Raw genomic sequence first — 118241 nt, 5'->3', positions numbered from 1 at the left:
TGACCATATGACGCAATTTTTTGGAACATTTCCATGTTGTATAGGGTTACTAGATTCGGAAATTCCCAAATGAAGACGCAAGTTTCGTCACTTTAGTAACAATTTATTTACCTCTGTTCGCAACAAATGTCACCACTATATTAAAAATTTCTTAATTAAATTTAATTTCTTAATTAAAATTTCTTAATACTTTTTAAAATCAAAAGAGAACTTTTTTCTATTTATTTCGGCTTTTGACATAGGGTTACCGGATTCCGAAACTTAGAAATGAGGACACATGCACTTACGCACTTGCACTTTTGGTAACGCAACTTGCATATTTTCACAACGGATGGCGCCTCTGTACTAACAAAGAACAATTTATTTCCAACTAGAGTGGTGATTCTCAACGTGGGGCCCACACTCCACAAGGGGGTGATTTAATTTTTGGTATGGGAGGGGAAATTTACGAATGAGGTTTTTTTTGAGGCTATTGGAAATTTTCAGAACTCCCACCATTTTTATCTCACTTCAAATTTATAATTTTTGAACAATTGCTTGATGACTTCTTTCAGTTTTCTCTTCATGTCTTCATTGGAAGGGGTTTGACCTAGTGCTCTAATGTTTTGTGTTCCCCAGAATGTTTCCCTATACAAAACAATATTCTGTATATAGCAATGTAAAAACAATGAGTTCATTTTTTTCTCATCCTATCTCAACCCCCCCCCCCCCCACAAAGTCTCTCCGAGGACCTCTGGTTAAGGACCACTACTTTTGACTGAGTAAATGACATTTTTGTTTCCCTCAACGTGAATAGGAGTTTACTTTTTGTATAACAAGAATTAAAAGTGAGACGTAGGAAAGGGACAGGATTAAAGGGGAAGTAAAGGCCTTGTGTGGCATAATTTAAGGATGCAAAGCAAAAAATTTTCAATAACAAAAAAAAACTTTGTTGTGGAACTACATGACGTTTCACGGGAAAGTGGGACGCGCCCTCAAACACACACAAACACACCTCCTGACAAAATTGTGAGTTTTACATAAGTATAAGTTGTAGTGCTGTTTCCATAAAAATAAGATCTGGTAGTGTTATTTTGAAAAATATGTGAAAATTGGTAGGTTTGTATTTCCAGCCATGCAGAAGGGTCCATGATGCTATTGAGACCTTACTGGTCCAGTGCACGGCAATAGCTGTTGCACATTTTTGTTTAGTACGTGATGCACAATATTTTCCAGCTGGGTTAATCTTTATCTTAATTCTTCTTGTTTTGTGGGGGGAATATGAAACACCTCTATTCGGGTGCACATGCTAACAAACACCATCATTTTGTCTTGGAGCCCCCCACGTGCGTACACCAGTGCTGATACTGAATGTAAAATTGATTCTTTAGTATCCTACTGCAGTGGTTCTCAACCTGGGGCCATATGGCCCCCTTGCGGTCCTGGGATATTCTAGGGGGGCCGCGGGAGAAAATCAGAAGAAAGATGATCCACGACAGGTGGTGAAGGGAGTCATAGAGAGCTGTGAAGAAAAAAAGCTTTAAAAGTGAAACATGGTTAAAAAATATTACTACTTTCAGAATTCATCAGATCCGTCCATAGAACCAGGGGCATCTTAACCCTTGGGTCTATGTGGTCATGACCCGGGTCTTCATGTCTATAATGGAGGGAGAGGGACTGCACTATATGGGATCTAGTACTATGATTTTCATATGTAAGAACAGCTTACATGTGAAAATCATAGTACCAGCTTAGTATGGAGGGCTGCCAGAGCAACGGTTGATGTGTTGGGAGAATCGATTTATTGTGCATGTTCGTTGGATAGTCCCGTATTTTACACAGACCTTTTTTTACCATATAATTTGACTCCTGGGAGAGATGATAATCCATCATTTGAATCCGTGGCTATAGCCAGGATTCTAGAGATTGACCTGATTTATTTAAATTTCATTTTATAATAAAAAAATAGAAAGTATCTCACTCTTGGATGAGGGTAGAGGAGGGGGGGGGGCACGATAAAGAAATGTGATCCGTCGGGGGGCCATGAGCTGAAATAGGTTAAAAAACACTGGCCTACTGTAAAGTCATACATACACATACGGAGTTACGATCGTTTGTTTAACTCAAAGACAGCAATTTTTAACTTTTTGTGATCCAAGGACTCTTTGTGCCAATAAGACTAAATCCAAGGAACGAACCCCTTTGTTTATAAGATGAAGGACCCCCTCCCCTACCGAACTTTACCGAATAATATTCAGCATATAAAGGTGAAATAACAAAAAAATTGTTGTCTCATCGAAGCTGACGGATCCCATGAAACCTTTCTAAGGACTTCTGTTTAAGAACCACTGCTTTAAGATACGAGTTTCTTTCCCCCCCCCCCCCCAGAACCAAAAAGTTTATATTTTCTTAGTGTAAACCAGTGGTATACTCTGTCCCACGTGTGGTCCACCGTGGGGTTCCATCCGGATCTTTAAACAAATTTGACCGAATTAATTCTGCGTTCATTCGTTCCTCGGTTTCTGAATTTCCAGATTTTCAATCGGACGGATTACTTTCACATTTGAAAATCGAAATACGAAAAATTGGAGACGGGCGTTTGAAGAAATATTTGACGATATAGTAGATCAAAAAATAATTTAATAAATAAACTATAGACAACACAGGAATATGTACAGAGCTCATTACAAATATGAGCGAATAATCATTAAAAACACGCCATCTCAGGTGAATGCGAACAATTGGTATTTTGTCGATGGTTTCAGTGGCGTAATAATTAAATGAAATTGATCCTTCCCTGTTTCACACGATTTAAGCAGGGGTAAAATTAATCTATCTTCCAGACCGTTTATCCGAATTTTCTTTCGCTAATGTTCAGAGCTGGCGTAACTGCCGCACAAGCATCTACAACCCCTAATAGGCATACATTTCCACCGGCATCCAGGCTCTCTTTGGCAGCTTCTTCTGTACTCCTTGATTTCAGCAGGTTCTGGAGGTTGTTGACTGCGTGATGTGAGAGACGACCTGAAATGTCTACCGCTGCTGGAATCAGCTGCCGAAGTGTCACACAACTAGCAGGAAAAGAATTTAAAAATATTATATTCATATAAAGACATCTTTAAAAAAAAACGTTTAACATCATTTTAATAAAATGTTTTACAATGTCTAGGCCAGTGATTCTCCACCGGGAGTCACATGGTCTGGTCCGTCTTATCCCTTTCAGACCCGAGCATTCACTGCTTGAAATTTTCAAGATATTTTTGCATTTTGACACTCAAAAAATGCATTAAAAACATAAATGTCATCAGATCATTATTTCTTTTTTTAATTCTTAATTTTTTTTGTGTAGAGAAATAATCCCCTTCATTCAAAATTTTTCAGCCGAGATGATGCAGGGTGTATTCATCTTCACATACAGTTTTTTTTTCCAAAATTTTATTGATAAATTTTTATGCAATAAATCAGACTTTTCCAGAAGGCACTTTCTCTTGGAAGACATCTTAAAAACCCCATGAAAGTTTAACTTTGAGTGCTGCCCTCTGATGAAAGCTTCCAAAGTTTAACTTCGAGTGCTGTCCTCTGATGAAAGCTTCCATTTTATTCATCATAATTCTAACTGAAAACTTACACAATCCTGTAAGTCTGGGCTTAACTCCATGAGATTAATTTTTTTTTTTCGACGGTGAGAGAAAGCAACCACCACATTTGTGGATGCAGGGTCTGAAAAGGCGAACTACAGCACTCCAGAAAAAATTTTGTTTTGGGGCCCTGCAACTATAGGAGATTCTCAATCAATTCATATATTTACTCTCCGAAATCATTGTACCTAATTTCATTAGAAATAATATGGTTTACAGCCGAGCCGTTCTTAGAGGTGTGCGACAGGTGCGGTCACACCTTGCCCCGCACTCACGCTTAATTGTTGGAGGCTCTTTCATCAATTCTGAAAATATTTCTTGCATTAATTCTGAATTTTCACCAATTCTGATTTCTTTCTTCCGTTAATCCTGATGAATTTCGGAATTATTTTTTTCATTAATTCTGAACTTGGTGTTGCGATTATTTCTTTCTATTATTTTTAATTCATCGGTTTAAATATTTATTAGTTTTCTGTTTAGTTAAAATTAGTTTAAAATTACAATCAGTGTTGAATTTTTCATCAATTTTTGTGTTAATTTACATTTAGTTGTGCGTTTAAATTCTTTTGTATGTATATACAGGGTGTCTTGTAAGTGGTAATGGGGCCTTTATCTCATCAACCGTCCGTCGTAGAGGTATGATTCCAGTTTAAAAAGTGCTCAAAAGGCGTTCAAAAATTACCCCGAACTAGTTTTGAGAGTGAAAATACAATTTGTCACAAAATAAAAAAATCGAAATTTTTATTTGGTTCTCTCGTCCTCTAACTTCCAATTAGAAAGTTGTTGCCCTGTATCTTCCCAGGTCAACAAAAAAAATCAAATCCAAGTTTCATGTACCATATTCACTGAGATATTCGAATTCAAAAACAGAGAAAAGAATAAATGATGGAAAAGAGCGTTGTCCGTTGATTTTTGCTGTTTTTTCATAACTTTTTTCCGATTTTTGAATTCAAATATCTTGAAAATCTATTCAAATATCTTAGCGAATGTTACTCTTAAAAACGTGAACTTTTTTTGGTTGGCCTCAGGAGATACAGAGCAACAACTTTCTAATTGGAAGATAGAGGACGGGACCGCATGAAAATTTAGATTTTTTTATTTTGTTGCACACACTGTATTTTCCCTTTCAAAACTGATACAGGACAATTTTTGAACGTCTTTTGAGCATTTTTTAAACCAAAACTACTTCTACGACGGACGGACGGCTGATGAGATAAACGTCACATTAGCACTTACAGGACACCCTGTATATATTAGCATTATTGTACATTCTGAAGTAATAGATGCCGATTTGCCCCCCCCCCCGCCCCGAAACACATAAAATCTGGGCAAAGAAGGTCTTAAAAGTTTTTGTGGTCCGAAATTGTTGAGACGCTCCTCTGGTCCCACCATTATATTCGCACCGGCCCCGCGTCTGGTAAAGGCAGCCCTGGTCCATTGGGTAACGAAAAAACATTAAGAAATATTGCTCTAGATCATTCGTTAAGTACAGGGATTTTTCCAGAGTATGAGAATTTCAACTTCACTCCGCTTTTCCCATCAAAATTAATACAGAATCGGTATTAATTATGTTATACAGTATGTTAAGGCTCAAGGCTGATGTCTGGACACTCTGGAAAGTGGTGAGCCACTTCTGATATTCTCAAGATTGCAGATACTGTCCACTTCACGAAGTGATCGACCAGTTGTTGGCCACTCTACAAAGTGACTGGACCAGAAGAGTGATTTCTGGGATGAGCGTGAGCTTGGATGAGAAAACAGTAAGCTTATGTTTTTCCATTATATATCGCCATATTCCTCCGCATTAGCCGGCATGCCGAAAAACATCGACGGAGACTAACATGCTGAGAAAACCCGTATTTCCCGGAAGTTCACCCGGAATCACAAATTCTAGAAAATTCTTAAATGCTTATTCTAAAGATCCATTAAATTGGCTGAATGCATACCGTGATCCTTATTAAACCACTCTTTTTCCATCATGCCGGGAATGGACCAGACCCCACATTAAAAAATCTGGCGTCCCCCGAGTTTGGCAGCATGCCGGATAATGTGAAGGAACACGGTATTTTTAAAGGGGTCGGCAACTTCATTTTAATGACACTAGCGGTCCGCGGAAAATAAGAGGTTAACCCTAGCTGGCCTAGACTTAAAACACTGAACGAAATTTTTAAATCTATGTATTTTATTCGCTGTGTTATCGACTAAAAATAACATCACTACAAATTTTTACCATTAACTCGGGATTTAAAGGCTTACAAAATACTGTTACTAGAGCATCCACTATAAAACATGGTATTTCAATTTGGCAGTTCATGTGCGTTTGACACATAATGTCCCATTGACAAGCATTGCTTTCGATAACAGGCAATTATTAACTCAGTTTTATTTGCGATACACGAAATGAAAGAAAAAATTATCAGGCATTCAGCCGGGACCGCCAATTGTTGACATTATAACCGAGTTCCACTGAATTTATGATAAGTTTCTAGATAGATCTCTTGAACTTATGAGACTTGAAGTTACAGGACACATTGTTGTATTAAAATTCATTTGGAGGTTGGATATCGAATGATATGATTCTGCAGATGCAGTTTACACGAATACGCTGTGCATTTTTCATTCAAATTGTCTTATATTGAAGAAAATAATGAGTTCACTTAACTGAAAAGAACCGAGGGGGAAATCATGGCGATCTATAAATGGAAATAGTGATATTCACTCAACGAGAAGTAAATTCTGCTCAAATTTTTCCCATTTATTTTCACTGATTTCATGAAATTTCGAGATTTAAAATAACGTGTATATTAAAATATATATTCGGTGAAAGGCATGCGTGATTCTAATTCTTTTCTAATTGCAATAAATATATATTCATACTCAAATCATGTCAATAATACCCCCTAACGGTGTAGATAATGCCACAACACTAATTCTCAACTTTAACAACTCTAATAACACATTTAATACACAGTCAGCGTCAGAATTAAAAAATAAATATTACTGGCCTTACGGACCAGTGAAGACGAGAACCCACTGGTCCGCAGACATCATGACTTGTCCGCTAAACGAAATCTGTTCCTCTATTCTGAATATAACGATAATTTATTTTCCTAAATATATTATTTAAAAGAGTGATATACCACCAAGGGGTGCAAAAAGCCCTACAAAACAATTAGAACTGCAGTCAAACCTTATTTGACATTTTGAGAAGAAACTCTGCAGAAGATATTTGCTTCCAAGAAGATATATACCGAATGGTGTACGAATATTCAAATTTCAGCAGTAATTAAGAGATAATTAAAACAAAATACAAATGTACGTCTTTATTTTTATTTTATAACATATTCAGCAAAAATATAATGACTGAGGATTGGTGATTCTCTCGTAGGAGAAATTCTTCAGTGGAAAGGATTTTCCACTATTGATCCCGCGGACCACTAGAATTTTATTTTAGTTGGTCCGATTGTTTAACCAGTGGTCTCGGACCAGCGAACCACTAATGATTTCGAACGCTGACAGTAATAGAAAAATGTAAAGGTAAGGCTTTTTACATAGGATTTTTGTATAGACTTTCAATAAGGATATAATTGATTAAATGATTACAATTATGCTGAAAAAAAATAACAATTTCGATAATACATGTTTAATTTATGCGCGTTAACATTTATTTTTCTGTTTTTGATTTTATTAAACCAATTTCAATTTAACCATAATTTTCGGAAATAAAAATTTAAATAAGAAAGAAAAAAGGTTTCAGAACACAAACACCGCATATTCGTATAAGCACTGCATCTGTTAGGGGGTTTAGTGAGTTCTGCTATGCCGGTGAAAGGGTTAAATAATTAGAGATTTCTAATTAAGAAGCTAAGGATTATATAAGCCTGGTTCTCCGGCATAATTCATTGTCATCGATAACTTTGTGATTGTGACAGTGTCACTTCTAGTCAGACTCGGGTAGACAGATACTCGGTTAATACAGTTTTTTAACATTTCCGATAGGAAAGCAATGGGTATTAAAAAGTCATGTTATACGCATCACCATGTAGACAGCAGGAGCTAAAAGCAATATTTAAATCAAAGTTAATACGCCTTATCTTACTGAAATGACCATGCTCATACCGACAGTATTTCTGGATTAAATCTTCTTGTATTTAATTTTATAGCAAGCATAAAACGGGAGAAAAAAAACAAGTTGATAGTACTTACAAGAGAAACCAACACACCGACGATTATCGCGAAAACCAAACATTGACGCAGCGAAGCCATCTCACACGTACCGAGAATATCCTGATGTGGGAAACGTAAGAAAAACAAGAGCAACACGTGCAAACGCACTAGCACAAGACTGCGGATAAGATATTGAAGTTGGATAGAAGTAGGAAGAAAAGTTTTTGGCTATGATAGCTTCCCGAACAGCGTTTTAAATACTCGCGGACATCTGCATCAATTAGGCCAAGTCCGAAAATAAGTATCTCATGGTACTTGACCGTGCCCGTGAGAAGAGCGAGCGAAAAACAAGAAAGGTCGAAAAAAAGAGGCAGATTTTATTTCTGGAAGAAAAAAAAAAAAGAGATCATCTCATCAACATGAGAGGATGATGGCTTCTCGTGTGGGATGATTAAAATCTTCCAGACCTTGGGAGAAAAGAAAAAGATGTTGCTGATCTCTCATAGGGCTAAGGAGTTGAGAAAAGATATCTGGATGATATCATCTGCTTTTTTGACGGAGGGAACATTGAACTTTATGATGGAAAGTGAAACAGGAGATCACTTAACGTTAACAAAAACAAGATGCCTTTATTTTGTTTGTTTGTTATTTTTTTAATGGAGAAATAGATTTTTCTCTTATAAGGCCGTAATGATCTTTCGGCTTTAGGGATTTAAAAACAATCTCAAAATGTTTCCTCATATTGGAAACCATTGCAGTATTTACGGATGTGTAAGAACGTCTCAAGAGCATAACGGTCCCCCGGGAGAAGGGATCTTCTGGGAGCTTTTAGCTATAACGGAAAACACCAGCTTACCTATTTACGAATTCACTTTTCCGGTCAAAGTCGCAATAAGATTCGGTACCAGATAGCATTTTGAGAGAAGCCCCATGTGCCAAAAGCGGGAACCTCCTTAGTTGGGTTGATCACGAGAGGAGTAAAATATTCAGCTGCCTACAGAGCATCACCAGAAACAAAAATACACTCTATCGATCGGAACAGCCATCTAATTTGGAACACTCTCTCTGTAAAATGAGCTGTCAAATTGGAAGCACTGAGTAAGAAGGGTGAGTTTTTTGAATCCTTGGTCTAACAATTAGGTTAGACCAAGGCAGTGACGCCTTAGGCACCAAAACCATCTGCCTCAGTTGTTGCCAGGGTCGTCTTAAGCCCACCCAAGATCCTCGAGTGCTTAGTGATAATATTAATTTTGGTGCTATTAAATTTTCGTGAGCAGATATGCGAATTGGCAGGCAGGTACTTTCAGCTAGTTAAGGCCAAAGAACATCACTTTGCCAGATGGGACGTCCTGTCAAAAGGATGTGGCCTTGACCATGCCGGGGAGTAACAGATCTGAATTCTAGCTTGCCCCCTCAGCTCCTTATCTTGTCAAGGCGCAAATGCGAACCGATCTCCTCGTTAAAAAGTCTCGCCACAGAGAGCAATAGGCTTACAACGATACAATTATTCAATCATTACACTTCGCCCATAATTGATGGCAGACGGAAACACTACACTCAACCAGCATTACACAGAAACAAACTTCACGTCAGGTTCGCTGTACATACATGCACATTCCACCATGTTGAAAAGCAGCCACTTGCAGCATACTATGGGCATTTTCATAGAGGATGGGGCGGGAAAAAGGATCTCTCTCCTCCAGACCAGACCAGAATTGAACGTTTCCGTCGCTGCCCAGCCTTTGCAGGCTGTCTGGCGACTTACAGATCACCAGGGGTGGTATGAGAAGGAAAAAGACAAGTTTGTGCATGTGTGTAAGGTATGTAGTGTATGTGTGTGTGTAGAGAATGAATGAGCCAGGAGAGTATTGTTTACAAATCTTCGCGAAATGAATGCTCATCGAGATAAAACACAACACAATCGAAGAACAACGGGGAAATGTCTTAAGGGAAGTAGCTGATGATATGCTACCCAAAAACCCCAACATTATAAATATTTACATAATCGAGAGACACTAACCAGAGATGTTTGAGGTACTGTTGAACCGTCATCAGTCATATAACCATAATCAAGAACGTCAAAGAAAAAGTTATAATGAAGACATGACACATACCATCTCTGTATTGTAATAACATCAGTTTCAACACGACACGAACCCAATGCACCATTTTATGCAAGCGCAAATTATGAATAAATGAGAAAAATTATTAATTGCGAAAAAAACAACAACATATAAGTGCCTCTGAATTGCGATCACAGCATCCGCAATATCAAACAAAACTGACATTAGATTGATAAATTGTTTTGAAAAAAAAAAAAAAAAATCAAAATCATGAAAATGTTCTGCAAATTACATCAATTCGTCACCCAATCCACGCTCAGCAAGTCCATTGGCCTAGAGTGTGCTGTGGGTATTCTAGGGTCATAATAGACAATTTCTCTAAGATGCGGGTGTTCAGAAGATCGTAGCCTGTCAAAATGAGCATTGGCAAGCTCCTTGATATAGTCCAAGATTAGTGGTAAGTCAAGATCTTTACGGATGTTTTTTCCTCTCACATACCAGGGGGCTCTGGTAAACTGACGAAGAATGATGTTCTGCTGTGTCTGTAAACGTTTCATATTTGCAAGACTGGCATGAGCCCACACTGGGGCAGCATATGTCAGAATAGGACGAATAATAGTTTTAAAAAGAATTACTTTATTCCTCAACGTTAGCCTGGCCTGTGGGAATGTGATTCTGGATAGCATCCCAACTGCTTGTGAGGCCTTATTTCTTACGTACATCACCTGAGGAGAAAATGAGAGCGACTTATCTAGTATACAACCTAGATACTTGACTTGGAGTTTTCTTGTCAACACCGTATTGCCGATGTATATGGGAGTTCTTGGAAACATGTACCGTCTTGTGAAGAGAATATATTGACATTTTTGATGATTCAACTTTATATCGTTGTCTTGGCACCAGTCCTCAACGTCTTCAGTTGATTCTTGTAAATTTTCAATACATTTTTTCCCTTTTTTGTGATTGGTCAACAGGATGGCATCGTCAGCAAATAGACCAAGCATTCCGCGCTGAGGAGCTGGGAAGTCATTGATGTATAGCGCAAAGAGCAGTGGTCCCAAACAAGAACCCTGCGGGACAGACGCTCTTATTGGTCTAACAGTTGAGAGACAGTTGCCATTTTTGACTTGGAATCTTCGATTGGAAAGGTAACTGTTTAAAAAGATGATGAAATAGTCAGGCAAACCCAGGTCAATTAGTTTGGATAATAAGGTCGTGTGATTCGTTTTGTCGAAGGCCTTACATATATCCAGACAGAGAGCACAGACATGTTCCTTGTAGTTGAACGCAGTCATCACGAACTCGGTAACTCTGTGCAGCTGAGTGACGCAAGAATGCCCCCGCCTGAATCCGTGCTGCTCACTTCGAAGAATGCTGTTGAAGGACAGGAAAGCGTCAAGACGTGAAATATAGATACGTTCAAAGACTTTAGAAATGTTACTGAGTAAGCTGATAGGTCTGAAGTTTTGAGAGAAAAGTGGGTCAGTTCCAGATTTATGAAGAGGTTTGACAATAGAAAGTTTCCAGACATTAGGAAAATAGCTTGTCTGAAGCATGCTATTAAATATATTAGTGAATGATTTGAGGATAGAAAGAGGAAGATTTTTAAGAGCGAGATTTGAAATTTCATCATGACCAGAAGCTTTTTTAGTTTTGAGTTTGTTAATCATGCCCCTGATTTCGTCAACATTGGTCAAACCGGCAGCACCCATTCCGCGCAAGGCATCCGAGCGAACTCTATCCAGGAATTCTTGAACTTTTCCATGATGAGCTGAAGCAATACTTCGAGATTGCAGACTGTTTGGCATGAATTGCTTTTCATAGTTATCAGCAAACGTTTCAACAATCTCTTCATTTGTATACAACAGTTGACCTTGTTCGTTTGTAATTTTGTCCACCGCTGGAGATTTTCGTTTACAGATTTTCCACGCCTTCCACAATGAGCCATCGGATGCTGTGGCCTCCTCAATGAAGTGGGTGAATCTCTCATTGACATATTCAGTTGTTTCTTGTCTTATTTCCTTTTCTAGTCTGTTTAGAGTGGTTTTGTCAGACCGTCTTCTAAATCTTTGCCAGAGTTTTCGGACCCGGTTTTTTAGTCTGATTTTGTCCCGTAATTCTTCCGAAATGCCAAATCTGTTTTCTTTTGCCTTAATCTTCCTGGTAGAGGCTTGAATAGCTGTTTTAATTTGTTCAGTCACATCAACTACTGCATTTTCAATACAGTTCGTCGTCAATTCCGCTGAGTTCCACACTGGTAATGTTTCCAGCGTAGAGCGGAAGATTTCCCAGTTGGTAACCAGTTGATATGGAATATCCTTTGGTCTAGTTATATCGATGGTGAAAATAATAGGGTTGTGAGTTGAATTAAGTTTGGCAGTTGTTTCGAAAAAGATGTTGTGCCTGAAGTTTTTGGAGATTCCATAGTCCAGAACATCGGGTCGATAAAATCGACTAGTAGGATAATTGGTTGGAATGTTCGATGAATGAATGCACAAGCAATTATTCCTACAAAATCTTTCTAGAACTCTACCTTGTCTATTTGTGGAATGGCTGAAGAATGTAGGGCTTTTACAGTTCCAGTCGCCAGCAATTAGTACCGGATTGTTGATATTAACGAGATAGTTTAGGAGATTGATATCAACATGGTTATTAGGTGGTTTGTAAATTGCACAAATGGTTATTGGTGATCTGTTGATGAAGATGTTTACTGCCAAAGCTTCCATTTCAGTTGAAGAAGGAATCGAAAGTTTTTGGTGAGGAATGTCCTTTTTAACGAACACCGCAATTCCACCACCCCTTCCATGTAGACGGTCTTCACGTAAACAGACAAAATTAGAGATATTGGAAGTATGAGAAGGTTTTAAAAAACTTTCACAAACCAGTGCTACATCAATTTGTAGGTCATAGAGTAATTGTTTGAATTCTTGTAGTTCCTGTTTAAGCCCAGTGGCATTCCATGCCAGAATTTTCAGCGGTTTGCTGATAGTTGACACTGGTGTATTAATTTTTGAGCGCTGAAATAAAACCAATCAGAATTTGAATAAGGTTATGAGCCTTGTCTTCAGAAATGCCCATATTGACCAAAAGTTCTCGCACAACATTGGAAAAGTTCTCGATGTTGTTCTTCTGTGAATTCTCCACTGTTTCATTAGTAGTTGAAGACATACAAACTGAATGTACAGACGCATCAGTGACATCAGTTTCATCAATGACAAGGTAAGGTACTGGCATTTGCCTGTTTACAGAATTATTATAAGATTTGGAAAGTTCAGACGGCTTAACTATGTGATCGCCGAAAGAATCATCACGATTATTAAGATGTTTGTTGAATTCATGAATTACATCTGTGAAATTAATTCCAAATTGATTATTTTTGTAATCTAATATTTTCACTTGCTCGGCTTCGTTATACTTTCTGTTCAGCTCCTCGACCAGTTCGGCTTCCGTGAGATGCACTTTGCCTATTCCAAGAATATGTGGTCCCTTTAAGACTTCGTCTACAGAACGTTGTAATACCAACGGGATTGTACTAGCCTTGACCCAAGGATTTGACTCCGTTTTAGTAGACAACTCATTTTCAGAAAAGTTGTTTTCCCCATTTCTATCTCTTCCTCGTTCTAAAACTACGTTATTTCCTACGCTGCCTAGAAGGGGGAAATCTCGAAGCGAAGGTGGAAGCTTGGAGATGAAGGTTCTTCCAGATTCACCTGTGGAAGCAGGTCTGGCAGGGCACTTAGAATACGTTCCTGTATGAGGGCCTCCACAGAAGTAACACTTTATCTTGTTCAGATCTCCCTTAACCAAGCAGCTTCTAGTACTGTGTCCTTCTGAACAAAATGCGCATATGGCTTGATTATGGCAAAAATAACTTGTATGTCCGAATTTCATGCAGTTCCTGCATTGCAAGGGAAAACGATTTCCTCTGTATCTTTCAATCTCTATTGGAACCCCGTCGATGTCGACCAAGTTGGCAATTTCTTTAGAGTTGATCGGAACTTCCACCAAGAAGAGCGGGAGTACTCTTCCTGAAGTATAGTTTTTGAGATTGCATACTTTTATCACATCGAATCCTTGTTTTGATAAGTCATTAGTGATGTCAGAGTGGTTAACATTTGCTGGTAGACCACGTATTACGAATTTCAAGGACCTTTCACTATTCATTTGGTACGTATGATACTCGAACCTGTTATCGTCCAAGAACCTTGTGACGTTCCTGTGATCATTTTCACTAAATAAATTTAACAGAATGTTCTTCTCTGTCGTTTTAGACACTGGAGCAAATTCACAATTGTTTTTTATATCTCGAAAGGTTGCAAGCCAGTTGGATCCCCAAGAGGATAAGACAATTTGGGGTACATTAACTTTTTTTCGTCTTCTGTTGACTTGAGTGAATTCATCGTTGTCACCATTAGGATAATCATTGTCAATTCTAGATTCTACCCTACTCGGTTCCACTGAATCCGACTCTGCATTGCACTCTCCAACCCCACCTGAGTCTCTCACTGGACTTCGATGACTTGTTGAAGCGATTGCAAACTCATTTGTTGATTTATCTTCAAATATGGGGGTAGCAGTAGCTCCAGTGGAGTTGTTATTTCCCGTGGAGAGCATCACCTCATTTGCTCTTGTAGACATCTTTTTTGCCTTTTTTCTAGCTTTTGATCTCTGTGACTTCGTCAATTTTGGCTGATTATCTGGCTCGTCAGTTGTGACCATGGAACCAAGTGCTGGATCCGGTTTCTCTTTCGAGATCCTGGATTGAAGAGACGGCAGATAACGATCTGAAGTTTTTGCCATACATGCATTAGATGGAGGGGCCTTGGCAACAGTGATATTTTTGTTAGCATGCTTGTCACTTTTAGAGTTCTTGGTTTTCAATTTTCCCACGTTGAATCTGCTTTTTTCGTTGCCATTGCCTTCGTCAGGGATCACTGAATTTCCAGTTACAGATGGCAAAACTGGATTAGCCGTTGAATTAGATAACTTAACACAGTCGGAAAGTTCCTTGGTGATCCTATTTACTAGTGCCGGATCATCATGATCAGTATCAGTGTCAGAGTCCGATCGTTTTTGCTGAGGCTTATCACACTCATTCGGCACTGGGCATTGAGATGACACAAGTTTGGATAACACACATCTTTTCAACTTCTTTTTAAGGGCTTCATTATGCTTACGTGATTTACATTTACTTGAAATATGACGCTTTTTACTGAAACCATTGATTGAGGCCTTCACCAAATTATCAGATATGTTGGCATCATCATCACAACCTTCACTGATAGTAACAAATTTACCCAATTTCTCAACATCAGAATTAGGTAGTAGTGTGACATTATTATTCATGACAAGTTCTTTTACCAAACAATCGGTTACATTGACATCATTGATACCATGTTCATCATTACAGACCACATTACCCAGAATTATAGCATCAACAACATCTGTATTGTTAACATTGACTTTTGGGTTACTATTATCATTATCAAATGCTAGCTTTTCATTTACACCACACTTGTCATGATCATTATCATGAATAACTCTGTTTGATACATACATGGAACCATTAACTGATTTGATAACATTTTCGTTCGATTTGTTGATACATGCATCATGAATTAATACCATCTTAACATTATCACATGGTTTCATATCATTGACACTCTTTTCAAAATTAAAGTCATTTTTATCACATAAATATACAGAATTATCGATTGATTTGACACAATCATAAATATTATTTGGGCTGATTACCTTATCATTTATCTTTGAAACATTTCCATGCACAAATTCTTTACCTGTAGCAGAGTTTTTAACACATAAATTATCAGCCATTACCTTCTTACTCTTACGAATTGATTTAGCACACTTGGGACCAGGATCAGTTACCAAGTTTACAGGCGTTTTCTTAAAGCTGTTAGACAGCTTATGAACACAATCAATACCCTCAAGATCTCCAAAAAATAAACAACCTGTACTAATTAGTTTTTTGAGTACAGTATCATTGTTATGTGACATTTTGAACTCAACAAAATATGTTATAAGATTTTGCAATTGATCAACCACAGAACATTCATCACTAATGCCATCGTTACTCAAATCATACATGTTTTCAATCCAAGGCAGAAATTTCTCTGTCAGTGTCTCAAAATTATGATTCCCCTCGAAAACGAAACTCTCTGCCATCCGGCGAAAAGCCACAATTTCAGCGATTGCCGCCGGATCGGCATAGGGACAACGAAGGGGCATTTTAAGTGAGCACTCAAAAAGCAAAGACTTACCCCTGATGAGCCACGTCTCTGGTCTGGACCGGGTTTCACTTCACAACATACATATCTCACCCAAAAGAAACAACCGTAGATAGCGGAAAAACACAGATCGATCCGCGACACTGAAATACAAAACAGGTTGAGGGTTCTTTTGTCCACTGATGACCACAACTCGAACAAAAAGTCGATGATAGTCGAAGCCTCTCCTGGATTCACACTGTCAATGCGTGTCGTTGTTTCACTTTCAGCTGTAAATCCACGCTATCCAAGTGCATTCAGAAACCTATAAAAAGGGAAAATATGGGGCAGACGTATGCACTGGGGAGGGGGAAGAAATACTGGTCGATCACAGCACACACAAAGTATCACTGGTATTAGAACCAGCGATATTGCAAGAATCCATCTTGACTTGCACAGAAAGCCGTTGAAAAAACCGTTACGAACACCATTAAAGCGACGGTAGAAGCTGGACACACCCGAATACCGTAGTTACCAGGGATTATTGCCTCATAATGACCAAACAGGCGCACACACTAAAAACCACAACCGTGGATCTCTCTCCTGCAATTCGACTTGTCTATATAAGAATTCGTGCCTTGGTTTAACATTGAATGAAACGATAATAATTAGTTTTAGTAGTTGGCTTTAATAACGTTAATTTTTATTTGTTGTTTTATTTAAGTTTTTCCGTGATGAAAAAATATATAATTAATATTTCCTCTTTAAGAGTTTATTATATTTCTTATTATCTTTTAGACTGGACTATACAATTGAAATTCTTTGCACGCATAAAGAACATTTCCATAAATTCAACTCTATCTCGATTCAATTCCATTATTTTTACGGACCAAGGAAATGGTAGATGGAAAATAAATAAGTTATCATTATTAATTAGTAGCGTTATATTAATCTAAATACAGATTAGTTTTTCGTGAAATATTCGGATAATGAAAGAGGGGAATGTCAATTGAGAATGTCTATGAAAAGATGCGTGAAGGAAATGTCAGTTGGGAAAACTTCCAACGTTTAACTGATGGCCTTGGGAATATTCACACACCCTCAGTCGGAATGATGACCAAGATCGATAGCCACTACTTTTCTTTCAAAAGGTCACCAAAACACATTAAACCAACATAAATACATACCCATGAAAAGAACGAAATGGGTCATTGGAACGAAGAATAATAAAGCACACACACACACACCCTTGACTCCAGCTTTTGAGTCAAATATCGATTCCGATGCCCGTCTGGGAGTTCGAGAAATGTTTGCTTACCTCATATTAAAATTATAAAAATTAATTACTTTAATTTATTAATAAAATATATATATTTTACTTTAATTGGTTATTAAACTATTCTATTTTAATAAGTGTGTTTTCCTTATATAAATGGAATTAAAGTACGTACAGTACATATAGCTCATGCAAAGAAAATTGTTGATGAAAAGTTGGTGCTTTCATATACAGTAGACTCTTGATTATTCGACATCTACCCTTACTACTGGTGTACAAAACTAAAGGATTACCGACAAAATCCGGAAAATCTGAAAAAGTGCTCAACAGAAATATTACTACTGATTTTTTCAAATGTCTATCGCATTCGAACCTTACTACAGCGAGTTTGGCTTAAAAAGAAATCGAAAGAAATTTTTTGGCCCTATCCCATGTGATACTCTTATTAGAACGATTACAGTGAGCCAAATTTTTCCGGCCTCTCTAAGTTCGTTTCAAAGGAGTTAGACTGTTACAGGACTAAAAATTTCACTTACTTTACTCGAAGATTCACTTTATATCGAGCTCGGCACATGAACGGTGTAATTTATGTTTACAACCTATAATTTGATATATTTTTGTACTTAAAAAATACTATTTATAAAATATGTCCTTTCGATTATCCGATACATCCCTGTTTCCAGTGTGCCTAATAATAATCGGGTTTCCATGGATTTTTTTGTAATTTTTAAAAGTTTATAAATATAAAACTTCGTGCAGTTTGCGAAAAAAATACACCAGATTATACAATACTCTAACCTTGATGGGAAGGGGGTAGCAGGGAATTTCACGCACTAGATGGCGTTATTCGCAAAAGCATGGTCTCTATTTTTTATTAGAGGGAGGGACAGGAATGGATTTTCCCTTCAATCTGGTGTCAAACGCTATTCTCCCATTGTTGTTATGCAACGAAGCCGCCATGAGGGAGTTCGCATGACGCCTAGTTTCATTTGGTTTAAAAGGACTTATTACACGGAAATTAAAATTTAACTTTCATAAAAACTCAACTTAGAGATTTTATTTTAAACAACTCAATTTATAGAGTGGATGTTTTTAGGTACGTATATAACTTTTTTTTTGCAATTATAGTAGATTTCTCCCAACATTATTATTTCACCAAAAACAACACGTGCTGTAACAATTATTTTTGTAGTTTTTCATTTAGCTAGCAAACTTTGAGAACCTTCACGTCACTTTCGTGTGTTATTGTTACTTATTCTTCGCGTAAAAAAGTGATTGAATTCGCTCCTCAATAAATATTAATAAGCTGGAATTTTTTTTATCTAGTTATACGATGGATTTCTCCGATTTTAAAAAAAAGATTAAAGTGATTCAAAATTTTCAAATCTCTGAAATTCAAATTTTTGGCTGATTATGCTATTTATATCAACGAATTAATAGAAAATTGTTTTTTCATCAACTGACGAGACTAGTGACCTTCACAAGTAAAGCTGCATTTTTTTTAAATGTAGTATTAAATCATTTTTGTCACATCATGGTCAATTTATACGCATAATAGTAAATTAGACTGATATCAGATCAGGGCCGTAACTAGGATTTTTGCCACCAGGGGCAAAGATGATTGTGCCGCCCCCACAACATTTAAAATTCGATAATTTTATAACGGTGTTCTTTATTTCCATTTAAAACTGCCGCCCCCCTAAATTTTGCCACCCACGGCAGTTGCTCCCCCCACCCCCAGTTTCAGCCCTGATTTAAGCTTATTTCGAATGGTCTTGCATCCTTGCCAACTCATTGGATTCGAACCCAGACGGGAGGTGGGTTCATCAACCACTCAGTATCAGAATTATTTCCCCTTTTCATTATTATCTAGCAATTTATTCACGGCATTTCATTCAAAAGATATTTCATTTTCGAAAATGGGCTACACACGTGAATAATATTATGCTTGTAGGATTATTATTATGTAAAAGTTAGCAACGAGCAAAGAAAACAAGGTGTTTTGTTTCCCGTTTTCGTGCGGTACTTGTTCGCAGAGCTGTCGTTCTTTTTTTTTCCTGTTTGTGTGTTTAACATGTCCGCATTCAGCCAATGTTTTAATGGAACAACACACTCCAGAAAAAAGTGAATAATTATGAGTAAGTACACATTTCAATATGCAAATGAGGCATGGAGTAGTCACGCGTCGGGCTTCCGCTCCAGCACAATGACATGTCGTGAACATAGACGTATTTAATTTTGTCCGGATGTTATTATAACAGAGAATAAATAAATAAATATAATTTGAATACATTTATTTGCAGACTGGCTTATGATTGAGTCTTTACAACCACGGAAGCTGAATATTGATGAGTTCTATGCTTATCCGAATTGTTCCACGTAAAATATGGTCGCTCGTAAACAAAAAATCGCTCAAAACCCCAAAACCAGCAATAACATCTATGTAAAGCTAGGTTAGGCCAGCGTTTTTCAATCTCTGGGTTTCCCGAGATATCAAGAGGTTCCGCGAGAAATAGCAAATAGTAAATAGAGTGCAAATAGCTGTAGCATCGCTGCGAAGAACGGGGTTAGTACCATAAGCATCGAAACTGGGGGCTGAAATAGCCTCATCCCCTAGATTCAGGTGCAATAAATTTCGAGCCGCTTCCCCCCCCCCCCCAATAATGAATGATTATATGATGTGACTTACCCCTCCTACACAGGGCCGAAACAAGATGCTTGGTCACCCGGGGCAAAGCGTGCATTTTGACGCCCCTTGCAATGTTGAAGGAGAGGTTTCAGAATGAAATTTGCGCCCCCTCGGGTCTAACGCTCTAGGCACGAGACCCGCCTATTTGCGGCCCTTCCCCTACATACAGGCTGAAGTGCCGTTAATACGGGACGACTAGCAACTTTCAGCCCCCCCCCCCCCCAATGTTTTCTTCGTGTTAGCATTTCTGGTTAATACTGCATTTCAAAGGTCATAGAGCTTTACGTAAAAGATTTTGATTTCTGCATTTAATCTGAGGGCGCTGGACTCCGTGCTACCAACCGAGACGTATTTACGGGGGAAGGGGGGGGGGAAGCTTATAGCGGGCTATAACTCAGGATGGCATTTTCAGATGGGCGGTGAATTTGAGGAAGTGGTAAAAAAAATTAGAAGAAGCGGTAAAATTTGTATCCTACTGTAAAACAATAAACCCACCTCTGCCTAGGGAAACTAGTTCAGTGAGTGATCAAACCAGTGGCATAAAGAGTTTGCAAGAATGTTAGTGAACGAAAGAGTGTGTGAGTGTGGGAGGGACGAAAATTAATTAGAAATAAAAATTAATTAAGGAAGCATTAGTGTGACCGAAGAAAAGAAGTTACTTAGGGAGAGAGAGTGTAATGACGGAGGGAGGGGTTAAAGCGGGCTATAGCACAGCAGGGCTGCAAATCTGAGGAATGGGTGGTTAAAAAAATTAGACTAGAATGAGAGAAGGCTGCAAAATACGAATACAGTTAAATCCTTCTTCAATTTAAACCCTCTTTTACGGCAAAATAATGATTTTCTGTCTATAATAAAAGTATGCATTACAATTCCCTGATTATCCTGATTAACGGTCACCTTCCCTTATACGAACGATTTTTTTTTTTCACGTCACTGTCCGCGAAAGAGATGTTTTACAGTACTCGAGTACACCCGCGGCGTACTGATAGTTCACCTCCTTTTCATTATGTGAGCTCGATTTATTTTCTTATTCAATATAATCTTGTGTATTTAGAACAGGAAAAAAAACATAGAAAAGAAGCTGCGTGTGTGTGTGTGCTACTGCTGTAGCAGTGGCGTCACCAATCGGACACTGTTTTCAGTAGAGGTGTTTTCTTGGCAACGAGGACTTCTGAAGTTAAGAAAAATATATATATATAAAAAAACACGCGCTCACCGCTATGTGTCGCCATAAATAGATTCTCAACGAGATTCCAAGTAGATGCCGGTTTAAAATACATACATACAGGTGACGATGCCTTTCAAGAAAATCGCTGTGATTTAAAGGGATTATTATTATTTTTTTTTCTTTTAATGATTACCCATTGTGTGTGTCACCTGAGATAATTCCCGAGATTTGACAAGAAATATTGGATTTACGCCTAATATTTCGGGTTGTTTTTTTTTTTGGTAAAATGAGGAAAACGTGCATGTTTTTCATGTGAAAGAGAGTCGTTTGTGTCGTCAGTGATAAGATCTTTGCCTTCGTCGTTTACCAAATATATTGACAGAGCTGTGAAATTAACGTGATGACAGCTGTTTCTTTTGGGATATTATAATCGTTATCAGGTAAGATTTATTTGAGACAGTGTATGCAGATAATCTGCAGTAGGTGCATCATATTATTATTTATTTGAATGATTTTGTTGGCCCTTTTTTAATCAGTAGAACTGTAGCAAGGGGTTCCTCTTAGAATGCGTTTATTAGTGATTTTCGCTCAGATAGATTTCCATACAGCAGATCTATTACGGTCGGCATCTTCAAACTGTTGCTCGTAAGCACCACGGCGCACCCTGAAGCAACAAGAGTGATGGATGCTCATGCCAAATGTCTTGGTCGCGAGCTCTCAATCAACACCTTGGTCGAATTTCATTCAAGTACTACCGATTTGAGGCATACGCATGCCAAAGTTGTCATACGGGTGTTCTTCTGATACATACAGTGTTCCCCGAAAATAAGACCCGGTCATATATCAGTTTTTTTTACTCCTGAATGCGTTAAGGTGGAATTACACTATAAAAGTTTGATAAAAGATCTTTTACAAAATTTTAACAAAAACAACTGTAAGCCTATTGCTTACATTTGCTCGAATGTTACCGATATGCTTATTGGATTTTCAAGTTGCTTACATTTGCTCGAATGTTACCGATATGCTTATTGGATTTTCAAGTTGCTTACATTTGCTCGAATGTTACCGATATGCTTATTGGATTTTCAAGTTTTATAAAAAGACTTTTATCAAACTTTTATAGTGTAATACCGGCCTTGGGTTTATTTTCAGGCGATGTTCTATTTTTCTTTTATGTAAAAAAAAACTACATTTATTAAGGGAGTCCATTCATTTTCGGTTAGGCTTGATAAACTTTCCACGCTGATTTCACTCCATTCAATTTCCATTGCAGTCATTGATTTTCATGCCCAAATGGTCAACAAATCAGGGTCGCTTCCACAGTAATATAGGCTCTCAGGCATGTTCTAGCTCTTTTACCTGGCTAGATGCCCTGCCTACCAGCCAATCCATATGCTTTTTAAAGTGCAGAAGCTCATTATCACAACCCCATATGCACTTAGATCCCAGGACCATGCCTGGGTGAGCTCCATGCAATAAAAAACGCCCTGCCTTCCATAGCTTGTTTATAAGGCCTAAAGTATCAGGACTCTGGAAATGGACAGTCGTTATTCTGAGAATTCTTACATTGTATGCATTTACCTCTCGTCTAAAATCATCCAGTTGGGTATTTATAAATAATTAATATAAATACAAGTAGAAGTTTATATGTTGTTATTTATTTTCAGTATAAGCAGGGACGGGCTCAAGTATTTTGCGGCCCGGTGCAAAAAGCAATTGCGGCCCCTCTGACCATGCTGCTCCCTTGGTTGAAGTCAGTGTTGAATAGCCCTTTTAATAGGATAGAAGAAAATCGAATTTTTGCATAAGCAAGTGCTGAATTCGCCCAAGGCCACATAATATTCCAGGCATTGCCCCACATCCTGGAGCAGGCCCCTAGGCTGGGATCTTTTGCGGGCCCCTCATGAATTTATAGAGAGTTTGATGAATTTATATGGGTGACTGACCGGTCACTTCATATCCGGCCGTTGTCGGTCACCCAAGGAGGTTGTTTCGTCTCCTCGCTCACCAAAACAGCACTGAAGATGTCCATCGCGGTAGTGGATGAAACATCTGCTGAAAAACAGTTTGGAACACGGCATGACAGCCCAAAAAGTATGAAATTTATTATAAACTCCGGCCTTGGAAGTCTACCTTCACGGACGGGCTTAAGTATTTTGTGCCCCCCCCCCTCTGAATAGGAGTTTTCCAATACCCCACGGTGTCCATGGGTACTCTGGTGCCCGAGAATGACAGTAAAACTCCTTCGTAGACATAAAGAAATACCATTTGGTAATAAATATGGACAAAAGTGGCCGCTTCCCAGTGAAAAAATTGCAAGTGCGCCCCAGGCACTCGAAGATTTGGGGCCTCTCAGGGCTAGAAAACCGATTATCTACTCAGGCTCTCAACCTTAGAAGTCCCCTATCTTGGACTGAATTTTAAGCTATTGCTTTGCTGAGAAGTTTAAGTCAAAATGTAATCAAAACATTTTTATCTCCTTTTGCGGCCCCAAACATTTAGCGGCCCGGTGCGGCCGCGCCCTTCACACCTGCCTAAGTCCGGCCCTGAGTATAAGTGCTAATCACAATATCGATATGACAATATTAATGCAATTATTAAAAAATTAGATATTTTTTAAAGTTGCTTTCTCAATTTAACACTTTTTCCTATACCCTCTACTTTGTACCTGCTGAAAATCAGACGAAAGCCTACTTAATAAAAAAAGACATTTTAAAGGAAGTGCATCGATTTCTGTTGTGCAGCTTAAAAGGCTAACAGCATAATGGACACCCCCCTTTCGTGGACAGAAAATGTACTGGAGCTCTTACTAGACTGCAATATCAAATATCAATTGCAATTTTAGTTTGTAATTCCACACTATATATGAAGATAGAATTACAAACGGAACTTTAATGTTAAGACAAGGGTCAGAATAGCCCTATTTCTGGTCATCGCTACAAATTTTTGACTTTTTTTCAATTTTTGAATTGAAAAAAAAAAGAAATGGGGTGTAATTAGAACTATACCAGTTAAAAAGTAAATATTTTTCCAACTTCTTACCTATGTAGACCCCGAAATAAATAAATATTAATTACTAGCTTACCCGTCGCGCGTTGCTGCGATCTCGGAAGAAAGGAAATTCAAGGAAATGAAGGAAAGGGGGAAAAAAAATTCCCAGAAACCTTCGCGGGAGTGTACTCAACAACTTCTTAAAGTTTCATGGCGATCGGATAAATGGTGTAGTAATGTATAATAGTAAAGGACAAACAGACAGACATACATTCGTTTTTATAATGTAGGTTAATTGCGTCGAAAAAGTTACGCTGTAAGGTTTAGACAGGGTCTCGAAGTTTAAAAATACAGTAGAGTCTCGATAATCCGAGGTGGATGGGACCGAGGCTACTTCGGATGATCGATAAATTCTAATTATCCGACAAACAGTAAAAAGTGCTTCAAAAATGTTGGTTTTACTTAAAACAAAGAGACAAGCAAAAACGTTCTTATAGCATACTTATTGTATTTTTATTCTTGAAAAAGATATAGATGCCATAAGAATAAGATGTTAAAAATAAGATGTTTTAAACACTGAAGAATGTGAAAAAAGGCGTGAAGATTAAGACGATCAAGCCTTTCTCAATCTACCATTGAGAATAGTTCGGGAGGGGGATTGATAGTGACGCCAAGACACTGATAGCTTTCAACTAACTTTAACTGACTTTCCAATGATTTTACGTAAGCAAAACGGTCAAACTTGCTCCTTTTTCCAAATGACCCCCCGAAAGTTAAAATGGTCTACTTACATTCAAGGGAATCTTATATTTTATTATACTATTTACCCATTATAGGGCTGGGATGTTTCCTGGTTCTCTTTCAAAATGAAATTACTACTTGTCCGGAAACAAACTTTCGGGGCTCGGTTTTTCGAGACTGTATTGTAGCTCTATGTAGAATGTCTGATGTCTCCATTACAGATCTTTGGAGAATGTTTGTGGGAACGCTTTAAGAGTAAAATGTCCATGAGAATTTTTTATGTAGATTATCTCTGGGAATGCTGTATGACTTACAGCATTTTCAGAGAGAGTCTACATAGAGCTTTCCGTATAAAGCATCTTGAGAGACATTATACATAGAGTCTGCGTATATATTGTCTCTAAGAATGCTTACACGGAACGCTTTATGACCTCTATGAACGCTCTAATGTCTTGGCTGTTTTGCTCATAGAGCAAAAGTCAGCAAAACACTGACCCCCCCCCCCCGTCTTGTCCACAAAATTTTGTAAGCAGCTTTGCCCCGACCTCGTAACGCTCATTGAGAGCAGACAGAGGAGTACGTTGAGTTGGGGGGGGGGGCACGAGCTTCCTGTGTCCCCCCCCCCCCCCCTCCAGATGAGATCAAAAATTTATTTTAGTGCAAAACATTTTTTTGTAAAAACAGCAAAATATCGGAAGAAAACACTTTTATAACTGGACCGGAAAATTAATAAGATAATTCCCATCCATAAAACAAGTTCACTGTCCCACCCTCTTAATTTTAGACCGATTGCAATCACCTCCTCTCGCTGCAAGCTCTTAAAACACATAATTGCCTAGGAAATCCGTACCCACCTCGACTTGATTAACTTTTTCTTTCCTAACCAACATGGATTTAGATCATCGTTATCTGTATCTACCCAGTTAATACTTTTCATGCATGACTTAACAGACACCATTGACAAAAACCTTCAATCCGATATCATTTTCCAAGTTTTTTCTAAAGCGTTTGACAGGGTGCCCCATAACCAAATTTCTACTAAAACTTTCAAACCTTCGTCTAAATATTCAACTGCATAAATGGGTGGAGGCCTTTTTCATTAAACGCAGCCAGGTTGTCTCATTCAAGGGCTAGAGCACCCCATTTCTTCATGTCAAGTCTAGTACACCCCAGAGTTCGGTCCTCTCGCCATTACTATTTCTAATTTATATAAATGATCTACCTGATTCAATAATTGTGATATATCACAATCACAATCGCTGATGATTGTGCCATCTACAAAACAGTGTCCAATCTCTCCAACACAACCTTAACATTATTTATTCCAGGTGCTCAACCTGGGAATTGCCCCTCAACCCCTAAAAAATAGTTTTTTTGAAAGAATTCCCCACGATTACACTTACTCGATACACAATTATTTGATCTCTTAGGTTTCCCATTATAAATACCAGGGCATTATAATCGCTTCCGATCTCCGCTGGAATCTTCACGTTGATTATATTTTTAATAAATGTCTTCAAAAACTCTTTTTCTTTCGTCATAACCTGAAAAACTCCACCCGTCATGTCCGTCACCTGTGCTGCCAGACATATATAATCCTCCCTGCTCTCTTCTATGCCTGTGAAGCCTGGGACCCCCATACCCAAACCAACATTGACAAATCAGAATCTATCCAAAATAAGTCCACTCTCTTCAGTTTTAACTGTTGGTCTTCGTCTGTCTATATATCGGAGCTCAAGCGCCAACTCAATATTCAACCGCTTTCCTCTCTTAGACTTATCTCTCGTTTAACTTTTCTTTTCAAAATCCTCCATGGCTATTTTAATATCGACATTTCCAACCTTCTAATTAAACCCTCACATTTCTCTGTCAGACTCAGCCATTCCCAAAAATTACAGCCCATCTTCGCTTCTTCAGATTGTCACAAATTTAACTTCTTCCCTAGAACTATTATTGACTGGAACAGCCTCCCGCCAAATATTGCAGATTGCACTACGATTTACGAATTTTCTTGTAATATTATATAATCGTAATTTTTATCATACTCAACCACCATCCTCTTGTATAGGCCTCGGCCAAACAATATATATTGAATGAATAAATAAATATATTACTATAATCAATTTCTGATGATTTCAATGCTATTTGAAAGTATTTTCAATGCTAATAAACCAAAAAATTTCTCTTTTAAGAAATTCATTGTGCCTCCCTCCGCTTTTTGTATTTCTTCCAAAGGTTCTGGGCCGCGGCTTGAAAAATGTGTTAAAAAATGAATCTCGAAGTTAAAAAATATAACTTTTTCAAACAAAATCAAATTTTTAAAATCATTTCAAGCCGTAATTAAATTTCATAAATATATGAGTTGATCTTCGAGGATAACATATTTTTAAGAAAAAACGATCTGCGTAGCTTTCTGTACAAAAATATTATTTTTTAAGAAAGTTGTAGAGTTTCCCAATGGTGTCAGAAATTTGCGTGTTTTTTTTTCCCTTCAACTTTTTTTTTGGACATTTGGAGTAAATTTTTAGTTTAATCTAACGGAACATCCATTTTTTAGAGTAACTTTAATTTCTATTTGGTGAGTGCTTTTGGCGATAGAAGGCAGCACCGAGCTATATTTGAAACTTCAAGATAATTTTACATTGTGACCTCACATAACGGACTTAACCCCGGTAGTTTAAAATTTTATTCCCGAAATAACTCGGAAAACTCATAATCGATCTCATATAGCTTTTAACCCTTTAACTACCACATTATGAAAACTACAATAAGAAGAAAATTAAAGTAAAACCTCGATGAGTCGTCACCTCAAGTTATCGAAAAATTATGACGGCTTAAGCGGAGTGACGACTTAGGTGGAGTTCCGTCAGATTTAATGTGCAATGTTATGAAAATCGTATAAATTTAAAGTAATATGACATTTATTAAAGTATGAAGCAAAATAACAATATTAATAAAATTTATAGATTGCGAAAGAAAAAATAATAGCAATTTTTTATCTTTTTTATCTCTTATTACTTAAATTATTGTGGTGAAAAGTAATGTACACTTTGATTTATACTAGTAATTTTTAATTTATAGACTAACAGAGCAACTGTTTGAATAAGTAGCTTTTCTTCATAATAGAAACTCTCTATTGCACATTAATTTTACATATACATCAAATTTAATTTTAGTGTTTGAATTCTTCATCAGTAGTTCATGATGCAACTACAAAGTAATCTCGAACACTTTTGACTTGGTGGAGGGGCCCTGGGCAGGGAAAAGTAAACAGAAGACCTCAACTTGGGAAAGAATGTCTAATTTTTTCAACAAAGATATTTTGTTTAAATTTCAAGCCCTAAATTAGTAGAGTCCATGCTTTCTACGATTATTATCCGTGCCCGTTGCACTTTGACTTGATTAATTTGATTTTTCGATTTACATAATTTTTGATTTCCTTGCACTATATGTAATCTTTGACATCAATAAATTTTGGTTTTGCCGGAGATGCCCGGGGGCGAAGTGCTTACGTTGCAACTTCTTGCGACACAGCTTGGGTGTCTCGCGGTTTGTCCAGTTTCTCGAATGGAGCCCAGGCAGAAATGAGATCTAGCCTGAACAGTTCCCAACGTTACAAAAACCTTATTCGGCAAATGAACTTCCCCAGCGTAACTTCCGTTACTTAAACTGTTTCGTTCGGGTATATAGGATTTAATGGTGGCTTTTGAGCATATGACAATGCTTTTAACAAGTTCTTTTTTTAATAGGAGCCATAAAAATAGTCTGTTCCTCTTTCTCAAACTTTTTCATAGTGACGACTTAACCGAAATTAGCGACGAGTAAACGAGGGTTTAATAACATTGTGGTCTATGAGAGCCGGAAGGGTCTGAAGAAAAATGACGACTTAACCGGAGTGACGACTTATCAGAGTGACGACTTAACGAGGTTTTACTGTATAATAATATTATCAATAAAAATATGCAATTAATGACAATAATAATGATCATGTAAATTATTTGGTAGGTCATTTTAGTTTTAATTAAAGTGTGTGTGTGTGTGTGTGAGACGAGGCACATAATTTGGAAATCAATTACAACTTTGACTTTTCTCTTTTTTTTAAATTGAAATTGTTATTGGCATATATATATTTTAAGAAAAATATTATTAAATAATTTTGTACCTCTTTCAGAGATGAGAAAATTCTTCTATTCAAAAGTGAAAACTACACAATTCTTTTTGACAAAACAATTTTATTTATATGCAGAAATAGGTAAATGAATGTTTCTTTGCACACCGGTTGTTGAGTATCCCATGGTGGAATTTATTTCATGTTCATATTGATGCGTTTGGATTGAAAATAGAAATGCAATTTTCATGTAGCTTGTGTATCAAAAATCTAATTTTCGAAACATGTGGTAAAAAACAGAAATCCCGATTCCTGACCTATTTCATGCAGTAAAATTTTTATATAAAAATTAGAATCTGGAATCACTGAATATTTTTATTTTCAATAGTCATCAAAGACCAATTAATGCTGAAATGAATCATGTTCAAACAATAGATGTTGACTGAGAGGTCAGCAGGTCATGGCGTTCAAGAATCTAAGTTAATTACTAAGTTAATACTCTTCTTTTTAATCAAAGTTATTTCTATTATTTATGTTAAGGACTGCACAATGCTTCTTCCCAGAAAGCCTCTTGACAGCTCGACTTAATTATTCACTTCACAAGGTGACATCGAAGCAACAGCTCAATTAAAAACTGTGTCAGAAAATTCAAGAACACAAGCGGGAAAAGAAATTCGTGTCAATATACTGGACGGGAAGAAGAATAATAGTTCACGGGTATATAGCGGAAAAGTCCTTGAATGAGTCCCAAAAAAGTCCTTGATCCTTGCTTAACTAGGCCGTTCCTAGTGAAATGTGTTTATTCTGCTCATCCTATTTTATGTTTCATTTGCTGCTCGAAACAAACACGTGCTGCGATTAAATTTCAGCTTCGGGAAGACTGTTCGAAAAAAAATTAATCATTTTTTTAAATTTATATTTATCTAGTTTTTCTCCCCCGGAATATTTATTTCTCTATTATGTATCCAATTTTTTTTTCTCTGCGGTTTGGCTATTTATTTATTTAATTTTTTGCGTATTTTTTTTTTCTTTCAATGCGCGTGAAACAAACTTGGGCACGTTGCCCACAGAAAGAAAAAGAAATCTAAATTATCCTTTCACGTTAGTGACAGAGAGAGATATCAGTTGTGGGGTGAAGTGGGCACAGTGATGTCAGCTTTTTAAAAAATAAAAGAGAGAAAGGGACTCATAAAGCACATTTTCAATTAGGATAAAAAATTGACTTTATGGTTCTCAGGATATCCATAAACTATTGAACTCGATTTATTCGAAAAGGTGGGGGAAGGGGGGAGGGCTAGCTTTGCTTGTATCATCCGCTCTTCTCAAAAACAGGGAAAAGACTAAAATTCTGATGACACTATCTGTTTGATCAAAAATTAGTGGTGCAGAGGGATATTAAAATTTATACCCTTAAACGACTCAAAAAAAGAGGGGGAAAATTATCAATAAAATTTTGTAAGAAATAAATTCCTGAATACAAATATCCCCGCTTTTTGACAAAATATGCGTAAATAGTCAAATTTACGATACTTTACGATCAATTGTGAATTCTATCTTTCAAAATAATTTGTATATATATTACCAGTCGCGAGTTTTCACGTTCAAGTTAAAGCTTGTTAGTCAAAAAAAAAAAAATCTCTTTGCGGAATTCAGAAAATTTCTCATGGGAATTCTTCTCCGCGATTCTTTTCTAACAAGAATAGTACAAGAAAAAAACTTATGAGAATGTGCGGTGACGTGTTACGAACAAGTTACGTCAGTATCTATAATGACGCGTCACTGTGCTGACACAGCTGCGGCGTACAGTCATTGCTCGCGTGCACCATTTTGTCTTCACCATACACGTGTCGACTGGCATTTTTTTTAGTCAGTAATCTGTGCTGACCGGTACGTATTACGCATCGCCACCGTCAGCTCATTCTGAATCAGCTTCCACTACTGATTCCCAGGAATTAATTGAGTGTTTGGAAGTTTTTTTTGACACGCACTAGTTTGTGTTCGCCCGGTTCGAATCATCGTAATTCATCTTATTAAAGAGGTTTATTGGAGTATTTTTCATTCCTTTTCACATCTCTTGTAAACTTCTATGGATGTTTCACTTCATGGAAGTAAGTTTTAAAAATGACTTTAATTAAATTTTCATAACTCGTTAACATAGTATTATTCATTTTATATACCGTGTTTATAGTTGATTTCTATCTTTTCAAGTATTGTTCGATGATCTTGGTACTGATAGCATTTTTAGAAATTTGTTACTGGGAAGGTGATAACTATAAATAGTCACGTGTTTTTAAGAAAACAAAACATCAGTGCTGAAATAATAATAATTATTATCGTCGAAACTGCCAAAAGGGTAATGAAGTTTAGTTGCATTATTCAGATCAGTGATAGTTTTCTCGTTTCGTCTGAGAAGAGCCCACAGCCAAGCCATTGCGAAAGGGGGAGGAAGTCCTTTCTTTTTTTTTTCAAACCGAGCACACCTCCAGTCTATCGCCATTAGCAATATACATACTTTTACTTATACAAATGCCATCACAGGCAAAATGGCCAACGAGGTGGCTAAAAAAAGATGCTCATAAAAATATGGCTGTCAAATATAACTAAAATAAAGCAAGCCAATATAAAAGCATATATGTATCACTAAAGAAAAACTAATATTTATTACTACATAATAAAGACTAATAACTGTAGTATGCGGCTACATAAGCCCACGCTGTCCATAAGAAAGACTATGGTTGTCTTATTCTAAGTATGGAAAGCTTCTCGATTTATCCCACCATGTTTATTGTACTTCTATGTTATCTTACGCATGTACTTAACAGTACATGCATTTCTTTAACATTCCTCTGGAGAATTTCTAACGAATTGGTATAGTGTGACCACGGAAAGATGGTCTCTGACCTTGTCTTGTATGACCTCCATCACCAAAGAAAAGAGAGGGCTCATTCTTCAGTAGGTAGAAATACGGGGGGGGGGGAAGGACTGCAGCCGCAATCCTTGAGGATGTTTTCATTTTCTTTTTTCCCCCATTTCTCCCTACTGAAGAATGAATTCTCTGTTTTCGTTATGAAGGTCATACAAGGTCAGAGGTAATCGTTCCATGGTCACACTATACATGTTGGAATGTGTTTCGTGAGTGTATACATATGTGTGGCCAGAGCCGGAGCCAGCCATGAGGCAACGAGGCGTCCGCCTAGGGCGGCATGTTTACAGGGGCGGAATTTTTTTTGTAACAGATTTATTATGACGGTGCTTTCACTCTCGGAAATTTTTACACATCAAAATAATTTTGAAGGGAAAGTTCGAGTGGATAAATAAGTACAGGTAAATGCAACACTTTTCATTGTTGAAATGCTATTCAACTCTTTGCTATTCAGCAAGATCAGCCTTTAGAGGGGCACATGAGGTTTGGGGAGTAAGCACAAGAAATCTCTCAAAGAGAAATTTTGAACTACTAACATTCAAAAAGCACTTTAAATTAACAGAAATTGATAAATTTAACATATGATATAAAGGTACATTTTCATTTTTTACTAAAATATTTGTAAATCTTTTTAATTTTTTATCGTCTTGGGGAGGGTATGCCCACCTCCCCCCCCCCCCACCATTTTCTCTCTTGCGCACGCCTCTGGTCACAAACGTATGAACGCAGGGCAGTCACTTCGCTAGAATATACATACTACAACGTATGAATAAAAATGTAATAAATATAATACGTAAAATGTAATAAATTATAGGAAAAGCATCTTTATGTACTACGTGTGTATAGGCAACATAACGCGGGGAATTATGAATTTAAAAATTAGGAAATGAAGAGAGTGATTCTTTTACTTTCAATAAGTAAATTTCGTCTTTGGATTCAGAATAAATATATTAATTAATTAATTTTCATGTTTTTCCATAACAGTGAGTGAAAGCATATTCGTGACACTGATTGAATACGATTTTTCTTCAAATAATTTTTAGTAAATTGTGTGTAGAATTTTAATGCGTTATGTGATATGTATGTGCTAAATAGCTCAATTATTCCTTCGAAGGGTAAAATATTTTCCAAAACCCTTGAGAAAAAATGTGAACAGGTGCGCCCACTATATGGGACCACCCTCTTTGTTCAGAGCAGAGTTATTAAATTGATTCGATGTATGTTTACTCTTATCAGGACGTTTTTATTTAGGAAATTCTTTCGCGACATCTTAGATCATCATCGTTACCTCTCCTTCCCCCTCCTCATCCAAGGCGGTCGTGACCAACACTTTGGGAACCACTGTAGCAAGGTAATAGAGGTAAAGAAAAAAAACTCTTTTTAGAAAGTCGTATCTTAAGGACGGCAAAATATTATTCGCCTCAGGCGGCAGAATTTCCAGGACCGGCACTGTGTGTGGCCTAACGTATTTATGACGAAAGATCCCACACTCCCTCGTTAATACGACAGATATGGAAAACTGGCTGAGTGAGGAGATATCGATGTTTCAGGAAAGGAAAATTCGAGGAAGAGATGAATTCAGAGATGAATTTTCCTCTCCTGAAACATCGATATTTTTATCTATAAGAGAGTCATAGTTACTCCCGCGAGGGCACATCCAGGAAACCCAGTAATTGTTTAAAAACAATCTGAATCCAATTTTTCAAAAAAAAAAAAAAAAAAATTGTGAACTGTGAAAAATACCCAACTGCTACTAAATACTCTTTAAGGAAAAAATAATGTCCAATGTTTTCGTTCCACACATTATGTTTTAGTTCTATCAAAATTATTGCTGTAAATATGAATGTGGTTGAGATATGTAAGAGTATATACCCCTTTTAAACGGAATTATTCATTGAGTATAGGGAATTAACATTGCTCACTATGTTCCAACTTCAGGGCGTTTGAGAATCACCCAGCAATTGTCCGATTGAGCTAAAATTTTACACATATCGTGTTTTTTTTTGTTGTTGTTGATTGAAACATGGGGGAAGCTAAACTTTTAAAAAGTCGAAAAACAAGAGCCACCCTAGTGTTTATACATTGTTCGCAGTGAATTTGTACTAAATAGCTTCAGCCCACATGAGAGACAATATTCACGACTTATCTAGAATCGTGACCGAGCTGGCAAATATAGTAGTCGTATGGCATAGTCAGCCGTGCAACATCCATGTCGAAACTGAACCGTACACCTACGAACAAAGTCACAACCATTTGGCCATTGGCAAGTAACCCGGTAAAACTTATTTCATTTGGGGGGGGGGGGGAAGCGAGTGAACACATATTTTTAAAGAGAAAGAATTTCGTTTCTTCTCAACAGTCTGATTTTTTCATGAAATAACGTCAGAAGTAAACGCAAAGGGATCTCTCTTGGCATCGTCCCATGACATGACGTCTACGAGACGATGATCAAATTTCTTATCGGAGCAGTAAGCAACCATTTGCTCGGTGGTTGAGACAGCTGGCAGAACAAAAGCCAACAAACACGAGGTGTTTTGCAAGTCTTCAATACCGAGAAGCGCTAGGAAAAGGGACCTTATTTTTAAAGGGTTTTTTTTTTGTACCTTGAATTATTTGTACTTGAAAAGTATATAATGCAGTAAAGCAATTGATATCTTCGGTCCAGAAACTTTACTGTAAATTTGTATTTACAGGGTTCTGAATTCATCTTAAGGCAACTGACTTCCTACAAATGACGAATTTTTTTAAATTGTCGAAAAGGGTTTTATAAATTTATTTGAAAGAGTTTTTTTTTTTTTTTTTTGCACAGAATCCAAAACGTTTATTCCTATACATGAAATAAGTAAAAACAAAATTACGGCTGATTTAAATCATCTGAAACATCGGCTTCAAAGGCAACAAACAATTTTCAAAGGCGTGTTTTGAAAATTCATTTTTTTGCGTTACTTTATTCCATGCGGAACTAAATTTCCCAAAAACATTCTTAAAGCGAACGTTTCCTACGCTACTAAGATACGTAGACGCTACTAATAAGACATACGTAGGATAAACAGGGAAGAAGTGGATGGAAGAGCTTACACCCGGTTGTCGTGAATTCTACAATTGACATGTTTAAAAAAAAAGTACGATATTCACATTAGGATAAATCGAGAGAGGTCTGTTTTTTTTTTCTAATTTAAATACTCATATATTTAACACACAAATTATATCACAAAAATTTCAAGTTGGGAAAATAGTTTTATCCTTGATTTCAATCAAGAATAAAAATTCTAATAACCATCGTTGAAAATACGGGAAAATGTCGGAAGATACGGGTCATATGGTCATTTTAAATAGCGAATTCATTTTTCGTTTCTCCGTTTGAGAGAATATTAATACTATAATTCTCTACCGAGAGATCAATTTAAGGGATGCGTTTTCAATGTATGAAAAGTAATTTTCTCGCCTGTATCCGAAATGATCTACGAAACCTAAATTAATTAACCTTAATTATTTCTTTGTGACAAAATGTTTCGTCACTAAAAGATGAGAAAAGTCAGCTTTTTTATTTTTTTACGTTTTCTGTATTTTTTACTTTCAATACTTCATTCAATATTGCATTATCGGGAGCAAGTTAATGCAGACGAATCAAGGCAGAACTGGCAATTAGCCAATATGGTGATAATACTAATGCTTTGATGCATACTGTACATATCACCCATGGCTAATAATGATAATGACACTGTCAATCTGAGAAATGTGCATATAAATAAGTGATCTAAATTTATTATTAATAATACGTGCGCCCCTTTCTTCTATAATTATTTGATGGCATTCCCCCCCCCCCCGCACCTTTGACGCAAAAGGACTGGTGATATTGTATTTATCGGAAATAATAAAAACGATTTTCATGTATTTCCTGATATAACTGCTTATGCATATCAATGTTATCGACTCATTAATCATCTGTATTGTATGTGACAGCTTTTTTTAGCATTTCTCTTAAATCTGAGGCACAAACTTTAAAAAAAGGAGGTGGTAACTAACAATTCGACAAAAAAAAAAGAAACCGTTATTTGCACTTGAAGATAACAATTCCCATTTTTCATTTTCACGAGAGATAAGAAATTCTGATGTGAAAGAGCATCTTTCACATCAGAAAGTAAAGGTATGATAAAAAAAAATCAGAATATAAAGCGAGATGCGCGTAGATTCTTCTAGTAAACATGGAAAGTATCTAATGCTATCTAGTTGTGTAACTTTTGATTACACTAAAGTCAAAGTTCAAGAAGGAATGTGTTGGCCTTTCGAATACGCTCTCAGTTTGGGGTGGAAACCCCTTCGATGTCTGTTCGTTTTGGGTTGCGAAAGTAGGATTAATCCTCTCCATGAACAGAACAAGACGAGGTGAGTTTTATGATGAGGATATGATATCATGAATCAGTTCATGAGTTCGGGAAATTTCCAGGTAAAATGAATCCCCTTTCGTGTAGGCGCGTTGCAGTTTTTAGTGTTTAAAATGTTAGAGCAATGTGGTTCTCAAACTATCCCCACTTCGCGGCTTCCTTGCCATTACCACGTTCATCTGCAGCTCCTTGGAACAGACTGAAAAAGGACCGCTCTTCAAAGCAACGAATAGGCGGTTATCAATGTCGATTGCTCACCGAGACGTCCTCGACAAAGGTAGGCAACGTCTCTGAGAGCCGCGACGCACATTTTAAGAAACACTGCTGTCGCCTTACACTGTACTAGAAGTCTCTCATGATACGTCAGAAAGATGCAGCTCGAAGGTTATTAGATCTATTCCAACCTGTAAAATATTGCCGTTAGTTACATTTTTAGATCCATCATAATATGAATCATCAATTTTTTAGGAATAGTTGAATTAATTCAACGTAATTATGGCATGTACTCATAACATTTTTGAAAGTCTTTTGCCAATACAAATCTACCCAGATTATATATACAGTCAAACTCGATCATAACGATTTCTGTCGTAAAAGTACATACTTTTTATCATCTCGGTAATTTTATATCTCGGAAATAACGGAAACAATTGGTGGTTCGGTCTGATTCCTATAGAGAATAATGTTTAAAGGACCTCGCTTATTACGTCAATAAAAACGTACCAACCTCGGATATTAAGAAACATTTCTAGTCCCCTTTTGCTTCCGTTTTATTGCGTTTTCCCAAGAAATCCCTAGAAGTTGAGCTCATGTCATTGAAGTACAGTTTTTCTATTGATAACTAACATTTTGAAAATTAGATGTTTTGTCACTCTGACTCGCTCCTTCTCATTCCCATATTTTCTAGTAATTTTTCCTTCCCTGTGTTTTTTTCCTTCAACACACACCCAAAAACCTTATCTTTTTGATTTATGAATCTTTCCTAGAGTCGGGAACGAATTTGATTTGCATAGTCTATAAAATTGATACAATATTTTTTATTTCCGTGAAAACGAACTGCAGCATTTTACTTCTTGCCGAGGGTTACCCACAAGCAAACTCTTTGCATAATTTTTTAGCGGGAATTGGTGATACCACGTATCCTTATTTCTATTATCATTTTGTCACGAATCCTTATTTCCCGTATTTTTCTCGATTAGATATGGTCACTTTAACCATAACGAGAAAGCAACTTCATTGAGGCATTTGATTACACCTAATTATATTTTACGTCAATAGAGGCTTTATTGAAAACATCAACCTCTATTGTAATGGCATCTTCGATGTCATTATAACCGAGTATGACCGTATTTTGGGATTCAGTTATGCAGTTTATGAACTGCGTTTCCTCGGCACTTTGCCATATTATTCAATATACTGATAAATAAGTCGTTCCACACTCGTACTACTTCAAGGGCACTATACTGTTTGTAGATTCTTTTCCTATGTGAAGTTTTTTTTATAATTCTGAGAGGATAGGAATTATGAAAAGAAATGGCTAATGAGAAGACTCCCAGTCTCCAAAAAATTGGCACCGTTTACCTCTTTCTATCTGTCTAGCAACTGGAAATGTTCCAGGAGCCAACTAAGCTGGAACGAGGACGACTTTGTCTTTTCAATCTTTCAACCAATCCAGTAAACGCACGTATTACGTTTTATATGTACATCCTTTCTATTTTTTATTTATTATTTTTTATTGTACCAGGTAAACGGTTTATACACAAAGCAGTACGTAAAGCGTCAGAAGGTACCACAAAAAGAGACGATGTGTTTTGATTTTAATGCTTCTCCTCTGCCATTGAACTTATGCCAAAATGACGAGCACGAGGCAAATCTCGTGTGTTAAAGGTTTAATCTTACACAACTAATTTCATAGCTCTCCGTATTTATGACTTTTTTAATCTTAAAAAGGGGTTGGTGCGTGCAAATTTTCTAAGAAACACGTTTTTGAATTTTTCAATGTTCAAATACTATGAAATTTGCTGCGTCTAATTGTGTTTGAGTTTTTGTTTTACCAGCACTAGAAGTATTTTTAACATGTTTTAATATAAACTGCTAGCAGGAATTATATATGCTAATCTTTTCCATTGAAATGTTCTTTTCTCAAAACTGCGGGGTTTTTTTTTTGTCAAATAAGGAACTTTTTTTTTTTGAAACAACACTTGTTCGAATGTCTTGAAACTTTGTGTGTCTCTCAAACTAAGGTGTTACATACTTTAACGAGAATATTTCTTATTAAAATGATTTAAAGAAATTTCATGTGGCACAAAGTAGGAGTAAATTTCAGTGATTTTTGAAAAAGCTGCATGGTGTTGAAGTTAAAATTCGAGAAAAAATATCCAACGATTAAAATCCTAAATGCTCTTGTTAGATCATATGAAAATATTTGTAGTATTTTAGAAAAAAAAATTAAGTGGATAGAAAAGTTTTTAATGTTAATTAAAAAGGAAGGAGATTTTTCCCACAGGAAAGCCGTGATCGTGCATCAACCTCCTTAAAAAGAGCGGATACGCGGAAAAGCTTTTCCAACTTTTCTGCATGACAGATTTTGATTCGAAAACTCCTCAGTATTAGCTCTTAAAATCTGAATAATAAAATTTTCGATATCTACGAGAGCACAAAAAATTAACATTCTATTGTCAGCATAAAATTTGTATGGAATTAAAAGCCCTTCTCATGAAGTATCTTGCAGATAAAATAGGTAAAGTATGTTTTACAATATAATATTGTGTATTATGCAATGTACAGGGTGTCCCATAAATTCGTAAATAATTTCAGAATTCATAAAAACTGATCAAATTGGTTGAATGTGGTTTTCGAAAAAGTTATTCTCACGATATGTGACTTTCTTGGCACATAAAAAGTTAAATTTTTGTCAATAGATGGCGCTACACGAAAGTCCGACATGAGTGATTGGACCTGAACCTTTCTTCAATCTCTTCTGTGTCCGAAACTTTCGCAAATTTTTAGCTGTCAACTGGGGCTGTGGAAAAACAATTTCACCAGTGATGCTTTATACACCAATGTTGACTTAACAATGAAAACTTTATGTAAGCGCGAGCAACAGGAAAATTCAGAAATGAGCTGTTAATCGTAAAACTTGCGTTTTATGATAATGATAGGAACCGAAAGACACTCTTCGGTGATTTAAGCACATTGTTCCAGGGAACTCGGGTGCCTCCGGGAACCTCACCATTTATTAAGGTTGAAGAAGATATATATATATTTTCATGGGCAGGTGTCATTATGCACATCGCCAATAAATAAGTCTAAAATTTATGATCGAAAAATAGTGATTGAGGTAAATAAATCATAATTATAGATCACATAATCGTCGTAATCGAGAATGGTTCTTGAATAGTATAAAATGCGGGTAAAACGGTTTTCCCGCATTTAATGCTGTTTTTGCTCAACTTACCTTCGTTTTTCGAATTTGAATATCTCAGTGAACATTGCACTTGGAAACATGAAATTTTCTTTTGTTTCATTGGGAGAGACAGTGCAACACCTTTTTTTTGGGGTTTTTGGGCACATGCGGGACGATATAAAATTAAATAAAAATTCTTTAATACAAAATTATTTAATTTAATAGCCATACGACCCCTTGCAACATGAATGCCATATCTGGGTACTACACGTTATTTGAATACTTTTTCTAATTGAAAGTATGCTTCTAGGATGAAAAGTTCACCTGTAAATTGCCATACGCCCCGTAACCTATGCACCCTGTGTAATAAGAGAAAATAATAAAAATTACTACATTTGAAAATATAAAAAAATAATTGTACTTGAAAAATCCAAGTTAGAGCCACAAATTGTTATTTTCCATCTACACAAATGTCAGGAAGAACGGAGCTCATGAACACGAAGCTAAAGAAATAAGAAATCTGATAAGCATTTCTGTTTCCGGGAACTCACAAAAATTCATTTTGCATACCTCATTACCATCAGGTGAATTGTAATAACCCTACCCCTAAGAAAGCAGGGCTCTTAGCCCTGGGGACCAGCACAATTCTTTTTCTCATTATTTTTTTACGCTATATATTTACGATATACATCCCACCAAAGATCTCAGCCTAGGGTCTCCAGAATATGGGGGCCATAGTCGCACGATTCAAGTCATATTAGTGTTCAAATAAAGGGTTACTTAATAGTAGAAAAAGTAAATAAAGGATTAAAGACAAACATTTATATGGATTCAAAGTTCCTAAAATATGGTTTTACAGCTGCGCACTGTTTTCAGTTTCTCCACTTCACGACAAAACCCTCGAATAGATTTTTTTTTTTTTTTGGCGTAGCAGTCAAGTAAAAAGGATTTTCATTGAATTTATGAGTTCATTGGGTGAAATGGTGGTATAAAATTTCAATCTTTGCCTAGTTTATGAGGTTAGTCTCTTACTATACCAGAAAAATGAGACTTGTGTTCGATTGTTTGATGCTCGATACAAGAACGAAGATATTAAGGAGGATATAAAACGCTTTTGAGCGGTATCTGTGAACTTTATTTTGATTTGCGCGAAGTTAAAACATTGTTTTCCCCTCTTCCTTCATACAATTATTGATGCTAAAAGTATCACTAACTGCTAAAGTTTTTTTTTAAGAAGATCTTAGATAATAATTTTATTAGATGTTAACATTCCTCTATCATAAATTGTAGTAAATTTTTGTGAAATTAAAAAAAAAATCTATTATAGCCGTGGTTAGAAAACAGACATCGCTTGGTGCATATTCAAAAGCAGAAAATCGATTTATGATCAGAAGAGAACTAAATATTCGTTATACAAAATGCAATGGCCCCCTTTTTTTTTTAGAATTGAACTAGAGTAAGGCTATTGTATTGTTTCTTTCCGGGGGGGGGGGGGGGTTAAGAGTGGTGAGAACGACACGTTTCAAGAGTTGTGTCGTTATACTACGTCTAACAACAAATTTACAAAAACAAAAAAATTTGAAGCAAAATCGCGTGTCAAGTTTTGCGGTTGCTGCAGTGATGAGCAAATCTTCTATTTCTAGTACCTGGCCCCCTCGGCGACAACGTTCACTTTGCTAACTTGCATAAAACTCGATGATGATTGTTGGAAAAAGAAGAGTGTGGAGATGAGAAAAAAAAACCAAACTTTTTTTTTCTCTGATCTGTTTCTCTCACAAAGTCAGAGCACCCAACCTGCAGGAAGCAGAACAGAGTTGGCCGAAGCCAACTTCGGTGATAAGCCTGTCTCGAAGGCCACGTGCCGCAACGCGCCAACTTACATAGGATGGGAAATAAACATTCGAGGAAGGTAAGTCCTCAGTAATCAATCTCACGTGAAATAATCAAATGCATTTGAGCTTTCTTTTGGATATCGAGATATTTATCGCTGAGTTTATCTGCCGTGGGTTCTGTATTTGGTTTGTTGAGTAAATGCGACAGGTCCCGTACTACCCTGAACATTCGTCTTCCAATATTGCTTTTAGTTAATTTTTTAAAGTATAATTTGGTAGAATGAAAATGATCGAGAAAAATTCAAGTTCATGAAAAATAAATATTTGCCATTTTTTGGAACTATAAATGACTCTTCAGGTATATCGGTCAAATTAATACTAGTTTTAATTAGTTTGTCTATCGATCGCGGTGCTCAGGGTAGAAATGATTTTTGAATAGTGCTTCAGATAAAATGGTCCCGTCTAGTAACAGTTATGCTGCATTTAGTCAATGTATTGAATTATATCATGGTGGCTGATATCATTGCGAAGTCAGATAAAAGAGCATTTGTGTAGGAAAAGAAAATATCGACATTGAAAACATATTTCTGTGAATATTTGTAAACAGCATGCACATAAATGCACAAGCTGTTTTTCATAAAAGCATACCTTTTTCATAAAAAAATCATACCCTATTCTTACGTGAATGGAGGCCCTAAGGGACCTTATGAGAAAATCTGGCGAGGAGCCTTCATGTTAGCCCATGTTGGCGACCGGTGACTGGTCATAGTGAATTTAATGGGCAGTTGAAATTTTAAATAGAAAAATTCTACGTCATATGGCCAAAGTCGGATATCTGGCCATTACGTTAATTTTCAAGACCAGTCACCGACCACTTCGCGAAGAGATTAGTGTTTGAATAATCGAGTATATGTGTACTGTATTTTAGCGTTTATAAAAACAAATTGGTTCCCAAAAACATGAGGGGGTTTCTTATACATGGAGATAGTATTATAGACATATTTTTTCAACTTTTTTCTAAATTTTAAGCCTGGAAAATCAGGGGGTTCCTTATACACGTTAAAATTCTCACAGATGAACAATCACACAAGAGCTATACTCACTGACAACATATAATGACTGACATACACTGACATATATAATCACTAACAACAACGCAAAAAATCATCACAATTCCTTTTTGGCAACTTGTATGATGCTGTATTAAATAAAATATCACAAACATTTTTTCCAGCATTGTATTCACCTATTATTTAGGTCCTTACTTCAACTGAGAGAATTACCATACTGTAACATTAAATTACGGTACTTAAAATTTCTTCGCACTTCTCATTTACACTTCTAATATAAATATACAATTATCAATGTCCAAGATATTTTTCTTATCTATACATTATTTTATCGGAAAATGAAACCAATCGAAAAATCAATAAAAGAATCGTGAGCAAATGTATTTCAAATTACTCACACACAAAATTGACATTTTCCTCAACAGATGCACTAAATAATTATGACAACTATAATTAGGCATGCTACTTAACCGTACATGCACCTTGTGAACATTCCTCTTCGGAATTTCTAACAAATAGGTAGGCTACCTGTCGGAATGTGTGTTCTGAGTGTATGTGTAGTGCTAACGTATTTATGTTGTCGGAGTTGTGCTTCTTTTACGTTCTTGCTGGTGCTGCCACCTGTATCGCATATTTTTAAGTGGAGATGGCAAATGCTTGGATAATTGCGGTAATCACTGAATTTTAATTTACACTTGATTTAGGGATCTATGATACGTACGGGTGTACTTCTAGGTCAGTCTTTTCCTTAGTGGGTAATAGAATGATCCGAAGGGGCGATAGAAGCTTTGGGTATAATAAGGATCCTATATGGGCTAGCTGAAGTTGTCGGGGAGGGGGGGAGAGGGATGATAAGAAAATAAACTTCTGAAGGGGGCGGTGGAGCAAATAAGTTTGGGCAACTCCTTCGTGAGTAGTGCACCCTCCGTCAACGACGTAAGACAAGCCTTAGTAAGAACTCGTTCTCAGGTCGTATCAGGAGGCGGCGAGATCAGAATATTTCATACCTCAGCTGTTCATAGAAGAGTTTCAAATGTTATTCTCTAGAACAGGACAGAAGTCTAAATAGTTATAAGACTTTAAATAGTTATAATTATTATTAGTTAATTAAAAAAAATTATGTATTTTTTTTTTTAATCAACAGGTGACGAAGACGAAGCCGGAAACGAACGGGATCTACCACCACCCAGCGCAGCTCGAATTCTTGAGCAACCATTGTCCGATAGGGAACCTGGTCAGCAAGGTATCCATGACCACTTCTTACACGTCCAGCACGGAGAAACTCACCACGTCCTCGTCCAAGAAGATCGGTAACGGCAAGGCGACGACGGTCCAGCTGGAATCGGAGAAGCAAGAATGCGGTACCTTTCAACACGAGAACCGCAACTTCACTAGGAGCTTCAGCCTTAGCAGCACCTGCAGTAGCAGCGAGGCTGCCGCCGTCAAATTCGTGTCCACTGATAGAAGGTTCTCTTTGGACGATGCTCTGGACGAGAGCGAAGAGGTAAGAATATCAAGATACAATATTTATCAAAACTTCTAAAGCAGGGGGGCTTAGACGTATGACCCGCGGGCCATATGTGGCTTTCAAAGTTTTTTTTCATGACTTAATGACCATTTGCCAAAAATAGCCATTAAAAGCTGATTTAATAAAAAAAATTAATTAATTAAATACAGGTCTTTGCTGTATTTATAACTGAGATATTTTTACAGATTTACCAGTCACGCTATTCGATGCACCTTCAGGTCCTCTCAATAGGTTCTGGGCCCTGAGCCCAAAAAATTTGCCATTCCCGATTTAAAATATTTTCGGAGGGAAAAGTTGACATCCAAAAAAAGCACATAAACAGTTACAGAATTTCTAGAAATGCTGAAAAACACTTTGATGAAAGAAATAATTTCATAAATTATTGTAAGGAATAATTTCCAAACTATTGAAACGAATAATTTCCAAACTATTGAAACGAATAATTTCCAAACTATTGAAACGAATAATTTCCAAACTATTGAAACGAATAATTTCCAAACTATTGAAACGAATAATTTCCAAACTATTGAAACGAATAATTTCCAAACTATTGAAACGAATAATTTCCAAACTATTGAAACGAATAATTTCCAAACTATTGAAACGAATAATTTCCAAACTATTGAAACGAATAATTTCCAAACTATTGAAACAAACAATTTCAAAAGTAAGTGAAGGAAGTTATTCAAGAATTATTGAGAGAAATAAAGTGATTTCCAAATTAATGAAAGAAATTATTTCATCATTGATGAAAATTGATAATAATGAAAAATAATTAATTCTAGAATTACTGAAAGCATTAAAAAAATTGATATCAAAATTTTCAGAACTAGGGAAAAAGAAACAAATTCAAATTAATAAAAGAAATTAATCCTATTTTTAATATCCCCGTTCAACTCTGTTCCCGTGGAACCATCCGTTAAAATGCCACTAGAATCTAGATATCATCTTGCAATTTTAAATAAAACAGTGTGACTTGGTGGCTCACGGGCTCCATGGAAAGTTTTAGTTTGGCCCCGCAATGCCTTGCCCTAAAGAAATTTTTCCAAAAAAACAGCCTTCGGCCGGTCGTCCACTGGAAGCCACAATGAGCGAAAACAAGTCACGTGAATGCGCAAGCATACCATAGCTGTCTTGCGCAATCACGTGACTTCTTTCCACTCGCTGTGGTTTCCAGTGGATGACGGGCATAAAAACGTTATAACTATATTTTATTACCATTTAACATTTCGAATTTGATTAAATTCAGGATGATCCCCCCGTGGTCTGAGGAAATGGTTCTTTTCTTTCTAACAGGAGGTGAAATTGGAAAGGACATCATCCCTGGACCGATTGCTCGATGAAGAGCGTAACGGCTGGACTGGTTACAATCACCAACATCACCGTCTCCAGCGCGAGACGAAGAAGCAAGAGGAAGCGACCATGGGACAGAAGACCTCTTCCTCCTCCACCGAGGAGAGAATGAGGACTTTCATGCAGAAAAAGTACCAGCAACAGGAAGGAATGTCATCTTCCACGTCGTGTTTGTCGAAAATGACATTCTCCAAAGGAAGCTGCAGCTCGTCAAAGTCTTCGTCCCACTCCGCGCAGAACTTGAAATCAGACTTTTCTGAGGTGAATATTTCGTATTGTTAGTTGACATTATTCGCACTCACGGATGGCAAACACGTGTATATCTGCCTGTAGGCGGAACAGATTTTATATGCACTGATTTTTAGATACTGGGTCGAGTCATAAGCTTTGCAAAATTTGCAATCGAGCGCCTTTTGGTGGCCCTCGTATGCCATGTGCATGTTGTTCATTGCTTAGTTCCGGGTAAAGTCTGAGAGGCCTAAAGGTGAACTACAACATCGTGTGATTCGAGAATTTTTTGCTTGATGAATGATAAATTGGCCCCACAAATCAAGCCACTCGCACACAACAAAGAAAATTTTCTCAGATTGCAAGACCATCGACAATCAGCTAATTTAAGTAGGCCAAAAACTGAATTTCGAGGCTTTGATGACCGTCGCAGAAGCAAATCTAATGAATAGCACTTGGAGATTATCATCGATCCAGTTCGGCATCTCACAGCCAGTGTGGTTCGTCACCTTCACAACGACCTCATGAATTTTTTTTTTCTATTTTAAATTAAATCAATGAAATAGTACAAAAAAATATATATATATATATATTTTACTCATTCTAATATTCAGAGCAGGGCCACCCTTACCAGACGCGGGGCCCCATGGGAATATAACGGCGGGGCAAGAGGAGCTTGTCAACAATTCAGGGCCTCAAAAATGTTTAGGACCCCCTTTGCCCCGATCTTATATATTTGGGGGGAGGCAAATCCGGCATCTATTACTTCCGGAATGCTGATATATTCGGGGTGTCCTGTGAGTGCTAATGCGGCCTTTAACTAATCAACCGTCCGTCGTAGAAGTATAGTTTCAGTTTAAAAAATGTTCAAAAAAGCGTTCAAAAATGACCCCGTACCAGTTTTGAGAGTGAAAAAATATAATGCATCACACAAAATAAAAACATTCAAATTTTTATACGATCCCCCTGTCCTCTAACTTCTCATTAGAAAGTTGTTGCCCTGTATCTTTTGAGGCCAAACAAAAACATTTCATGTTTTTAAGTGCAATATTCACTGTATTCACTGAGATATTCAAATTCAAAAATCTTATAATAGTTGGGAAAGGACAACATAAATGAGGGGAAAGGAGGATTCATTGTCCGTTAGTTTATGTTGTTGTTCTTTCATAACTTTTTTCCGATTTTTCAATTCAAACATCTTAGCGAATATTGCTCTTAGAAACAGTGCCGTAACTAGGCATGTGCAACGGGGACACCCGCAGAGGACCCACTTGGAAAGGGGCCCAGAATGAGCTAGAGAGAGCGTAAACGCAAATAATTGCACAGGGCACAGGAAGGGCTAGTTATGGCACTGCTTAGGAACATAGAATTTTTTCTGATGGCATCAAGAGATACAGGGTAATAACTTTCTAATTGGAAATTAGAGGACTGGGGGGGGGGGGATGTATAAAAATTTATTTTGTTTTTACTTTGTTACACACTGTATTTTACTCTCAAAACTGATACAGGGTAATTTTTGAACGCCTTTTGAGCATTTTTTATACTCAAACCAAAGCTCTACGACAGATGGTTGATGAGATAGAGGCCGCATTAGCATTTACAGGGCATCCTATATATCCATCGAAAAGAATTTAAACGCACGGCTATATGTAAATTAACACAAAAATTGATGAAAAATTCAACTCTGAATGTAATTTTAGGCTAATGAGAATTTAAACGTTATGAATTAAAAATAATAGAAATAGTTCCAGCACCAGTGAACCATTAATGAAAGAAATAATTCCGGATCGTTGAAAAAAAAAATCATCTGGAATTGATGATAACCAACAAAAGAAGAAAAATTCCATAATTGTGATGAATATTCAGAATTAATGAAAATTATTTAAAAAATTGATAAAAATTCAGAATTTAATATATATTTTTGTTAAACCTTATTGAAGAATAGATATTTCGACACTAATTCTGTGGTGTTTGGTCAGAACATGATAACTCCAAAATCAGTTTTCAGATATGAGCATTTTTTTTCACTATCATTTAAAAAGCAAAAATAAAGCATACACACAAATACAAATGAAAATATCATACATTAGCATGTTGTTTAGCCGTACGCAAGTATTTGTGCATTTATCTCACAGCTAATTAGTTATAATTAGCAAGACTTACTTTTACATAAAAAACCATTTTTTGGAGATATCATGTTCTGACCAAACACCACAGAATTATGTTTTCTTATGGTTTTATTATGCATATATAACAACAAAAACATTCATGTAAATGTATGAAGCCATATATTATTTTTACTAATTACAAATTATTTTAGAAACAAAACCGTAAGTTTCTATATCAATCCTCAATCCTTCCTTTTAAAACGAAGAAAATTAAATTGGCTGTCTGAGCAGTGTTGCCTGAAAATAAATTGCAGTTCCAGGTGTTGATAGATTATTTTGAATGAATCACGAGACTTTACTTACATATTTCTCTTTGTTATCATGCGATCATGTTCGGCCTTTCAAATGTCACCGTTTCTCTCTCGTGAGATTTTCAAATGCCCAATGACAGCGCAAAAATATCAGTCTCTCTCTCTCTTTCTTTGATTATGATGATAAGCATAATTATGTAGCGACATGATTCGCGGAGCGCCATCATTCCACCTATAAGTCACAATATAGTTTTTTGTTTCACTCTCATATGATTGAATACAAAATAGGCAGGTTATCTTAGATTAGATTCCTTATCATTTATTTGTTCAGTTTGTTTCTTCTTCACGCTTATTATGATTTTCATGTTCGTTCGTGTCGGATTATTCCGAATACTTTTACCGTATTGATTCTGACTTGATGAAGAGAAAAGAACTGATTTTTCTTATCTTTACTTCCACTATGATACAAAAAAAATTTACATTCACATGTGCGATATATTCATTGGAAGGTCAGGGTTTCTAACGATTTCCCAGAAATACTGATTATCGTCATGTATATTTCTTATTTCAATATCATTTTAGTTTATCTCACTCTTATTTATTCATCTCTTTATTAAAATATCCTTTTATTTATGCATGTTAAGAAACGTTTTGATTTCAACAAATGATTATATAATCAACATTTTTTTTCGAATTTAATTCTCTTCATTAATTAATTATTTAAATTCCTTGAGGACAGCTGTAGAGTAAAATGTAGATAGGAATTTCACGAATATTTTAACCGTTTCACACCGACATAGCAGAAATATACTGAACCCTCTGTAAAATGCAATTAACTTTATTGTGAGGTTGGCTTTTTTCCGATTTTCAGCAGGTGCAAAGTAAGGAGGGGGGAGGGGGGGCTAGGAAAATATGCTTCATTGATAAATCAGCTGTACAAAGTATTACAAAGTATTGCGTTTGACATAAAATAATAGGGCGAGATATCTCGTTAATGCCAGTGAGAGTTTTAAAGGATTTTTGCTACCTCTTGAGTTGGTGTCTTTCAAATAGCAGAACTTCACTTGCGACAGCAGGTATGCACAACAAATAAATGTTTATTAATATTACTCACGGAAACATTTTGTTTTCTGGATATTATGCTAAGGTGAACTCGGAAAGAAAAGTCATCTTGTCTTCGCAGGGACTCGAACCCAGTCCCTCTTGCATAATGATTGCCCGGTATGCAATACCTCTAATTTACGCACATGAATATTTGAAGAAACTCTCAATGATTCTTATCTCTCTTCTAGTTTCTCGAGAAGAATATGCCTTCCTCCTGCAGTAAGTATCCGAAAAAATTCCCGACCCGACCACCGCCGGTACCGAAGCGTCTTCACGACAAGTTGGACGATGAACTGAAACTACTGGAGAGCGATGAGCAGACTCCCGAAGTAGAAGCCGCCCTGAACAAAGTAACATCAAGGATGGACGAACTCGTCACGATCCTGAAAACGTCCAACACTCGTTGCGAGATTTTGGACAGCCTGGATCAGATGAACGACTTAATCAGAAAATCCTGGGCAGTGAGTACACGTGGTTACGACCTCGGTTCCAGTCTGTGCAATTCCCTACGAAACCGGGGAGGTCTCGATGCTCTCATCAGGAACTTCAACATCGAGGACGAGGAGGTGCAGTTCCAGAGCGCCAAGCTACTCGAGCAGTGCCTCTCTACCGATAACCGGGCTTATATTGCCCGATACGGATTAGACAAAGTGGTTCAGGTTGCTTACAAGTGCAGCACCTCATACTCGTTGGACGAATCGAGGATCGGTACAGGAATCCTCGAACATCTTTTCAAAGACTCCGAGGCAACCTGCCAGGAAGTGATCCGACTGGGAGGCCTGAAAGCTATACTCTACGATTGCAGGACTAGTGATGTGGAGACGCTGAGGCACTGCGCGGCAGCGCTAGCCAATCTATCGTTGTACGGAGGGCCGGAAAACCAGCAAGCTATGATACAAAATAAGGTGAGTTCACAACTGAAATTAAATTTATACCGTAGATACGTTGTGAGTGAGAGTCTTGGCATTAATGATTTCTAATGTAAATTAAAGAAAAGTCACGATATTTGGTCGACCAAAAATTTTTGGGCGTTTCGGTAGGCATGATAACTCTCCACAGAGAGCAACAGACCTACACCGGTACAAATATTCAGTCATTACAATTCACTCATAGTTCGAAATATAGGTGGCAGGTGGTAGCACTAACAAGCATTACACATAAACAAACTTCGCGCTAGGTTAACAACACGCGCATGCACGCACGCACGATCGTGTTAAGAATAGGAGGTGGGCGTGATCATGACCGGTTGCGGCGAGTAATGGTGATACGAAATCGAAAAGCTAAGAAAATAAAATTTAAGAGAGCTTCTAAACATCTATAAAAGTACAGTTCAGTTCACAAACACTGCATGAACCTGGTGGAAGAAAATCTTTATGAATCAATATTCAGTGTGTGAAATGCTTCTGTAGCGCCACGGATAGGATCCATTTTTAAAGGGTCATTCTTCTCTGGTGACCTGAAACATGCATGAGACGGACTGATATGTTTTATCACATCCACAATACTCAGGGCAGCTCGAAACGAAAGTCTCGCCCGTACGATACGTTTTTCGGCAACGTTTGGCGTACAAAACGCTTCAGTTGAATGACCCAGAAAATTTAAAGATTTGTATTCTCTATACGTATGCATAAAAAATTACCAGTTTTCTCTTCAAATAATTTCATCCAATACATTACAGTTTTAGTTTTGCGGACAAAACATTTTTATACAAAGGTTATTGACACCTGGCTGATGCCAAGATATATTTTGGAAAGAGAAAATTCAACTGACCCTGCGGGGAATCGAACTCGCGTCCTTTCAGGGTGAACGCCCTAGACCACTAGAATACAGAGGCAACGAATATCTCAACCTTTCCTTGGAGCACATGTGCACTGAACGGGACCGTACATGGACGGTCGGACCTAACTCAGGCCAAAGAGCTCACAACATTTTTTACCCAAATATTTCTGCAATTAATATTTTCTCCATCACTCCTTATTTAGCGCCATTTGAGCGAACATCGCACAACCCCCAGTTTAATTCGTTTCGCTCCCATAAAAAATATTATCTGGATAATCATTTTCTGATGTAATAGTGCTTAACGTCTCGTAGATGTTTTTTTTTGTGTGCCTCAAGCAAGCTAAATTATTTAAATGTAATTCCAATAAATGACCGAAAAATAGCTGAAACTTGTCAGAAAAAATAGATGGTGCATCGATGATTTCTTAAAATTCTTTTCTTTCATCAAACACATAAACCAACTCTTTCAGTGGCGCTCCAGAAACTATTGTGAGCCCCCCCCCCCCCATCCTTATTAAATGTCATATCTTTCTTTAATAAAGTTTATCTTTCTCCCGATTTTCAGCTGGTGCAAAGTAAAGGGTACATGAAAAAGTGTCCTATTACGAAATCTACTTTATGAAACATCTGGGCTTGTCAATGCGAAGAGGCCTTTAAGGAGGCGAGCTATCTCGTCAATGCCGCTTGAAGGGTTAAAACGTACCTGTCGAAAAGAAACACTCGGAACTTTCCGGAGTACCTAATACGAGATAAAATACTACTTGAATAGATAACTGTCTTTACCGCAACATCGGCATTGTCAGGAAGTCGGTTTTTCTTCCTCGAGGAACACAAAATCTTCCTATACTGATATGTACGTATAAGTCTATTATTTTTACCTCATTGGTAGAAAAATCTCCGCAAAACTCCGCAATTTTTATTTTGTTGAAAGAGATACGAGACTGCTGTAATTGTTCAGCTCAAACATTTTCTTCTCAATATCATCTCTTTCGACTTCTGATACGGATTCCAGCTCTCCGATAACACTAACAAGTAGATTGTTTTACGAACTGATGTACTCGTATAACAATATTTTATAATAATAATTTTTCGAACCCAGACCCGCACAGTCAGAAGTTAGCTCTCTAACCACTGGACTGCCAGGGACCATCCAGCGGCAGCATCAACATGTTGTTTAACCGTACGCACGTATTTGCGCATTTACCTCACTTCTAATTAGTTATAATTAGCAAGACTTATAAGTTTATAATTGACCAAACACCACAGAATTGTCCATTGGTCCTTCGTATACCGTGACCTCAAACAATGGAAAAGGAAAGTGCCACAGCATACTTTTCTCTTGGTGGAACATTTTTCACACACACACACACATTCACTTTTTATTTAGTTTTATCAATAAAGTGCATCACGGAACTTCTCCTGACTGATTTTGAGACAATTTAAATACAATGGCAACCGGTTTGAGAAACATTGAGCTTTAGATATTATAACTTAATTGGTATAGTAATCTGAATTCACACTACAGTGGAATCTCGGTTAACGAATGCCTCGACTTACGAATTTTTCGGCAAATGAAGGTTTTTTTTTTTTTTTTTTTTTGACGTTTTTCTGCCTCGGCTAGTTAGTTGATGTATGTGCTGCCATAAAATAGATGCAACTTAAGCTAATCAAAATGAATCTAACGCGTAACTGTCACTCAAGCCAGATTGATTCATTTCCTACTTGGAATCGCTTTCCAGATACACCTCTCTTTTTCTTTCAGAAAGATTTTGAGCCATTTCATGTTAAATGAATGATTAAGATAGGAGAAAATGCATTTGAATAAAAAAAGTCTTAGACTTAGATGAATGATTTCAGAGGGGATACTGTAAGAGTCTTAATATCATACCTAACGCTCTCTAGACTTCAAAACACCTCACTCACTTTTTTTTTACTATGACTCACGAACCCAACTGCATAGCGTACATAACATAAAACAAAAAGATGTTCAGTTTCCATCTACCTTTAAATTCTCCTTCGTCCAATTACGAAGTTGTTAATCTCAGTCTCCTCTCAGTTTATTTTTTTTATAGTGCTTCTTAGTTGTTTAGAAACTTACTTTGAGATTTTGGGTCATACCTGGGATGAATCGAACGATTTTCCATAAAAACCTACGGGGAATCGCGTTTTGACTAACCATGATTTCGGTAAACCAATGTGATTTTGCAACGAATTATCTTCGTTAGCCGAAGTATCTTTGTATTATTTTGTAAGAAAAAAAAATCATAAATGATGACATCTCCTGGTGTCAATACTAAAACAATGAAGCATTGATGACATTCGAAGTTTCTTAAGGGGATCTCATACCTTTTAACATGGGGAAAAACTATGCCCTAATTATGCTTTAAAAAAACTCTTTAACCATCGATTTATTCCAAATGTTTTACACATGTTCTTGATTGTATGTGCTATCCTATGCTGGTATAAAGTTTTACATATCTTAGATAAAATCAATCTTTAATTAAAATTCAATTTTAAATAAGATTGAGTGAATGAAATCTCAACCTTTTGCTTCATTTCATGAATTGAACAGTTTCCTTTAGTTTTAATCAATTTTTATTCAATTAAATTTATGTCATGGTATTTTATCATGCGCGCAAGCTGTTTTTAATGCTTTTTTTTTAATTTACAGAAACTTAAGTATCTAAGATATGTAAAACTTTATACACACACATACCAGCATAGGATAGCACATACAATCAAGAACATGTGTAAAACATTTGGAATAAATCGATGGTTAAAGAGTATTTTTAATGATATTTTTATTAGAGCATAGCTTTTCCCCCATGTTAAAAGGGATGAGTTTAATTTTTTTTTATAAGTTTAATATCTTTCAAATTTAGTTGACATTTTTCAGAAATCTGAGAGGTATTATTATTATTTAAATATATACATGATGGGACGTTCAGAAACTCTTATTGCCTAGAATACGAGTAACTATAATGACTGGATAGTACGCAAAAGATTTATGGTCTTGATAATGGACCACAAAAAAAAAAAGGTTGCCCTGTTTCATAAAAAGTTTATGCCATACATATTCATGGGTATTGAATGATCATAAAATCGAATGTCGTGCTTGCTAGGTACCCGTCTGGCTGTTTCCTCTGGCTTTCCACAACGACGACAACATCAAATACTACGCCTGCTTAGCTATAGCGTCATTGGTAGCCAACAAAGAAATCGAAGCTGCTGTCTCGGCGTCTGGAACTCTAGATCTTGTAGAACCTTTTATTACCAGCCATGATCCGGATGAATTCGCAAAGAGTAACGTTGACTACTTCCACGGGCAGTCCAAGAGCTGGTTGGCAAGACTGGTACCCGTGCTCAACAGCAACAACGAAGACGCCAAGAGCCTTGCTGCTTTCCACTTTGCGGTCGAAGCTGGCATCAAAAAGAGGCAGCAAAATACAGCGGTGAGTACGAATGAATGTAATCATTAGGGTTGCTCTAATTAATCGATAAATCGGGTCGGTAAATCAACTAATTGTTAATAGCAGTTAAAAATTTCAGTTGAGTTAATCGACTCGATCAATCCCATTAATTTTTTTTTAAAGTTTGCGAATTTTGTTTGTGAATTTGATTTGTTCGAAAAAACCGATTAGATGCCTTACAAATTATGTTCCTATATACATGATATTTTGTATAAGTGACCACATTAAAAAAATATTTGAATCAATATTTTGATCAAATTTTTCGACAAGTCGATTCAACGGAAACTGATGATTTCAGTTTCAAATTAAGTTTGTTGAAATAGAAAACAAGATCAAAATTTATCGTCTCCACTAAATGAACAGAGTTTTTCGTATTCTTGGAAGAAATTTAGCGCCTCTCCTCACAAGTATCATTCGGGAGAAATTTCTAGGAAAACAAGCAACAGTATGATCGAAAGTAGTTTCGAAATCAGTGCATAACTTAAAATTACCGATTAAAAAAAAAACAACGACTAGATGTTACTGAAGTAAGAAAGAAATTACAGGTTTTGGCAAAATTATGTCAGCCTATTAAATTACTTCAAGCGCGAGCAGCTCTAATTTCTTAATTATTCTTATATTTGTTTACATCTGCTGAATAAGTGTTCGATAAAATATATTTTCATAGCATCTAGTGATATTATATGGTTACAAAAAAATATTCGAATAAATCGATTAAAAAATTTTTGATTAACCAGTTAAAAATATTAATCGATTACCAGCCCTAAGCAGTGATAACACTGGTGCCACGACATGCTTAATCCTTTAACCGGCGGAGCAGAAATCACTGATCTTTTTATGAAGTAGACTTTCTTCCGATTTTCAGCAAGTTCAAAGAAATAGGGATAGGGAAATTTCTTCCATTGAGAAAACAGCTGTACAAAATATCTGTGCTTCTGATTGCTTAAATAAAAGGCTTTTAAGAACGCGAGACATCTCGGCAAAGCCAGTGAGAGAATTAAGTACATGAGAGAGGAAGCTGAAGTTTAGACATTGGCTGGTCTACGTCATTCTAAAAACACTATACACTACACTGTACTTCACTTTCAACAGAACATTCTCACATTGCTAATTTGACCGAGATGGAACTTGCTAACATGTACATCTCTAGTAACGCCCACATATAAGCTGTAAGTATTAAAACATCCACAAGTGTTTCCTATCTCTTCGAGAAAGCAAATTACTCTGTAACAGCATTTCTCAACCTATGATCCACAGGTGGAAAATTTCATCTTATTCATTATTAAATTTGATCAAATTATTAAACCATGCGATGTAAAGGCTCAAATCAAGTATTAGACCCCACGTTTTGAAAGCTCATTGAAGTTTCTTCGGATGTTTTATTGGTCGTGAGGTTCATCGACCAGTTCAAAAAGGTATAGAAACCCTGTTCTATAGCGATAGAACTGAGTTGTGACCAGACCACTCATACTGATATTCGGTGAATTGTTCTGAGGACATCCGCAATCGCGTACCAAGTCCATAAAATTGCATTTTTTTTTAATACATAGGTTCTTTAAAAACCAGATCCATTTCATCAGTCTTGACATCTTGTGGCAACAGTGGTCTTATTTGTGAAAAAAAAAAGTGGCCATAATTAAACTTTGCCGATCTCTGTACTTCTCTTCTGAATAGATGGTAGTTATGCAGAAAAAAGAATGTGCCCGTGGATCTCGTCGACTGAAGGTGTATCATTCTCTCTCTCTTCCTAGTATATCTCCTCTCTCCCCGTTACATTCACTTTCATCTTTTCGATACCCCTTTCGCTCCTTATCTCTTTTGTCGTATTGATGACGAGATAACAGAACAATAAATACAATTTGTGGCCAATACCTGAGTCAAACATTCGTTTGATCAGAGAAGAAGAAGTTCTTTTGAAAAAAGAGATCTTTAATCTAAAAAAATGGCGGGAAAATTATCGCGATGTGTACACTTGAAGTTTCAAGACAGGCTATCATCCAGTTTATGTAGGGGCCTCATGCATATATGGGAAAAGATCTCAAAGGTAAGTCAAAGTGAAAAAAAAAACTCCCGTGCGTTTTACGATCACATCGTAGACGATGATTAAGTCTTCAATAGTTGTAAGATTTAGGCCACTGTGTGTGTGTTATAAGATATTAAATTTTAAAATGTATAATGATAGGAATATAAATAATAATTAAATCCATTGATCATCAATCAGTGGTATAGGATACACTCAATATCTACTCGCACTATGACGAATGGACTTTGAAGACCAAAACTTGTTGAACCATTTCTTTACGACACTGTTCCCACCGTAGGTAACGAAGAAAACTGTGTGAAATGTTCCGAATTTAGGGTTATCACTGGCGATTAACGAATGCGTCAATTGGCCCAAATAATTCAAAACTTTGCTCTTTTTCAGCATCTTACGTAATTATGTATTCATTTTTTAATGCTTCACCCCCCCCCCCCGAACTTTTATTTATTTATTTTTAAATTGAGCCTCCCAAGCAGAAACTCTGAGCTGATCGTTGAATTGGCCTTGTAAATTAATTATAGGCATTTTAGCCATTCGATAACTTCAACCTATTCAAAGGTGTGTGTAACACCACACCGGTGTGCGGCAAGTTGACTTACCAAGACCAAATTCATTTGTTAATTAGAATTTCGATGGGTTTAGTTAAACTATTTTATACATGCTGATGATACTGATGCCATGGAAACGAAACTGATGCTTAAAAAAATTAATCAATATTATTATGTGATAGCTTCATCTCCAGCTATAGATGGGGCTGATCCATCTTGCCAACCATGAAGGAAAGAAGTACCATGTAAGGTACAGATGTATTTCACTCTATGATTTGCAACAGCAAATGTTTATTATTTTCGCCAAATGGTGCCAACCATGAAGGAAAGAAATACAGATGAGAACTAGATTTCCTTCCTTCTAGAGATGGCAACAGCAGACGTTTGTCAGCGCCATCTGTAACCGCTGTGGTAGTCGAGTGGTCATGGTGACGGACTCACATCACGAGGACCCGAATTCGAACCCCACCGTCACCACAGTGGTGGTCGGCTGAAGTTGCTTTTCTGTAGTTCCCAATCTCGAGGAGCAAAGAACAGGCCTACAATGGTACAATTATTCAATCATTACACTTCCCACATAGTTCGAAAAATTTCTAGAAGATGGCAGCACTACTCATAACAAGCATTGCACAAACACAAACGTCATGGTAGGTTTACAACACGTACACGCACATTCCAACATGTACCAATTCCTACAGAAGTAAGTTCCACAGAGGAATATGGGCGACATGTATGTGTGATTTGGTAGTGGGGATCAGCTTCATTTACATGCTGTCAGCAGTATCATTATGTATAAGATATCCTCAGTTCAGGTCTTTTTTATGCCCTTTGCTATGTCCTTTTTGGATATTATCTCTTGACTTTCTCAAACGCTTTTTGTTCTACCCGAGAAGCTTTAATGTTCTCTAGAAAAGAAAAAAAACGCACAATCATTAACATGCATAGAGGGACATTCAAATATACAAATTGGTAGCAACAGAAATCAGTCCAATCACAAAAAGAAGAAAAATAAAGCAGCCCATCATCGCGCCTGAAAATTAGGATAAACATCCTATGAAAAGCAATAAAAGTATAAATTTAGGAGAAATGATTTTCGGAATATTCCCATAATTATTTGCAAAAAGAAGAACATTGCACACAGTAATCTAGTGAATAACGTTCTTTTAAAATACATAAAAATAAACAGACATACCATCAAAGAGATTAAAAAAATGATGCAATCTTGTATCATGATAATGTCATTTTCGCAAAACTCTCTCTTATCCAAATGATTCCAAATTCTTAAATTTTCGTTACTTAACTCTTCAATGCATCGTTAAGCTGATGAGCTACAACCGATTAATAATAAATTATTTCACTTGATTGGCATGAAGAAAAAAATTTCAATCATTTTCTTGAGTAAAATAAAATGAATTTTTAATTATAAAAACGTGTTAAAAAAATGATGGTAAATTTCCATGGTGAAACAGTAATTAAATTATATCGTGAGACCGTGTCATGAATATATAAAACTAAAAAAAAAACCCTCATAGACATATAAATTGCAAATTAAGCATGTAATTTAACTCAAGATTGAAACATATTTGAAAAATGATCAATCACCAATACAACTGAACTTTAATCAAATAATTCCAAGCAACAATCGATTACCATAATTAAATGATATCAGTTAATCAAACATATTCGATGCGAATCAAGACCAAAGGAAAATAATTTTGATATCGAAACAATAATTTTCTATTCAAAAAATTGCCACTTACCTATTTCGTGCCCAAGTCTTCTGTGGCGGGGTGTACTTATATGTTCTACACTATACAATTAATTCTTAAAACAACGATTAAACTTTAATGGAGAAATTACCCGACTGGTCCTAACACATTGGAAGCATGCCGCTGAGTGACGTTATCGAGAACCAAGGTATTTCCTGTTTGGAGATGCCTGTTGGCTAACGATGATCACATGGTTTGTTTTTCGGATTTCGACTAGGTGTCGCAGTTAGACAGTTGCTTCTGAACCGCAGTCAAACCCAAGGGGAAAAAACAGTTTGATATTGAGAACTTCAATAGATTAGAAATTAGTTATTCCGTGCATCGGCAAAAGGAAGCAAAGAAAAGTTATTCGTTTCTATGTATAATTAAGAGTAAATAAAAAATATAAATAGGAAAACGCTCTCGCGACAATTATAAAACGAAATACTCCTGCATTGTGGAAGGTTAATGACTCAAATACAAAAAATCATACATTTCGTTCTTTGTATATCGATGAGCTTATGAAAAATTTTAAATACTCCATAATCACCCTTTCTTGTTGAGAAATACATTCAATTTTAATCGGGAAACATTTGCCATATTGTTGATTGATATACGGTTATAATGATATTGAGTTTTTATTACACTGTATAAGGAGAAATATGCATCTTCTGATCAAAACAAAACTAGAAAAAAACTGTATCTTAATTTTTTCTTTTTCAAAATTTTCTGACACCGACGGCATAAATTCACTAATCAAAGAAAAACTTTAAAAAAAATCTTCCTATGAAAGTGATGAAAAAGCAAATACTATAAATATGTAAGAGAGAGAATCGTTGTTTAAAACAGTTTAGAGCAGAAAAATTCTTCAACCTACTTGCATTTGTGGACCGGTAAAAACTGAAAAAATGATTTGAAGACCAGTAAAAACTGAATAAATAGAATTACCGTTTGGACCCGAAAAAATTTGCGACAGGCAATATATATAAAAATATATAAATTAAGGAAACAATTTGAGGACCAGCAGAAATAGGTGAACAGAAGTAATAAAATTTTGAGGACCAGCAAAAATATGTAAGAAGAAGAAATAATTTGAGGACCGGCAAAAACAGAAGAAATGATTTGAGGACTGGCAAAAAAGAAATAGATAAGAGAAGAATTTTCAGACCAGCAAAAAACGAATCGCTTATCGGCATACCTATATCATATTGATGTTGGGGAGAGTTCTGACTTCTCTGTACCCTATTCATTTTGTGATTTATAAAAAAAGATATAATTTTCTTATGATCGTGCCTGCTTTTTTATCTGCCTGAGATTGTGCAATTTATTCTGTGGACAGCAGGCACATTCGTGGTCGCTGTGCTGTCGTGTAGGAATGCCTTGTGGACGTCCCAACGACGCCAGCATCCACTCAACTTCCACATTTTACGTTGAGGATAGCTGGAACACCAAAACCACTGTACCTTGGGAACCTCCCAAACTGCAGAGAAAACGTAAAGTGAAGACTGATAGGTTCAGGTAGACATGCAGTCCTTCAATAGAATTCGAAAAGGTGGGCGCTTGTGGCCACAATTGCGCCCGAATAAGCACCTGGAGAATAGCGCCGCAGCTCTGGCGGAGAACGTGTTGTCACCTTCAACCTTAAATCGAAGAGAACGTGGACTGAAGTTGCCAAAATGTGGGACAATGGTGAAGAGTGGTTCAGATATGAAGTATTATCGGGCAGGCGGCTTGCATCTAAAAGGATAAAGGGCGTGGAAATTCCCCAGAAGAAAGCGTACGAGGTACATACACGGATAAGTAGTAGTAGTAGTAGTAGGCAAAATCGTGAAAATTAGTAAAATGTTTCCCTGTGTGCCGATAAAGACCCAATTTTCAATTCTGCTGACCAACATAACTGATTGCAAGAGAAAGTAAGGCACCAATGTCTCAACATTCGATTATTTATTTCATTTTCTTGTTATCGACACTAAATACCATTTAAATGCGCGCTGACGAGTGAAAATCAAAGAAAAACGGAAACGAAACTATTGATAAGAAAAAAAAAAAAGAAAAAAGACACGAACCAATGTAGAAAAGAAATGATAAAAAGGGGAATATTTTTCCTCTTCAAAAGAGAAATCATCGCGTTATCAAATTGTAAAACAATACTTTCTTATGAGCTTTGCCTCCGATGAGCTCTTATCAGTTCTGTCGAGACAACGTTTCATGATCACGACCATAAAAAATACACTGCCATTTATTTATTTTTTTCTTCGAATGTGTTTTGGTAATTCTTTTCTCCCTATCATTATCCCACATTTAGGCATTTTATCTTAAATGCCTAATGTCATTATTATTACATTTTTTACGTATCTTTTTGAGGATTGTGGAGGAAAAAGGTATGGTTTTACGGATAGTTGAGGGGAAAAAGAAAAAATATCGGATGGAAAAGAAACGATAGATTAACGGTAATTGTTCTGGGGTTTTACATTCTATTTACCAAAAATATGTGTTTACCAATGTGTGATTCATGGGATTTTTTTTTTTTTTTTTGCATTTCTGAAGATAGTGCAAAGAGCTTCTTTTTTTTAGTTTAATCTTGCGGGTTGATAAAATTTGATTAAATTCAATAATTTTGCACGGGGATTTTCCAACATTGCATTTCAACAATCAAGTACGTTAAGAATTACTCAGGGTGCAAAGTCCTTATACAACTTTAATGTTTAACCCCTAAATGCGTATATCGATGGGAATTATCTTTGTCAGCCAAGATATCACTGTACTTACAAAGAGAAATAAAATTTGAAAATTCTTTTCAAACAACCAGAAGGAAAATGATGCCAATCTAATCCTCCAACTACTTTCTCACGTTAGAACAGTTATGGTTGGAAGGAAGGAGAAAACTTGCAATTTCTTTACCAATAAGAAAACGAACACCGGTTACTATCTTGCTGGTAGGAACTTGTATCAATAGGAATATCTAGTAGGAACCGGGTCTATAAATATCAGATCTTAGACCTCAGATTATTTTCATATTTACCTTATTTGTATATAACTGAAGAAGTAAGGGAAAAACCCTCACAATATGATATAATAATTTGTTTGTATAAAATCAAATTTCACTTCTACGTCGGAATAAAGTTTAGATTATATACAAAACATTTTAAAACATTACTTATATTTTGTGGCAAACCATTTTTGTTTTAACCCTTAAATGCGTAAAGTGCTTTGCAAATGTGCAAAGAGTTCTTTAAACGTTCATCACTGCAGTCGGTTTAAAGATAAAAATTTAGAATCACCTTTGCACACATGAAGTGAGGTTATATTCTTTCTGGTTTGTATTTTGAGGGTAGATTTTCCAATTAATGACAACTATTTGTTTGTTGCAGAGCATGTGCGTCTGCGATTTCGCTAATTTGCTGAAATGTGGTTTTTTTTTTTTTTTTTGCAATTCTTTCTGTTTTTACATTGTTGTTTGCAATACGAATTTTTTCCCACTACAGTTTGAATCACAAAAAAAAATATAAGTTATATGTGTTAGGAAAGTGATATTGCTTCAATACATTTACTTTATGTGCGATTTTTGAAGTTTTCCGCTCCTCCAATAAGGCCCCCACATAAGTCGTACAATTCGAAATAAATTTTTTAAAATAATTTTTCCGACTTTCAATACGTGTCATTACCTGAATGACATAGTGAATGCACCAAAAACAATTATCAGCTCTGAAGAATAAAATTAAGCAGTTGAGTGTTAACTGTTATTCGTTAGAAGTTCCACTGAGGAATGTGTGGACGAGTAGAGGTGAATGTGCGGTTTAGTATTAGTAGTAGTTATTAGTATTAACTATACGGATCATAGAAACATACACGGATTGAAAAATTATTCGAATTATCTGTAAATGTTGAACATGCCCTTTAATTTGCAAAAGCAGATATTAAAAATAATTTTTTTTTTGTACTTCTTACACATAAATTGTAATTAAAAATCATCTGCTCTACATTTAATGTGTCGAACTCAATGTATATATAAGTACCATTTTTCTAAGTACCGTTCTACGCACATCGTTACACAAATTATGTAACATTGTAAGGGGTGCTTTTCTGAAGCAAGGAAAGTTTGGTATTATATTTTTAATACACCAATATACAGAGTGCATAGCAAACAGAGGGGTAGGACTTTTTAATGGCGAACCGTTTGATCTTGGAGGTATACATCTAATTAGAAAAAGTAAAGGGGAAATTCGGGAAAAAACATCGTTAAATAAGGGTAAAACTATTTATTCATATTTAACGCTTTTTTTTTTCCAACTTTCCTCCGTTTATCGAATTCGAATATCTCGCTGAATAGTGCACTAAAAAACGTGATTTTTTTGGCATCAGGAGAGACAAGGCACCAACTTTGTAATTGGGTTCTTGAGCACAGGATGTCCGTATAAAAAAGCTAATTGTTTTTAATCACTATGCAACCCCTTGAAACAAGAATGACCATATCCGAGTCCTACACGTTATTTGGATACTTTTTCTAATTAGATGTATACCTTTAGGATCAACGGCTCGCCAGTAACATGCCATACCTCCGTTTACTATGCACCCCGTATAGTACCGAGTTCATGACTGCATCTGTTAATGTTTGTATCTCAAGCAAACAAAATCTTTATCCATGCCTAGCTTATCTCATATCTGATCTCTTAAAATGGGGAATTCTTTCACTGAAGCATGTGTGTTAAATGCGATGAAAAAATCAGGAATTTTCAATTTAAATAACTCTCGATGAATATTTTACTTATAAACATAAAATTTCTTCTATTCAAGTCATCAGTTGCAGGACAAAAAGTTTTTTACTCATCCCATGTATAGAAAATTTATTATTTTAACAGAATTTGCAGCTGCTCTCAAACTGAATGATATATCTGATATCTACACATTATTTGAATGATTTTTTCAATCGAAAATATGTTTTTAAGTTTGATGTGTGTGTGTTAAAGACTTTCTTTTCACTTATACAGTATACATACATATATGTTCTAAAGGCATATTCTTTATTATTTTCTAGCTTTTCCACGAGATAGGAGCAGTATGTTTTTTAAAAAAGGTAGCTGGAAGTCCCAATGCCATTGCTTCGAAGTTTGCAGTTAGAGCTCTGCAAGAAATCGGCGAAAAAGTACCTCACAAGTTGAGCCAACAAGTTCCATTATGGAATGTCGAAGATGTCATCGAATGGATAAAGCAGGTGAGTTTTATTAGTCAATCTCAGTTAATACGACCTCGGTTGTAATGACACCTCGGCTACAATGTCAGTAATTGACAGTCATGGCTGATTCCCCCATATAACGAGCCTCGCTTATAAAGGCGATGAAAACGCAGCCCACTCAAATACAACGACACTTTTTCGACGCTTTTGCTTCCGTAATTATGACGTTTTCTTAAGAAAAAAATTTTTCTAGTGCTAGAGCTGTCATTATATCAAGTTTTCTGTTGTTCCATTGATACGTATCCAATGGACCACTTTTCAATGAAGTTTAACTCATGATCTTTGCTAGAATCGGAGGTGGAGATAATTTGCATAATTTACATTATATGAAAAATGAATGTGGCCATATAAAATATATATAAAAATATTCATCCCACATGTGCATTATGTTCAACTTTATTTTCGTGAAATATACTCTAATTCCCGTCAGGTTTGATGTAGCTCGTTACTTTCCACTAAGAGGTTATTTATACGTAATGATTGGCAATTTTGTCGACAATTGGTAACATTTTTGGCCAGAACTAGCCAAGTTCCGTGTATGTGTGATCCGAATTCCTCGTATTTTCCTCACTAAAACATGATCATCCTGACCATAATGAGACAATAACTTTTTATAGCATTTGATTAGTACATTCGATTATAGTTTTCACACCAAAAAGGTCTTGGAAATGTCAACCTCGGATGTAACGACTTCGTGGAATCTCTAATGTCGTTATAACCGAGTTTGACTGTAATTATTGGAGTATCTACAGGTATATTGTTTTCTTTTACAATTTTCTTTCGATCCAATTTAAAACTGGCAACTTTATATTTAATTTTCATACAAACTGTGCTGTTCTGTATATTTGAGAAAAAAAAATCTGATATTTCATAGATTGGATTTTGCGAATATGCTTTGGATTTTGAAAACAGCAGAGTGGATGGGGATTTGCTTTTGAAACTCACGGAGAAAGAGCTCAAAGAGGATATTGGAATTAAGAGTGGAATCCGTAGAAAAGGGTATGCGTTTTCAAATGCTTTATTTTATGATAGTGTAATCGAAGAATTAATTACTTGTATTTATAGAGAAAATAACATTGTATGTGTGACTTGGTACAGTATACAGGCTGTTCCAAGTTGTTTTCCACACAGCAGATATCACTGCAACCGTTAACTTTAGAAATATGCTTCTAGTTACAAAAAGTTTTAAAATGAAGTGCAGTTACTCAAAACGTATTAAATTTAAAAAGGAGTCATATACAGGAAAAAATAGAAATACTAGCGTTTTATGTAGACCCTGTGTGCTGTAACTTCCAATTTGTGAAATGTAAAAAAATGTGGTTCTGAGAAATCATTTACAAAGAATTTTATTATGAATAAAAAAATAAAATAAAATGGTTGTGTTCATTCTATTTGTGTACAGTCCCTAAACATAAGAACTTTTGAGTCAATGAAAAAACTTGCCAGCACAGTGATATAACCCCACCGTCGCCATAGTGGTGGTCGGCTGAAGTTGGTTTCCTGTGGTTCCCAACTTCGAGGCGCAAATGCGAGTCGATCTCCCCATTAAAAAGTCTCGCCACAGAGAGCAACAGGCCTACAACGATTAATTATTCAACCATTACACTTCACTCGTATTTAGAAAAACTGGTGGCAGATGGCAGCACTACACATAACAAGCATTACACAGAAACAAACTTTACGTCAGGTTTCACTACACATACACACACATTCCCGCATGTACCAATTCGTTAGAGGTTCCGCAGAGGAATATGAACGAGGTACATGTGTGGTTTAGTAGTAGTAGTAGTAGCACAGTGATATATTGCCTACTCAGTGATTTTATATATTTAATGTCGCGATAAATACTGCATTTAAAAATATACAAAACTTTTTGCAAATGACTTTTCAGAGCGAATCTACATTTCAATAATTGGAAATTTTAACACACGGAGACAATATAAGAAGTTAATTTCTCTATTTTTCCTCTAAACTTTTTTTCTATACAATTCCCCTAAAATGAATTTTGAGATTTCATGTAACTGCACGTCATTCGAAAACCTTTGGTAATTGAAAGTGTGTTTCTAAAGTCAACGGTTGCAGAGATATCTGCTGTGCAGATAATGATTTGGGACAGCCTCTATTGTTTCGATATTGACCTCACGTCCTTCTATAATGTAAATTTTATGCAGATTCCTACGTGAGCTGGATCAGCTCAAGGTGAAGGCTGACTACTCTTCGTGCGGAACGTCCTCTCCGTACAACTTTCTCCAAAACATTGGAATAGAATATTCCAAATACACATATCCCATGTGTCAATACTCAATAAACATGACCAACATTTCCAGCGTCACCGAAGAAGATCTGAAAGAAGGTTGCGGTATCACAAACGCTATGCACAGGGGAACCATATTGCGGGCAATATGCGGTGAGTTGAATAGGTATAATCTTTATACAGAAATTATGTATGTGAATTAGGGTGAACCTTATTTTTCAACTTTTAAGAAGTTTAGTTCCCACCTCCTATCTTGTTTCAATCAAAAAAAAAAAAAAAAAAAAAGATCTGTGTAAAATTTCAGCTCAATCAGTACCTTCTGGCGACCCTTAAACACTTTGAAGTTGGAACATAGTGAACTATGTTAATTCCCTATAGCAGGAGTCTTCGACCTTTCAGACATTACGAGCCAAACTGAACTTTCCACGAAGCCCGCGGTCCACCAATTCATACCGTAGTATTCTCGGTTATTAAACAGGGTTCTCCAAATTTATTGAACACTTTTATTTACTCTGAATTTATTTTCTTCATAAAATTTTTTATTCATTTTTAAACAAATAAATTAATTAATTACTTTTATTCAATTAATTCTTTTGTTTTGTCAAATCTCAAATTTGTCCTGATAATTATGAAATTAGTTTTTCATTACTTTTAAATCTTCATTTTAATTATGGAATCATTTTTTTTAATTCTTAATTTTTTCATGACTTATTACAATTAGCATTTCTGAAACTACAATTAGCAATTCTGAAATTACTCTTGATAGTTTTTAAATTATTCTCAATAATTCTGAAATTATTTTTATCAGTAGTTTTGCAGTCGTTTAAAAACATCCGAAATCCAATTTCCCGGAAAAAAAAACTGTCCCAATTCGAAAAATATTTTACTATTCTACTTACTTAGCAGTAGAATACTTCTTTTATTTCTTAATTAATTACTTACTTCTCTCAGTAAATCTGTAACTATTTTTTCATTATCTTAAACTTTTCAACCCAATGTGAAATTACTTCTTCCATTAAGGCTTTTTTTAGCATGTCTGCAAATTCTGTAATTGTGTATACCTTTCGGATGCCCAATTTGGCCTCTCGTCATATGTAGCCTATATGAAATCATAGTCCTTAAAAACTGTTTTGGCTCGGGTCCCCCGAATTTATTAAGGCCTAAGGCCTTCTTAATGTATGTATAAAGTGCACAGGATTACTATTGAATCTGGAAAGTACCTCACAGTTCTAAATGCAGTAGCACAGGTTTCAGTGGCCAGAGGTCTTTAACGATTTTTTGATCTTTATACACGGAAATTATGTACGCATATTAGGGTGTAGACCTTATTTTTCAACTTTTAAAGAAGTTTAGATTTTTTTTTTTTTTTTTTGGAATTTAATCGTTTTTCTACGTAAAGTAGCCATTTTCTAAAAAATGGTTGAGAGGCCACAGCAAAAAGCTCGGAGGGCCACATTTGGCCCGCGGGCTAGTGTGAAGACAGACCTCTGTCCTATACTCGATGATTAATTTCGTTCAAAAGAGGTATACTCCTCCCTATCTCTCTCGACTGGTTTTTTTTTTCATTCTTAGAAAAATTTATGAGGACACACATCCAGGAAATCCCAGTAATTGTGTAAAAACATTCTGAATTCAATTTCCCAAAAAGTTTGTCTCCGAAATCTTCCAAAAAAAAAACCCCCGTAAAAAATACATTCTGCAACTAAATCCTCTCTTACGAAGAAATAATGTTCAGCGTTTGTTCGTTCGCATTATGTTTTATTCCGATAAAAATTATTTTGCTGCAAATGAAAATATGTTTCTCTTATAAAAGCTGTGTGCGTTATTGAAAAAAACCTAATATTTCTCAAACTTTTCGCATTATTTCAGATATTTTTCGAATCGGGACAGTTTTTTTTCTGGAAATTGGATTCAAATTGTTTTTAAACAATTGTTATGGTATCCTGGATGTGTTCTCATAAATTTCTCTAAGAAAAAAAATGGTCGAGATAGGGAAGATTATATTATATATTTTTGTTAAGTTTTGAAAAACATCTTTTATTATATTTTTATAGTGTTAATTCCGGCCTTACTGTGTTCCAACTTTAAAGCGTTAAAGGGTCGCCTCATAGTTGTCCGATTGAGCTAAAAATCGTGCACAGATAATTTTTTTTAATTTAACAGGATTAAGGGTGGGAGCAGCAAAAGTTCGGAAAATTATCTATATCTAAGAGACACCCTAATGAATATACAGTCAAACTGTTTCGAAAAAGATTGGAAAATCTGTAGTCAAACCATCTGCAGTTTACTGTTTTGCATTGATCCCCCCCCCCCCCCGTTTCCCATGTAGATTTTGGTTGAAATTGGAACTTCTTTTATAAACTGTAGAGCACCACTGTAGATCAGTGGTTTCTTAACCTTTTATAGCCCATGGCTCCCTTTCGGGCCATATTTTTTTCTCATGCCCCCCCCCCTCCTCCCTGTGCTATCCAGTTCCCCCGCCATCAATCCAGGAGGGGAAATCCTTCTTACATACTGAATTGAATTTAGTTATTAAAACTATATAAATTTATAATACAAAGAATTTTTATAAATAAGGTTTAATATTCGCATTTGCATCTTTGTATGAAAAATGGCAAAAATACATACTTGCACAGGGTAGTTACTTCGAAGAAAACACCAAATAAACAGTTCTATCTGTATTAATTCTTCAGTAATAAAATAAAAAATAAGTCTCGGAACTTTTTTTAACGTAGTAGTGTGTGTGTGTGTGCGCGCGCATCACTAATATGGACAGTATTTTTTTTTTTCATTTCTTAAACAGATCTCTTGAAAAGTAAGTCGGAAGGGATCGAAGACCGGTTGAAACCTCAAGAGTTGGATGCTTTCATTAGCTATAGACGAGCAACTGGATCGTGGCTTGCCAGGTAAGTGTTAATAAGTAGTTATTCATTAATATCCACGTATTTATGCATCCAGTTTGCTATTTATTTCGAGCATCCATTAGCATTAGTCGTAAATATGATTCAGCACTAATCTGCCAAAATAAGGATTCATCTCGGATAAGTAGTAGAGAAAACCGAAAAAAAAATAGCACACTGTAGGATTTCGTGTTGATACTAATGCATTACCCTTTATGATTTCAGTCTTTTGAAAGTCCACCTACAAATCCGTGGCTATAAGGCATTTTTGGATGTAGAGAAGTTGGAGGCCGGAAAATTTGACTACCATCTTTTGGATAGTATCAGGCGGGCGAGAAATTTCATATTGGTGCTGACTCCTAATGCGCTTGACAGGTGCATAGGAGATGAAAGCTGTAAGGATTGGGTGCACAGGGTAAGTTCGTATGAAACTTAGGTGTAGGCAATAAAATTTTAGTTTCATGTAATTTTTTCTTTTCTTTTAAATTAAACCTTCATTCAGAACTTGCGACAGATATAGCGGAACCGGACCCTTCGTTCAATATGGTCCACGCTATCGTATCAATAACGATTCTCTTCAACAATGATGTTTATGAAAAGCTAAATTATGTACGACATTAGCTTAAGTTATTTGTCCCGCAAACTGGGGGAAAACTATCTAAACGATTTCGAAAGCTCAGAGAGCCCAAACGATTTCGAAAGCTCAGAGAGCCCAAACTTTTTTGAGCATCTTTGAGTCCCAATTTTTATATATTTGGAATGTGAGAGATAAGTCACAGCTCCAAAAAAGACGCACATGCATTATTGGATGATTTAACGAAAATGCTTAAAAATATCTATACAAAAATATGAACGAACACAATTCCATGTAATTCACACATTAAAATTAATAAAACTTTGAAATTAACGGGAGAAATAATTCGAGAACACACTAATGAAAATTCAAAAGTGATGAGAGAGAAAATTGTAGAACTAATTAGAATTCAGTATTCATAAAAATTCGGAATCGATCAAAGAAATGATTGAAAATTAATGGGAGAAATCCTAGATTCCATGAAAATTTGGAATCGGTCAATTTGGTTCCTACAAACCTCCCAGGCTGGCTCATCCGCCATATTTGTGCCAAATATGACGCAAGTATCATCACGGCACAGCCAATAGCTGTTTCTAACTCTTCTTTTTTTCAATGATTAGACATCACTTTGGATAGAAAACTGGTTTTTTTTTCACTCTAAGATGAATAACGTTGAGTCAGCTCGGTATATTCCAGGCGCCTTAGGTCAAAGAAATAACCGAAAATCTATGAGAGAGAGAAGTCATTCCAAAATTCTTGAAAATTCGAGAATTTGAAGAAAATCCACAACTAATGAAAATCCCTTCGAAATAGTCTTCACCTAACACCATCTGATTTTAAAGAGGGTTCATAATGAAAACAATGAATTACAGTAAAACCTCCTCTAACGGTCACCTCCGAACAATGGCCACATTTTTTGGAACTGAACGCGTCCCATAGACTTAACATTACAAGAAACCTCCGAACAACAAGAAATTTCCGAACGGCCACTTTGAACATGGAATCAGGGGAAAAATACGCATATATCGAGATGAGAACTAATGATTTTAAAGTTGATTTTTAAGAGAGTTTTCCCGCTCCCCAGAACTTTATAGGGGAAAAAGATTAGGCATGCTTTCTACATAATGTACCTAAAAATGGTGCTCTCAAATAGGAATAGAAATGTCTAGGGTATTCATATTTTGAGTGGGATGTGTCTATTTTATTTATAAACAAGAATGTGTCAGCGCCTATGTCTCCAGCTATCGGATTGGACTTAGGAACGCCCTGGAAAGAAGGTCTAGTTGAAGGTTCAGTATGAACAAAGAACTACACTCGAATCCCGTTATAACGAACTCCAAGAGACCGTAGAAATCCCTTAGTTGTTAAGGAATTCCAAGTTTTTGCATTGTTTTTACGTAAATGCATCTGGGTATTAGAAAAGTGTTCTTTAAAACGAGATTTTAGGCAGCTAAATTTTAGAGACAAATTTTAGATTTAAATAATAATACTTTAATAAATAATACTAAATTTTAGATTTAAATAATAATACTTTAATAAATAATACTAAATTTTAGATTTTTTAGATCGAGATTTTAATCATCGTCTCTTGGTCCATATCAGCTTTTCTCTCTTGTTGTGTTCTACCTGAGTCCTGCAAGTCTGAATTTTAGGATGTCGTAATAGATAGATTAATCAATCATTTTAATACAGTTGAATCCCGTTTCAACGGATACCGTTATAGCGAAAATCTCGTTTTAACGAACACTTTTCTGATTCCCAGATACGTTTGGAACAATGCAAAAACCTAGAATTCCTTTATAACGAAATTTCGTTATGAATAAGGAATTTCTCCGGTCTCTGAGAATGCGTTATAACGAGATTCGACTGTATTACAGTATCAAAATATAATCATATATTTTTCAATATAATCAATTATATAATTATCGTAATCAGTTACAGAATGTCATTTCACATGCTATGTAACATAGATCACAAATTTTAGTTGTTTTGTTTTTTCCAGAAATAAAACTGCTACTCCCAATAACGGCCACCTCCCAATAGAGGCCACATTTTCACGGTACCGTTTGTGGCCGTTGTTGGGAGATTTTACTGTACTTAAAAATTAATTCACACACACTGAAAGAAAGCGCTCCCATTTCAGCGCATTTTCAGGATATGGGGGTGGGGGGACTAAATAGCCTTAGAGAGAAAGAAAGAGAGATCCTATATAGATGTATTTTTAAGACAATTTTCAAATGTACTATACACATATAGCATAAAAAATTATATAGTGAAACCCCGCTACAACGATACTCAATACAACGATAAATCCTTCGACAACGACATTTTCTGCATCATTCGCCTATTTGAATTGCCTATAGTCTAATGTTAAACTCCGTTCTATACAACGATATCCTTCACTACGATAAATCCCTCTATAACATTTTTTGAATAGATTTCGAAACTGCTCTTCCACGATATTTTTTATATTTAGCTTAAAACCACCACCGATACATTTTTTGATTCTTCAGCAGTTTCTGTTCTTTCGAGGGTGTCTTATAATAGGTATCTTTCGTACTATCTACCCTTTGAAAGAGTTAATGAAATTGCCGTGAAGCTACTTTCCATGTAGTGCAGAAAAAATGTTGTACGGGAAATTACTTTACAGGGTGAAATAACCAACAATTTTATTCGTCAACTTGTTTTGCTGTGAATAAACACTCATAAATGCATTTTATGGCTGTACTAACAACACCAGTTTTTCCAAGAAGAGATGCCAAAAAAAGCTTACATTTGACGGCACCTGATGGTAATGCTACCTCTCGATGTAACGATAAACTTCTTTACAACGATATTTTTTCTTGGTCCTCAGAGTGTTGTTATATCGAGGTTTCACTGTATATATCATTAAAAAATTTGGCATTGTACTGTGTAGTTATTCATCATAGTTATACATGTTTTATTCATTTCTTTCTTGTACAGGAAATCGCTGAAGCTATAAGGTGTAAGTGTAATATCATCCCCATCGTTGATAAGTTCCATTGGCCGGAAGCAGAGTCCTTACCAGAAGACATGAGGGCCGTCACGAAATTCAACGCTGTGACGTAAGTAAATTTCTTCTGAAAGACCGAAAAATCCCAGAACTAGAATAGAAAATTTGAGATGGCTTTCTTATAAACAGAAAAATTTAATATTGTCCCTTTCTCCAATCAACAGATGGAGCCTAGATTACCAAGACGCCTCAGTAGACAAACTAGTACGATTTTTAGGGGGAGAAACGAACTCTAAACCCGGTGAAATTGTGAGTTACAAGCCCAAAATTGCAGCAAAGCATGCATCAACGACTCCTCCATTGCCGCGTCGCTTAGACTGTGATTGAGACGAACGATAGTTTATGACTTCATCTCACCTGATGGAAGGAAAAAACAACTACTAATATTTGCCAGAAGGTGTTAAGACTGTGGCGTAGATCAAAGATACTCAAGCAACTGCTGTGAAGAAAGCATCAGCTATTCAACAAATTCGCCGTTTAATTTAAAACTGAAAAGTTTGAAATTTATGGAGTTTTTTCAATATCTTTTTTGTAAGCTTTTGCCCAGTGCAACCAAAAAATTAACCGAATTTTATTATTTAAAAAAAAAATTCCGTACTAGAAAATCACGGGCACTTCAAGCATACCATATTGAGGCAGAAGCGGGGCATGCAGCCAATCTCTGCTTATTGAACCATCTGTCGACGGCGCAGTCATAGCAAATAGATCGCTTATTTGACACCAAAAGCGAAACGTGTAGCTAAGTTCAAGTTAACTAATGTCACGGCCTGTTCTTGTTTTGCTTTATGCCACACCATCTAAAAATTTATATTAAAAACTAAAGTTTTCTTTCCATTTCACATTCCGAATAAATCAATTTGTTTAAAAAATAATAATAACACAGACGCCGACGAGACTTTCGAAATGCGGACTGTCCATATTGAATATGATAACCCTAACCGTCCATTTTGTGTGTGTGTGAATGGATGTAATTAAAGTCTGGAAATAAAAAGGACAAATTCAATTTGCATTAATATCAGGCGGGTCAAAAGTACATGACACATTTTAAAAATTAAAATTAAATAAACCGATTGCATGTGAATATGATCTTCTACAAGGGGTTTTCAACGCATGGGCTACGGGCACCATTTGGTCCTCGGAGCTTTTTGTCGTGGAAAGGCGAACATATCAAGAAAAATAGTTGAAAATATTGCAAAACGATTAAACGATTGAGAGGCTTAAAATCATTAATCCTAGAATTAATGAAAGAAATAATTATAAAATAAATGAAAGAAATAATTATGAAGTAAATGAAAGAAATAATTATAAAATAAATGAAAGAAATAATTATAAAATAAATGAAAGAAAGAATTTTCTAGAATAATAATAAGAGTAATAATTCTGTAACAAATTGTGGAAGCTCAGAATTAATGTGAAAGAAATAATTTCAGAATTTCTAGAAAAAATAATTTTAGAATCAGTGAAAAAAAATAACTAATAAATCAATAAGAGTTTTTAATTAAGAATTTTGTAATTTTTTGACAGAAATTATTTCACAATCAATTAAATAGTAATTGCGTGATTATTGAAAGAAGTTTCATTTCAGAATCATTTGAAGTGATTTCAGATTAAAATTAATCTCAGAATAAATTAATTTAATCAGTAATTAATCAAAATTGATAGTTAATAAAATGAATGATTTCAGAGTAACTAAAAGTCTTCAAATTTTTATTCCTGTTTAACTCGGGGGAAGGGGGTGAGGGGAACCAAATATCCTTCCATTAAGATGTCACTAAATTGCATTAGTTGGTGACCCATGGACTTCATGGGAAATTTCAATTTGACTTGCTGTGTCTGAAAGGTTGAAGACCCCCCTCCCCCTGAATTCTACTGCAACTCCTTGATCGTACATGCATCTCGTGAACATTTCACCTCCTGGAAATTCCTATTGAATTGGTACATGCCAGAACGTATAGTAAGTGTGTATGTGTGTGTATATATATGCGTGGCCTCAATGTATTTATGTTGTCAGAGTTAGACCTGTTTCGTGTTATGCTGGTGCTGCCATATGTCTTCAGTATTTCGAAACAAAAAATTACGAGTGCTCGAATTTTTATGTTATGTAGGAATCGTGTTGAAAGTCTGCCTGCTCTCTGCGGAGTATGGATATGATCTGCGGTGAAACGTTGATGTCACACGGAAATCCTGGCATCTACCGTTTTCCCCTCAAAATATGGAAGCCAGATGGCAGCACCAGTATAACACGAAACAAGCTTAACTCTGACAACTAAAATACTTAGGGTCACGCATACACTCAGAATACACGTTCCGGTGCTTACTAGTTTCAGGTAGATATTTCTCAGAGGAACGTTTATGAGGTGCATGTGCGGTTGAGTAGCAGTAGTAAAGTGTCATAACAAACACACCAAATTTTGTGCACAGACAGTGCTGTATCGCTTGTATTTGGTTGACATTGAACTGTGATAGGGAGAAGTGAATCACGCAAGTAATCACGATATCTATCACAATACATGTTGACAAATGAATGGACTGAAATTAAGAATCGTTTACATGTGGCTGGAGCTGGTAATGGTGCATTTATTGGAATGTAGGGGGGAAAAAAACTGTTTACGCAAAATTTTTGCTGCTTTTATCTTTGTTTGATGTTACACAGTGGCATTTATAACAATCTCATACGCCTATTGTTGATTTTAGCTTGAATTTTGAAATGTGTCACTGACTTTCGGCCTCCCCGTATATCACAATAATAATATATATATCAATAAAGACGTAATTTATAAATTATGATTGTGTCCGAAATTAAATGGCATCCATAATAAAATTTCAATTTGAGATAAGTCTGTAATCCCGTGCTTCAATTAGGAGGCAAGAAAGCTAATTACAGTACACGCAAAAATATTATCTGGGTTCTGGTTGTTGATCTACCAGAGTCCACTGCAGCCCACGATTACCAACTCAAACCTTTAATATGCGGTATCGATAATCTGAAATTATCACCCAGCTGATATTGCTTACTAAAGTCATTTGAGTTTTGTGATAGCATTTTTATTTATTATATAAACATCGAAAATGCACAATAATTTTTTTTTTTAATAACAAGTAATCGATGTGTCTGGTCTATTTTCCACTTCATGATCTGGCAAACTAACACCAAAACATTTTTTTTTCCCAAGAGGAGGAAAAAAAAAGCTTTATTGTATTTAAATTATTTAAATTGTGGCAGCAGTGCTGCTGCAAAATCATCATTTTATATTCAGCATTTTTACTTTGGGAAAAAAAAAATGTTTACCTTTGGCATTTTTGGAAATTGCTTTTTTTCCTTCTTGATTTATGTTGCCATGTGTGTGTTTTCATGTAAATGTGTAAAAAATATTTTTTATATTAAAAAAAAACGTATGTTCCGAATTTTAGTGTTCAGTTCTTTGTCTACATTCGTGTTCAGCCTGGCCCAATACGTTTCAAGGTTGGTCATAGGTGAAGTCAAAACCACACTCGTGTTCAGCCTGGCCTAATACGTTACAAGGTTGGTCATGGACAAGTGGTGCGACCGCTCTATTATTGGCAATGATCGTTGAATGTTCGAGGCTGGAATGTATTGGAACGCTGGTCTCTCTCGAAGAGAACGACTATGATCTTCCAACCCCCCCCCCCCCCCCACCTCAAAATTCAAAGAAGTCACCTTCCTTTACGATCTTCCAATCCGTTTGGCCACACATTGGTCGAAGAACGGAGAGTGTTCTGGTAGCAAAATAGGGCCAAACTGGGCCAGTGTGTAGCTAGCCTATGAAGATCGTATAATTTATATCGGGGACAGGAAAATATTTGCGAATAAATATTGGGCCAGGCTGTTCCTTGGTGATACAATGAAACCTCGCTAACGATACCCGATACAACATTAAATCCCTCTACAACTATATTTTTTCAAATCATATTTGACGTTGCCTACGCTATAGTCTAATGTTAAACTCCTCTCAATACAACGACATCCTTTACTTTACTATTATAAATTCCTCTGTAACGATATTTTTTTGGAGATTTCGAAACTGCTACAACGGTATTTTTTATACATATATAGTTGCCTCAAAACCACTTTCAATATATTTTTAATTTTCTCATCAGTTTTTATTCTTTCAAAATGGTTTTATAGTAGCATCGGTAATTCGCACTATCTACCCCTTGGAGCGCGGTAGCCCAGGTCGATGACATACTCGCCTAAAGTACCAAAGGATGTTTAGAGGTGTCGTGAGTTCGATACCCGGTTTGTCCTTGTCAGAAAACTTTCCTGACACAGGGGTACACAACAAAAATGGCGACATTACCGCAGAAAAAATTGCAACCACAGGGAGTCCCCCATCGAGGGGTTAACGCACCAACCTCTCAATGATCATAAAAAAGCCTGCCGTTCGGAATTGGCAATAAATTGTAGGTCCGGGTGGAATTAGTCCTCGTGTGCAGAAAATAACCGTGGTGCGACAAAAATTATCAATAATCTACCCCTTGAAAATGTTAGTGAAGTTTCCGTGAAGCTACTTTCTGTGTACCCCACGAGTGCTGTGCGGTAAAGTACTTTACAGGTAAAACAACTGACTGACTTTTATTGTGAACTACAGAATTTTTTTGATGTGGGAATAAACACTCACAAATGCATTTTATGGTGGTACTGACACCGCCAATTCAGAACAGATTCCAACAGCATAAATTTGACGGCGTCTGATGATGATATATAATGCTACCTCTCCATACAACAATAATCTCTCGAGCGCGGTAGTCAAGAGTGATAAGATACTCGTCTAAAGTATCAAAGAATGTTTGTAGAGGTGTCACGAGTTCGATACTCTGTTCGTCCTTGTCAGAAACTTTCCTGACACAGGGGTACTACAGTAACGGCGACATGACCATAGAAAAAAATTGCTACCACTGGGTGTCACATTAAGGAACTAGCGGACCAACTTCTCGGTGAGCATATAGAAGAAAAAAAGTCTGTCGAGTTCAGAATCGACAATAAATTGTAGGTCCCGGTTTAATTATCCCTCGTGTGCAGAAAATGACTGGTGCGACAAAAATATGATCGAATGATAACTTCTTTACAATGATGCACGCACCTATTTTCGGTGTTTTTATCCGGACTTTACGTGAATTCTTTCACTACTGACGGCAACATCGACCTTTGGAGGAGGAGGGGCACAAAAATTTTCTTCCCGAGACATTTTGAGTTACCACCCTTCAAAAAGCATTTAAATTAACAGAGAAATCGGTTACTATAGCATATAAAGGGCATTTTATCTCGATATTTTAATTTTTTTCACCGAAATATCCCACCCACCCCTAATTTTTAGTGTCGGCATGTGCCTTCCCCATTCCCAATCCCCGCGTACGCCTCTGACTAACACGATAACTACCACTAACTTTTTTAACCCCCATGAAATCCCTTGCATACGTTGTTGGTATTTCGAAGTATAAAGGCAGTATAACTACTTTACGGTTAACCAGACGACAGCACAAGTGTAGGTCAACTAGTTTTATCAAATATCTTAATAAAATTCTGTTAGACGTTTCGCCTCTGTGATAGCGCATTACATTTTTATATGATGTACTGCACCCCCGGGGCGCGGTAGCCCGATCGATAAGATGCTCGCCTAAAGTACCAAAGGATGTTTCGAGGTGTCGCGAGTTCGATACCCAGTTCGTCCTTGTCAGAAAACTTTCCTGACACAGGGGTACAACAAAAAACGGCGACTTGACCGCAGCAAAGAATTTCTACCGCAGGGAGTTCCCCCCCATCGAGGGGTTAGCGCGCCAACCTCTCGATGAGTATAAAAAACAAGCCTGCCGTTCGGAATCGGCAATAAATTGTAGGTCCCGGTCTAATTGGCCCTCGTGTGCAGAAAATGACCTTGGTGCGACAAAAATGATCAAATTGCACCCCCGCAAAGTGCTTCCCTAACTAATGCATGAAAATTATTTTTTTCTTGGCGGGTAAAATAAATATTCATTATTATGTATTAGTCATCATGTTTCACAATTGATATTTTTTCATTTTCATTGTAAGCGTATAGTGCAGACAGTATTTTAAAGTACCAAGTTAATTGATTCATTTTGTGAACTAAATAATTTGATTTTTGTGTTTTTAGGCTTTAAATAGAACTAAAATAACCTACCAAAAAATTTACACAATAATTACTTCATTTTTTCATAATGTCGTAATAAAAGGGTTAAAAAACCATCGAAATAACTTTCTACGGAGCCAAATCCATTTCTTTTTAATCGCCAAAGTGTGATACATACTTATACAGAGTATCCTGCAAGTCCTAATTTGATCTTTATCAAAACAACCATTTGCCGTAGAGGTATGGTTCTAATTTGATCATTTTTTAGCCGCACCACAGTTATTTTCTGCATGCGAGGGCTTATTAGAGCGGGACCTACAAATTATTGCTGGCCAAAAGGAATTTTTTTATATACTCACTGAGGAGGGGTTGGTGCGCTAACCCCTCGGTGCAGGAGTTCCCACAGTAACAATTGTTTTCTGTGATCATGTTTTGTTGTTGTATAAGTTATACCTCCGCATCAGGAAAGTTTCTGACAAGAATGTGTGTGTGTGGTGCTAATTTAAAAAATTTTCAAGATATTTTTTCATATAAAATTTTTTCAAAAATATGTTCAAGAATCTCTGTACCAGTTTCAAATGTGAAATCATAGACTAGTGTGCAATCAAATAAAAAGATCTAAGTTTTTACACCATTTCCCTGTCCTCTAACTTCCAATCAGAAACACATTGCCATGTCTTTCCTGAAGCCAACAAAAAAAATGTATCCATGTTTCTAAGTGGAATATTCCGAGATATCTGAAATCAAAAATCTGAGAAATTAAGGAAAAAAAACTAACGGACAATGCTTCTTTTCCTCGTTTAAGCTGTTCTTTCTCAAATTTCCTCCAAATTTTGAATTCAAATATCTCAGCGAATACTGCACTTGGAAACATGAAATTTTTTGATGGCCTCGGGTGAGACAGGGCAACAATTTTATAACTGGAAATTACAAGACATGGGGACTGCATAAAAATTTACATGTTTTTTATTTTACAACATACTATATTTTCCCTCTCAAAGCTGGTAGAGAGTGATTCCTGAACAGTTTTTGAGCATTTTTAAATTATAACTATACCTCAATGACAAATGGTTGATGAGATAAAAACAAATTCAAATAACTCTTGAAAAATGTTTTTAAAAATTTATAGATTAAACACAAACTACCTTACTATTTCTATAGGTAGCGTTTGAAATCATTGGTGGTCAGATGGTTGTTTCACCATCACGTGTCCAGTGCGAGCTCATCATTTGACAATGTGCTGTTACTCTATAAATTGCACATATTTTTTTATTGAATATTGATTAAGAAAATTTTTCCTATCAACGGTAACCAAGGTACGGCAATGCAGCTTTTATGGATGTTTGAGAACACCTGATGAAATAGAATTGGAAGAAACTAACGCATTCTCAACAAGCAAGGATTGGTTGTATGGCATTAAAAAACTAAGTTTCATCTTGGAATATAAAAAATACCAACTCCTACTAAACCACACATACACCTCATCCACATTTCTCTGCGGAACTTCAAACAATTTGATACATGTTGGAATGTGAGTGTTGTGAACTTGACGTTAAGTTTGTTTCTGTGTAATGCTTGTTATGTGTAGTGCTGCCATCCGCCATCAGTTTTTCTAACTATGAGTGAAGTGTAATGATTGAATAATTGTATCGTTGTAAGCCTGTTGCTCTGTGACAAGACTTTTTAACAGGGAGATTGGCCCACATTTGCACCTCAATGTTGGGAGCCATATAAAAAATACCTGAGGGACCAGACACATTTCATCTCGCATCTCCTTATGGAGATATTAAGTTCCACAGCCAGCCACCACTATGTGGGGTTTGACAACCAAGGTTCTTGCGATGAGGGAGTCCATGATGATGACAGCATAACTGAGCTATTGCTGTTATGGAGGAGGCACATTATAGAGTTGGGCCTTTTTGAAGCAAAACTTTGGTTTGAAAGAAATAAAAAGAAATAGCAGCTGTTACTTTTTAAAAAAAACCAAAATGATTCAACAAATAAGCATGCTTAGAAATAATATATATGGAAATAGTTTTTATTCAAAGAATGAATATGTAAAGTGTAGAGTTATTTACATAATACAGTACAAGAATTTTGTTCCAGGTATTGTTCTCTACAAAACTAATCTGTCAGCGCCCAGGTTAAAAATAAGGTTAATAAATTAAAACACCCTATTTCAAATTAAAGTAACTTACAGGCAAAACCAGTCATAAAAAATTGTGAAATTTTGTGGACGATATGTGGAGTGGTATGGGAATTTGTGTTTCGGGGTGGGGAATTAGTTGCACATGTTGCCACCAGAGGGCGTTTTATTAAGAAATACAGTTAGGCAAACATTTACGATTTTAACAATTGTTACTGCAACGAAACATTCCACATAATGTTCATCATTTTCAGATACCATGTGAAATCGCAAGATGTCATATTCCACAACTGACCGAAGTGATAGAGGAGAAATGTTCAGCACGCAGCGTGAAATGCTGCCTTTAAGGTCAAGTAAAGTTCTTGGATCGTGATGACTTACCTGATTATTCAAATGCCCTCAAAGCCAAAAATTGCATGGATTAAGGTCTAGGGATGCCATAGATTAGGGAAGCGCAGTAACTTCTCCAAGGTTGAGCAGTTATACTGCGGAATTGCTGTTTTGGTAAAACAATTTGACCAAGAAAGCGCAATCTCATAAACGTATCGTCATTGTGAGTAGAATACACATTGAGAAATAAGATCTCCACGAATGTTTTAGGTTTTATAACAGCTGCTGTGTGACATCACATAAATTTACATGCTTACTACAGGTATTCAAAGTGAAACACCCTCAGGTAGCGACATGTGCAACTACTTTTTTCCCCTCCGAAACAAATTCCCATCACTTCATGAAGTCCTGTACAAAATTTCACACTTTTCTGATGACTGGTTTTGCCTGTAAGCTAATTTAAAATAGGGCCTTTTAATTATGGATGCCCTGTATATCTGGCACAAAAAATTTATTTCTCGGGGCAAACTATTGAATTTGTTGAAAAAATACATTACATTTTTTTGAAAAAAATGCAATTAAATTTCCGTTGCACAAGTACACAAAAAAGCAAAACATGAAAGCATCTGCACAGGAATGTAACAAAAAAGTACCCTTTTTAATAATCGTCCATGCAAAAATTTTAAAAAAGAACATACATATATAAATTTACCAGTGAGAAAGAAAGATCTTGATTAAAAAAAAATTCACATTGTGTAATAAATATAAAATATGGTTTTTGATACAAAGTACTATGTTCCATAATAAGGCAATAAAATAATGTATCAACTTTTACAATGTACAACGAAAAAGTAAATACAACTATGATATTTTCACATCAATGCAACCCTCCTCTTCCATGTCAAGATCAAAAGGGGTGGAATTTGGATCAATTTTTTCACCATCGAACTTGAAGATCATTTTTTCAAGCGAAATGTTCCTCTTCTCTGAGTACTCTTTCATAACAATAGACATTGGCTCTAACTATTTAAAAATAAAATATAATCATACATGCTAGTCAATACAACACATTTTTAATTGAAAACGTCTTCTAACATACAAAAATTTGCAATGACAATGTATCTATATCTCCCTTAACTACTACTAAACTATACATGCATCTCTTGTAAACATTCCCCTGAGGAATTTCTAATGAATTGATGCATGCTGGAAAGTGTTGTGTATGTTACTAACATGTTTGTGATATTGCAGTTATGCATATTCTGCATTCAAGATCTACAGCCTAACACATTCAAGACCATTACTAAGTGAAAGTGACCAAGGTTGTGGCAAGGAGAGAATTGGGAGGAGGAGGGTCTAATCTTCCCTCCTGAAATGTTAAAAAGTTGCTAATTTTTACAGAATAACATGGCTATAATCGTTTTGTCACTTTCACTTCCCCAAAACATCAGTTATCCCTCTCCGAAAGAAATTTCTGGACACGGTCCTGAAAGTAACTATTCTTTTAATTCCCTTAAATGAGAGATATCCCCCATCACAAACAGAGAAAAAAAATTATCTACCATAATGTAGCTCAAAATTTTAATGAAAAAAAAAATTTCAACTTAGAAAAGGCAGCATTATAGGTACTTTGTGATGCAATTAGAATTTTCATTTATAGGGTATCCCTCACTTTACACTTTTTTTCTATATGATTTTAAAAAGCTAATTTCCAAATACAAGAAAAATCACAAATTGTAAAATTTAGCATGACATTTCATTTTAACACTGAAAACTAACTTGTAAATTGAAGACATGATATAGTTAAAACAACAAAACCCACTGGATTAGAGGATGTATCTCATACATAAATGTGAAAGTATGTATGTTCATTATACAAATCTACAGTTTCAGACAGATCATTGCCAGATTTTGCATATATACCAAACAGGACCGGGATTGAACTGTAGGCTACTTTAAAAGTTCATCAGAGCTTGGCAAATGCCCGAAATGTGTGAAAAACTCTCATGCAACAATGGTTTTGAGGCCTCAACAATCACTTTCGGAACATTTACTTTGGTTACAGTGGTTCCCACTAATGTGTTTCAGATGTGTATATGCCTTTACACTGGTTTGTCACATCTTTAATGCTGCCATTATAACAGTTTATTAATTTATAATGGTTTGTCACTTTTCCAATCCTCCCAGTAATTGAAGAAAACCCGGGAAGCGCTGGGTATTTTTGCTTGCCTATATACAGGGTGTACTGTAAGTGCTAATGCGGCCTTTATCTCATCAACTGCCCATCGTAGAGGTATAGTTTCAATTTAAAAAATGCTTAAAAAGGCATTTGAATAATATTCGCTGCACAAGTTGGACATATGATGTCATTAACAACAGAGAACAACAACTACTACGACAAAACAGGGAATAAAAATGTTCAACGCCAGCTGATGAACTCAATGCTTGCCTCAAATCATCAACACTCTGGCACACGAAGTTAAAAAATTATCATTATCCACCAACATGCGAGTTCAACTGCAAAATGACTCGGCACTGCTATAATTTTCACATCAGTTGATCAAACTTGGCAAGGGAAGTATTTCTGTAGACCCAATCACTGGACTGATTAAATTCCCAAATGGATTTTTCCAGTTGTTAAACTCAGTTCAAGAACTTGCAAACAGTCTTCTCAAACATTCAACAAAATCACCGAAACCATGAGTGGCTTTTGTGAGAGCGATTCTGGCACCGAAAAATAACAGTGTGAACAAGATCAACAAAAAAAATCCTAAAAATTATTCGACAGACTCCACATTTAACAAATCGGTTGACACTGTCACAGACAGTTCTGTACCCTGCAGAATTTCTGAACTCTTTGGATATTCCGGATGTGCCACCACACATCTTGACCTTCAAAGTCGGAGCACCTATAATGCTTTTAAGACACCGAGACTCTGCAATGGCACTAGACTCTGCGTGAAGAAATTGCACAATTACATCATTAAAGCAACGATTCTAACTGGGTATGCCGAAGGAGATGATGTCTTCATTCCACGTATCCCAATTATCACTGAAGAAATGCCATTCACTTCCAAGCGATTGCAGTTCCCGATTCTTTAGCTTTTGCCATGGCAATCAACAAAGCGCAAGGATAGTCATTAGCAGTGCCACATATCAAACTACTTGAGCCCTGTTTTTCACACGGACAGCTTTTCGTCGCCTGTTCGCGTGTTGGTAATCCCAAAAATTTGTACATCTACACACTAGATACAAATACAATACCACCACAGGCAAAATGCCCAACGAGGTGGCTGATAAAAAGATGCCCATAAAAATATGGATGTCATATATTTCAACAAAAAAAAAAACAGAAACCCAATTAAAAATGCAATTAACACAAATTATAAACAATATATACACATGATAAAATATTATACAATGCCCATAAAGAATACTTATGGTTGTCTTATTCTAAGAATGGATAGCTTCTCGATTTACCCCAACATGTTTATCGTATTTCTTTTTAAACGTGTCAATTGTGTTACAATTTACTACCTCCGGAGGTAAGCTATTCCATTTATTAACAACCCTATTAGTGAAAAAAAGTAAAGAAGATGGAAAAGCAAAAAATATTATGTATTATCCACAAGCGATTGCCTGAAGTTTTTAATTAAAATATTTAAAAATAAAAGTAATTTTTTTCTTAGTTGATGCTGAAATTTTTCTGATTAAAAAAATAATTAATAAGCTATACATATATAAAATTTTTACAGAGCGAGCAACGTCGCCGGGTATCAGCTAGTATGTGAGATAGATGTGGACAAAAGCATTCTCAATTCCCCTTATCTGAGTTCGTTAATAAACATCTTTAAATGTAACACAAAACGAATGATTAAATTTTAGGAACATTTTTGTTCAGCCATTTAAACATCTTTCAACAAAAATGACTGGTTTTTTTTAACACATTAACAATGCCATAAGAACTGATAGAAGAAAATAATTCTAATGACTGGAATCGAAGAATCTTCATAAGATATTCAAAATTCTCTGACTCGCTAAAACAGTTTTAGAGAGAGGCCAAGAAGTCAGCTCAATCTTAAGCTGCTTCATGAAAAGTCATTCTATGAGTCTAGGGAGCACAGATCTCACCAGAACCATCATGTGATTGAGGACTTCAATCACAAGTATGAAAATGTTAATGAAATAGTATTAATTAAATTCACAAAAAATGCAGCATAAATTAACAAGATTTAATTAAGATTTTAAATAATTCATTCATTCACAAAAATTTATTTTGCTGCTAGGTCTTTAGTTTTCTTTTTAATTCTCCTGAATTTCTATTATCTTTCATTCTTCTCTCTATCCCTATCTTAAATATACTAAATTTAATTCACTTTACATGATTATTTTGTGGAACCAAAATAATTATGTAAAGTGAATGATGATAATTCTTTCTCTTCATTTGACATTTTAAATGTGCATGGTAATGTAGAAAAAAAATTCTAACATAATTTCTAATTAAATATGTTTATAAATTAAATCCTTTAACATTTAATTTTATGTGAGATAAAAATAATAAAAAATAATATAATTATGGATCGAGTGTTATATGGCTCACCCTGTGAATGGTAAATGGAATTTTGAGTTTGGAGTCATTAGATTGTATCTTGATCTGCACATAATTTGCTTCGACAGTAGTATCAGAAGATTCCTCACGGGCATTCCATACGCATGAATCTGTTGATCATAAACCAAAGGATGGAATTTAAACAAAATTTTACATTAAAAAAGTGTCATTATATAACTTCACTTTTGATCACAAATTTTTTCTAATTTGGTTCTGGCATCTAAAAAATGCAAAATTCAAAGTTAAGAACAAAGAATCTCACCAAAAATATCACCAGATGTTACATTCAGCAACTTTGGGGTATCATCAAGAGTGACTATTTTATCCCTCAAAAGCAACATGATACTTGAAACTTCAAGATTATTCATTTTGGCAATTTCATTAAACACTTTCCCAAAGGTCTCATTCTGAATAGAGAAAAAAAATATGAAAAGATTCAAACTATAAATAATGTGTAAAGCACAAAGAGAAATGTTTTTTCTTAACCTACAACACATCTAGGAATGAGAATTCTTAGATACAGTCAAATCCTGTTACAATGAACTACAAGAGAAACCAGATAATCACTGTTGTAACGAAATTTCGTTGTAAAGGAATTTCAGGTTTTTCATTATTCTTATGCAAATTTATCTGGGGATTAAAAAAGTGTTCGTTAAAACGAGATTTTTTTAGCTATAACTGTATTCGTTAAAACGAGATTTTTTTAGCTATAACTGTATTCGTTAAAACGGGATTCGACGGTATAATTCTGATAAAAACCTGGGTTTCATTCCTAGGGAGAAGACTACAAACTTTTCTTTTTTAAGTCTCTCTCAGCATATTATCCAAAAAGTATTTTTCCTAAATATGTAAAATTTTCAAGGTTACACTTTAATCTATCTACATTTAATTAAAACATCCCAAGCTGCAAGAAAATATTTATAGGTGATAGCAGAGCTAGACTACTTATGGGAAAAAAACTAGGAGCCAAGCATAATGTTTCTTCAAGAAAAAATAATCCTAAAAAAATATTTTTTTGGGACTTAATGATCTTTTCCCATGTTAGAAGGCACATAATTATTATGAAATCAGAAATGGCATCCTTAATCTCTGATCTAGCCATCACATATAAACATTTTAGGCACCAATTATTGATTTTCTCAGAGATGCCACTGTACTTTAATTTGGGTATTAAAAAAATCTGGGTCCCTTTTGAGTGAAAGTGGGTCTCCTCTCAAAAAAAAAATTATCTTGAAAAAGGTATGCCCCCTTTCCCACAATTCAGTGGTATCTGTGAATTTTTTCCAGCATGCCCCAGGTCTTTTATCACCTGCTTATATCTCTTCATTGAGACAGAGCAGTGGGTTATGTTCTGGGTAGGAGAAGGAGATATCTCTGTGAATAAAATGATTTATTTCTAAAAACATGTTCTATACAAAGGTTCATTTACTTTAATTGTCTACTAAAAGGAAAAGCTTGTAAAGAAGCCCATTAATGAGAATTTAACATATGGAATTCCACGCATATAAGCAGATAGCTGCGAAAGTACTGTAATTTCCTATATGTAACCGGAGGGGAGAAAATCTGTAGGGGAGTAAAAACTCTGAAATTATCTTTGAAAATTCTGTACACGGCCCGTCATTAAGGGAAACTAAATATCTTCAACAACCCGCGTCTATATCAAAACAATACAGAAGTGTTTCTCAACCACTGAGCAGCGAGTGATTCATCATTTAATTTTTTCCCCATTCAATTCCCATTAGTCATGCTTATGACCAGGCCTTCCACTCGAAAAAAAAATACTCAACCGGGCAGCGAGCTTCCAAAGGTTGAGAACCACTGCAATACAGTACAGTATACGAAGTAGTAAAACCACTTTTTCAAGGTCGCACACGATTGTAATAAGACTGTGAAAAGAAAAAAAAAGTTTTTCTTTCTACTTTTTTCATCTTGGAACTAGGAAAGAACACATCCTGGAGGATGCATGAACCAAATTTTTATGCGTCCATTCCCGAAATTTCGGGTATTTGATGCATTATAGCACATCAATGGCATCTCTGTTTTCTAGTCCCCATGGCGACCTAGTGCCTGGGATTTGCCAAACCCTGTTAATCGGAAAACTTATTTGATCTAGAAATGAATTTTATGCATGTCACCAGTAAAAAAAAATTATAGACTTTTTGTTTTGAAACTCACTACTCTCATTGGTATTTTCAACAATTTATGCTGCCATCTGACTTTCACAACAATTTCTGGGTTAACTTCGTTATCACTAAAGCACTGCAAGTCTTCCTCGTCATCTGAAGAACAAGCATAGCTAGTGGGGATTGCCAACATTTCTTTCTGTTCCCTGAAATGTTCCCAAATGTCAATAATCAGTCAACAGTCACATAGATACACATCTGATGGAAAATTCATTTTCCAAATTCATACATAAGATAGAATTATCAAAATCACAGAAGTTTTTCAGCTAATCTCTTATAACATTGTGATTAAACAAGAAAACCCTTTCCCATACATACACCACGAAAAAAATATACAATTTCTCAAAACTAGGAATTAAAAAAAGAACTCACTCTTGCATCTTTCTGATCTTCCGCTCAATTCTATTTCGCACTGTTTTTGAGATGTGTACCTCTGTAACTGTTTCATCTAATCTAATATTGCATTCATCACTAAAAATATAGAGAGAAAAAAGAAAAATAACTATTGATAATCAATGAATTTTTTATACTACATTTGTTGTTTTTGTTAATCAGCATTTCACCATCTATGATTGAAGCTTACATAGGATTTACTTTATGTTCTGTATCTTTGAGAGTGATTTCCATGCTTTTCTTGTGATATAGCATACACAAAGGGTATGTATGCTTTGTGAACCCTGGGTGCATAAACTTTGGGCCATTTGAGCATTTTATCCCACCCACAAAGAAATTTTGAAAAATGAATTATTATTTCAAGACACACCTTTAAGGCAAGTATACATTAGAGCGTCGAATTTGTAACGTATGATCCCCTGCAGTGATTTTAATCTGTTCGTGAGTACATAAAAACTTCCTTTGCATTCCCTAGTGTTTGCTGAAAAAAACCAATTCCCAGTGGGTCCCATTCGAAAATCTCAAGAATCATTTACACCACCATACAAATTACTGAACAAACAATTATGAATGCTTATATTACATGATCCGAGTGCTAATGTATACGTGCCTTTAGATGCTTAGATTAAATATATGTAAATGAAATAAAATTATGTGTGTAAGAAATTAATAATTTTGATACAATGTTAACTATGAATAATTAACAATGAAATAAAAGAAAGTGTACATAAAGAAAGCAGTACATAGTAATTTCAAATCTATAATGAACTAACTATGCAGAATAAAAAAAATTTGCCAAAAGACATATTGACGAGCAAATAAGCTTGTAAGTTCGATACATATTAACTATGTTCATTTACCCTCACATTCACTATTTACTGCATTCATTTATCATTATCTATGAAAGACATGTTCAACATACTCATCTGAATTACTAGCACTTTGCGGAGCAACTACTGGTATCTTGGCAGTTATCTCAGCCTCTGAATCATCTGAAGATGTACTTCTGCAACAAAAAATTTCAATTTGAAAAATAAAATCAAAGCAGAGCAGGTTAGCATAAGTGAACAATAACTGATTATTTGATTATTTAGAAAAACCATGTCATCAACATAGGAAACACTGACGCAAGTCATTCAAATGCAAGATAATGTGCTATACCATAGTGCATTTTTTAGACAAAAAAGCCAGGAAACATCATGTATATCAGTGTTTCCCCCAACCTTCTTTGTCATGGATCTCCTGTAGCAAAGGCCAATGCACTTCGAACCTTTCCCCCCCCCCCTCATTGGATGAGAGTTAATTTCAATGACCCTCCCCCAGAACCCGAAATCCAAAATGTATTTTTTCAATATACATCATAAAAATTGATAAATTGATGTAATAAATAAACTTTACAGCAAGTGCAAATATTGAAAATAATTCCTTTGGAGTCAGTGTACAACAGGTTGGAAAACACTATATATACATGCACATATGATATATGATATCCTGAAGAAGTCTAAGGAGACAATTTCTTTAAAAATGGATTTGGTGCTTAAAAATTTTTCTTAATCACATCCTCTAATATGGACATTAACAATAATTATTAAATAATAATTATTCACTTAACAATTTATTCAAGAAAAAAATCATTGATTAATTTATGTAATGATTACTTAAATGATTAGCGTAATTATTTTTTACTGGTATCTAAGCAGCTATCTACGCTTCTGAATCATCAGAAGATTCTTCTTCAATCACTGGCAATGATTGTTTAAAACTTCTTAGTTCACCTTTTTTTTGTATCAGTGACTTTCTTCTTTCCCCTTTTCTTAGATGGCGCTGTTGATCCTTTATTATTTCCAGTGAGCTCTTCCACCAAGAATTCTTTAGCCAACCATTCCTCTAAATAATTTTAAAAATGTCTCAATTGAGAAATTTTATGAGAATGAAATGCATGACAATAATATTCTGAACATAAATGCATGACAATAATATTCTGAACATAAATGAATTTTTTCATAACTATCAGATAAAAAAAATTTGAATATATTCAAAACTCACTATTCATTCAAAAAAATCTCAATCGCAATTATGGCTTTATAATGACCACATGGGATTTTGGACACAGGCTTTAAACTACAAAGGTTTTTAACAGCTGGCTAATTTGAAGATATATTCAGGAAAGAGAGAAAATTAAACTGCCCTTGAAGGGAAACGAACCCATGTCCTTTCACTTTCCGGATTAATGCCCTGGACCACTAGACTACAAAGGCAATGAATATCTCAATCTTTCCTTGGATCTTGTGCGCACTGATACATGGACTGTGGGACCTCACTCAGGCCAAAGCTCACAATTGCTGACGCTGCCACCAGATGGCGACTTATCCGAGAATGATGCCACTCTCTGCTATCCATACAAAGGTTTTTAAAAGCTGGTCGATGCGAAGATACATTTAGGAAAGAGTTCTAATGCACATGAGCTCCAAGGAAAGATTGAGATATTCGTTGCCGTTATAGTCCAGTGGTCTAAGACATTCACCCAGAAAGTGAAAGGATGTGGGTTCGATTCCCCGCAAGGCCAGTTGAATTTTCTCTCTTTCCTAAACATATCGTCGCATCAGGCAGCTGTTAAAAACTTTCGTATGGATAGCAAAAAGTGTCATCATTCTCGGAGGCTTTAAACTCCTTCCCAGGCTCAATTTATCCTAGTTTGATGGTAAAATAGTATCAAATATTTTTAATGCTTATTTTTTTTTAGGATTGAATAATTAATTTTCAAACATACTAACAGAATCTACGTATAATTTTTTTTTTATTTGACAAAGCATTTTTTTTTTGATTGGAGTAAAAAATTATTTGTAAAGTTGACTTTCTATAGAAATGAAATATCTTAAGCAGCATTTAGGTATTCACATACATTTCCAAAAAATTGAAAATGTAGAATGGGGGACCCCATCTTGGGCAGCATCCAGTTTCATTAAACTTTTTATACCATGCATAAGCTGTCTTTTTCCATTGATGCTCGAATTTGATATTCTGTACAAAATTTATGATGTACTGTCACAATAGACTCACATTTAACAAATTTCAGAACACAGTAAGAAAATTTTTGTGCATCCTGTATATACCACTATCTGCTGCATTTAGCAAATTGCAAAAAAAATTTTTGAAGGAAAAAAAACAAGGGAAAATGCCTTTTGCTAGATATTTGTGCCATTTAAACTACTATTAGATTCCATAATTGAAAACTTGAAGTGGTTCTTTATATTGTGGTATGACACTTTTTGCTGTATTCGTAACAATTTTTAAAAATATATCCAAGGTTTTGAAACCCCCGGAGGAAATTATGTTACACCCTGTATTACATGCATGAATCAATGCCATGTCCTATGCACCCTAGGCATGTCGAGAAATAGATTTGTCCATACACTTCTAACTTAATTACACATAGAAAATTTCAGACCCCAAAAACAAATTTTCTAATCACCAGAAAAGGTGGCAGTTTGTCGTTGTTATCGTGTATGTCAATCAAATGCATGTTTTGAAAATGAGTAAAACAATAAATGAGAGATTCCATTTACTTTTCCGAAGTTCCTTCATTCGTTCTTTGTAACTCTCTATCCTATTCGTGAAGATGGCAGCCTCTGGCAAAACTTTGATACCCTCCAGATCTTCGTCATCAGACCAATTCGTAGCTATCTTCTGTTTTATTGTAACATTATCACCAACTACTGTCGCATCATTCTGTTTTTTTGTTGCGTTTGAAGTTCCACCTTTTTTGGCTTGGTCATCGGATGAGCTATAACTCCAACTGTCTGAACCACAGTTTATTGTTGAGTTGGGTTTGTTATCTGTTTTACTTTTCTTTTTAACGTTTTTGGCTAGCTTCTTACCTTTATCAGCACCCTTATGAGAACTTTGATGCTTCTTACGAGGGGACATTCCCAAAAAGCAATTACTGTCACTAGATGATGGATCGTCAGACTCAATCTGCATTGGTGACTTTTTTTTCCGGACTCTTTTCGTCTTCAGAGAGGATGCTCTATTTGAGCCAGTGGCAGTTGAAGTAGATTGTTGGCTATTTACTATAGTGTTGACTAAACTTGACATTTGGCTATTTAGAACACCAATAACACGTTGTAGATTAACTGATGCACTGCTTTGCAGAAGATTTGAAGCATTTAAACCACCACGTCTTCTTCCCCTACCTCTTCTGTTTCCCATCCTTGTAGCTGAACCTCTGGTTGCTGTGACACCAATAAATACGGGTGAACTGATCAGTTGAGCACTCTTAGGATCCAAATCACTCTTTGAATTCTCAAGGTTACGAGGAGGAAGAGTTTGAGGTTGTTCGTCACGGTCACTATCAGACAAGAATATAATGTTTCCAAAGCAACTGCTGGATGTTTGATCACTTGGCGACACAACTGGCTGTAAAGATGATTGAGATTTTTTTAATGCAGGATTCCCTCGAGTTCTTCTTGGAGCTGATTTCCGTTTTTTACCCTGTCCTCTGGATGGATGACCTGCGGGTGCCATCACTGCAAGCTGAGTAGGTTACCTATTCAATAATAAAATCAATATTGATCAGGATTTTATAAAGATTTCACAGAGTAATGAGAAAACTAAAAATAAGATAGTTTCAACTGGACATGTCAACTTTACTAAACTACATTAATCAACTTTGGTATTAATTTTGGTCACTGAAAATTATCCTGTGGATTTGAAGATGTGAACTATTTTTACATACATTAGAAAAAATAAGGTAATTTAATATCAAAAAATTTGAGTTCCATACCCATTAACATGTAACATTATTTATACTAGAAAATATACCCACTAGGGATTCCCAAACATTTTTATGTTCAAAGGAAGTAATTGCATACTCTAAACCGGGGGAGCACAACCTTCAGTGTGCGAGCCAAATTCAGCCTGCCAAAGGGTTCCATCTGGCCAGTGAAAGATGTTCCAATAGAAAAGTATCAATACACACAACACAATAAAATATCTAGAATGATCACATCTTTCACAAAAATACAGAAAATTGGGAACCATACAAGGCATTGCCAATTACTATTAAAAAAATTGTCAAATGCAAGTAGAGTTGTCAATAATTACAGCAAAAAATTGCTAAAGGCAGGTAGAGTTGCTCACTACAGCCAAAAAAAGTTTCTAAAGACAAGTGAAGTTGCCAATAGTAGCCAAAGCCATTTTAAAAGGCAAATGAAGTTGCCAATAACAGCCAAAAAATTATTAAGTGCAAATAAAGTTGCCAGTCACAGCTAAACAAAATTGTCAAAAGCAAGTAAAATTGCAAGTTAAAGCACAAAAAAATCATCAAACGCAAATAAAGTTGTCAACTATAGCTGAAATTGCTGAAAAATTGTCAATGACAGGAAACAGAGGGCTACTGCACATCGAAATGGGAGAAAATTCAATTACCTAAAAAATTTACATGTTTGGCAAATATGTGATGGATATATTTATATGACTATATAATTAATCACAATATATGAGTCATAATTGTCATAAATTATGTCATGACTCATGAAAATGATCCTAACTACTTTTATTTCAAAAATTTGAGTTGAGCCTTGTTGAAAATTAGGCAAGGAAAGTAACATTTTGTAAAAAATAGGGACAGCCAAACTCATGGAAAAGTCCAGTAAAATACGGAATATATGATCACCTTATTTTGGCCTATATACGAGTTTCTGGCTCAGGAGTGGCAGCGATACTGCATGTCTGACCTGCGGACTAAAAAGGTTGTGAACTCCTACTCTTAACCCTTGGTAATGAGATCAGAATTTAAAAACCTTGTAGCACTCCTATTCAATCTTGAGATACTTTGGTTGTAATTTGGTTAGAAAATAACACATGCTGTATCAACAATAGAATGTCTCTCGGCACCCCTGCCCCAACATTTCAGAGTGCCACTCAGCTTAGGAATCGTAGACAGGGTTCAAATAATTAATGTGCATGACTTGACATGTGTCGTGTTGACCAAAAAAAATTGGTACTGGAGCCTAAAATTTAATAAACCGGAGGCAAAAAAAAATTTTTGGAAATCATGTCAGCATGTCTGCCATGAGTGGTCTGAAGCCTACAGGAATTCCTCTCTTGATACTGAAATAGCATGTCTGCCAACACAAAAAAAAAAAACATCAGTCCCCCGGAAAATTGGGGGGGGGGGGATAACATTATTTTTTTACAGTTTTTCTTGAAAAAATATGCTTTGATCTTAAGAAATTTGGTCAGAGCCAAAAATACCTCATGATTTGTCAAGCTCGGTTAAAGAAACCTTAAAGAACACCAAAACCTTGGTTCACTTTATCTGAGCTAATGCGAGAACATCTCATAAAACTTATAACCAGCAGTGTATTTTTTGGAGAAAAAATTGTCTAAAATGTTTTATCACCTTATCCAAGACATAAGAGCAGAGCCACTACTAAGGGAAGGGCGGGGGGTATGTCTGGTCCACCAGGTGACTAGGAGAGAGCTTCAGAGTTCATTCTTTTTCCTATTAAAAATTACAGGGACGAGAGAATGCTAACTATATTACTACTACTTGACTGTACATGCATCTCATACGCATTCCTCGGCTGAATTTCCAAAAATTATACTGGCTGGGGACGGAAGAATAAATTTTTGTTTCAAGTTGCAGCCTTGTTCAAGAGAATCAGATTTCATGCCTATTGTTATTGACTCACTTCATTAGTAGTCACCCATAATAGGGTCAAGGTTTCGGGCCACATCAAACTGCTCAAGAACACGTGGGTTCAGCTGAATGGTTCAATGGTTACTGGTTATGATTATAATACCGAGCTGGATAAATCCCTGACAGCTAAAATATCAGTACTGCCGCCCAAGCTTCTCTTTGTATAGTTACTAAATTGCAGGCTGAGAGCAGCACAAAATGCTTGGAATTTATAGTAGCATATCTGACAACATGAAAAAGGGTCATTATGACCGAAAAAAGTCTAAAGATCCATTATTTATTTTTTACCTTTTTCTTTGGGTAAAAATTTTTTTGGTGCCTAGATTTTTTTGTGATTTGTCCAGCCCTGGATTAATGGTAAATATGGTTTAAACAATACTCATCTGTCATCACATATTATCTTATTGATAAGAATAATTATTATAATTTTGATACCTTCATTGTCTAGACTGCAAAGATTGTTGAAAACAATAAGAGTGAAGGTGCAATTCTCTGTGCAATTCTGATTCACAATTCTCCCCATTAGAAAGAAATGTGCACATTCGCAATTCTTTTCTTGCAGAATGCTGCTCAGCCCGATCAACACACACACACACAGAGGTGGCACACCCACTTGTCAAATTCTTCACAAAAACGTTGATGAATCCCTACAAAATCAAAAACAAAGGTGATAAAAGGTCTCTCTCTCACATAACCTTATTTTACTTTCATTCAAAAGCTTCCCGTTAGAGGAGCCTGTATCCACTCGTGATACAGCCATCTCAATAGCACCATGGATAGCAGTAATAAACCATGCAAAGTGATGTTCTAGGGCTCTACCAAGCTCGAAATAACTGTCTACAAATTTAAGTACTTCCTCTTGAAACTTGATGGCTATTGCACAGTCTCATTATCAAGATGCTCCCGAGTTGAGGTCAGGTCCCATGAGTTAAAATGGTTCTAGTTCCAAAACTGCAGCCTCCCCTTGTAAGAGGGGTTTTATAGCAGTGCCTGACAAACTGAAAAAAAATTTCAGGCACCAGCTAAAATCAAGCATAATTTTAATCTCGAGGAAAAGTCATTGTTTTTTTTACTTTACCAGGACTTTTATATTCTTTTCCTATGTTAAAAGACACACTGTCATGAAATCTGAAAATATTGTGTCAAAGATTCCAATTTAGCAATCTCATACAGAAAATTTCAGACACCATTACCAAATTTATAGTTGCTATGGCGACCTGGTATCTGGAATTCGTCAAGCCCTGTTCGACAGGTAAGTGGATGATGAAATCAGTAGCACTTATTCCTGATACATCTGGATTAGATGCTTCCCATCACTGGTCTTCGTAACACCCCCCCCCCTCCCCTCCCCAAACTATTTGGAGGCTTTTTCAATAGCGGGAGGGGTGTGTGAAAGAAGAAAGCACTCATTCAGAGGCAGCAACTGGGAAAGATAGGTTTAAGTCATACAGAAGTGTGGGGAGAAAGAAAGTCAAAATTTGGACAAGTCTGCTTTAAGAAGAAATATCAGAGCATAAAGGCCAGTTTTACACACGTCTAATAGTTGACTAAATTTTAAGTTGTCAAGTACTTTAAAATGTATGCAGACATCTCTTTCAAGGGCCATTTATATAGCATTTCGTTGTTTAGTAGATAAGTAAATTGATCCAGTTTTATTTTCTACTGTGGGTATGTACATGGTGCCGGACGTTTATTCAGCGTAAGGTGAAACAAAAAGTGATGCCACTTCTGTGTGTTCCTATTCTGAGAGTGCATGTGCATTAATGATAAGTGAATGTTCAAGAATTGATAAATTTAATTAGGACTACTATTGGCTACCATTGACTGTTGGCCCAGTTAGTAGAGTATAGAACTGTATGAAAGTTGGCCGCTGTGTGGTCGTGCGGGCATCATGCTGGACTGGACTCTTGTCCTAAGCATTGGTTTTCTGCAGTTTTCCGGCTTCAAAGCACAAATGTAAGCTCATTTGTAAAAGTCTCTCCGCAGAGAGCAGGCAGGCCTACAACACGATACTAACAAAATAAGAAAATTCAAGTATTTTCATCTTTACTTCAGAAAATGGAAGCAAAATGAAGAATGAACACGAAACAAGCGCAACTCGAGAATATAAATACATTAGAGCCAAGCATACACTCTCAGAACACACATTCTTCCTCTCGCTCTTTGGCATGTGCCGATTCGTTGGAAATTCTATAGAGGAATGTGTACGAGGTGCATGTTCAGTTAAGTAGTAGTAGTGCGAAAGTTGATGGTTCAAATCCCACGTATAGCTCTATTTTAGTTTTTTCTTACTTTCATCATCAATTTTTTTCCCTCTCTTACTTGCACCTTTGATTTTTGGATGATATCCAATTTATTTTCTTCTGATTTTCAATAGTATTTATTTAAAGCTAATATTAAGCGTTTGGTCATCCCTGGAGCGTTGCCTCAGCATCAGCCTTCATGTGACAATTGATTCACTTTTAATTACTTATATTCGGGGGTGACGTATCAGCAAGCCCTGCCAAATTTTCTCTTGCTAATCATAATATAGGTATGATAATTATTAATTCATTATTTTCAAAAGGTACAGCAAGTTGGTGAGGTAACTTGATCACATCTGCTATACATACAATTAACATCAGTCTCACGTGTTTAAAAGATCCAACAAGAAACATGTGATGCCCCAGCTAGTCTTCTGTTGTACCCGAAAAAACATCTGGCTTCGTATACATATCCTCTGCCTTTATTTTATCAGTTAAGTAGGCTTTTTGCGTATGTGCCAGTCGACATGACCTCGTGTTATCCAATGATCATACACTACTTGATTATTTACACAAGGACAGATTTTAAGAGCACTTGACAACTTAAATAAAATTCAGTTTACTACTAAATCACTCAACCTGTGTGAAGAACCAGCCTTTAGTTACAGTGCCGCGGCTCTTCTTTAGCTTGATTTTCACCTGGGTCCCCACCCCGACTCTTCCTAGAATATCCCTGAAACACAAAGGGTCCATCTGGCTCCCAGTTGAAAACCAATACTCTAAGATGGCATTTCCCAACCTGTGATCCATGCATATTTTGTAAGGGGGGTCTGACCTCTAACCAACGCTATATTGCAGCTTCCTAAAGCCACTCAACAAAGGATCGCTTCCAAAAAGCTTTTGTCAGGGCTGTTACGCCTTGGCGCACAGGTTAAGAACCCCCGCTACAAGGTTCCAGGATGAATTGAATGCCACTAATGGGGGGGCCACATCATCAAAAAGTTGGGAACACAGCTCTAAGATAATACTGACGAGCTATAGTGCATCAAATACTGAATTTTGGAACAGGACATAAAAATTTGATTTAGGTATCCCATGGGATGCACGTTTTCTAGCAATAGACAATGAAATTAAAAGAACCTAGTAATAAGTTAGTAAATCAATCCTTTTTTTTTTTTTTTGAATGAACCTTTGCATTGAGCATGTTTCTAGAGATGAATTATTTGATTCACAAGGATACCAGTGAACGATGGGGGTTTGGCGGGGAAAGGGCTTATACGTTTTTTTAGAGGGACCCACTTTCACTCAAAAAGGATCCAGATTTTGCCAATAACCTGTGTTCTACTTAGAGTACACAGGCATCTCTGATTCATCACCATCTATTTCTGGGGAACCTCAAGGGTTCCTCGGAACCCCCGTTTGAGAAACACTAGTTTGAAGCTTAACCATCACATTGGTATGGTTTCTCAATCACTCTAATCATTCTTTTTCAACATATAGTGATAGAATTACGCACTGATTTATTCAAGATTTAAAAAAATGATTTGCTCGATATGCAATACAATACAATGAATATTTTCAAAATGGAATTACCTCGATAGTTTCGTTCCGGACATATTTGTTTTGCGTGGATACTCGCGATTGATGGAAAGTTCTCTTTAAACACAGGTTTGGATCGAAATCAATGCGTATTCGCGAGCGATTACGGCCTTTTTGACTTGACTTGACTTGTCTTGTTTTACGTCCTTTTGTACCAACCTAGGGTTTTAGGACGGGTAAAAAAAAAGAAATATACAAGGTTAATGTGTTAGTTTGTTAGTTTTTTAGGGTAGGAAAAAAATTTTTGATACATCAACATATATGGAAAATACCATACATTTAGAAAATTATAAAATAACAAACATATATATAACTATACCCATTCACTTTGTATATACCACCTATACAAAACCCATACCAGTACACAGCTTTATCACAAATTGTACAAATATTAAATCAAATTCACAATATATACAGCACAAGAAATTTTCTCGCATCAAACCAAATAGCTACATACAAGAAAAACAATCATTCTTGTATGATCCAACATAATTATTCATAACAAAAATCACAATACATTAAGCAAAAAATAAAAATAAATAAAATAAATTCCATAAAATAGACAAATGTATAAAAAAAAAAAAAAAAAAAATATATACAAGAATTATAACGATGTTTGCAAGACATGAGTAGATGGAAAAACAAATCAGTGATATTTACATCAGATTAATCAGGGACTTGAGGGGAAGAAAGATAGAGAGAGAGAGAGATAGAGAGAGAGAAAAAAAAAATTAAAAAAAAATTTGATTATTCAAAACAGGATGTATATCAAATTATCAAATTTTGAGAAGAAAAAAAAAAAAAAAAAAAAAAATCAGAATCTATTACATTTAGATAAATACACTTCCAATCCTTTGACAAATAATTTTGGAGGAGCAATAAACATAGCTCTCCAATTACAATTCTGATTATTTCTTATACCAATACTTTGGAAAAAGGTATTGCGATATTTATTCCAATGTTTGCATATAAAAAAGAAGTGATCATTTGATTCTTGATCATCACAATAGTCACATTTCGCAGTCTCTTTCTGATTAATTCTGCACAGATAACCATTAGTTGGGGCTCTGTTTGATAATAATCTGTAAAATAATGTTTCATATTTTCTCTTCGTAAAGTAAGGTGAATATTTATTAATAGTATTAAAAAAACGTGATGCAAGTGGATAAAGAAGCTGATATCTGAAATATCGTTCAATGTGGATGTTCCATGACTTCTCAAGCAAATTCAGCACATCTTCAACATATGAAAAATCTGGAAAAGTAGGGTTTGCATTATTAGCAGCAGTTCGAGCCAGTTTATCTGCAATTTCATTGTAGGAGATGTTCTTGTGACCTGGTGACCAGACAATTGAAATGAATTCTGCCCGGCTAGAAGCATCTATTAAAGAGAGATGTGTAGTAAAGATGGCTGAATGTGACTTTGGATTTATGGAGGCTAATGCAGAAATTGCTGATTTGCTGTCTGATAATATAACATAGTGACGTTTTTCAGATATAAATTTTGAAGCAGCAACAGCAATGGCAAGACACTCAGCTGTAAAAACAGAAGAAGAGTCATGAACTGTAGCCTGGAAAGTTCTCATATTTTTATTACAAAAGACTCCTATTGTTGTATGAACTGATTTGGATGCATCACTAGCAATTATAATTGAGTTAGACCAATGTAATTGTTCGTATTGTTGAAATAAAGGGTTGACCAAATTTGGATCTGTCGTAATCTGGAATGGCAGTTCATCAGTAGTATACGATATATTAGAGATGATCCAGGGTGGATTAGCAAAAACTATAGGTTGAACTGGTATGAGTAGATGATTGTCCTGGATGAAATTTATGACTGAAGAACTAAACATGGGTAGAGAAGAAGTCACAGCTGTATTATTTAAGTTGGCACTAATGAATTTGAAGCTGGTGTTGTACGTTGATGCTCTGGCTTTAATAATTTGTCTTGATACAGATTTCATAATCATTAGTTCATAAGGAGGTTTGCCACAAATACTTAATAATAATGGTATTGGAGTTGAAATGGGTAATCCAGCTGCAATTCTGAGAACTTGACGATATAATACTGCACATCTGTTTAAATTTCGTTGTGAACAGTTGTGCCAGAGTAAAGAACTATAATTGAAAAAACTGCAAATGATATTTGATGCAATAGCAAGGAGTTTGCTACCAGGGGCTCCTCTAAGACGACCAGCAATGATCCGAATTATGTTTAATGTTTTTATTCCTTTTTTTAGGATGTGATCAACCTGAGGATTCCAAGTAAGTTTCTGGTCAAAGATGACACCCAAAATCTTGATGTTTTGTACTAATGACAGAGGGTTCCTATTAATGGCCAGATTACAAGTACCAATAACATTTTTCTTTGTAAATATACTATATGAACACTTTTCAACTGATAGGGTAAAACCCCATTTTCCTAACCAATCAGTAATCTTCAACAATGCATTGTTTATATTATTTTCTAAGATTTTAATGTCTTTATCACTACACCATAACAGTATGTCATCTGCATAAACAAATTGATGGATAGAACTTGGTAATTGAGCAAACATATCATTCATATATAAATTGAAAAGCCATGGTGATATAACTGATCCTTGAGGAAGGCCTCTATCAAAATTGATTAGATTTGACTTGTGATTTCTCCAACTAATATAACATTTTCTTTCAGATAAGAAACTTTTCAACCAAGCAATAAATTCACCACAAAAACCTGTGGATTGAAGTTTATATATAAGAGCAGAATGTATTATAGAGTCGTATGCACCCTTTATGTCTAGAGAAACTAAAATTCCAATCTCTTTAGATTTGAAAGTATTGACAATATTGCACTTTAAATCATTTAACAAATTTTGTGTCCCAGATTTAGATTTAAAAGCATATGTGTTTGAAGGGAACAGTTTATATTTCAGTGATATCCAGTTCAATCGAGATAAAACAATGCGTTCAAAAATCTTCATAATTGTGTTTGTGAGAGTAAGTGGTCGATATGATGAAGGGCAAGTAGGTGTCTTGTTGGGTTTGAGAAGAAATATTATCTTTCCCTGCTTCCAATCTGAAGGAATGGTGCCTGATGACCAAATCTCATTAAGTTCAGAATTGAGGAATTTTAGATGATCATCTGAAATTAATGAATAGGCCTTGCTGTTAATTGAATCAGGACCTGGAGTTGTATGTGGTGATTTAATAATTGCTGTCTTCAATTCCGAAATTTGTATTGGAGAATTCATATCTGTGGCAAAGTTTTGACAAGGGCCACAAAAAAAATCGAAGTCTTTATGGATATAAGGTTTGATGAGGGTTTGCTGTAAGAGTTCAATTTGTTTATAAGGATCACTGATGACTGTATTGTTATGACAGAATAACAAATTTTCATCTTCATATACTTTGGAGTGAATAACTTTCAGTCTTCTTAAAATAGTAAAAATTTTTGGATAGGCTGCATGTTTATACAGTTGATCTTCAAATGATTTATTTCTTTGATTTTTCAGAGTTCTTTTAAAAATAGCTGAGTTTTTCTTATAATTAATCCAGCATACCTGACATGGACATCTCCTGTATTTTCGAAATGATCGTTTCTTTGCTATTAGCAGCATACGTAGATTAGCATCAAAGTAGTCATTGTATTTGAAATGATGACGATTTGAAGATCTTTGAGCTTCCATGTGTTTATTTTTCACAAAATTAAAGTAAGTGATATTTTCATCATAGTTATTCAGACTGTCATTAAATGTTCTCCAACTAGTGTATTTATGAATAATGGATGTAGATCTTGCTTGAGTTTTCAATTCTAATGTTATTGGAATATGGTCACTGTCATACAGAGAGTTACCACATGACCAAGTAATATTTCCAATTAAATCGGTACTACAAAAACTCAAATCAATTGAGTTGGAAGATTGTGAAGAGTAATGAGTTGGAGCAAGCGGTTGAATTAGCCCAATAGAATTCTGAAGATACCAATTATAAAGCTGACGACCAGCATTATCAGTTCTGGATGAGCCCCATGCAGGATGTGAGCTATTAAAATCACCCAAAATAACAAAAGGTGGAGATATTTGATCAAAAATCACATTCATGACGTTAATAATATTTGAAGAATCTGATATATATAAGTTTACAATGGTGAAATGAAAATTCTGCAAATAAATTTTGATAACAAGAGCTTCAACACCAGATGAGTTATATTTGAAAAGAATGTTTGATGGAAACTTATTTCTGATAGCCATTAATACACCTCCTCTCCCACTGTTAAGTCTATCACATCTGTATATTTGGAAATTAGGTAAATAATATAATTCATCAGATAAAAATGTTTCTTGGAAGCACATGATATCAAAATCATTCATGAAACGAAGAATATGATATTTCTTATTTTTAATACTTCTACAATTCCATTGAAGAATTCTATGGATGTTAGTCATGTGTGATTCAAACCGAATCTTCAAGTAAATTTTTAATAAAGTAGTATTTATAAATTAGTTTGGCAATGAGTAAATGTGGCATAAAATCAAATATAAAAAACAGGTTAAGACTTTCTCTTTGAACCATGTCTGTCTTTAACAGTTTCAGAAATGGTGCTATTGAAACTAATTGCATCTCTCAATTGATCATCAGAAGAAGCCGATCTTTTTCTTGAAGAATTAACAAGATCTTTTAACATAGGCTGAAGCTGGTTAGATATACAGGAGATGATTTCTGGTACAATTTCTTTCAATGATTGTGTAATTATTTCAGCTACAGACTGTTTGATTTCCAGCATTATTGATTCTTTTATTTCTGCCAGTTCTTTTGCAACAAGAGATTGGATATCTTTTTTGATATTAGATAAATCTATGTGTTGAGACGAAGTTTGCACTCTAGTGGCATATGACATCTCATTTGGCTTACAGAATCTCCTCGCTACATGAATAGGCACATTATGTTCAGACTTGTAATTGAGAATTTTTTGTTCATGGATATATTTTGGACAATTTCTGTCAGTAGGAAGATGATCTGGTGATGAACAATTAATGCATTTCTTTTCACTATCACAATCTTTGGCAATATGGTTACCACCACAATATAAACAGATTTGAGACTTGACTGGGCAGAATTTTGATTTGTGAAAGAAACTGAAACATTTGTTACACATGGAAGGTCGTTCTATAAATCTTTGTGGCTTAAAGATCTGATACCATAATTTAAGTTCAATGGGCACAGAAGTCCCTAGTGCAATAATAATAATAGTTGGTGTCTGAATTTGGTTTCGTAGAATATGGCGGATATTCAAAGGGTAAAAACCATTTAGAATTAACTCATTAGCAATTTCATCTAATGGAATTTCAACTGGAATATTCCTCACAATATATTTTGAAGATAGTGTATCGGTTAGAAGTGAGTTAACAACTGGAATGTCAAGGATAGTTTTGATGTTAAGTAGCTCCTTCGCCACCAATGCAGAATTAGTAGTAACAAAAAGATCACCGCTCTTGGCTACCCTTATTTCAGTAATTTGATCTGAATTGCTGATCATATTAACAAAGTTCCTTCTGAGATCATTAGGTCTGGACGTTGGAATTCTGGTATTTCCGTGATATTTCACGGTGAAGCTAGTGATGTCTGTTGAAAAATCTATTATTTCATTATCAGAATAATTAGATGACCATACAGGGAAATTAATACCCTGACCTTGGTTTGCATTACCATTCCCTTCTTGAGTCTCCATTAAACTTGCCGCCATTATCGCCAGAGCTATGGTGGCTTCAATTTACGAAGCCATATAAATAACTGAAGACAACTTGAAATTAAGTATTCAATACGGGTATGAAGTTAGAAAACGTCTTCCGACGTTGTTCGATGACAACTAACCCAACGCTGGTACCACTAATGTTCGACACAATAGGCCTGTCTTTCAATCTATATTCCTTAACTTGATAATTGTTAGAGCAAAAAAAATACAAATTCACAAAACAAAGAATTCAATCACGAAGAGCAAACACAACACGTCCGTTCATGAACTCACCTCTTTGTCTCTCTCTACGGCCTTTTTCCCGCTGAACACTACTGACTACTCACAATAACTCAGACGACCGTAACTGACATTGATTGACTTGATTAATCATTCATAAACAGTCGAATAGATGAGTTCTAAAAATGACTATAGTTTATCAGTCTTAGATATCTGTGCCCATACAACTAAGATTTGCCGGTACAGTCCCGGATTTTTTCTGTTTTACTGTCTGTCCCGACTTTTTTGCAAAAATGTCTCTATTTCATGACCCCCCCCCCCCACATCCTGTAGTGGGGTCTATAGGCTGGGATGTTTTGCGGGGACCCTCGGTCAGACTTTTAACGGGCCCCTTCTATAGTTAATTTATAGCGTGAAATACTCGACCCGCTGTGGTGGTCGAGTGGTTATAGTGACGGACTCACGATGCGAGGATCCGGGTTCGAACCCCACAGTGGTGGTCGGCTGAAGTTGGTTTTCTGTGGTTCCCAACTTCAAGGCGCAAATTCGAGCCGATCTCCCCGTTAAAAAGTCTCGCCACAGAGACCAACAGTCCTACAACGATTTATCTTTCAATCATAACACTTCACTCATAGTTAGAGAAACTGGTGGCAGATGGCAGCACTACACATAACAAGCATTACAGAGCAACAAAAAACTTCACGTCAGGTTTCACTACACGTACACGCACATTCCCGCATGTACCGATTCGTTGAGGGGTTCCGCGGAGGGGGTGCATGTGCGGTGTAGTAGTAGTAGGTACGGCCTCCAAAAAATGGCTCGGGATCCGTGATGTTCTTAAGTCAGCCACCTCGTTGGGCAATTTGCCTGTTGTTGCGTGGTATTTGTATAAAAGCAAAAAAAAATGATAATCGTCCCGGGCCCCGAAGCTAGAGCCCCCCCTATGGGGGGGGGGGCATGCAGGGCCGTCTTAAGAGCATCATGGGCCCCCGGGCCAAGTGGTTTTTCTGAGGCCCTACCAGATGAATTCTTTAAAATTACAAACGATCTCATTTTTGTGAGGCCCCTCTTCTCTTGAGGGCCCCGGGCCGTGCCCGGGTGGGGCCATGCTCTGTTTCGCACGTATTTTCAACGAAGTAAACTTGACTTCTATTCTTCAAATCAACGATTTCTTCCCAACTCAAAAATTACATTACGATAATTACGACTTATATTTCCACATATTTGTCTTTTTCTTTTAAATTCTATGCAATTTGAAGCATGGGAGGAGATACCGGGGGGGGGGGGGTGAGGGGATTGCCCTCCTAGCGTCAAAAGTGGAGTCGACTGATCTAATGTATATATGAATTGGCATCATTATCATCATCGTGCCCCCCCCCCCCAGACTTCCAAGTCTATTTCTGCCTATGATTTGAAGTGGTGCTTCTTTTTCCTCGATTGGCAACTTTCCTATGATTTTAACACGAGTTGGCCACTTTGCTTACTTTTGTCATTATTTTTGGCCGTATTTTCCCATGACCGTATTTCGAAGCCCAATTTCACGTATTTTTCTCGGGCAAATACGGTGAGTTTCATATATGAACTCGATAGTTGTTCGAAAAACCATATTTCTTCGAACGTAGAGTTTCATGCGGAACCCCTGATAGCTATAAGGCTGTTCTGCGGAACTCTTGATGATAATGAGAGCTCTCAAACAAATTTTTGCTTATTTCCCAAAAAAAAGTGTGTTCACTACTGCCATCTCAACATATCAGAAATCCTCGCATGGGCCCCTACAAAGGGGTTGGGCTAGCAGGACTCCACCCCAGGGGGCCCGCAGGGCTGTCTTAATAGCTCTAATGAAAAAAATTAATTAAATTAATTAAAGCTGTCTTAATAGTCATCACGGGCTCCCGGGACAAGTGATGTTTTTGAGGCACCACCGGGAAAATACTCGGAAACTTCAACCACTTCCCCTTTTTTGTGAAGTCCCTCGCCTCCTCTTGAGGCTTCCCAGGCCATGCCCTGGTGGGGCCCGTGTGTTAAGACGGCACTGGCGGCCCTAGATAATTCTCTCATCATTTTTGTTTTCACACTATAACTTCATAATAGAGGGGCCCGTGAAGAGTGTAACCTCGGGGGACCTACCAAAGATCTCAGGCTACGGGCCCTACTGCAGGACGCGGTGGTCATGGGTCTCCATGCTGCGCCTGATCGAACTCAAGGTTGAAACTCACGAGGTTCGAGCCCTGTCAGTCTATTGGGAGGCATATTCACGGATCAAGAGTTTTGATTGTATCCATCACCCGAATAAGAGCTCCCGTACAAGAACTCTGACGTGCTTCAACTGAAATGATCATGATGCTAATCATTGAATCATAGGGTGTTCATTTCAGTCCGAGAATATCTCTCCTGAGTACGAAATCAACCATCAATGGTTCAAGTGAGCACCCTGACCCTACAATGGTAGGAATTCACTATAGAGCAGCCCAATCCCCCCCTCCACAAAAGGTCTCGACCTGGCTTCAGGATGGGGAGGGTGGTGCAGGATGAGCTCGTAGAGATGCTCGCAGGGTAAGAAAAATTCTTATTCCTCCATGAAACGCTCCCTATTTGTTTTCTTCCAGATAGGGACACGTTCTCTTTAATTTCACCAGCACAGATTGCCGTTTCTCCTGTGAATAGAAATTCGATATCTTTGCGGAATGAAAAAATAACATGCTACTTTTTATACAAAATATGGTGAAATTTTTTTCCACGCAGCAAAATCTTTGTGTACACAGAGAAGCATTATAAGCGGTGTTTGCCAATGCGAATCTAGATGCGCGATCCAGGAATCAAAATTCAATTTTACTCCTCCAAATGTTTTTCTGGAATAAAAATACTCTTTCAAGTAATTTTTTTTATTAGAGCTATTTCTCAGTTTTTTTTAAAATACCCTTCTATTTATAAAATATTGCCCCTTAAAACTTTGAAAAGGAGTGAAATTACAATTTTTTTTTTCACACTGATTTTCGGTCCTTCTTAGACTCTAAAAACTTCCATATTTTGTAAACACCGTGAAAAAAGTGTCTTTCTTAGTTACTGTTGACTATTACCAACAAACGGGTAAAAATAAAATTTTGTCAGCCAAAAAATGTGCCTTCTAGAAAATAATTCTACCACACTTATCAAGCGGGTTTATGGGGGGAAACACAAGAACTGACTGACTGACTGACTGAGGTAGATACATTTTCTCTGGGCGTACCGAGTCTTTAAGACTCCCATAAGCTTCCCTGTTTGATGCTGCTCCGTACGAGCTGGATGAAGAAGTTAAAAAGCTGTTTGTATGTGATAGTTGAGTGTGTGAGTGTAAGTGTATAAGAGGCGTGTCAATAAAAGATAATAAAATTTATAGCCCATGCTCAGTTTATAGCCCTACTCAGAGAGTCAGTATACGTCAAATTAATTCAGATCATATTAGAAAAAATGAATTCGGTAAGTTGTGGCTTACTTATCACAGAAATTTGAAATTTGTAGAGCTATGTCCGAAGGAGGTGAAGTATCAAAATTCAAGAACGCATTTTATACACAATTACAAAATCAGTCAATTATCTCAGCAAATAATTGACAAAAAAGTGGAATACCGCACCTAATGGTTACAAAAGAGTATATATATGTTCATTCTAATAAATGGCGTGAATACAATATATATGATTACACGTGGATACAAGATTAAATGCGATAAATATTGGTAGGCGTTCAGTATATATGCAACACTATGCTTCCAATCAATGAAGAGAGAATTAGAACTATTTACACTTTTTACAAAACTAAACCAATTCATTGGGCCATATCAAGCCAGTATGTTCTTAGGTCGAAGAAACCTCAACACCTCTACCGCAGGATAAGGCGAGATGTCTCTTATGTGCTGATATTCTGATGTTTCAGCTCTATCGAAATATCCTCTACATAGTTTGACTAAGTAGTCATGTATGGTTTCAATGTTCAAATCCTTCATTATGTCAAGATTTCTGATATACCATTGTGCCCCGGTATATCGCCGAAGTATTTTATTTTGCTGCACTTGTAATTGTTTGATGACAGAGGGTTTCGCTGTGGAAAAGCATGGTGCTGCATAGCACATAATTGGTCTAATGACTGACTTGTACATAATGGTTTTGTTTTTGAGGCTAAGTGCAGAGCGTGTGTAACAGACTCTGTTTAGAAGTCCTGCAGCCTTAGCGGCTCGAACTTTTGCCTCATGAATGTGAGCTTTGAAACTGAGCTTTTTATCCAAAATAACACCAAGATATTTTGTCTGAGACTTGGGTTGTAATATGGTCTGCCCCACTGTGATAGTGGTGTTCGGAGGGAGTTGTCTCCTTGCAAACCATATAAAGTTGCATTTACCCTCGTTTAAGACCACTGCATGTAGCTGACACCAGATCTCGACCCTTCGGACCATTTCTTGCAAGTTCCTCAGAGCTTGCTGAGGGTCCCTAGATGCCATAAGGATTTTCGAGTCGTCAGCATAAGAAGCTAAAATTCCTCTTTGTGGAGCAGGAAAATCGTTAATAAAAATATTGAAGAGTATTGGGCCAATTACCGACCCTTGACAAATAGATGCCTTTAGTGGACGTCTGGTGGAGAGGGCGTTTTTGATACGGACCTGAAATGTCCTATCCCTGAGGTAGCTGTGAACCATATGTATAAAGTGGGAAGGAAACCTTCTAAGTATCATAATGGCAATCAGTGTTGAGTGCTTAACCTTATCGAAGGCCTTCTGTATGTCTGAATCAAAACATGCTACATAATCCTTGTGGATGAAAGCATCCTGTATGTACTCCACAACACGGACCAGTTGTGTTACACAAGAATGTCCGCTACGAAAGGCATGTTGTTCATCTCGGATAAAGCTGTTATCCTCGAGATACAAAGATAATCTCGCCTTAAAAACTCGTTCAAAAATCTTGGACAATCCCGGAAGCAAGCTGATCGGGCGAAAATCATTCGCAAATAGACTTATCTCCCTAGTTTTTGGAATGACTTTAATAATGGCATGTTTCCAGCTATACGGAAAATGACAAATTTTTAACATACCATTAAAGATGTTTACTAATGTGGCGATAATATTATATGGAAGTATTTTCAAAGCTGTGTTAGTAATATTATCAAACCCAGGGGCCTTTTTTTCTTTAAGTCCTTTAATTATCTCGAGGATCTCCTCACGATCAGTGGGAGCAGCCGTTACGATGTTATGTGGCTGGTTGTTTTGTAGAAAGTTGTTAACCACCTGTTCAAAGTGTGTTTCTACAATAGGCGGTTGGTTACTATTTGGTGAAAACTGGTCTTCATATGTATTAGCGAATGACTCCGCTATCTCTTCATCAGTGTATACAAGACCATTTGTACCATGTATTCTGTTGATGTTGATGGCTCTGGGCTTACAAATTCTAATTAATTTCCAGAGAGACCCATCCGATACATCAGCCGCATCAAGAAAATCATTCCACTTCTGAGAGTGATATTCCTTGAGGCTGTTTCTTATTTTTCTGGATATACGGTTCAGCATGTTACGGAGATTGGGATCTCTCGTACGCTGTACTCGTCTTCGGAGTTGATTTTTGAAGTTAATTTTACACTTCAACTCCTCAGGGATGCCATAATTTTTAAAAGGCTTAATACGCCTTGTCGAATTATTTACGGCATTTTGAATTACCTCAGTAATTTTTTCTGCTGCTATATCAATGCTCTCTTTTGTCAAACTACTGATCTCAATGACCGATTCATTTTCCAGTGTTGTACGGACGTTGGTCCAATCTGTACGAAGCATGTATGGAATTTCATAAGTGATACCACTGTCAATCTCGAATAGTACCGAATTATGGTCAGATCCGAGAGCACTGAGTACCTCAATGGTGACTCCGTGTAGAAGGTTTTTTGTCAAACCAAAGTCAAGTACGTCTGGCCTATGCTGAAGGTTGTAGGGGTAATGTGTAGATGATTGCGGCGCATGAACATCAATCATATTTGAATGACAAAAATTTGCGAGCATCCTACCATCCTGATTTGTTGTGTTGCTATTGAAAAGTTGGCTTTTAGAGTTGAAATCACCAGCTACAAATATGGGTTTATTACCGTTACTTCTAAATATCGCTTTTACTAAGGTGATATCGAGTCGATATCGTGGTGGCTTGTAGAAGGAACAGATTACCATCGGTTGTTGATTTGGGTGATGTACCCTAATAGCGATGGCCTCACAAGTTGTGGATGTAGGAAGATCAACTGTCTCAATATGAAAATTCCTCTTGATAAGAATAAGGACACCCCCTCCAGGTAGGTTGGGGCGGTCAAGCCTATGGCATTCATATGTATGGACTTTGAAGTTGCGTGCCGGTGAAAGCCACGATTCTTGTATGAGAACCGCATCCGGGTCAAATTCATCAATAGTTTCACGCAATTCATGGCGGTTATTGTGGATTCCGTCAGCATTCCAGCTGATGATTCTAAAAGGCTTAGGAGCCGTTGTAAAAGTGGTGTTACTAATTGCTATCGTATTAGTGTTTGATATTCGCAAAAAGCAGAAAGTGATAAGTGAATTAGATTTTCTTGGCCAATAGGATAACCTCTATAAAGCTCTGCCAGATAACTGCGAGCTTATCTTTCTCTTCAGTGGTATCCTTAAGCTTTTGGAAGGTGGTATTTGTGATGGTTGTTAGAGCAGTAGCAATGTCATTTGCGTCATGCTCAATAGTGTCCTCGTTCCTCTCAACAACCTTTTTCGACGGCCCTTGTGATTCTACATCGATCAGTGATGGGACCAGTGGGTCCTGGGCCTCTGTTGTTGAGGTCATTGTTGAAGCATGTTCCCCACTCAAAGTATGAGGGATAGGACGTTTCTTCAGCGCTCCCACAAATTTGTGGATTTTGTTTACCACCTTTTTAGGCTGAGCCACATCGGAAAAACTTACCCTGGGCTGAGTGTTTGTTTCCTTGTTTTTATCTTGGAAGTCTATGAGATTAACCTCTTTTTCTACTTGAGGTGCGTTTTCACCCGAAGGAGTGAAAGAGAGGGTCTTAGGTTTAGGCCAGGGCCACTTCGGACATCCTTGAAATGAGCTTCTGTGTTCCAGACCACAACGAGAACACTTGTTTTTATGCGCTTTGTTCGTGTGTTGGGGGCAATCTTGAACCCTGTGTTTTTGTGCGCAAATGCCACAGACTGCAGAATTAAAACAGGTCTGGGCCGAATGGCCAAACCTCTGACATTTTCTGCACATTAATTTTCCAGGGCCACCCCTAAGTTTCTCAATTGTGACTGGAAGCCCCATCAACTCCTTGATTTTATATATTCCACTATTTCCTTTTCCCGTTTCAATTATGAACAGGGGCATGAATCTCTTGGTTCTGAAGTGTCTCATTGGGCTTACTTTCCCAACATCATGACCCTCACTAATAAGAGCCGTTTGTATGCTAGTAACTTCCATGTTTACTGGAAGCCCTCTGATAACCACTCTTAGTGGACGTTCAACGTCCACCTGGAAAGTATGATACTCAAAACCAAGCTCATTAAAGAGCTTTGTACAGTTACGAAAATCATCAGTGTGAAAGAATTTAATTGACATCTTATTAGCACCCGATTTAACCTCGGGTTTGTGCTTGCACATATCAACGATCTTAGGATAGTGCTCATGCCAACCCGTCCATTTATTCAACATGACAGGAGGGATATTGTCTTTTTTCTTAGTGTGGGTCACCTTCTGAAAACCGGTAAGATCAATATCTTCATTAGCTATATCATCTTCATTACCCTTATCCTCTGAGCTAATGAGATCCTGTAGTACCGTACTACTGCCGCCTTGGTCCGATTGTTGTATTCTACGATTCCCATCTTCATCCTCACTTTGTGACAGCACCTCACAAGGGGCTTCATTGGAAGCAGAGGGGATATTACTGTCGTCATCTGGGACAGATTGAGAATGAGAAACCAACTTTGGGACAGAATCCTGCGACTTATTGTGTTTCTTTTTAACCTTCTTTGCACTTCTAAGAGAAGACTTGCTAATGAGCGGCGATGATACCGGGGAATTTTCCTGGGCCTTGAATTTGGATGCAAGCGTGTGCTTACAGGGGGCCTCATCGATTTCGAGAAAGAAACAAACAGAATACTTGAGGAGTTCATCTAAGTTAGAAGTATTAGTCTCATCAGCTAAGTAATCCTCATAGTGTGCCATAACGGTGCTGAAATTTGTAGCAACGCTACATTTGTCCTCAACAAGAAGAAGACGATTGTCATAGTCAGCTAAGTCCCAAGAACGACATTAGACGTTTTTGGTATATCTGACGTATATCGTCATGTTCAAGAGCGAGTTTCGCTAGCTTGCTCAAGGCTTCGAAATCGCTAGTGGCCTGACCAGGAGCGGGCAGACGGATGGGACAGACCTTCATGTTTACGCCTGTAAGATTGTAAGCCACAACTTACCTTTACTGATGTGCCATATAGTATGGCGCTTGAAAGAATTCAGTGAATTAGGATATTGAGAAAGTTTAGAAATTAAGATTGGCCTATCCTGGTGGCCGAAATAGAAAAAAGAAGAGAAAATAGGAAAGATCAGAAAGTCGAATCTTTTCCACGGGAGCTCGAGCCTCATCAAGGCTGTTTATTCACACGAATAAGTCCACGCCGGAGCCACGTGCAAGTTTAAAAAGTTCCGTTACACTACGACCTGTAACTGAAAAGAGATTACGAAGAATCTGAAATAAGAGAGCAATGACTGAGCAACACAAGAACATTATATTTCTAGTATTACTAACGTAGTTTTACTACACATAAATATTAAGCGTTAAAATTTTGTAACGAACCTAAAAAAACAATTCATATTATTGCTTAAAAAATATTTATTAATGTTATTATTATATCGTTTTTTCATTTGGTTGATATAAATTAAAAACTCGTCACCAATCTTAATCATAACAGTTGTATTTTTTATCTGATAGGTGGCAGAAGGGGGTTCTAGTTTAATGATGTTTCTCAATGTAATACATCCTGTACTGTATAGTTATTTTCTAGAAGGCACATTTTGGCTGACAAAATTTTATTTTTACCCGTTTGTTGGCAATAGACAAAATCAACTAAGAAAGACCCCGTTTTTACATATAGTGCTTAGAAAATATGGACGTTTAGAGTCTAAGAAAGACTGAAAATCAGTGTTATCCGAAAAAGAAGGAAAAAAAAAACAATTCAAGGGTAATTATACTTCTTTCCAAAGTTTTAAGGGGCAATATTTTATTAAAATGAGGAGTATTTTTTTAAACTGAGAAATAGCTGTAATAAAAAAAAAATTACCTAAAATTTGAAAGAGTATTTTTACTCACCAAAAACATTTGGGGGAGTAAAATTGAATTTTGATTCCCGAATCACTCATCTAGACACGTATTGGCGAACACTGCTCAGAATGCTTCCGTGTGCATGCTGCGCAGAAAAAAAATTCGCCATATTGCATAAAAGATAGCATGTTGTGCATTGAAGTAAGTCTCGCAGGTGAAATTATAGAGAATGTGTCCACTATCTCGAAAATGTAAAGGATCCTTGGTACCACCGAAAACGAAAACTTTAATTATTCAGCTCAGCTGCAGCAAGTGTTTTAACGAAGCTGATGTTTAGTATTTTTTAAATTTCATAGATGACAACAGGGGTTCTAATGCGTAACGCTATTATTTATTATTTACGTACTCAATATGCAAGAGAAAGCGTTGATCATGGTTATCAGAAATGCTTAACCTTGGACATGAGAACAAATGCGCACACATTTAAGGCTATGCTTCTTACTTATTTACAAGAGGTGGCGCTACTAGACCAAAACAGTATTAACAACAATTGTTTTCCGATCAAAACAGAACCGCACCTCCGGTGCTTTTAAACGGAAGGGTTTCTTTTTCATTATCAAGAGCAGCGGTTCTCAACCCTTTTTTGACTCGCGGAGAACTTTTTAGTAAAAGAATTCTATGGCGGAGCCCTGTAGGCCCATTTCTTAATTATTCATCAAAGTTGCTGATTTATTTTTACTATTTGAAAATATTTATAAGTCTTTTTTTTTTAATTTTACTGTTTTTTTTATTTTCCTCAAGCGGCCGCTGAGCCCTTAGAGAGTGCACAAGGAGCCCCAAGGGCTCCGCGGAGCACCGGTTGAGAACCGCTGATCAAGAGCATTGAGTGTTGCCTCACTCATTTTCTATATTGAAGGAGAACGATATATAGCCTGATTCTTTACTAAATTAACCCAAGGCGTTTTAACGCATTTGCCCGCCAATCACGGCCAGGAAGGCCTTCTCGGTTGCTTAGGGGCCTCCAGGATAGTTAGGTCAGGTGCGATCACTAATAGCAGGTGTCGCTTTAACAAATGTCTATTTTTTCCACGCGGAAATCGGAGCGATTAACAAGGTACACATAATGTTATTGGACCTCCTCCGGAGGCGGATTTATATTTTTGTTACTTGTGGGCTATACAAATTTTGCACCCTTCAGCCATTCTAGTCTAGTTTTCTTTATTATACTCATTCCACCAAATTTCACGCTCTGGATAATAGCCCGCTTAGTCCCCCCACCATAAATCTTCCTCAGTAGGTCGCTCTTTCGAGCGTTCACGTGCTTTCAGTGCCGTCTTAACGCATGGGCCACCCGGGCTCGATCCTGGGACCTCAAGAGAAGAGGGACCTCACAAAAATCAGATTCGGTTGAAATTTTCTAGAATTTACCAGGTAGGGCCTCAGAAAAACCACTTGGCCCGGGGGGCGGGCCCATGATGCTCTTAAGACGGTCCTGCGTGCTTTCACACCCTTTAGGTCACTGTTTTCGTCCCTCGCTCACCAGGTCATTCTTCGGTCACTCACATGCTTGTGTGCTCTCTAGGTTAGCCATTCTAGTGGTCTGGATTTTTTTTAAACGAATATATCTCATTAAAATTCTAAACAAACAACACAGCTTTGAGAGTCAGTAACCAGAAAGTTTTCTTCGAAAGCTCTAAGGGGTCCGAGATTTTTCAGGGGTTTCATGGGCCGCTATGGTGATCGAGTGGTCATAGTGACGGACTCGTGGGTTTGTAATCCACCGTTACCATAGTGGTGGTCGGCTGAAGTTGGTTTTCTATGTGATTCCCAACTTAGAGGCGCAAATGCGAGCCGATGTCCCCGTTAAAAAGTCTCACCACAGAGAGCAGCAGGCATTCAAACAGTACAAGTATTCAGTCATTACACTCCACTCCCTTCACTTCTGAAATATATATGACAGAAAATCAGCTGCAACACTGGATAAACACTCAGACTGTTATGTACACACACTTACACTCCCGGCACTACAAATTCACTATAGTGAGGCCTAAAAATGTGAATAATCTCAGCGAAGCCCCCTCCCCCTCCAAAAAAAACCTAGCTTAAGAGCCCTGCTGCAGGTGAGCATTTGAACATAGCCTCTCTATAATATCTATGAAAATATAGGCCTCGACCCCATTTAATAATTTAAAGCATAGTTTCCCAACCTTTATTGTGTCCCATTGCCTCCTTTTTCAGAAAATTTTTTCTCACATCGCCCACAACGCAATCTAACCCATAGGATCCTATGCTATTCCCGTAGCTTCTACCGCCCCCCTGGATCATTCCACCGCCTCCAAGGGTCGTTAACGACCACGTTGGGAATCACTGATTTACGCTTTGATACGCCTTTATAATTGGAAATCTTTCAGGTGCAAATAAATAAGTACATTAAACATTATAAGTGGATCCCGCTTATATCGCTTTTCCGAAAACCATCATGAAAGACTGCAAGCGGATAAACGTCTTAAAAGGTAAATATTAATGGGTATTAGTGAAAGATGGGACCACGAAAATTAGTCGTACTAAGCGGATAAAGGTTCTAAGAGCAGTGCCAGAACCAGATGCTTGGTTAGCATCTTGAAATCCCATGTAATGTTCGCTGGTAGTATAACGGTGAAATTTACGCCCCCCCCCCCCGGTTCAGCACGCGGATAACCAACTGCCTTCCCTCTTCGAAGTTTCGGCCCTGAAGAACGTTATAAGCGGAAGCTATTATATAAAATTGATTATGTGGTGTCGGATGTTCTGCGGGAATTAAATTTCACCGTGAGAAGAATCTTTTCAGTCAAAGAAAATCGTAAAATTAATATATTGTGCACTTGATAATCATATTAAATTATTATTCAAAAAATACAAATGATTACATTTTGCAAGAAAGTAGGCTCTAGTTATTTAGCGTATCTGCGGGAAACATTAGAATAGATCTTAATAGATCGGATTTAGCAATTGACTAATGAGGAAAGTATTTTTTAAAAAATGCTGAATTTAGGTTTTTTTGAAAAATTTATATATATTTTCAAATTTCCTTTCCTTGCACTTTCAAAAGTGCCACCTATCTCCAGAGAAGCTGGTTTGTGAAAAAAATTAGGTTCTTTTTTTCTATTGACTTTTCTTTCTTTAGTCGAATTTCTCAGCACAAGTTTGGATTCCTTGTTCATCTTCTGACAAATGTCTCCTTCAGCCAACACCATACTAGAAGAATCTATAGTGTGGTGCTGCTTCGGCTTCGGAATATTCGAACTGCCCCTTTCTGTGTGCTTATATCGGTTCCCTATTTCAGGGGTTTCCAATGTAAAGTTTCTCGCCGAACCCTTGGCAATTATAAGGGTGTTCTACAGAACTCAAATGAATTTTTAAATGTTTATCCAATAAAAAGTGGATCCGGTCCCTACTGCTGATTCAACATCATAGCGCCAAGACAAAATGAAAGAGGGCTTAGGCACCACCTCTTAATTTCCATATTTATTAAGTCATTGTCTGATATCTTATCGTGGAAGCTCCTATTCAAATGAGACTCCTGCACGGCTTCCACAACAGGGTGGGTCTAGCAGGGAAAAATGATTCTCATGAGATGATTCTATTTTTCTTTTTGACACTACAAATTCATAATAGAGTGGCCCGTGAAGAGTCCGACATGGGTGTTTCACCAAAGACCTCAGCCTAGGGCCCTACTGCGGGATGTGGGGTCATGGGTCTCCTTGCTGTGCCTGGTTGAACTCATGGTTGGGATTCACGAGGTTGGAGCCCTATCAGCCTATTGGGAGGCA

At 36.3% G+C, this 118241-nt stretch overlaps 2 protein-coding genes and 1 long non-coding RNA gene across 10 annotated transcripts; 1 reads left to right on the top strand and 2 right to left on the bottom strand.

Annotated features, from left to right (window-relative positions):
* Positions 1–2751: 2751 nt before the first annotated feature.
* On the bottom strand, positions 2752–7978 carry LOC149090017 (uncharacterized). Its single transcript, XR_016192628.1, has 2 exons — positions 7824–7978; positions 2752–3050 (listed from the first exon to the last, which is right to left on the bottom strand). It is a non-coding gene; the product is annotated as an uncharacterized LOC149090017 (long non-coding RNA).
* A 10326-nt stretch (positions 7979–18304) lies between these two features.
* On the top strand, positions 18305–76275 carry LOC149090016 (NAD(+) hydrolase sarm1-like). 5 transcript variants are annotated; one of them, XM_089231991.1, is made up of 12 exons: positions 18305–18446; positions 43808–44167; positions 45488–45805; positions 49484–50200; positions 54197–54526; positions 63917–64093; positions 64989–65113; positions 66286–66521; positions 69172–69274; positions 69494–69683; positions 72807–72928; positions 73041–76275. In XM_089231991.1, exons 2-12 carry the CDS (start codon positions 43913–43915, stop codon positions 73201–73203), a joined length of 2736 nt encoding a protein of 911 aa, XP_089088117.1. In that variant the 5' UTR covers positions 18305–18446; positions 43808–43912; the 3' UTR covers positions 73204–76275. The 5 variants fall into 5 exon arrangements, with proteins under 5 accessions (XP_089088117.1, XP_089088107.1, XP_089088100.1 ...); XM_089231981.1 differs by lacking the exon at positions 18305–18446 and adding an exon at positions 21310–21647; XM_089231974.1 differs by lacking the exon at positions 18305–18446 and adding an exon at positions 30929–31155.
* A 4730-nt stretch (positions 76276–81005) lies between these two features.
* On the bottom strand, positions 81006–105261 carry LOC149090015 (uncharacterized). Of its 4 annotated transcripts, none has more exons than XM_089231965.1 (11): positions 105199–105261; positions 99184–99348; positions 95783–95994; positions 92211–93190; positions 90420–90531; positions 89567–89650; positions 88624–88722; positions 88244–88397; positions 86331–86475; positions 86060–86178; positions 81006–82482 (listed from the first exon to the last, which is right to left on the bottom strand). In XM_089231965.1, exons 4-11 carry the CDS (start codon positions 93166–93168, stop codon positions 82321–82323), a joined length of 1833 nt encoding a protein of 610 aa, XP_089088091.1. In that variant the 5' UTR covers positions 93169–93190; positions 95783–95994; positions 99184–99348; positions 105199–105261; the 3' UTR covers positions 81006–82320. The 4 variants fall into 4 exon arrangements, with proteins under 4 accessions (XP_089088091.1, XP_089088084.1, XP_089088079.1 ...); XM_089231958.1 differs by lacking the exon at positions 105199–105261 and adding an exon at positions 104880–105017; XM_089231953.1 differs by lacking the exon at positions 95783–95994.
* Between the last annotated feature and the right edge of the window lie 12980 nt (positions 105262–118241).

This window comes from Pholcus phalangioides, unplaced genomic scaffold (genome assembly GCF_987345545.1).
Source record: "Pholcus phalangioides strain wild (caught in Gottingen) unplaced genomic scaffold, Ppha-v1.0 ptg000001l_1, whole genome shotgun sequence".
NCBI lineage: Eukaryota > Metazoa > Arthropoda > Arachnida > Araneae > Pholcidae > Pholcus > Pholcus phalangioides.
This window is presented reverse-complemented; position numbering and strand designations above follow the sequence as displayed.

Excerpts from the sequence above, each read along its gene's own strand:
- LOC149090016 (XM_089231970.1), top strand. The coding sequence starts at position 41,647 with ATGGGAAATAAACATTCGAGGAAG. Across the intron at positions 44,168-45,487 it reads CTCTGGACGAGAGCGAAGAG|GAGGTGAAATTGGAAAGGAC; the intron begins GTAAGAATATCA and ends TCTTTCTAACAG. Across the intron at positions 69,275-69,493 it reads ACTGGATCGTGGCTTGCCAG|TCTTTTGAAAGTCCACCTAC; the intron begins GTAAGTGTTAAT and ends TTATGATTTCAG.
- LOC149090015 (XM_089231965.1), bottom strand. The coding sequence starts at position 93,168 with ATGGCACCCGCAGGTCATCCATCCAGAGGACAGGGTAAAAAACGGAAA. Across the intron at positions 88,723-89,566 it reads AGTGCTAGTAATTCAGATGA|TGATGAATGCAATATTAGAT; the intron begins GTATGTTGAACA and ends CTATATTTTTAG. Across the intron at positions 88,398-88,623 it reads AAGATCAGAAAGATGCAAGA|GGAACAGAAAGAAATGTTGG; the intron begins GTGAGTTCTTTT and ends GGAACATTTCAG.